Raw genomic sequence first — 144179 nt, 5'->3', positions numbered from 1 at the left:
CCCAGAAAGCCCTGCCCTACATTTCTGGTACCTGTCTGTCACATAGGCGCGATTCTGAAACTGGCACCAATGTGTAATTGATATGCGATCGGTAACTAACCACTTTTAAAGCAGGTACTGGTTACAAAACCCAGCAGTTACTGTCTCCTATTTAGAAAGTGGTACATATTCCCATGTTACCCAGTTAGTACACTGTTATGTCCACTTACAAGGGCCTGATTCTATCAACGACACTGTCGTCTGCATCTTCCTAATCATTTCTATAATCACAGCTTCGTGAAAAGTAGGCCAGGGTTTTAAAGGCCTACATTTCCAGCACCTACCTTTTACAAGAATTACAGCTTCAGAGGCGCTTTTCAAAGCCTTATGCCATGCCCTTTGTCAGCCAAGCCTACAGTGGCATTAGGCATCAAAAAGTACCTCTGAAGATGGGAGGATGCTGTTTCCATTTTTAAAAAATTGGCTTTTAATTGGTTTTAAATTACACAGTCAAGTTCTTCACCATTTATCACCAAATAAAACAATTAAGTTAGGTTGCGGTAGGATGCCTTCTTCCACCTAACTTAGAGCCCCATTACTAGAATCAGGGCCTAGGTGGTTAGTGCAAGAATGCACTCATGACACACTTTAACAAAAAGTCAACAAATAAATAATGCACCCTTAGCACACTCTAAAGCAGAAATTACCGAGGGCACTTTAACATATCACAAGGTTAACATTTTTTGTTGCACTAAGCCCATTTTAGGGTTTAAGTACAGCTTAGCAAATTATGCTGTTTATAGCTTTTACTGAACAGTCTTTACCATAGATTTCCTCAGGTTTTTATACTGAAAAACAAGAACTCCTCTGAATGGCCAAGCACTGTTGAACTCATTCTGAGTTATATTTGCAATTGTATGAGGTTCCTATTCAGTTAACCCTTACTCTGTAGTTCAACTTTCACAGAATCTTCTCACTCTACCAGCCCATCCTATTCAAGGGGAAGCTGGGAGCATGTCCACACACCTTGTGAAAAATAAAACTCCATAAGAACATAAGAAATGCTTTCACCGAATCAGACCTTTGGTCCATCTAGTCCAGTGACCCGCACACACGGAGGCCAATCTTGGTGTTCCCTGATGAAAACCTTATTTTCCCGTATCTCTCAATGTGATTTGCAAGGAGGTGTGCATCCAACTTGCACTTGAATCCCATAATGGAGGTTTCTGTCACTATCTCCTCCGGGAGAGCATTCCAAGCGTCCACCACTCGCTGTGTAAAACAGAACTTTCTGACATTTGTCCTGGGCCTGTCGCCCCTCAATTTCAGCCTATGACCTCTCATCCGAGTCACATTTGACAACGTCAATAATGATGCTTCTTGCTCTATTTTGTCGAAACCTTTTAGTATTTTAAAAGTCTCTATCATATCCCCTCTCAGTCTTCTCTTCTCAAGGGTGAACAAGCTTAGTTTTCCGAGGCGTTCTTTGTAGCTCAAATTTCCCATACCTTTGTGGCTCACCTCTGCACCCTCTCCAGCAGGGTTATATCCTTCTTTAGGTAAGGAGACCAGTGTTGGACACAGTACTCCAGGTTTGGTCTGACCATTGCTCTGTAAAGTGGCATTATGATGTCCGCTGATCTACTCATAATACCCTTCTTTATCATGCCCAACATCCTGTTTGCCTTCTTTGCTGCCGCTGCACATTGTGCTGATGGCTTCAGGGTCCTGTCTATCAGTACTCCCAGGTCCCTTTCTTGTTCGCTCTTGCCCAATGTCACACCTAACATTTTATAATCATGTTCCTTGTTTTTCGTGCCCAGATGCATTACTTTGCATTTGTCTATATTAAACTTCATCTGCCCCTTTTCTGCCCATTTCTCTAGCTGGTTCAGATCTCTCTGGAGTTCTTCAATGTCCTTTTGTGATCCAACTGATCGACATAGTTTCATGTCATCTGCGAACTTGATTATATTGCTCGTCGTTTCCTCCTCAAGGTCATTTATGAATATGTTGAATAAAATTGGTCCAAGAACCAAGCCCTGGGGCATACCGCTTGTCACCTTTTCCCAGTCCGAGAACTTCCCATTTATGCCTACCCTCTGCAATCTGTTCTCCAGCCAATTTCCTACCCATCTTAGTAAATCCCCTTCAATCCCATGGCTTTGTAGTTTCTTCAGAAGCTTAGCGTGTTTAACCTTGTCGAACGCCTTCTGGAAGTCCAAGTATATTATATCCACCGTGTCTCCGCTATCGATTTGTTTGTTCACCTTCTGAAAAAATTGAAGCAAATTCGTCAGACATGACTTCCCCTTCCTGAAGCCGTGTTGACTAGCTCTCATCAGGTCGTGATTTTCCAGGTGTTGTACTATGCTATCCTTGATTAATGCTTCAACCATCTTCCCAGGAACCGACATAAGACTCACTGGTCTATAGTTGCTCGGTTCTCCTCTCGATCCTTTTTTAAAGATTGGAATGACATTTGCTATCTTCCATTCGTCTGGTATTTGTCCGGTTTTAATTGACAAGTTAGCTAGGGTTTGTAAAAGGTCTCCGATTTCTACCTTAAGTTCCTTTAGCACTCTCGGGTGAATTCCATCCGGTCTAGGGGACTTGTCACTTCTTAGTCTGTCGATCTGATAGTATATCATGTCCAAGTCCACATCCACTGTGATGAGGCTATCTTCAATTTCTCCCTTTAATACTTTCCCTGGTTCGGGCATTGATGCAGTGTCCTCCTCAGCAAAGAATGAATTTAGCCTATCCGCAATCCGTTTGTCTTCCTTGATGCACCCTTTTATTCCTTGGTCGAGAGGGCCCACTGCCTCCTTTGCTGTTTTTTTCCCTTTTATGTATCTAAAAAAGAGCTTGAAGTTTTTGGCTTCATGCGCTATCTTTTCCTCATAGGCCTATTTGGCATCTCTTACCACCTTATGACACTTCTTCTGATTGACCTTGTGACTGTTCCAGGTCTCCGTTGTTCGTTCGCATTTCCATTTTTTAAACGAGTTCCTCTTTTCCCTTACCGCATCTTTCACCCCTCTAGTTAGCCAAGCTGGTTCTCTTTTGTACTTATTTTTCCTTCCTTTGGATATCTGCGGAATGTAGAGAATCTGTGCTTCAGTGATGGTATTCTTTAGTAGGGACCATATTTGGTCGACTGTTTTGATTTGGCTGTCATTTTCTTGAGTCGTTTTTTTACCATGGTTCTCATGCTGTCATAGTTCCCTTTTTTGAAGTTAAAAGTTGTGGTTTGGGTCTTGGTTCGTTTTCCCGTCATGATGCCAATTTTAAAATTGATCATGTTGTGATCGTTCGTCCCCAGCGGGACCGTGACTTCCACGTCTGTTGTCCTTCCAGTTATGCCATTTAGGACTAAGTCCAAGGTTGCAGTTCCTCTTGTCGGTTCTCCCACCAATTGTTCCAGGAAGCAGTCTCCTATTATTTCCAGAAACTTTGTTTCCCTACTGCAATTTGAGGTTCCTAGGTTCTAGTTTATCCCTGGAAAGTTGAAGTCTCCCATGATCGTTATGTTACCTGTTCTACATTCATGGTTGATTTCCTCTATCATTGCTGTGTCTGTTTCTTCCGTCTGTGCTGTGGTGTCGATAGTAGAGGCCAATTTTTGTGTCTGTTCAGCTCTGTCTTGGAATCTTTATCCAGACCTAGATATTGTAATCTAAGCTGTATTAGATTAGAAGAAATAGTGAAAACTTGGTGGGAGAACAATGTTACACCCAGGTTCTCATACAGCCATGTTTTCTTACAAATATGGCAAATGTTTTCACTCAAGCTGAAGAAGAAGTCTTAATTTCTGTAGTTGCAGCCTAGTTCTCTAGGAAAAGCAAGGCTTTTGGAGGATTTAAGTCCACAGAGCACACTTTACCTATACATCTACCGACATACTTTAGACACATAAGTTTCTCAGCTCAAGTATTTGTATTTTTCCTGATTTGTCTAAAGAAACACAAAAAAGAAGAGATTTCCTAAGTTATAGGCATGGAGGGGCATAACAAAAAAAACATCTAAGTCCCCTTTTGGCCTAGGCCCTAAACACTGAAATTAGAAGCAGGGAAAATGTCCATTCTCAAAAAAAATGTCCAAAAGGAGGTTTTTAAAAAAAATAATGATCTGCCTCTACGTTCAGCTGTTTAAATGCCCAGACCACCACTACGTCTACACTAACAACATATAATCAACCAAAAAAAGGCTAAGTCCCAAACGTCCAACACAAGAGCTTTTAGGCGAAGGAAGGGGCCAGTCCTTCACCTAAAGGATAGATTCTGTAACTGGTGTCTGTCAAAAAGAACACCGGTTACAGAATCCACACCCCCTCTCAGGAATGATCTTGGCAGGAGAGATAGTCAATCTCTCCTGCTGCTATCCACCCCCTGATCAGATCAGGGAGGAGGGAAGCCAACCCCTCCTGCCCCGGTGACCCAAGACCCCTCCCCCGACACAATAAGGGCAGGAAGGAGCCCAGGTCTTCCTACCCCAGTAATCTAAGACCCTCCCTGTCATGATCAGGGCAGGAAGGAACCCAACACCTTCAGCCATGCCGAAACCCCCCACCACCGCACCTGCGACAAGATCGGGGCAGGAGGGATCCCAACCCCTCCTGCCCTGCTGAAACCCCCAGGCTCTCCTGCCCTCGATGCACCCCCCCCACAATTACCCCCCAAACCCCTGCTTTGCACCCCGAAACCTGGGGCCTTAGGCACATGAGCCCAACCTAGCCCATGTGCCTCAGGCCCACCCAATGGAAAGGCCTTAGGCAACTGGGCCAATTTTGGTTTGCCCAGGCGCCAAAAGCCCCAGATGTGTACAGGGCTTGAGGCACCTGGGCCAATCAGGCCCTAAGGCCTGCCATTATACGATCCTCACTCCCATGTTCCGCGGTTCAGGGGGTGGCCAATCGCCTTTGTGGCAGGGGAGATGAGACATCTCTCCTGCCACGATGATTACAGTAGTGGGTGGGCAGGTTGCCAGGGCTGCTGACCTCATTACGGAAGCCGCGATCGGCTCAGTGGCCCCTTTTTTGGCACTTATACTTGTTTTGACTTGATCTAAGTCAAAACGTATAAGTGCCGACTAGGCAGCCTGTTTTAGGTTTTGGTTATACCTGCTGTATGACTTTGTTTAGGTTGGCCCACCTCCTGCTCACCTTCCGCCCTTTCCCTTCCTCTAATAATGCCTCTTTTTGCTGTATGCGTTTAGGCAGGGGAAAGGCCTAAACTGGTTTTAGATACATCTAAAACCAGCTTTGGTTATGGGTACTTAGACGATCAGGCTTTTTGATCATCAGAGCCCCTTAGGGTTTTGGCCCTGGGCGCTTCTGTTGTCTTAAAATTTTCTACGAAATGCTGTGATTTCTTAGAGGGAAAAAAATTCCTATTTTTCAAGCTGAGACAGCTATCTGAATTTCTTAAAGCTTGAGAGGGGGAGGAAGTCATTATTGGTTCTACTGTAATACCCACAGTGTAACAAACCGGCTCTCTGGGAGTTATCTATGTCTCCGATCTCGTCTAATAAGATTATTCTTTTTTATTTATTTATGATTTTATACAATATTCCCAAGCATAAACATTTTGTACAGTAAGATTGTATTAAGACAAACAAAGAAAAAGAAAGCAAAATACAATACAGTATAGAAGATATTAAATATCATAACATCTTTTCCTTATAAAGACAATCTCTAGTCCACAATCTAGACTTCAATAGAGTCTGATAAAACGAAAAAGATCAAAATATTAATCTTAAACTTAAGAAAATCTAAGTGGATGACATCGCGGGGAGCTTAATCATGTATTTCTGTTGTTACTTCCATTTTTTCAGCTTTCTCAAGACGTTTCAACGCCACAAATTTAGTTAGATGTGTCGGATCAAAGAAAACATATTTATCTGAACCATAATGAACAATACATTTACAAGGAAATCTAAGGAAAAATTTTCCTCCCACTGAAGCTACACCAGATTTTAATAACAGAAACTGCTTTCTTCGTTTTTGAGTCTCTTTGGAAAAATTTGTAATTTCTGACCCAGGAACTCTTTAGTTCTATTTTTAAAGAACATCTTCATAATCCAGTTCTTATCTGGCATCAATATAACTGTTACCAGCAATGTCACAGGTTTAACTCATTCCTTCATTGAACTTTCCAGTAGTGTAGTAATGTCCAATTTTGATTCCTGTTGTCCCTTCTTGATCAATTGCTGATCCAATTTTCTATCAGGCAGGTAAAATACTTGTGTGAATGGTGGAATTAATTCTTCTGAAACTGAGAAAATCTCCAAAAAGTATTTTTTTAACATTTCCCTAGGAGACATAGAAGAAATCCTAGGGAAGTTTAGGAACCGCAAATTATTGGCTCGTTGGCCATTTTCAATCATTTCCTGATATTTGTACTAGTTTCATCCTGATATTTGTACTATCTCTAATCATAGTTTCTTATACTTGTTTAACCCCTACTATCTCACTTTCATTTTTTTTTGAGATGGCTTTAACTGAAGTCAGTTCTGATTGCAATTGAGTCAGTTCTTGTTCCTGCTTATCAATTTTCATTTCCAGTACTTTAATTTGTGGGTTCAATGAATTTCCTAATTTAACTACTAAGTCCCAAAGAGACTCCATTGTAATTTCAGTGGGTTTTGCAACTAAAAAGGAAGAAGTCTCACCTGCCAAGCTTGTGGGTATCAAGTCTTGTTGTGCCTCCCTTTTCCTTGATGTTCCAGCCGCAGTACCCCTCTCCAGACTCAAAAAGTCTTTTGATAGATCCATAACATAGCTCGCTGATGAACCAGCCTCCTGGGCTACCGGGGACTGCCTCTATGGACGCGCCTTGTGCCTGCGGCGAGCTAGTATGCTGCGGTTGGGGGGGAGTGTCTCTTACTTCCGGGCTCAGCGTGACCTCTAGCCCTTGGATCCTAGCGGCGTCACCCCGTACCGCTGAGTCCTGCGGGTGATTCTCCGAAGTTACCGGCTCCCTCTGAAGCCGAGTCAAGAGCTGTTCAATAGTGAGAGGAGGAGGATTTTCAGAGCGCCGCGAGGCTCCGGCGGCACTTCTCCCTCTCTTCTTAGGCATGAGGAAATTCTCAGAACAAGCTGAACAATTATAAACAGGTAAATTCCAAAATCTACCGAATGCTCAGGAGATGCTTCCGAAATTCAGCCACTCGCGGCCATCTTGGATCGAGTTTTGTGTCATCTAATAAGATTATTCTATATGTTTTCTAAATTATTTTTCCTTTTTCTTGGATCTAAATTGTAGACTAAATAATAAGTAATTAATCTTCAATTTTAGATATTGTATTGCGCATAATTTGTTTTTGTGCTTGATTATTATTCCTAAATCTTAATGCAAGTATATTGACTTGTTGTTTATTGTTTAAAATTTATTGAATTAAAAAAAAAGTTGCAATATCCTTTTACGATCTTCCCTTTTCTTCTAGGTTGTGTAAAATATATTGATGTTCTGATTCATTTTGTTGACTTAAATTTGTATCTATCTTTATTTATATATTAATTTATTTATTGCAAGTATTTTTTCAATAGAGCTCTTTGAAAACTTGATCAAAGCAGTTTACAATGAAATGACTGGGACAAAAAGTAGACAAATAGAAGACAACAGGAAGACATCAAACAAAACAGGAGCTTCATCTCATCAGAGGTGATCAAACAAAATCAGAATAGCAGAAATATACCCGGAAGGATTATGGCTTCTGAATGGAAACTGGACAATTAGGAATCATACTCACATGCACACATAGGGCTCCTTTTACTAAGGTGTTTTTAGCTAACCACACTCTAAATGAAAAATACTAATGCAAGCTCCATGGCGGCATTAGCTTTTAGCGTGTATGGCATTGTAGCACATGCTAAGGGTGCACTAAAACCACTAGTGCACCTTAGTAAAAGTAGTCCATAGTAAACTAGGACTCCATTTACAAATCTGCAATAGAGGTTTCTACCGTGGGCTTGAGTATGTACCTTGTTGGCCTGCTATAAAATCCTCTACAGCGGGTTTGTAAAAGCTGATGCTAATTTGCTATCAGGGATAAGGGTCAACTACTTTATTATACATTTTGATAATAGCAAAGCCTTTTTACATCACACTAGTATCATAAAAATATATTTTTTAAGTCATGATTCCATAATGTCTTCCAAATCAGGTTGTAAGAAATGAAAAACAACTCAGAAATTGTAAACTTAATCTTGGTACTTTGTAATTATTATCTACATCTGCTCTAAACTAGATGTATCTCAGAATGCAAAATATATGAACTTTATGATTTTACTAGTCATTAGAATATATGTATGTCTGTCTTTCTGTCTCTCTCCCTGGCCCCCTATCTCTGTCTTTCTGTCCCTCTCCCTGCTCCTGTGTCTTCCCTCCTTTCTTTCTGTCTCCCTCCTTCCTGCTGTCTGTCTGTCATTAATTCCCTGCATTTCCCTGTGCAGCTGCAACAGCATTTCCCTCCCCCTCCATTTCCCTGTGCAGCAGCAGCAGGTATTTCCCTTCCCCTCCAAGTCCCTGTGCAGCAGTATCAGCATTTTCCCCCACCCCCTTCCCTATTCTTAGCACAATGTGGCCTGCTCCTTTTGGCCCCTCTCCCTTCCCTCCCGAGGTATAGCCTGCTCCAAGGGCCCCCTCCTTCCCTTATCGTGTTTCCTGCAGGCAGGCCCAGCTTCTCCCTGCACGTACCCTTTTTTGTTTCTGTTTCCCTCCCTCACGTGGCTGCCTGCCTGGTTCCATTTAGTGGCTCGCAGCTGGAGTCTCTTTCGGCGCTTCCCTGCCCAGCCTGCGGTCTGGCCTGCTCCGGGCGAGTGTCGCAGCGGCTCCTCTCGATCCCTGCCAGCATCGGAAGCCTTCTCTGATGCTGGTGCGGCTCATGAGGGAGTCGACACCGCGATCTGGAGAGCAGGGAGTCCAATGCTGGCGGCTGGGAAGCAGTAAGGCTGGGGACTTGCGCATGTGCACTCCTGCAGCCACGGACCTATATCTCACAGATCAGAAATCACAGAAGCAAGCAGTTGAGTGCACATGCACGGCTAGGGTTTTATTATATAGGATACTCTTAGAAACTCAGTATGATATGCATTTGCATGAAATCAATAAAATCATAATTTTTTATTCTGAAATTAAAATATTCACTTAAATGCTTTTGATATTCCTTACTGCACACTTTTTTATTTTGCAATTTAGAATATATGAGATCAAAAACAAATATATCATTGCCTTCTCTTGACATTTGTAGAAGAAGCCGCATGAAATGTTCTCAGCTGAACCAAGAAGAGGATGATGTGGAGCCTTGAAACTTACAAGTTTTTCCATACTTTTCTTGACACTTTTCATTTCATTTCATATCATATCATCAAAACAAAAAGTGTGGAATAACTTGTAAATTTCACGACTTCTTTGTTGGGCTGAGAACTTTCCAGCGGCCCCTCGTACATTCTCAGGACTTGAGTCATACAGCTCAGTGAAACATACAAAAAGCATAAAAACTAATAAGTAAATACATGATAAACTTACTTCTGAATTACCTTGACAGTGTGAAATCTTGGCAAATACAGGTGCTTCTTTCTCGATGATCTATAGCTGTCCAAACAGGTTATAAAACTATGGAAAGCTCCTGGGATCTGATTAAAAGATCATAAAAGAATTCATAGGAACTCTCTTTGGCACAATGCAAGGTTTATGGTGATCAGGTTGTACTCTACATGCCCTGGGTTAGGGGTGTGGTTCATTATTGTCATAGTATGTGCAAAATTAAACCTTCTGTAGAAATTGCCCAAAGTTAGACACGGCATTCAGTGTTGAACATTATTCTATAAAGAATTTTATTCTAGAGCACCTTTTATAGAATAGCCCTGGGTGCCATTTGCTTCCAGTGCCCATATTTTGGTGTCATTTTCTGATTGGGCCCTTAATGTCGAAGTAGCTATCATGTGTGAACGGTCAAGCCACAAACAATGGAAGAATTATATCTACCTCGATCAGTAAAGCTAGTTGCTTTACATCATCTGCAATTAAGGTAGCACACAGTAATAAAATGTTCTCTGTATTAACCAAATGGGAAAATGCTGGAAACACAAGGGTATTGGATTTGGCAAATCATAAGATTACAGTTGCAAACTCTTACCACAAGTTACTGCAGTAAATGGATCTTTTTATGTAGTTTTGGATTAAAACTTTGTTTAATCAGTTACTAAGCATAATTAATAACTAGAGCAGTTGTTCTCAATTCAGCCCTTGAAACACAGCCAGGCATTTGGATTTTCAGGATAATCAGAATGAATATGCAGTTCATGCAAATCTGTCTCAGACATATTAATTGAGAATATCTTAAAAATCTGATTATCTAGGTGTGTCCTGAGGATGAGCTTGATAACATCTGATCGACAAACTAAGGGGGTCAAAATTTAGCATTGGTGATGAGGGTTTTGCTCACCACTGATGGTATTGTACCAAGATATTCAAATTAGAGACCTGTGGAGGTTTTGACATTGAATATCCAGTCAGTGGCATACGTACCTAGGGTATGTGGCACCCGGGGCCCAACATTTTTTGACACCCCGCGGTAAAAAAAATATTTTTTGTAATGACCATGAAACGGAATAAATGGTCAGAATAGAAACAGGCAGTGAAAATTTTCTTTTATTGAACCTCATATATGTAATCATTATTCCAAACATAATATAATATAAATTATGTCTGAATTGTCATGACATCAGAAGTACATATGGAGTAGTTTTAGGTGATGCTTGGGACAGTTCTGATTGTATTAGTTCGGTTTTATGTGTTTTTTGAATAGAAGGGTTTTTATTTCTTTTTGAAGGTTTTGCAGTCTGTGGTCGATGTCAATTGGTTGTAGAGTTGGGGGTCGAGTGTTGCAGCTCGAATGGCTAGGAGGTTGTCGAACAGTTTTTTTCTTTTGATGTTTTTGGTTGGAGGATGTGTGAATAGTGTGTGAGTTCTCCTATGTCTGGTTGAGGTGGATTGAATTATTTAGCTGAAGAAATTAGTTACCCCCCATTCCACACACATTAATTCTCTTCCATTTTTGTTCCCATTATAAAAAACACTAAGTTCCCAGAAAAAAATACATTAAAATAAGAAGTGAAAACAAAGGCCCCTACAGATGAGAACATAACATAAGAATAGCCTAACTGGGTCAGACCAATGGTCCATCATGCCCAGTAACCCATTCTCATGGTAGCCAATCCAGGTCACTAATACCTGGTCAAAACCCAAAGAGTAGCAACATTCCAGGGCAAGCAGATACTTCCCCCATGTCTTAATAACAGACTATGGACTTTTCCTCCAGGAATTTGTCCAAATCTTTCTTAAAACTAGCTACACTATCTGCTTTTACCATAACTTCTGGCCACTTAATTTTTAAGTTTAGATCTTTCCTTCCAAACAGAGACCTTGCTAGATGTCAAATACAGCACAAGGTAACTTCACACGGACTTAGCTGTGCAGGAAATGTGAATCTCCTCATACACCCACCATAGAGTGCAAAAATGTACAAAGGTCTGTTTTTTTCTTTCGATCACTACATAGCCTAATGCCACACAAGCAGCGCTGTTACAAACATATTCTGAAGGTCAATGCTAAGGTTAACAAAGTTTCCTTCCTTGGACCAGAAGGAGATACTGACAAACCACTGGAAGAGGTCCCAAAACAACTACCCAGGAACAACACCCAAAGACCCACTCAGTGTGTGAACCAGTTGAGTGAAGTGGACTAACTGGGGGGTGGAAATGGGCCTGGAGTTTGCTCAGTAGAATTTCCTAGACCACCTCCTCCAATCAACACATTGACACGCTGCCGCCACCACCACTAGGAACACCTCTGCTTGCCAGGGTCTCCTTCTTTCTTCTTTCTCCGTGCTAACCATCCATCTGCCATCTCTGTCCTCCCCTTCCGTTTCCCTTCCCTCCTCCGGATGTCTGGCATCTTTCCTTTTTTTCGTCTCCCTCCACAGATCCACCTTTTCTTAACTACCCTTTCATCCAGCATCTCCCCCTCTTTCCCCACCACCCCAGGGTCCACCATCTCTCCCTTTCTTTTCCCAACTACCCTCTTAGCCTGTATCTCTATCCCCTCTCCACACCATCCCTTGTGTCTAACTTATCTCCCTTTCTGTTCCTTCCCTCCCTAAAACCCATGGTCCATCATCTCTTCCCCTCTCCTCTATTTTCAGACCCGTTATTTCTTCCCACCCAAAGTTCAGCATATGCATGTTTCTTTGAACCCCTCCCCCTTCCCTCCATGTACTTCTACACCAGGGCCCCCACCCTTGAAGGCCTGCCCCCCCCTTGAAGGCCTGCCTGCCTGTTCCCCTTGAATGCCTGTCCCCCCCTTGAAGGCCTGCTTGCCTGTTCCCCTTGAAGGCCTGTCCACCCCTTGAAGGCCTGCCTGCCTGTCCCCCTTGAAGGCTTGTCCCCCCCTTGAAGGCATGTCCCCCTGAACGCCTGTCTCCCCCCCCAAGTCCTGCCTGCCCGCCCCACTCGGAAGTCCTGCTGCCCCCCGAAGGACCACTCACCCCCCACCACCACGAAGGACTGCTCATCCCCCCGTCCTCCCCGCACCATTTACCTGGGGAAGCAGCCTGCAGCAAGATCGCGATGCAAGCGATCTTTGCTCTGCTTCGACTCTGTTTCCTCCACCGTGGTCCTGCCCCTCCTCTGACATCAGAGGAGGGGCGGGACCGCGGTGGATGAAACAGAGCCGAAGCAGCGCAAAGATCGCTGGCATCGTGATCTTGCTGCAGGCTGCTTCCCCAGGTAAATAGTGCGGGGAGGCCGGGAGGGGGGGAATCCAGACGTGAGACCCGGACGTCGGGGGCTGAACCGGATGCAGGCGGTGAACCGGACTGGGAGCATCCTCTCAGGGCTTGCACCCGGGACAGACCTTCCCCCCCCCCGCCTCCCACTTGGTACGCCACTGTATACAGTTATTTATAAGTCATATCATGTGGATATTCTGTGCTCTATGCTGAAGGACTTTTGCCCTTCTTTACATTGGACAAGCTGTCTATTTAGTGGCCCCATTGATTCAGTCTGGAGGAATGCAAACTGCTTTGTAGAAGAATTATTGTTAATGCAGCCTTTGACCATTTGGAGCCAAAGTATTGAAAAATATCCAAATATGACCTCAAAGACATTCTTAGGGTTATCCCTAGCTCTAACAATTGAGCTTGGATCAATCACCTATTACGATCATATCATTTTTTATAAAGAAAATTGGTGATAAATTATAAGATGCACTTGCAAAGGCAGAGAACACTGAAATATTGAGAATTTAAAGTCATTATACAGTATATTAACATTACCAATTATCACATGATATCTGTAGAATCATATTGTGACCTCTTGCAATATACCACAAGCTGTCGTGAGAGGGCAGGGCAGACATTTTGCACAGGTATGCAAGGGGCAGTAACAAGGGGGCTATGTTTCTGTCCCTAATGACCCAACTGGGATACAAGATGATTGTTGGTACAGGTTGGGGGAGGGAAAGAGATGGCATTTTAAGGTGAGAGGGGACTTGGGGACTCTTTATTAAAAAAAAAAAGTTATGCAGGTATCACTCTGATATTCAGACCCTCAATCCGCAAAAAGTAAATGGCCTAATATAGGACAATTAAGTTATGTTGGTGCCAGAACAGAATATTGTTGACACCTGAATAACCTTCAGCCCCTCCCCAGTGTCGTCCACTTTTTAGTTTGATGGTCTGTGGGGATATTCAAAGGCACTCTCAAGCTAAGTGCTGGCATATATCTCCACTTAGGCAGTAGGAAGCATTCTAAACTCCTGCCAACTTAAATCACTTTGAATATCTGGCTCATTGTTTCTAATACGATAGCCAATTCTCTATTTAAAATGTTTAGGCAGATCAACTTAAGTCTTCTTAAGTCTTCTTAAGGTCAACTTAAGTAAGATCAAATTACTTCAAGAGACTCTAATTAAGGATAATGTTAATTTAAGAAAGAAGATAGAGACATTTGAAAATTTCTCTAGGAATAATAATCTTAGATTGATTAATTTTCCCCGAATCTTAACAGTTACTCAGTAGCGTACCAAGGGGGTAGCGGGGGGAGGGGGGGGCAGTCCACCATAGGTGCAGCCTTAGGGGGGGTGCACAGCCAGCCCGGTCCCTATCGCACTCCCACTCTCCCAGCTGAGCAGCAAATCTCCCTCCAGTAGCGTCGGCTGCTTTGCGGCTTTCTCCTCCCTCTGCTGCATCACTGATGAAGTCATCAGTGACGCTTCACCGGTAGGAGAAAGCCACAAAGCAGCCGACGCTACTGGAGGGAGGTTTGCTGCTCTCGCTGGGAGGGTCGTAAAGGTTCACTTGGGGGGCGGGGAGATAGGAGGGTCAGCGGGGGTTCGGCTGGGAAGGGGGAGAAGCATCTGCCTCAGTGCTCTAAGGCCTGGCGCCATTACCTTCTTCGGGCAGCAGCAGCTTTTACAATTCGCTGCTGTTGCCGGCTTCAGGCCTTCCTCTCTGCCGGGTCCTGCCTACTTCCTGTTTTCATGAAGACAGGACCCGACAGAGAGGAAGGCCTGAAGCCGGCAACAGCAGTGAATTGTGAATGCTGCTGCCCGATGAAGTTCAGGACACACTGTCAGAGGGATTGTAGAGAAAGAAGGGATTTTACTATATCTTGTGGGGTGAAGAATATTTTCAAAAAGTAAGGGTGGATGGTAGGACAGTGTCTGCCCTGATCGATACGGGGGTGGAACAAAGTGTTATGGCACAGAAATTATGGCAGCAAGTCAGGGGTGCCAAGTCCAGTGATAAAGGACTGGATAAAGTGAATGTCTGGTGTGTGCATGGCGATATGAGAGAGTATTCCCATCATCTGGTGAGCTTGAGAGTTGGAGAAGCGATTGAGCTGAAGGTAGCCATTGCCTCAAATATACCTCATTCCTGATCTTAGATCAGGATTGGCTCAGGACTAAGGTTAAAGGTGATCACAGGATCCCTACTGAATTTAGGAGAGGGAAACAACCCAGACTAAGGATAGACTGATGTTGGGAATATGGTTCAGGCATGGGGGGGCCAGAAGAGCAAGGGACTGGCAGGTCCTACAATTAGATGGATACCCTTATTGGAAAAAGCAAGGGCCCCTACACGAGCATAAGGGGAGCTGCAGGGTATGACCTTTATGCTACCCAAGAACAACAGATTCCGCAAATGGAAGAGCTCTGGTTAACACTGATTTGAAGGTTTCTCCTCCTCCAGGGTCATATTTAAGGATTGTGTCCCGCTCGGGTTTAGAATGGAGGGAGGCAGTGGATGTAGCATCAGGAGTTATTGACCCTGATTTTTGAGAAAATGTGGCAGTCCTATTAGTAAATCATGGGACTGTACCATACCTAGTACAGACTGGGGATTGCTTAGCCCAGATGGTAAGTGAATGTATATGGGCAGCGAGATTAGAAAGATACTAAGAGAGGCAGGAAAGCTTTGGGTCTTCAGGAAACACATATTCCAGTAGCCAGGATAGTATGCCTCCGCAGGTTAGGGGTGAAGTGACAGAAAATGACCAAAAACAAGGTTCTGAAACACTTATTCAGGCAACCCTCCCTATTCCAGTAGGCCCACCCAAGTTGGAACTCAGTGAGAGGGCTGAATAGAGGAAAGAGGTAGAGAAGTTACCGGAAGAAATAAGAGCTCTGACAAAAGATAAAGAGGCTCTTACTAAAGATATAAAGCAGAAGGTTCTGGAGCAAAATCAGCAACATATAGAGACCTTAAATAAGGCTCAAGCAGACTTGACCAAGCAACTTTCTGAGGTGGAAGAGCAGGTCACAGGAAATCAGAAACATCAGAAGGAGTTAAAAAAGGTTATGGAAGCCTTAGCAGGGAAATAGAAAGATAAGGAGGGAGAAACAAGTAAATGGGTAAAGCAAAGTCAGACCTTTGAAACCCAGTTAGGACAATATAAATCCCAGTTAAGTAGAGTGGAAGACATGTTGAAGGATCTACAGACCCAACTGTGACAAGCAAAGGAGGGTGGTATGGAAGAAATATCAGAGGCCATAGCGGCCTTAGTCCAGAGAGTATTCAATTTGGAGGGGTTGAAAAGTATGGGGGGGGGGCTTAGGGGACTATGAGACAAGCAAGGTCCAGGATTTACAATGGCCTGACGACTTCTGTGATCCAAGCCCTAGCCCAGGTGCTCCTGATTAAAGAAATAAAAATCAGAAACATCACTGAATTAATTTTATTTGGCACATATTCCAAAGAACACAGTGAGTCCCCAAGGTACAAGTGAGGATCAGCCTTTAAGGATAGGGGAATGTGACAAACCTAGCCCCCCCCCCCCAATTGGTTTTCCTCCTAGAGCAGGCAATAAGATCAGGTGCAGAAGAGCTGACCAGATCAGCTCTAGTGAGCAGCTTAAGACTGACCTTCCTTGCCCATGCTTTTAGAAAAGTGAACATGATCAGGTTGATTATGAGCAAGCAGAAACACAGCATTTGCACCCTATCAGTACATCAGCTAAGGCAGCAAAAGCAAAGGTGGCTGTGCCTGTAAGAATAAGGCAGAACAGACAGGAGGAGCTTGAGCTGAGACAGCTTGCTGTAAAACCAAAGCCCATCCCCCTCTACAGGCTGAAGGGGAGTAGCTTTGGCCTGGTTAAAGGCAGGCTGAAGGAAGAAGTAAGGGAAGTGGAGAGTGACGTGGCAGATGTAATCAAGCAGGCTGAGGAAAGGCAGGAGCCTTGCCCAGATCAGGGATATTCTGGAGTCTCAGACTGGCCCATGGAAGAAGTGGAAGAAAGTTTCCCCACTTTTAACTTCCAGGTTCCAGAGACTGTGGAGGGAATGGAAATCCAGGAAGCCTGCCCTGTCTCAGAAAGCCAAGCAGAGCAAATGAAGATTAGCTAAAGCCATGAGTAGCTGTGAAACAGCTAGTGGGTTTTTTCTCTAGCCAAAGTATGTTCTATGTTTGTTCTGTGATTTTGAGTTTGGCATTATTTTTTCTTTGCTAAGAAGCTTACTTTGCTGGGTGTTTTTGAATGCTTGATAAATCACAATAAGAGCACACCATTGAGTTGTGCTGTTTACCAATGGTTGCTATAGGAATCAGAGAGCCTTATGCAAAAAATATTTACTACTACCATATCTCTCTGGGTGCCTCAGAAAAGATATAAAATGTCAGCTGCTGAGTTATAACACTCCTGTATGCCTTATTCTGTGAATGTTCTTGATCTACAGTACCTGAAATTTACTTCCACAGAGAAGTAGCTCGGTTTCTTCAGAGTAGCTTTGCTTTGAATTCTGAGCAAGAGTGAAGTGCCTCGTGCAAGACAAGTTAATTTTAGTTTCTCTCCAAAATTCCTTTTTGTAATATCTCACTACAGTCAGGGCTGAGATACATGACCTTATGCAAGGAACTGAATGCTGGTTAATATTGTGACAGGGAAGTTCCTGTCTTGGCTAAAAAGACTGCTAGTCCAGTCAAAAATACAGCCCTCAAACCTGCAATCCCTAAAATAAAGTCTGTACCCCCTGCTAAAAGCCCTAGTTTAGGACAAAAAGAAAGAAGGGAGAAAAGGCAGGTGATGTCACAGCCAGGAATTCCGGCAGGGAGGGCACACAAAACACTATCTATCCCAGAGCCGAGGAGAAACAAAGAATCAACCCAGCAGGGGGTGTCCTGCAGTCATCTCAGCTAGAGAAAAGGTTGCAGGTGAATAAATTAATTACAGCTGATTCAAACGTAGGAAGCAGAGCAGGACACACTGAAGGCAGTTTTGAAACTTTTTCTATCCACCATAAACAGGGGTTTTCTCCAGACCCACAAAGACGGACAGGAAGCCTGTCTCCAGAAAGACTTGATTCCATATCTGCTCCCAATTCATCTGTAAGTTGGGACAGAAATACACACATTTCCTGCCCATGAGCCACTTTGGGCCGGATTTTGCAAATGGCACCGTTATCGGTGTCTACCTATAATAGCGGCATCATTTGCATCTCATTCAGGCTATGGTGCCATTTGCAGAATCGTGGCTGCGTTGAAAGTAGGTGCCTGAAATGTAGGCCAGGGTTTTGCAGGCCTACATTTCCAATGCCTACTTTCGACAAGAAATACATCCATAGAGATGCCTACCAGCACCTATGTCCACTGCTGATGTAAACCATGCCTCCTCAATGGATGGGAGTTGGTTGCCATTGTTTGTAGGCACTTGAAGGTGCATACTTTTTTAAATTAGTTTTTAATTGGTTTTAAACAATGCGGTCAGTTACTGCACCATTTATCACCAATTATAACAATTAAGTTAGGCAGCAGAAGGGTATTTACTGCCCAGTGGTATAGTGAGGGAGAGTGACACCCAACCCTCTTCATTGCCCACCCCTGCTCCTTCCTGAACTCCTCCCCCCTGCCATGCACATGCCTCCTTCCTTCCCCTGTACCTTTATCATTTTCCAGACGCAAGCAACCTCACAAAAGTTTAAAGTTTCAATTTATTTGATACTAGTCTTATAGCCCGTTACATTAACGGGTGCTACAATATATGTGTGTGTGTCTGTCTTTATTTTTTTTCTCTCTCCTTAGCCGCTTTCTGTATTTCTGTCTGTCTTTTTTTTTCCTTGGCAGTCCACTACCACCCCTTGCCTGCTCCCCCTGTCCATTCTCCCTTACTTTTACCTCTCCTGTGTCCTCCACCACCCCATCACTGCTCACCTTATCCAGCAGAAGCCCTTCTCTCTTTGTTTTACCTCCCCCTGTCCATCAGCACCTCTTCCCCTGTCCATCAACCCCTTTTCTGCCCCTCCATTTCCATGTGCTGCAGCATTTCGCTCCCACCTCACTTCCCTGCGCAGTATTTTCCTCCCCCCACATACCTTCCTCCTTAACTCCATGCACAAAGCTGGTGGGAAAGGTTTTAAAAGGTATTGTGGCTTCGGCGGCGGTGGTGGTGGTGGTTAAAAACTTATTTAAAAATGCTGTCCGGGTTTGGCCGCCGTGGCCTGCAGCCGCCGGCAGCCGCTGACAGCCACCGCTGCTGACATCCGACCCGGGCCGCCGCGGCTGACATCCACCTCAGGAGGGAGGGAGAGAGAGAACTTCACGCGCATGCACATTCCTATCTGCGGTGCCCTACAGCTCACAGAAAACCACCGCATGCAGATGGGAGTGCGCATGCGCGGCTAGCATTTTATTATATTAGATACCGCAAATACAACCACAGTTAGTCTAAGCTGTTTACAATAATAATATATTATTAAAAGAAAATTTAAACAAAAATTTTAAAAACATAACAATGAAGGAATTGTGTTGGCTATCCCTCTCATGTCACTTCCTAGGTGCGGAGCCCAGAAGTGACGTCAGAGAGAGGCGACACCAATGGAGGCAGCAAGTTTGTAATGCTGCTCGCACAGGGAACATTAAAGAGGTACAAGAGAAGGGGCATGTGCGTGACAGGGAGGTTCAGAAAGGAGCGAGGCGTGGAGAGGAGGACAGTTGCCGGCACCCCTACCAAGACTGTGCCTGGGGCAGATCGCCCCCTGCCCCTTACTACTATACTGTTAATGCCACCTTACTTAGGGTACAATTTAGAGAATTAGGACCTTTATGACCAACACTAGGAATTAACCCATTATACAGTAAGGGGCTCATAATTGAAAGAGAAAAATGTCTAAAAACCGGCCTAAGTCGGCACTTGGACGAACATTGTCAAAATACGTCCAAGTGCCGATAATAAAAACGAGGTTTGGACGTATTTCTAAACAACCTAGGCCTCCATAGTGCCGCTGAATGACCACCACTAAACGGGGGTGGTTCAAGAGGAGTGTCGAGGGCGGGAGGGGGCTGGCTTAGACTTAGTCGTACAGCATGTATAACTGAAAGTTATACAGCCCAGGATCGACGGAACTTGGACGTTGTGACTTAGACCACCTAAAGTAATCAAATAAGCACTGCAAACACATAATCAGACCCCCACACACTACCCCAGTGATCACTGACCTCCCCACCCCCACCCCTATAAAAATATTAATCACAACTTGAAAATTGTGCCTCCAGAACATCATCACCTGGCAGCCTGACATAGGAAAGCCTAATTGTCCTACACAGAGGCAGCTTAAGTCATCTTGGGGATGGGTTAGGGACCCATGGAGAGGAGGACCCATGCCCATTAGCCCCTGTAACCACTGCAATGATACTGAAACATGTGCACTCCCCTATACACCCCCAAAACCCTTTTGTACTGGCATATAATGTAATGTAATGTAATGTAATTTATTTCTTATATACCGCTACATCCGTTAGGTTCTAAGCGGTTTACAGAAAATATACATTAAGATTAGAAATAAGAAAGGTACTTGAAAAATTCCCTTACTGTCCCGGAGGCTCACAATCTAACTAAAGTACCTGGAGGGTAATAGAGAAGTGAAAAGTAGAGTTAGAGGAAAAATAAAAATAAAATAAACATTTTAACAAGACAGCATTGATCTAAATACTTTGGAAGGCTCCTGCAGCCATAAGGGCTATTAGGATGGTAGTTAAGTGGGTCTAGGGGATTCTGGAGGTGGTTTGGGGGACTCACTGTGACCTTTAAGGAAGCTGTAGTGAGATGATGACATGGGTGTTCAGTCCATCCCTTTGCAGACCTCTCCCATGTCCAACAGGGTTTGTTCTAGGCATTTTTGACTTGTACAAAAAGTTGGACGAAAATGTGGTATAAGGATGGACGATTTAGCGGCTTGGTTGATCAGATCGGCAGGATGTATAGTTAGATGATTTTTGAAACAAAAAAAATTTGGACGTATTTTTCGAAAATGTGTCCTAAACTATTTTTTACTTTGGACGACTTGCGACTTGGACGAAAACGGACTTAGTTCCTTTCGATTATGCCCCTCCAAGTATTTTTCTCTGAGTAAAGTCCATATTAGGGCTTACGTTTTTTAGACAAAGGGCAACAATATACTGTCACTGAATTCAGCCTTAGATTGTGATACCACTAGGAACAGAAAAAGTACCTGAATATAAAAGGAGATGTATCAAATATTTGGAATTTAAGAACATAAGAACATAAGCCTTACTGGGTCAGACCAATGGTCCATCAAGACAAGTAGCCCATTCTCATGGTGGCCAATCCAGGTCACTAGTACCTGGCCAGAACCCTAGGAGTAGCAATATTCCATGTTACAGATCCAGAGACTTCCCCCATGCCCAGGAATTTGTCCAAACTTTTCTTAAAACCAACTACGCTATCCACTCTTACCACATCTTCCGGCAATGCATTCCAGATCTTAACTATTCTCTGAATGAAAAAAATATTTCATTTTTTGGTTTTAAAAGTATTTCCCTGTAGTTTCATCAAGTGTCCCCCTAGTCTTTGTAATTTTGACTGAGTGAAAAATCGATCCACTTGGTCTACTCCACTCAGGATTTTGTAGACTTCAATCATATCTCCCCTCAGCCTTCTCTTTTCCCAGCTGAAGAACCCTAAACTGTTTAGTCTTTCCTCATACGGGAGGAATTCCATCCCCTTTATCATCTTGGTTGCTCTTCTTTGAACCTTTTCTAGTGCCACTATATCTTTCTTGAGATAAGGAGACCAGAATTGAATGCAATACTCCAAGTGAGGTCACATTATAATATCTTTAGTCTTGTTAACCATCCCTTTTTAAATAATTCCTAGCATCTTGTTTGCTTTTTTGGCTGCTGCCGCATATTGGGCAGAAGTTTTCATCGTATTGTCCACAATGACATCCAGATCCCTTACTTGGGTGTCAACCCCTAAGGTGGACACTAGCATCTAGTAACTGTGATTTGGGTTATTCTTCCCAATATGCATCACTATGCATTTATCCACATTAAATTTCATCTGCCACTTGAACACCCAGTCTAGTCAAAATTATTCATCTAGAATAATGGTTCTCAACTCAGAACTCGAAGCTTGATCAGGTAGTTGAATTTTCAAAGTGCATTCAAATTTAAGTAATTAATTAATCCTCCTTTTACAAAACCATGGTATGGTTTTGTAGCACCAGCCATGGTGGTAACAGCTCCAACACTCATAGAAAACACAATTTTGTAAAAGGAGGGGGGGGGGGGAGTTAAATAATTACTCTGTATGCCACTAAAGGTTGGTTCTGCTAAGGCAGGGATAGGCAATTCCGGTCCTCGAGAGCCACAGGCAGGTCAGGTTTTCAGGATATCCATAATAAATATGCACAAAATAGATTTGCATCTCAAGGAGGCAGTGCATACAGATCCATCTCATACATATATTCATTTTGGCTATCCTGAAAACCTTACCAGCTTGTGGTTCTCGAGGACTGGAATTACTTACCCTATGCTAAGGTGCGGTAACTAAATTAGTACATGCTAATGATTAGAACATGCTAAATGCTAAGGGATAAAACAGGAATCATAGCATTTATAATACACTAATAGTAAAAGGACCCCTTAATTTTGTAGATGGGGTATAAATTTTTAAATAAATAAATATTACAAGAGTATTTTATTTTCAGGACCAAACAGGATTTTAAAAAGCAGTAATGGATTGGCTCTTCATTATTATTTTCCAAATCTAACTTTTCTAAGAGCTCTTTATACTTCTTAATTTCTTAGACTGCAGATTATGGGATTTAACATTGGAATTAAAACTGTGTAGAGCAAGGAAAACATTTTTTCAAGGCCTGGTGAGTACAAGGGTGGTCTCATATACATAGAGCACAAAGTCACATAAAATAGAATAACCACAATGATGTGAGAGGAACAGGTGGAGAAGGTTTTGCCTCTGCTATCTGTAGATCGGATGCATTTGATGATGCAAATATATGATACTAGAGTTAATATAAAAGGAAAGATTGCCCCACAGATCCCTTCAATAAGTATTACAATTTCAAGGCTGTTCAGATCACTACAGGAGAGCTTTATCAGTGCATTGAAGTCACAGAAGAAATGGTTAATTTCATTGATGTTGCAGAAAGATAACTGAGATATAGAAACATCTTTATGAACTATAGTCAGAGTAGCAGCTATCCATGAAGCAGCAATGAATAAGCTGCATATTTTCTTGTTCATCATGAGTGCATAGTGGAAGGGGTGGCAGATTGCCACATAGCGATCATAAGCCATAGCGGCAAGTAGAAAATATTCTGTACATTCAAAATTCATGAAAAAGAAGAGCTGTATCAGGCATAGAGAATAGGAAATGAAGCTGTTTTCTGTGAATAGATTGTCCAATGATGTTGAGATTGTGATTGTGGTGTTACAGACATCTAATAAGGACAAGTTGCTTTGGAAGACATACGTGGGTTTGTGGAGACATTAATATTAAAAACCAAAGAGAGAGATTAAGCCAGTAAAGTCACTATGGAAATGATGACTTGGTGAGAATATTCAAAAAAGCCCAAAATAATGAATTCTGTGACTGATGTCTTGTTCTCTATTTTCAATGTTGCTGTCACCATCATCTGGTGGAATATTAAGAAGAGAGATATAAACACCACAAGTGAGAAGTATGAATTATGTGAAGACGTGTGCAAGGCAACTATGTTGGTTAGGTTTTGGTTTGTCTGACCAATTATCTAAATGGTCTTGGGTTTGTTTCACACATTTATTTCAATAAAATAAATTTAATGCCAATTAGAAGTTCTCAGGGGCCTTTTTACTAAGCTGCAGTAAGAAATAGCCTTACCCTGCCCTAACATGGGACTTTCCTGTGCACAAGCCCATTTTTACTATGGCAATTAAATAAAGGTTTTTTTTTTCCATGTTTATTTTTGCCAGGATTACACTAATTTTTCCATTAGCACATAGTACTGGCAAAAAAATCAACATGGGAGCACTTACCAACTCCTATTTAGAAGATTGTATGTGTTCCCTTGTTAACCCTATATTAGCCATTAACACTGTAATATCCACACACTGAGATTGATTCTATAAATGGTGTCTAAATGGGTGGGAGCCTAGAAAAATGGTGCCTTCCATATGTCAATCAAGTTTAGGCATTGCTTGTAGAATCATGCCTAGCAGTGCCTAAACTGAGTTAAGCAGCGCTAAGTGCATATAACATAGGCTTAACTAATGTATGCCACGGTTTTTCTGGCCTACTTTACTGGTGCTTGATAGAGATATCTAGGGGTGACTAACAATACCTAATTTTAATGGTGTCTAACCACACCTATTTTTCAAATAGGTATTATTAGGTGCCGATAGGTATCATGGTATTGATGTATAAACAGTACCTACCTGAGCCACATTTTTAAAAAAAATCATTTTTAATAGTTTTAATGGTGCTATGAATTATCACATCAATTAAAGCCAATTAAAAAAAAAAAATAATGTAAGTGCCTAGATCTGGTAGGTGCCTAACTTACCCCCTTCCCTTTTATGAAGCTGTCTAGGCCTTTTTATCACTGACTGTGATGGTATTAGCGCCAGTGCTCAAAGAAATTCCTATGATTCTGAGAACATTTTGCTTTCAAAACTAAAATCTCTTCTGATCTGCTTGAAACTTATACAGACTGTGTTTCTGCTCTAGGAAACAAGACAGAATTACATACAAAGTGGTTAGAAACATAGAACATAGAAACATAGAAAGATGACGGCAGAAAAGGGCTATAGCCCATCAAGTCTGCCCACTCCACTGTCCCACCCCATTAAGTCAGAGTGCTGCTCGACCCACGTAGAGATCCCACGTGGATGTCCCATTTAGTCTTAAAGTCGAGCACGCTAGTGGCCTTGATCACCTGCACCGGTAGTTTGTTCCAATGATCCACCACCCTTTCTGTAAAGAAATACTTCCTGGTGTCACCACCAAATCTCCCTCCTCTGAGTTTGAGTGGGTGCCCCCTTGTGACTGAAGGTCCCTTAGGAAAGAATATGTCGTTTTCCACCTCGACACGACCTGTGACGTTCTGCATACATTTTAGTTTCAAACCTAAAATCTTTTCTGATTGGCCTGAAACATAGCCACACTGTGTTATTGCTCTAGCAAACATGATGGAATTACATAGAAAGGGATTCTGAGCACATTTTAATTTCAAACCTAAAATCTCTTCTGATCAGCCTGAAACACAGCCACACTGTGTTATTGCTCAAGCAAAGATAATGGAATTACATAGAAAAAGATTCTGAGCACATTTTAGTTTCAAATCTCAAATCTCTTCAGATCAGCATGAAACTCAACCACACTGTGTTATTGCTCTAGCATACATGATGGAATTATATAGAAAGGGATTCTGAGCACATTTTAGTTTTAAACCTTCTCCACATACAATGGTCCGACCTTAACAAACTATATATAAAATACAGCCACGCAGGTTGGGATCTCAACCAATGCCCTCCATACCTATTAAAAACGTCCAACCTAAAACTTTGCACTCTTCTCATGCAATGGATACAAGCCATGCTCACAGATGGCCTTTTCCCATAAGACCTCTCCGAAATCATTGTCACCCCAATCTTAAAAGACCCAAAAGGAGCAACAGACTGTGTTCTGCTTTAAGAAACAAGATTGCATTAGAAAGTGGATCTGAGAACACTTTACTTTCAAACCTAAAATCTTTTCTGATAGGCTTGATACTGTTACAGACTGTGTTTCTGCTCTAAGAAACAAGATTGCATTACTTAGAAAGTGGATCTGAGAACACTTTAATTTCAAACCTAAAATCTCTTCAGATCACCCCAAAACTTTTACAAGATTGCATTACTTACAAAGTGGTTCTGAGAATATACTACTTTCAAACCTAAAATCTCTTCTGATAGGCTTCAAACTGTTACAGACTGTGTTTCTGGTCTAAGAAACAAGATTGCATTACTAAGAAAGTGGATCTGAGAACACTTTGATTTCAAACCTAAAATCTCTTCAGATCACCCCTCAAGCTTTTACAAACTGTGTTTCTGCTCTAGGAAATAAGATTGCATTACTTAGAAAGTGGATCTGAGAAAACTTTAATTTCAAACCTAAAATCTCTTCAGATCGCCCCCAAACTTTTACAGACTGTGTTTCTGCTCTAAGAAACAAGCTTGCATTTACATAGAAAGTGGATCTGAGAACACTACTTTCAAACCTAAAATCTCTTCTTCTAGGCTTCAAACTGTTATAGACTGTGTTTCTAGTCTAAGAAATAAGACTGCATTACTTACAAAATGGTTCTGAGAATATTTCACTTTCAAACCTAAAATCTCTTCTGATAGGCTTCAAACTGTTACAGACTGTGTTTCTGGTCTAAGAAACAAGATTGCATTACTAAGAAAGTGGATCTGAGAACACTTTAATTTCAAACCTAAAATCTCTTCAGATCGCCCCCAAACTTTTACAGACTGGAGTACATGAATGACACGATGCTACTTGAAAGGGTCCAGAGAAAGGCGACTAAGATGGTTAAGGGGCAGGAGTTGCCGTAACTGGACCTTTTCTCCCTCGAACAGAGGAGATTGAGAGGGGACATGATCGAAACATTCAAGATACTGAAGGGAATAGACTTAATGGATAGGGACAGGTTGTTCACCCTCTCCAAGATAGGGAGAATGAGAGGGCACTCTCTAAAATTGAAAGGTGATAGATTCCATATGAAAGTTTCTCAGTTCCATATGGAATTCCACAGAGATCGATTCTCTCTCCTCTTCTATTTAATATTTTTCCTGCACCCCTCATGACCCTCTGTCAATCTATTGGTTTTACCGTATTCGCTTATGCAGATGACATACAGCTTCTACATTCCCTGGATCCCAACAGTTCCCTTGAAGTATCCACTATTAAGGCAAAACTTGAACAGATTCATCACTGGCTTGAATTAAATAGATTGGCGCTAAACATTGATAAAACAAACGTTATGCTCTTTCCTTGGAAAGACAGTTTTACTCTTTCTTTCCCAATCACCATTAAAGGCATTTCTTTGAAATTGATTCATAAGATCAGGATTCTCTGAATTATTTTTGATGAAAAACTAACCTACCATGATCATGTTAGTTATGTCGTAAAATCTACTTTTTACAGGCTCCGTCAAATTTGCTCAATGGCAAAATTTTTATGCCCAAAATCCTTAAATATACTGGTTCACTCTTTGGTCATTTCCAAGATTGACTACTGTAATGCCTTATTTAAAGGACTAGCTCAAAAAGAAATCAAACGTTTACAAATTATTCAAAATGCCTCAATCAAGCTTATTGAGAAAGCTAAGAAATTTGATCATGTTACTCCTCTTCTTGAGAAAGCACATTGGTTATCAGTTGCTTATCGAATAATGTATAAATTATGTTTGCTCACTTTCAAATCCATACTATTCAAAACCCCAGCATTTATTCATAAAGTTTTAATTCCTTATACTACTTCGAGAGTACTACGGTCAACAGAACAATATCTATTGGTCGTTCCTTCTTTAAAAGTTATTAGTACACGACGTCATTCTATCTTCACGGTTATGGCTCCCTAAGCTTGGAATGCCCTGCCAATTTACTTAAGAGAGGAAAGAGTTCTAGACAAATTTAAGAGCAAACTTAAGGGCTTTCTTTTTAAAGACGCTTTTAGTGATTAACTGAATTATGTTTTTAATCTCTCCTTAAATTACAATAAATTTTTTCCCCTTTTCCCAATGTGTTATTAACCTTAATTGTTTCTTTTATATTCAATTGTATTTCTTCCTGTAACTTTCCCATTGTTTGATCTTGTATGTAAAAATAGTCTTGTTAGTCATGTTTAGTCATGTTATATTATGTTATGTATTTAATGATATTATAATATGTTTAGTAATAATTTTGTTAGTCATGTATGTTTCCCTTGACTTTGTAATTTTTAGCTGTACATCGCTTAGAATTTGGAATAGGCGATTAATCAAATCTTATAATAAACTTAGAAACTTGGAATATAAGGAAGTTCTTCTTCACCTAGAGAGTGGTAGAGAGCTGGAACGCACTTCTGGTGTCTGTCTTGAGCTAGACAAAGTTAGACAAGTTCCTGCTGAATTGGAACATACTCAGGTAGGGCTGGTCTCAGTTAGGGCGCTGGTCTTTGACCTGAGGGCTGCTGTGTGAGCGGACTGCTGGGCAAGATGGACTACTGGTCTGACCCAGCAGCAGCAGTTCTTGTTCTTATGTCTAGCTTCAGTCCAGTCAGGCTACTTTATCTGGCAATGCACAACATTTTAAAAAATGCTGGCTGCTGAATATTGAGCAGTGTAAATATCTCTTGCATCTAGGCCAGGGGTGTCAAAGTCTCTCCTCGAGGGCCGCAATCCAGTCAGGTTTTCAGGATTTCCCCAATGAATATGCATGAGATCTATTTGCATGTACTGTTCTCATTGTATGCTAATATATCTCATGCATATTCGTTGGGGAAATCCTGAAAACCTGACTGGATTGTGGCCCTCAAGGAGGAACTTTGACACCCCTGATCTAGGCAAAGAGCATTTACCTCAGCTTTAAGGCTGGTATAAGTGCTCCTGCCTAAACTCCTATGCTTGTGCTAGAATTCTATAAAGGAAACTAGTCTCCTACATTTTATAAAGATTAGGTGCCTAAGGAGGAGATTCATCAACAGTTGCCACCATGTTAAAGCGGGCTGATTAACACATGCTAAATGTTAAAGATGCCCATAGGAATATAATAGGCATCTAGCATTTAGGCCCTGATTCTCCAAAAGTGCGTCCCGATTTTAGGCAGCTGTAGACGTCCTACAGCTGTCTAATCAGCCAATCGGGATGCACGTTTTTAAAAAAAAAATGCTCCCCAGGCAGGCCGCCCGGGAGAGGCGTCCTATACTAAACGCCGATTCTGTAACCAGCGTCTTTAGAGAATCGGGTTAAATTAGACGCGGCCGCTATACTTATGGCAGCAAGGGATCTCCCTGCTGCAATATGTATAGCGGCCGCGGTTGTTGCGGCCGCCTGTCCCATCACCGACAGGAGGATGCCCAACTCCTCCTGTCGGAACCCCGGACCCCCCTCCCCCCCCAAACTCGTAATCGCCGACAGGAGGATGCCCAACTCCTCCTGTCGGAACCCCGGAACCCCCTCCCCCCCAAACTCGTAATCGCCGACAGGAGGATGCCCAACACCTCCTGTCGGAACCCCGGAACCCCCTCCCCCCCCCAAACTCATAATCGCCGACAGGAGGATGCCCAACTCCTCCTGTCGGAACCCCGGAACCCCCTCCCCCCCAAACTCGTAATCGCTGACAGCCTGGGCCAATTAGGCCTTAGATTTAGCGGGGATGGGCCGGGAAGGGGTGTGCCGTCTCATTTCCACGAGGCAGACCCGTCGGCTGGACGGCAGCAAGACCCGTCCAGCTGACCAACATTGAAAGGTTAGTTGGGGGAGGGAGATTAGTTGGGGCGGGGGGTCGTTGGGCTTTCCGTCAGGAGGAGTTGGGCATCCTCCTGTCGGCGATTACGAGTTTGGGGGGGAGGGCGTTCCGGGGTTCTGACAGGAGGAGTTGGGCATCCTCCTGTCGGCGATTACGAGTTTGGGGGGGAGGGGGTTCCGGGGTTCCGACAGGAGGAGTTGGGCATCCTCCTGTCGGCGATTACGAGTTTGGGGGGAGGGGGGTCCGGGGTTCCGACAGGAGGAGTTGGGCATCCTCCTGTCGGCGATTATGAGTTTGGGGGGGGGAGGGGGTTCCGGGGTTCCGACAGGAGGAGTTGGGCATCCTCCTGTCGGCGATTATGAGTTTGGGGGGAAGGGGGTTCCGGGGTTCGGGGTTCCGATAGGAGGAGTTAGGCATCCTCCTGTCGGTGATGGGACAGGCAGCTGCGGCCGCTATACTTTATTGCAGCAGGGAGATCCCTTGCCGCGATCAGTATAGCGGCCGCGTCTACTTACAATGTAGACCAGCATTTTGCTGGCCTACATTTTAAGCATCTCTTCCTCTACTAGGGAGATGCGTAGGGCCGCCTAAGTTCGCCTAAGGCCTGTAGGCAAGCTTAGGCATCTTGTGGGTCTCCCTAGGCTCCCGGAGGCGCCTTCAGGCCTGCCTGGGGAGCATTTTTTTTAAAAAAACCATCCCGATTGGCTGATTAGACAGCTGTAGGAAGTCTACAGCTGCCTAAAATCGGGACGCACTTTTGGAGAATCAGGGCCTTAGTGTGCACTAATGCAGGAGCACCCATTGATGAATTTCCCCCCCCCCCCCAAATATAGTGATCCTTTATAGAATTGCATTACCCCTGGCTACAGCTCTTTGCACATCCTGGGTAAATGGTAGCATGCCTTAGTTTCTATCTCACTTCATCTTTTATTGCAATTATTTAAAAAAAAAAAAACTACCCTCTTTAAATTATTAAAAATATACCCACACACAGTTTACAGAAAAGGTTAACTTCAGGTAGCAAGTACAAGTTCTCTCATGAAAAACTTTTAATAGGTCCCATACACAGTTTACCAGAAAGGGTTAACTTCAGCTAGTAAATGCAAGTTCTCTCATGAAAAACTTTTAATAGGCCCCAGATCAATCACCATGCCAGAGGTATAATTATAGGAGTCTGGCAAGGGAGCAAAGCCCTCAGCGGCCTGCTGGAAAAAAAACAATTATCAACTGCACCTTTTGGAGAAGTTGCATTTCTCAAGTGAGAAGTCTACACAGTGACATTTCTCTTCAAGGAGCAAGATTTAAAAAAAAAATCTTGGACTTAATATTCTTCTTGCTGTACATTCACCCATGCCAGAAAAACAAACAAACAGCACTCCTGTTGCGGTTATGGGCCCAGGGAGGACATCACAGTAAAAACAAATTAATATTTTGTATTATGTGGTGCTGGCAGACTCTGAGGGAGGGTGAGTGCATTGGCCAACTGCCTGTAAAGCAAAATAGATCAAATTATCAGACTGACAGCAGGATCCATGTAGATGACTGGGTCTGCATTTCTCCTCAGGTTCATAAACTGAATACAAACATATCATACTTTGTATCTAAAACTGTGTTAGAACAATTTGGGGTATTACAGGATGGAATTTAGTGAAATGTATTTGGGGATGGAGGACCAAAGAGGTCAGATTGATTTTTCCAGTTTGTCCACTGAAGCCGGCTATGAGCTGGCTGTGCTGGAAAATGAAGGCTGACAGGAAAACTCACCAGGGACTGGCTAAATAATAAATGAACTGCTATTACAACACAGAGCTAATTAATCCTCTTTTCTGCTAACTACAGCTTGCAATAAAAGCTTCCAATGCTGTACTGCACAGGAATCCCTGAGGAATCAAAGCCAAAACCTTAATTGCTGCTTAAAGAAGAAAACTGGCACACTTTAAACTGCTTAATTGACCCCTTTCTGCTTCTTTCCCTTAACTGCTTATTGAGCTCATGAGCCAGACTGAGGCAATAGAGCAGTGGGCAGTTTAATGCAGAGATCCAGAGATCAAAAGGAGAGTGATGGCGGTGTGGGAGGGTTGATAGAGTAAACTGATGAATACATTTGCAATTTCTAAGGTACACACACTGTTTTACCACTAATCCACTGTCTACAGAAACACAAGGGCAGAAAAACATGCGTGTGTGTGTGATTTTCAAAGGAAAAGGGTGGTCTCCCTTGGAAAATTAACTCCAGGGTGCATGAACAGACCACTTGGGACACACATTTTTTTGTTTTTAAATTGATGTGGTGAATGCTGCCTACAATGTAGGTGACTGACTCTTGCATATAGATGCATCTAGGCATGCCTATGGATACCTAAGGCTTGTGTAAGCATGGATTACACCGGAAGTGGTCTCAGGCGGCCATAGACATGCCTAGATACTTTTGTAGGTGTGACTAAGACACCTTAAATCAAGGGTACCAAACTCAATCACATTAAGGGGCCAAAATCCAAAACACAGGCTAAGTCGTGGGCCAGACCCCACCCAATCTCCACCTCCACCTCCAACGCATGTTGGATGCACACCTTCTTGCAGAACATATTGAGGGATACGGGAAAACCGGGTCTCCAAAAAGGAGCACCTAAATGGGCCTCCGCGTGTGCGGATCGCCGGACTAGATGGACCTCGGTCTGATCCGGTGAAGGCGTTTCTTATGTTCTTATGTCCATAATAATACTAATTATAACACCATTTTTTCCATTCATTTTTCATATATGCACACACAATATAATCTTATTAACACATAATGGTAATGGTTAACCACAAAATTAAACTTCACAAAACACACTGTATGCTTCTCAACATTCATTCCTACCAGAACACAGATAACCCCTATGTAAATACGGGACCAAAAACTAAAAGTACTAATATATTTTTCTTTTAAAAACACCCTAAGATTCAAGATTCTTCATGCAGTATAACCCCCAGAGAAAAAGAAACAAATGTATTTCTTCCTGAGCAATGCAAAAGATAGAGAGCAGATTAAAATGCTCAAAATTGACACAATTCAAACACTAACTTGAAAATTAAATCATTCCCCCTACCTTTGTTGTCTCCCTCCCTCCATGCTGTGCCTCCCTCCAGCAGGTGTCTAATTTTCTGGCAGGCTCCAACCTGGACATTTTATGTGGCCCACTGTCCGATGCCCCCTGGTGTCATCTTGTGGCAGGCTTCTTCCTTCTCACAGCCGTAGTATGCACGGAGCCACATGCTCCTCGTGCATCCTGCACCTTAACTGGAAACCTTTTCTCTGATGTTGTAATGTCAGAGGGAATGCTTCTGGATGAGATATGGGACACACGGCTCCGTGCACACTATGCCTGTGAGGAGGAGGAGATAACAGTGGGCCATCTGACCGCGGGCTGCATAAAATGACCAGGCGGGCTGGATTTGGCCCATGGGCCTTGAGTTTGACACCTGTGCCTTAAATTATCCAGGGTGGCTGCTATTTACCTGGACTCTGAGGACTTTCTTAAGAGATCAGACTCCACAGGTGACCCTTAAGGGGAGGAATGCTGGCCTAGTGCCTAACCCTCAGTAAGCCTGGTTCTAAGAGAGAGGTTGTAGAGGATCAGCATTAAAGATAGTTTCTGGCAGGCCCACCACTAGCTCATTTCTTTACTTATGTGAACTACTGTCTGCCTCTGGAACAGGGCATTAATTTGGTAGGATTTTTCTGCCCTATTCTTTTTTTTTTAAGAACATAAGAATTGCCGCTGCTGGGTCAAACCTGTGGTCATTCATGCCCAGCAGTCCACTTACTCGGTGGCCCCTAGGTCAAAGACCAGTGTTCTAAATGAGTCTAGCCTCAGCAGGAACTTGTCTAACTTTGTCTTGAATCCCTGGAGGGTGTTTTCTGCTACATCAGACTCCGGAAGAGCATTCCAGTTTTCCACCATTCTCTGGATGAAGAATAACTTCCTTACATTTATACGGAATCTATCTCCTTTTAACTTTAGAGAGTGCCCTCTTGTTTTCTCTGTCTTGGAGAGGGTGAACAACCTGTCTTTATCTACTAAGTCTGTTCCCTTCATTATCTTGAATGTTTCGATCATGTCCTCTCTCAGTCTCCTCTTTTCAAGGGAGAAAAGGCCCAGTATCTCTAATCTCTCACTATTAGACATGTCCTCTAGCCCCTTAACCATTTTAGTCACTCTTCTCTGGACCCTTTCGAGTAGTACCGTGTCCTTCTTCATGTATGGCACAGGTGTCAAAGTCCCTCCTCGAGAGCTGCAATCCAGTCGGGTTTTCAGGATTTTCCCAATGAATATTGTCACAATCCTATCCCTAAAACGCAGCTTTTACCAGGGCAGGTCTTAGTGAAACCTGGCCTTTGGATACAGAGGGCAAACCACGGGGATAGGATTGTGAACAAGCCTAAGGAAAAACCTAGTTTTCCCTTGGATACTGAGGTGATTGATCTCCAGGGAGGAGAGGAGGAGCTTCAGAATAGCTCACAACAGCCTCTGAGGAACCTCTCTCCCTCTGGTGGATATCAGCTGAAGGGAATGATTAGGCTCCCAAAGTCAGCTAGGAAAAGTAAGCAGAAAGCTCCTCCCCCTCAAAGGGCAGGGCAGTTTCCCTTGAGTACTTTGGAGGCTGCTTTGAGAGGGAGAAAGGCAGTCTGTCCTGAACGAGCTCAGGGAAGGATCTCCCCCCCTGAAGGCAACCCAGAGGCTGGGGACTGGGAAATGCAGGAGCCTGACACAGACCCTTTGGACAACCAGCTACCCGGGGTAGAACCTATGGAGTTCAGTGAAAGTTCCAGTCTGCCTGAAGAAGTCCTTATGGAAATCAGCTAAGTGGCAGGGCTGGAGAATGTGAAGCTTAGTTCCCTGCTGGGAGGGGGTTTGTACTGCTTTGGAGGAAAGGATGTTTGTTAAGGAAATCCCCTTTGAAGGACTTGTGCTGGCAGTGTCTGCCCTGCTTGAATTAAGCAGAGGAAAAAAAACAAAAAACGTTTTTTGTTTGTTGCAAGTTTAATTGGTCAGTTGGGGTTTTATGCTGACCGGAGGTGACAGGGTAGGTGTAAGAACCTGAGGGAAGTAAAGTGGGGAAGAATTCACTAAACAACTGGTTGGGTTAGTGGGGCCATTAGTGGCATGTCTGTTATTCAGATTATTTAATTGGTGAATTCACTTGCTTCCCTCCCCCCTTTCCAACTCTTGTGGAGCTGGCTGGGGAAGAAGCCAGAACAGCAGAAGGCTTGTGCACCTGAACGGATTCAGCAGTGCTGTGAAATTGAACTTGGTGTGTCAGTGAAAAGAACTGTTCATGCGCTTTTGTTTTTCCTTTGAGAATTGATTTTTGATTACTTACCTGACTAAAGGTCTGAGTTGGTCCCTTTTACTTTTGGGGACCGTTTTTTCTGGAGTTCCTGATTTAAAGTGTTTGCTTTATGACTGTGTATTGTGGAACAAACTATTGAACAAAGCTTATCACTCTTTCCACCGAATAAAGTGGATTACCCAGGACTAATGAGTAATTGACTTTTTTTTGTCTTTTTGGCTTTACTGATAAGTCAGAGCATAGTTTCCAGCAGGACCTTCCTCCGTTAGGAAGGCACGTCGGAGCAGCGTAACTGTGAGCGCGGGCCGGACCTCCTTGTTTCCCAGGTACCGGCTCGGCTACAATATGTACTGAAAGCAGTGCATGCAAATAGATCTCATGCATGTTCATTGGGAAAATCCTGAAAACCCGACTGGATTGCGGCCCTCGAGGAGGGACTTTAACACCCCTGATGTATGGTGACCAGTGCTGGACACAGTACTCCAAGTGATGGCGTACCATGATAACCTTCTCTGATCTGTTCATGATCCCTTTCTTAATCATTCCTAGCATTTTGTCGCCCTTTTCACTGCCACCACGCATTGCGTGGATGGCTTCATCGACTTGTCAACCAGTACTCCCATGTCTCTTTCCTGGGGGGTCTCTCCAAGTACCGCCCCAGACATTCTGTATTCGTGTATGAGATTTTTGTTACCGACATACATAACCTTACACTTATCCATGTTGAACCTCATTTTCCATGTCGCTGCCCATTTCTTGCGTGTGGTTATGTCACGTTGCAGATTATCGCAATCCCCCTGTGTCTTTACTACTCTGAATAACTTCGTATCGGCTGCAAATTTAATCACCTCACTCGTACCAATTTCCAGATCATTTATAAATATGTTAAAGAGCATGGGTCCAAGCACCCGTGACGCTCTTCCAGTCTGAGTATTGTCCATTTACTCCCACTCTCTGTTTCCTATCTGCCAGCCAGTTTTTAATCCACATGAGTATTTCACCCTCGATTCCATGGCTCGCAATTTTCTGAAGTAGTCATTCATGTGGAACCTTGTCGAACACCTTCTGAAAATCCAGATATACAATGTCGACTGGGTCACCCTTGTTTATCTGCCTGTTTAACCTCTCAAAGAAGTGCAGCAAGTTTGTCAAGCAAGATCTTCCTTTGCTGAAGCCATGCTGGCTGGTCCTCATCAGAACGTGTCCATCAAGGTGATCAATGATGCGGTCCTTTATCAACACCTCTACCATCTTTCCCGGTACTGATGTCAGACTTACTGGTCTATAGTTTCCAGGATCTCCCCTCAAACCTAGGTGTAATTTCTTCTGCACCACAGTATGGCTGGGAAACATCATATCACCAAAGCTGCTGCTCAGGTTACAACTTCTGTCTCTGTGCAGACAGAAGATGCTACCCAGGCAGAGGGAGTAGTTCCATGTACAGGCTGTCTTCAGCTTGAATATCTTATGAAGGAAGTAAAAGAACTGAGAGAGAAGGTGGAAAGATTGAGAAGCATCCGTGAGAATGAGATGTAACATTGATGAAATGGTTCATGAGATGTCACAGATTTCCAGTAGTGGGGAAGAAGAGACTGTGCTGAGGAAAGACAGCTAGACTCAGATTATGGAACACTGAAAAATTGGTACTGTGACTACCCCCACCCTTGAACTGAAGAACCAGTATGGTGTCCTAGAAGTGGAGGAGGTGAGAGCAGCTCAAGGAGAGGAATGACCAGAGCTTGAAATCCCAGAAAGTACTGGATCCGTAACCACTAGGAAATGTAAGGTAGTGGTAGTTGGCGAATCCCTTCTGAAGGGTACAGAAACGTCCATCTGCAGACAAGCCATGATGTTATAAGAGGTATGCTGTCTTCCTGGAGCCATATCCAAGATGTTACAGAGAGCTTGCCAAGATTCATCAATCCTGATGACTACTGTCTGATGCTGCTCATCCACATTGGGACTAACGATACTGCCAGGTACCCCTGCGAACGTGTCAAAAGTGACTTTGTGGCTCTGGGAGAGAAGGTGAAGCAGTCAGTAGTATTCTCGTCCATCCTCCCTGTTGAGGGTAAAGGCCAGGGCAGAGAAATGCGCATCCTGGAAATTAATGCTTGGCTACGTGAATGGTGTCGTCGAGAGCGTTTTGGCTTCCTAGATCATGGGATGATCTTCCAAAGGCTGCTGAGCAGGGATGGTGTGCATCTATAAAAGAAGGGAAGAAGTGACTTTGCCAGCAGGCTGGCTAATCTACTAAAGAGGGCTGTAAACTAGAAGTGATGGGGCAGGGTGAGTATAAGCCCTCAGGTAAGTAAATCACTTAATACCTCTACACGGATAGGAAAAGGGGGCAATGTCTGGAAAGCAGTATATTCTAATGTTCGAAGTATGGGAAACAAGATTCTGGATCTAGAAGCTGTGATGGAAGAAGAGGAATTGGATATAGTGGCAATCACAGAGACATGGTTCAAGTTTCAAGTTTATTTTGAGTTTGATGAATCACTTATTTAGTTTTACTAAGCGAGGTACAAAATTGATAAAAATATAAACATATATTTAGACATACAATTTAAAATTTAGAATAATGGATTAGAATCTTGCATATAGTGTATGCATCACTGGGAGCTCTGCTCTTCACCTGCTTTTTGGCCGTTGACACACAGATGATTCTGGGGAACAAGCAGCTGAGTCCCTGAGTCCGGAGGAATATGTTTTTGCTGCTCTTAACTTGTACACAGACATTATCAACATCTTCTTGTACATCTTGGCCATCGTTGGCAGGGCCAAGGAGTAGCAGAGTGGTTGAAAGCTGCCTCCTGGAAAGTGTACCACTGCAGAATGCCCTATGTCTCACCTCATCTTCCCATCCCATGCCCTAGCATGGACACTCTTGGAGCGGGAGCACAGCATTTGCTGGGTTAGACTATTTGTCTTCTAACATTATATAGCTAATCTTTCCACTCTACAGAGAATCAGTCATTAAATACAATAAAACGAAAAAAAAAAATAAAAAAATAATGGATTAGACAAATAGACTTACAGACCGACTATTACAAAAGGTAAGAGGGAACAGAGCTACAATTCAGTATTTTTAAAGTACAGAGAAACATATATGGAGAAAACAATAGGGAGGGAAGAGTGCAATCAAAGAAGGAAACTAATGTAAAGTTTAAACATAATTTAAAGATTAAAGCATCTTTAAAAAGAAAACTTTTTAAATTACTTTTAAGACGACTCAGGTCGTTTTCCTCTCTTAAATGCTGAGGCATGGCGGTCCAAAGCTGCGGTGCCATCACTGAAAACATATTATGTCGTCGTGTTCCAATAACATTCAAAGAGGGGACTACTATAAGCTTTTGATTAGTAGACCAGAGAGAACGTGAAATGCTATAAGGGATGAGTAATTTATCAATAAATTGAGGTTCATTAGTAGAAAGGGTTTTGAATGCTAAAAGTTAATTGGAAGCCAATGAGATTTAGTCAGAAAAGATGTTACATGATCATATTTTTTACCGTTGTGGATGAGTTTAACAGAGAACCATGATTGGGATGTAGTTATACTGGGCTATAATCTGTTCAGGAAAGACAGTGTAGGAAGAAAAGGAGGAGGAGTAACGTTATATGTTAAAGAACATATTAGAGCCACACAATTGCAGGATCTGCAGGGCAAGAAAGAGGCACTGTGGATCAATTTGGAAAGAGGGAATGGTGAATATGTTTACATTGGTGTGATATACAGGATTCCTTCAAAAACGGAAGAAGTAGATAGAGATTTAATAGTAGACATTCAGAATATATCTAAAAAAGGGAAGTCTTACTAATAGGTGATTTTAACATGCCAGATGTTGATTGGGGTATCTCTATTGCAGGGTCTTCTAGAAGTAGGGAGATTCTGGATTCTCTACAAGGAGAACTGATCTAGCAGTTGGTAATGGAACCCACATGGGATGTGGTCATACTGGACTTAGTGCTTACAAATGGGGGAAAGTGTTTCTGATGTTACAGTGGATGATCATCTGGCATCCAGTGCTCACTACATGGTATGGTTTAATAGTAAGCTGGGTATAGAGAGGGCTCATTCAAAAGCAAAGGTTCTAGACTTTAAAAAAATGAACTTTCTTTGGATGGGGGTTTACGTCAAGGAATTATTGTCTGGATGGGAATGTCTGGAAGGAATGGAAATGTAGTGGGTAAAACTGAAAGGAGCGACAAACCTTTATTTAAAAAATTTATTTATTTCTAATTTTAAAACTTCACAAAAGTAAATTTTGCACCATTAAACAAAGGTAGGAAAATAAAATCAAGGCATTGAAAATCAAACTTACAATATTAATCAATCAATCATAATCCCCTTCTTAGACCACAATAATAGGGAGAGTGGTCAAACAATACAAGAGGTGAAAAAAAGGAAATTGGTTAAAATGAAAATACTTAATGTATCGAAACAACCCCACTAAAGTCATCCCTTGACGATCTTCTTAACATCTATAAATTCCTTCAGGTGGTCTGGAGAAAAAAAGGTATACTTGACTCCTAAGTACCTAACCAGGCACTTGCAGGGGTATGCCAAAAGAAACATAGCACCTTGACGTAAAGAAAGAAATTCTTTCCTCCATTCTTGAGTAGTCTTAGCAACATCAGGGTATATCCATATTTTCTGTTCCCCAAATAGTTTTTGAGAATTTTTAAAGTATAATTTCAAGATCATATTAACATCCTGCTCAAATACAAATGACACCAAGAGCGTAGCTCTTTCTTTCTTTTTTATTCAAGAAAGATCAGTCACATTACCAAAATCTATCTCATTGTTCTTTTTTCCTTTTTCTTCTTCTTCTCTTCCGGGAATCTTTTTATTAGGCAAATAATAGATCTTATTTATTGGAAGAATACAATTTGAGATAATTCTTAGATTTGCAATCAGATACCTTTTTAGTAAATCCAGGGATAACACACCCGGAATTAGTGGAAAGTTTAGGAAATGAAGATTTAAACATCTATTAAAATTCTCAAATTGTTCCAATTTCCTATGTATTGAGGTATTATCCTTAACTGATGCTATTTTAAACGGCTGCAAGTGATGTATTTCATCCTGCATTTGCTTGGCTTGGCCTGTAAAATTCATTTTCATTAATTTAACAGTTTTAGTTAAGGAGTCAAGTTTATCTGTTATTTTGGTTACCTGTTTAGATGATTTAGTCATTTTGTTCTCCAAACGCTGAAGGAGAAGCCAGATGTTATTCAAGGACGCCTCTGTGGGAGAGGATGAAAACTCCTCTCTCTTGCTTGCAACCATCAGCTGTTCTGCCGTGGACATCGTGCCCTCACTGGGAGACCCCCCCCGTCTCCACTTCTGGGATCACGTATCTCCTGCCTCAGCGTCCCGGTAGTCACTGGACACAGAGAATTGAGGGAACCCGGAGGAGAAAACGATGTTTCCATGTCCAAAGGGGCGAAAGATTCTCTCTCATCTCTGCCCAACGTCGGGCTCTCCACTCCGGACTGCACAGTTGCTGGGAGAGCCAAGAAGAAGCGATCCATTGTCTGCTGGATCAGGGTAGACGCATGGGCTGTCGAGGAAATGGCCCTAATCATCCCTTTCCTCTTCGGATGGGGCATCAAGATAAATCAAGGTACAACATTTAAACTGAGAAGAAGGGGAAAGCCGATAGTCGACCTGACGTCGAAGGTTCGGACAAGAGTATCCAAAGAAGATACTGAGCGGGAAAAATGCTGGGAACAGGCAAGAGACGAACAACAGAAGCTGTTGACCAACAAAAAGGGCAAACAGATAAAATTAGAGGAACAGGAGAGATCAGGAAATCAGGTTGCAGATGAAAAAGATACACCAAAAAATGAGGAAGAAAGGAACAGAATAGATACACCAGAAAATCAGGTTGCAGATGAAAAAGATACACCAAAAAATGAGGAAGAAAGGAACAGAATAGATACACCAAAAAATGAGGAAGAAATGAACAGAAATGAGGGACTGGCAGCCCAACTAGGGGATGGTAAGAGGAGCAAAACACATGTAAAACCAGCAGAGAAAAGAAAAGACCAGGACTTAAATTGCTTGTACGCTAATGCAAGGAGCCTAAAAACCAAAATGGGAGAATTAGAAGCCATAGCCAAAAAAGAAAACCTAGACATCATTGGAATCACGGAAACATGGTGGAATGAGGATAACCAATGGGACGTAGTGCTGCCAGGGTACAAACTCTATAGAAGAGACAGGACCCACAAGAAGGGTGGAGGAATAGCACTATACATAAAAGACTCCATTCCCTCGTCCGGGGTGGATATAGAACCAAAGGCGGAAGGACTGGAGTCATTATGGGTAAAATTACCAGGAAAAAGTGGCCTTGACATAAGATTGGGTCTATACTATCGTCCACCTGGACAAACGGAAGCAAACGACAAAGATCTGGCAGCAGAATTGAGGCAAGAAGGCAACAACAGGAATGTGACAGTAATGGGAGATTTTAACTACCCCGGAATAAACTGGAATATTGGAAACTCAAACTGTGCGAGGGAAACAGAATTCTTAGAGGCTGTGAGGGACTGCTTTATGGATCAGCTTGTCAAGGAACCAACAAGAGGATATGCCACTCTTGACCTAATCCTCAACGGAATAGGGGGACCTGCAAAAGAAGTGGAAGTAGTAGGACCACTAGGAAACAGCGATCACAACATGATCCAGTACAAATTAGAAGTAAGTACAGCAAAAGGGAAGAGAACCACAGTGACAACGTTCAACTTCAAGAAAGGGAACTATGATGCTATGAGAGCAATGGTAAGAAAAAAACTTAGAAACAGCTCAAGGAAAACAGAAACTGTAGAGCAAGCCTGGTCTCTATTCAAGGGCACAGTGCAAGAAGCACAACATATGTACATCCCCAGATTTAGAAAAGGGTGCAAAAAAAACCGAACAAAAGACCCTGCATGGATAAACAATGAGGTGAAGAAAGCGATAGGAGACAAGAAAAAATCATTCCGGAAATGGAAAAAGGACCAAACTGGGGAAAACTGGAATAAACACAGGAAACACCAAAGAGAATGTCATCAAGTGGTTAGGAGAGCGAAAAGAGAATACGAAGAGAGACTGGCCAGGGAGGCAAAAAACTTCAAATCATTCTTCAGATATGTTAAGGGGAAGAAACCAGCGAGGGAGGAAGTAGGACCGTTGGATGATGGAGACAAAAAGGGAGTGATAAAGGAGCAAAAAGAGGTAGCCGACAGGTTAAACAAATTCTTCTCATCAGTCTTCACAAGCGAGGACACATCCAGTGTACCGGAACCTGACGTGATCTTCCATGGTGACCAAGAAGAAAAACTGTCAGCAATAGAGGTGAGCCATGAGGAGGTCCTCCAACAGATAGATAGATTGAAAAGCGACAAATCCCCAGGCCCGGACGGAATCCACCCTAGGGTACTAAAAGAATTAAGAAATGAGATAGCGGGAATACTCCAACGAGTTTGCAACCTATCCTTGAAAACTGGAGAGATTCCGGAGGACTGGAAGATAGCAAATGTTACACCTATCTTTAAAAAGGGGTCAAGAGGAGACCCGGGAAACTATAGGCCGGTAAGTTTGACATCGGTTCCGGGCAAGATGGTGGAAGCACTGATAAAGGACAGCATCTGTGAGCACATCGAAAAAAATGGGCTGATGAAAGCGAGCCAACATGGCTTCTGCAAGGGAAGATCGTGCCAAACAAACTTACTGCACTTCTTTGAGGGGGTAAACAGCCAGTTGGACAAAGGGGAACCTGTAGACATCATTTACCTTGACTTCCAAAAGGCCTTTGACAAGGTACCCCATGAGCGGCTACTTAGGAAGCTGTGGATCCACGGGGTGGAAGGGGACGTACACAGATGGATCAAACACTGGTTGGCAGGCAGGAGACAGAGGGTTGGAGTGAAGGGTCACTACTCGGGCTGGAGGAAAGTCACGAGCGGAGTTCCGCAGGGGTCTGTACTTGGACCGCTGCTGTTCAATATATTTATAAATGACCTGGAAACGGGGACGAATTGTGAAGTTATAAAATTTGCGGACGACACTAAACTCTGTAGAAGGGTTAGAACTACGGAAGAGTGTGAGGACCTACAAAGGGACCTAAACAAACTGGAGGAGTGGGCGAATAAATGGCAGATGAAATTCAATGTAGGGAAATGCAAAGTCATGCATATAGGGAGAAAAAACCCGATGTTCAGCTACCAAATGGGGGGATTAGTATTAGAGGAAAGTAACCTTGAAAGAGATTTGGGTGTACTGGTGGATACAACAATGAAGTCAACGGCGCAATGCGCAGCAGCCACGAAGAAGGCAAACAGAATGTTGGGTATTATTAAAAATGGTATTACGACCAGAGCAAAAGAAGTCATCCTGCCGTTGTATCGGGCAATGGTGCGCCCGCACCTGGAGTACTGTGTTCAGTATTGGTCACCGTACCTTAAGAAGGATATGGCAATACTTGAGAGGGTCCAGAGGAGAGCGACACGAATGATTAAGGGCATGGAAAACCTTTCATACACTGAAAGATTGGAGAGGCTGGAGCTCTTCTCCCTGGAAAAGCGGAGACTCAGAGGAGACATGATAGAAACCTACAAGATCATGAAGGGCATAGAGAAAGTAGAGAGAGATAGATTCTTCAAATTTTCAAAACATAAAAGAACAAGAGGGCATTCGGAAAAATTGGAAGGGGATAGATTCAAAACAAATGCTAGGAAGTTTTTCTTTACTCAGCGGGTGGTGGATACCTGGAATGCGCTTCCAGAGGACGTAATAGGGCAGAGTACGGTACTGGGGTTTAAGAAAGGATTGGACAATTTCCTGTTGGAAAAGGGGATAGAGGGGTATAGATAGAGGATTACTGCACAGGTCCTGGACCTGTTGGGCCGCCGCGTGAGCGGACTGCTGGGCACGATGGACCTCGGGTCTGACCCGGCAGAGGCATTGCTTATGTTCTTATGTATGTTCTTATGTAACATAATATGTGTAATGAGGAAATCAGAAGCAGTTAGATCTTTACTGTGTCTCACTCGACTCCTCATACCGCCGCCATCTTGCCACTCCCCCGGCATCCATTTGACAACAAACCTTTTTTAAAGGGGAGTAAGTAAAAGTAAGAGGAAAAGAAGGCCATTTTGGTTCGCAAAAGTAGTAGCTGAGAAGGTAAGGAATAAGAGGCTAGCTTTCATAAACTAGAAAAGATCACAGAAAGAGGAAGACAGGCAAAAATATCTGGAAAAGTTAAGAGAGGCTGGTCTTGTAGTCAACATAAGAACATAAGAAGTGCCATCTCCGGAACAGACCCTAGGTCCATCAAGTCCGGCGATCCGCACATGCGGCGGCCCCACCAGGTGTACCCTTGCATAGTATTAGTCCCCATATCACTCTAAGCTTCTCATAAGAGATGCACATCTAGCTTACCCTTACCTATGTCACCTTAAGCCACTCATAAGGAGGTGTATATCTAACTTACCCTTAAGCCCTAGAACGGTGGATTCCGCAATTACCTCTTCTGGGAGAGCATTCCAGGTTTCCACCACTCGTTGCGTGAAGCAAAACTTCCTGATATTTGTCCTGAACCTGTCCCCCCTTAGCTTTAGTCCATGTCCTCTTGTCCTTGTCACATTGGACATTGTAAATAGTTTTTTATCCTGCTCTATTTGAAAGTCTCAATCATATCCCCTCGCAGTCTCAAGGGAGAACAATCCCAGTCTCTTAAGTCGTTCCTCATATTCCAAGTTCTCAATGCCCTTTATTAGCTTAGTTGCTCATCTCTGCACCCTCTCGAGTACTTTTAAATCCTTCTTTAGGTATGGAGACCAATGTTGGACGCAGTATTCCAAGTGTGGTCTGACCATCGCTCTATAAAGTGGTAGTATTACTTTCTCCGATCTACTCGTGATTCCCTTCTTTATCATGCCTAGCATTCTATTCGCTTTTTTCACTGCCGCCGCACATTGCACCAACGGCTTCAGGGTCCTATCAATTAATATGCCCAGGTCCCTTTCCTGTTTGTTTTTTCCCAGAGTTGCACCTGACATACTGTACTTGTGTTCCTTATTTTTTCTTCCTAAGTGCATGACTTTGCATTTATCCACATTAAACTTCATCTGCCATTTATCTGCCCAATTTTCTAATCGGCTCAAGTCGCTCTGGAGTTCCTTGCTGTCCTTCTGCGATCTGATTGCCCGGCATATCTTTGTGTCATCTGCGAACTTGATGATATCACTGGATGTTCCATCCTCCTGGTCATTTATGAAGATATTAAATAAGATGGGCCCAAGTACCGAGCCCTGGGGCACACCGCTAGTCAAAGTCTCCCAGTCTGAGAATTTCCCATTTATGCCCACTCTCTGCCTTCTTGTTCTCCAGCCATTTGCTTATTCATCTTAGTATGTCTCCTTCTATTCCATGGCCTTGAAGTTTCCTGAGGAGTCTTATATGTGGAACCTTGTCGAACGCTTTCTGGAAATCCAAGTATACAATATCCACCGGTTCTCCGCTATAAATTTGTCTGTTTACTGTCTCAAAAAATTGGAGTAGGTTCGTCAAACATGACTTCCCCTTCCTGAATCTATGCTGGCTAGATCTCATCAGGTCATGTGTGTCTAAGTGCTATCCTTGATCAGCACCTCAACCATCTTCCCAGGGACCGACGAAGCAAAGATGCAAATGGAAGAAAAAATAGCTGACATGGTAAAACGGGGAGACAAGACATTTTTAGATATATTAGTGATAGGAAGAAGTGCAAAAAGTGACATTGTGAGACTCAAAGGTGAAGGGGAGGAACTTGTAGAAGATGATAAAGAAAAGGCCGAATTGCTTAACAGATATTTCTGTTCTGTGTTCACGGCTGAAACGCCAGGAGTAGGACCGCAGAAGACAAATGTGAATAGAGATGGAGACGTAATAGATCCTGATCAATTTTCAGAGGGTTGTGTTCATGAGAAGCTAGTTAAAATAAAGGTACACAAAGCAATGGGGGCCGGATGGTGTACATCCTAGGTTGCTGAAGGAACTTAGGGAAGTTTTGGTAGCTCCTCTAACTGACCTTTTCAACAAATCTCTAGAGTCAGGAGTGGTACCGGAGGACTGGCGAAGGGTGGATGTGGTCCCCCTCCACAAAAGTGGAAGTAAGGAAGAAGTAGGGAATTACAGACCGGTAAATCTGACTTCTGTGGCATGCAAATTAATAGAAACACTTTTAAAACAGAGAATAGTCAAGTTTCTGGAATCCTGTGGTTTACAGGACCAGAGGCAACATGGATTCACTAAAGGTAGGTCTTGTCAGACAAATCTGATCAATTTCTAATAAATAAACTGAGTGTCCTCAGGATAGGTCCCAAAGTGACGGGCTGGGTCAAGAACTGGTTGAGTGGAAGACGACAGAGTGTAGTGATCAATGGAGATTGCTCTGAGGAAAGGGATGTTACCAGTAGTGTGCCTCAAGGTTCTGTTCTTGGGCCTGTTCTTTTTATTTTTATAAATGATATTGCTGAAGGGTTGTCGGGTAAGATTTGCCTCTTTGCGGATGATACAAAAATCTGCACTAGAGTAGACAAGCCGGATGGTGTGAATAACATGAAGAAAGACCTTGCGAAGTTTGAAGAATGGTCTGAAATTTGGCAGCTAAAATTTAATGCTAAGAAATGCAAGGCTGCAAAAACCCGAGGGAACGGTACAGATTAGTGAGTGAGGAGCTTATGTGCACAACAGAAGAGCGGGACTTGGGTGTGAAATTAGGGGGTGGGTTAGTAGAGTGGGCAGACTTGTTGGCCCATTTCTGCCATCATCTTCTATGTTTCTATGTTTCTATGATTGTATGTGATGATCTTAAGTAGCCAAACAGGTTGAAAAGGTGACGCCAAAAGCTGGAAGAATGCTAGGGTGCATAGGGAGAGGTATGGCCAGTAGGAAAAAAGAGGAATTGATGCCCCTGTATAAGTTAGGTGTGGCTTGTAGAACCATTCATAGTATCTGTCCATGTAACTAACATTTAGGCTAAGGCATTTATGTCATGGAAAACAGGACCTAAGTGCTTGGGCCTAAGCTGAGCATGGATCGTATGTACTCTATAACAGTTAGCCAAACTTTTAAGAATGCTCCTTCCCTGGCCACCCCCACTTTTGAGAGTCATACACTTGAATTTATGTGCATTTCTTTATAGAATACACTTAGAAAGTTGTGCACTTAAATTCTAATTAGTATCAATAATTTCTTATATGCCAATTATTGGCACTGATTGGTTGGTTAACCAATTAAATTGTACAGATTTGCACAGACAAGTTACAGTATATGTATAGAATCCAGAGGCATATGCATATTTGCAAATGCCAACTATACTCTGTCTAAACTTTACCTTGGACATGCCTTCTGACAAAGTACATGCTAGTATTTTTTGCATACACTTTTACATGGACAAATGCAAAATGATGCACATTGGGAAGAATAATCCAAATCATAGTTACCAGATGCTAGGATCCACCTTGGGGATCAGCATTCAAGAAAAAGATTTGGGTGTAATTGTGGCCAATATGCTGAAACCTTTCACCCAATGTGCCGCAGCAGCCAAGAAAGCAAACAAGATACTAGGAAATATTAGAACAGGAATTAAACAAGACTAAGAATGCTATAATGCCTTTATATTGCTCAATGATATGACCTCACCTTGAGTATTGCATTCAGTTCTGGTCTCCTTATCTCAAAAAAAGATATAGTAGCACATGAAAAGGTTCAAAGAAGAGCTACCAAGATGATAAAAGGGATAGAACTCCTCTAGTATGAGGAAAGACTAAAGAAGTTAGGGACCTTTAGCTTGAAAAAGAGAGGGCTGAGGGAGATGTGATCAATATCCCGAGTGGTGTAGAATGGATACAACTGGATTGATTTATTACTGCATCAAGATTTAAAAAGTCTAGATCTAGATTCACTAATCTTACTAAAGCGTTCCAATCCATGGTTGATCCAATCCCAGGTGACCGATTCACAAAAGACTGCGCATGCAAATGCTCTAATTGCAAACATGCCCACAAGCAATCCCACGGATCGCTGCAGAGTGATCCTGACGTATGCGCAGACTATCTTCTTTGCCTGTAGATGGTCTGCGCATGCGCTGGCTCCTAATTTCCCTCTCACTCCCCGAGTACAAACTGACCAACTAACTGCCACCTCTGCAGCCCAGAAGTAAAGAGAAGGGAAAGACAGAGAAGGGAAAGACAGATCCCTCTGTTTGGAAGGCTGAGCTCGGCTTCCATCCAGAAGCCTGACATTTGCAAACAGGCTTTCAGAGCACCGGAGGGAGGAAGGGGAGGGAGAGCACATGCAGGGCGGCAGAGAGGTAGTTCCTTTTAAAAAAAAAGCTTTATGGTCGTGAACCCGTGGTTAAAACCAAGGGCTTGCGACAATAAAGCTTTTTTTAAAAAAGGAACTAACTTGCTTTCCTCCATCTTTCCTCACGGCATGTTCTGTTAAAACCACGTGCTCACAAGTATGGCTTCATACAAGAGCAGGGCGACAGAGAGGCAGGGCATCAGAGGACAGGGCAGTCAGAAAGGAGTCAGCGACTGGTCCCCAGCAGTCACTTCTTTGTTGATTGGCCAGCCCAGTTGGTGTTCCATATTTTGGTTAGTGAATCACTGCCTTTCTGCTTTGCATGCCATTTCCCCTCATTTGCATACGCGGATTGGATAAGATCGGAGGATGATCGGCACACAGTTAGTGAATTGGGTCGGCACAGGTTAGTGAATTGGGTTGGAGGAAAATCAGGTCAGTACACGATCGCCCTAGGGGACACTCGATGAAATTACAGAGTAATTATTTTAAAACCAATAGGAGAGAATATTTTTTCACTCAGAGAATAGTTAAGCTCTGGAATGCATTGCCAGAGGATGTGGCAAGAGCGGTTAATGTAGCTGGTTTAAAAAAAAGGTTTGGATAAGTTCCTGGAGGAAAAGCCAATAGTTTGATGTTGAGGGAAAAGCCAGTTCTTGCCCTGAATCGGTGGCATGGAATACTGCTACTATATGGGTTTTTGCCAGGTACTTGTGACTTGGATTGGCCTCCATGAAGACAGGATACTGAACTAGATGGACCATTGGTCTGACCCAGTAAGGCTAGTCTTATGTTCTTAATCAGTAATTTACAAGGTGATACCCAAATGTTCGGGGAATTCAATAGTAAAAAAAAAAATTGCTTACCGAAACTCTACTTCCACTATCTCCTTCAAAGTAGTCCCATGAGTCCATGCATCTATGGAAGACATCTTGGGTGAGTGCCTTGAGGACCTCCTGCGATTCTGCCTGGACCTCTTCAATCATGTTAAAATGGCGCCCTTTCAGTCGTAATTTCATTTGGGGAATAGGAAAAAAATCACAGGGGGCAAGGTCAGGCAAATAGGGAGGGTGCGTAATCACTGTAATATTTTTGGAAGTCAGGAATTGTCGAACAACGAGTGATGTTTGAGAGGGCACGTTGTCCTGATGGAGCAGCCAATTTTTGTTTTTCCACTTGTCTGGGCATCTCATGTTCAATTCATCCAACAAAATTCATTGAACTGTCCTGTATGACTTAGTTTGCCTACAATCTGCAAGGATAGTCTCACAAACCTTTGCTATGGTTTCCGGTGTTGTGCTTGTTGATGGTCATTGTCGTGGACAGATGTTTGTCTGTCCTTGAAGCGTTTGTACCAAAGAAAGGTTTTGCTTTGGTACATGGCATTATCTCCAAAGGCTTCCTGGAGCATACGATGGGTTTCTGCAGCAGTTTTTTACAGTTTGAAACAAAATTTGATGCAGATTCTTTGCTCAGTAAAATCCATCATATCGAAATCTGCCGAGTCACTAAAACACAACCTTACAAAATCACACAGAACAAAACAATGCAACCACTCAGCTGCAAGCCCGTTGGCACCCTGATTCACATAGCATACTGCTAGACACCTCTAGCGGCTGAAGGGAATACTATATCCAGTTCGTGTGCGCTGTTCACATTCCCCGAACTTTTGGGTAGCACTTCGTATACAAACCACTTACAATTGTAAATCAATGATTTTTCTGCAATGGTTTTTTTAAATATAATCTTACACAAAGACTAATCCTAGACGCAAGACGAAAGCTATAATATACCGTAAATATAACAAAATACAGCTTCTGGTTATTAGTAGAGGAATCTTTAACCAAAAGGGGCTCAAAACAATATGAAAGTGGAGAAAATAGACCACAGCATAAAGACAACTGACTCGGCAATGCCATGCATTAATGTCAACTTTATAAAAAGAACGCTATCATAGGTTAAAAAAAATATTCCACTTTAAAGACAAAAACAAAAGCCCAAAGGGTTGAAACCACTATGAAATATTGATAGATGAAAGCGAGCTTATCGTGGTTTGATGAGAATCTGTAGATCAGCGTCAAGTTATGAGGGAATGATGAACAGTTCTCAGGCCTACCAAGAAGAGAATTTTGTTTCTGCAAATACTTAACAAAAATAAGATTGCACTTCTTTCAGCTACAGTAGCAAAATAACACTCAGAATTTAGGAAGTTGGTTGGTTGGGCTGAGAACTTTTCAGCACCCCTTTGTATGTAATAAAATTGAGTCAAGTATAGAACAATCAAGCCATTGTAACATCACTGATGAGGTAGATTCTTATTGGTAGAATGAGGCATTATGACATCACATTATCAACTCTGGTTACCAGAAACTGAATCTCTTTACACTATGAAAGGGGTGCTGAAAAGTTCTCAGCCCAACCAAGAGAATTATGTGGATTTGGTTCATTCAATAATCTGAAACAACGTCAAAATGTAGAATTTTATTTCTTTAAATTGGTACGTAATGAAATAAGATAACACTCTTTTCAGCTACAGTAGCAAAATAACGCTCAGAATTTAGGAAGTTGATTGGTTGAGATGAGAACTTTTCAGCACCCCCTTGTAAGTTTTTGGATTTCTCTGCAATACACAGGAGGCTGTGTTTGGCCCATGTGCCTAAGGCCCCACCCACAGGAGGGGCCTAAGGCAACTGGGCCTATTCTGGTTGGCCCAGGCGCCTGGGCCAATCAGGCCTTAAGGCCCACCATTTTGAGGAAGGTGGGCCTAGGTGGGGGGGTCCATGGGGTTTGGTGGGGGGCCGAGAGAGGATTTGTGGGCGATTGTAGGGGGGGTGCAATGAGGGAAGGAGGGCCTGTGATCCCTCCTTCCCGTATCTTAGAGGGGGTGAGGGTAGGGAGTTTCGCCGGGGCAGGAGGGCTTGGGCTTCCTCCTGCCCTGATGCGATCAGCTTTTTCGGCACTTATACCTGTTTTGACTTGGTCTAAGTCAAAATGTATAAGTGTCGATTAGGCAACCTGTCAAATGTTTTGGTTATACTTGCTGTACGACCCACCTGCTACCACCCACCTCCTGCACTTTCCCCTTCTCTAAAAATGCCTCTTTTCACTATGTGTTTAGAGGCAGGGGAAAGGCCTAAGCTGGTTTTAGATACAGTGGAACCTGGGTTTTTCGAGCATAATTCGTTCCAGCAGCATGCTCGTAAATCAAATTACTCGTATATCAAAGTGAATGAATGGAAACTCGCTTGATTCGTTCCTGCCCCCCGAGGCCACCAGTGCTGCTTCACCTTATCCCCCACCCTTGAGGCCACCAGTGCTGCTCCACACCCCCGAGAACAGGCATCACCCACCCAAACTGGCATTGCCCCCCCCTACTCGCATCACGCCCCACCCGATCCAGCATCCCACACCCACCCAAACACCATCCCCGGCACCAACACCAACGCACAGGACATGCCGGTGCTGGTGACCAAAGATCCTCCCTCTTGGCTGTGTCTTGAGCATCTGTGCATGCTCAAGGCGTTCTGGTCTCACTCTTGCCATAATCCTGAATTCTATAAAAAGCACTAATAATTGCATGTGTGTGCCCAATTTGTAAATGTAATTTAAATGAACGATAAGCAACATATAAAGGCAGAGAAAAATAACACCCCCTTATAAGCCCTTAACACAATAAGGAGTGTGTGTCACCTCTATAGCATATGACTGCAAGGAGGAGCTAACATGTGGTTCCAAGTAACACACATGTTACAGAATATTCTGTTTTGCATGCTCTTTTTTCATCTGAGTACTCACTGTTTTACCAGATCTATGGTTATGTGAAACTAAATGTAAGGTGTGCCAATGGTGGGTTACTCTAATATTCTATAAAGCTATATGGGCACCCAAATGATATTACAATAGGCACTGAGCATGCTGCATCGTGCCCCTAAATGGAGGCATCCCCTCATACAATTACCGCCCAAATCCTTAAATCATGTCCAGAAGAGGGTTAATTTCACCATTCTGCCAAGAAAAACTTTTAATAGGCTCCAGTACAATCTCCGTGCCAGGGATATAATTGCAGGAGTCTGAGCCTTGACTCTAGCAAGGTACTACAATTCCACAGTGGTCTGCAGAAAACAACAATTATTATACCTTGCAGCAACAGTTCATTTCTCAAGTGAGATGTCTATACATATATTGACAGAACCTGCCACTCAAATTTCTTAAAGGGAGGCAGAAAAATGTCAGATTAGTAGTTAATATTGATGCCTTTGTAGATTGTGAAGACTGGGATGCATTATCAGCCCTTCTCTTGGGGGATGAAGGCACAGAGGGGTTAACCTAGCAGTTAGAGCTTTGGGCTTAGAACGAGAGAAGACCATTCAAATCCCACTGCAGCAACTTGTGACCCTGGTCTCAGGTGGAAGCTTGGATTGTGAGCCCTCCTAGGATGGAAAATAGCAATTCACCTTGAGTTACCACTGAAAAAGCTGTGAGAGAAATCCTAATAAATGCATACAAGAATGAAAAGTAAGGGCTTGATTCAATCAAGCACTAGACGCCATGTACAGAATCACGCCTAGTGGCGCTTAACTTGACTTGGATGTCCTAATGGTAGGACCAGGGTTTTCCTGTTTGACATGATATGACATAGTAAATGTCAATGGGAAATCTCTTCAAAAAGATGATTAATAAAGCCCAATGAATGAATCAATCAATAAAGTCTGCATTCAATTCAAACTGCTTATCACAATACTCTGGTTAGCCTAGCTATCACTTATCCCCCCACACCTCAGCACGTGTTCTGTGCTCACATCATGACATCTATCTTTTTTTTTCACCCAGTTTCATGTGCTTGACTAAATTCTATTAGATCACTTCTATTGCATTGGCCCCTCCTTTCGAACTTCATCCCTTCACTGCTCCATACAAAACATTCTCTACTGAAATTAAAGTCTCTACTTAAAATACATTTCTTTAACCTAGCATTTGGGGGTCAAGCAAAATTTTGGCTGGCCATGATAGGGTAGGGTCTAACATTTTAGTCTACATTATTTCTGACTGTATCTTACTCTACATCAGGGGTACCCACACTTTTTGAGCTTGCGAGCTACTTTTAAAATGACCAAGTCAAAATGATCTACCAACAATAAAATGTAAAAAAAAACACAAAGCACACTGTACGTGGAGAAAATGTTAACTATCATTCCTATTCCGGGTTTTTTTCAAAGAGGTTAAGGCAGATGACTCTATGCACTGTCACTTCAGTAACAACCATACAAAAATAGACAAATATACCCCCCTCCCTTTTTACTAAACCACGATAGCAGTTTTTAGCGCAGGGAGCTGCGCTGAATGCCCCGTGCTTCTCTCGACACTCATAGGCTCCCTGCACTAAAAATCACTATTGTAAAAGGAGGGCCATAGTGCAAAATATAGACAGCAGATATAAATTCAGACACACTAAATTGAAAATAAAATCATTTTTCCTACCTTGTTTGGTGATTTCATGAGTCTCTGGTTGCACTTTCTTCTTCTGATTGTGCATCCAATCTTTCTTCCCTTCTTTCAGCCTTTATGCTTCCTCTCCTCCAGACCTCATTCCCTCCCCCAACTTTTTCTTCCTCTCTCTCTGCCCTTTCTTTTTCCCTGCCTCCGTTTCTTTTTTCTTTCTTCATGCCCCCTTTCTTTTTTTCTGTTTCTCTTCTTTCCTTCTGTCTCCCTGCCTGCCCCCTTTCTTTCTTTCTCCCTACCCTCCACCAAGCCACTGCTATCACCATCGGGGAACAGGCCCCGAAGCCGCCACCGCCACCGCATCAAGCTCTCTCTGCTTCCCTGCGGGCCGACCAGCATTCCTCTCCCCGACGTCAATTCTCTGACGTCGGGGAGAAGAAGGCTGATCGGCCCGGTAGATCGACTCACTTTGCCCTGGCGATCTACCGGTAGATCGCGATTGATCTATTGGGCACCCCTGTTCTACATTCTTCTGACCTTTATTTTCTCTGTCCTATCATATTCTAGTTCTTTTTGCCCAATGTGCAGAGGAGGCCCAAAAAGCAATTAGGATGCTAGGAATTATTAGAAATAGAACATAACAAGACAAAGAATATTATAATGCCTCTGAATTGCCCCATGGTGCAACCTCACCTTGATTATTGTGTTCAATTCTATTTGCAGTATCTCAAAAACGTTATAGCAGGATTAGAAAAGGTTCAAAAAAGCGTGAAAAAGATTTGAGAAAAGACCAAAGAGATTAAGGGTCTTCAGCTTGGAAAAGAGATGGCTGTTAGAAGTCTACAATGCAATATGTATACTTTGGAGGAAATGCAGGTGAGAGGAGATATGATAGAATATGTAAATACCTATGTGGCATAAATGTGCATGAGGTGAGTCTCCATTTGAAAGGAAACTCTGGATTGAGAGGGCATAGGATGAAGTTTAGAGGTGATAGACTCAGGAGTAATCTAAGGAAATACGTTTTTACAGAAAGGGTGGCACATGCATGGAACAGTCTCCCAGAAGAGGTGGTGGAGACAGAGACTGTGTCTGAATTCAAGAAAGCATGGGATAGTGAGCAAGGGACATCGACGCCTCTTTGAAAGCTTTGGTTTGAAAATAATAACACATGCAAAATGACACCAGCGCAAGGTTTTCAAAAATTATAACCAAGATTTATTGAATTATTGTTTCTATTTTTCTATTATGAGATCAAAAGAATCAAGCATAATTGCTTAACCGTTGCGCTAATGGGAGATCATTATAGATGCCAAATGCTGGCCTTCTCATAACGGTCTCGTTTTACTATCTCATTTCATTCTATTATATACTTTTGGCTCAATGACATCATCAGGTTGACAACCAATAAAGTAACATGGGTGGTCTTAAAAGTTTAGACAAAGGAAATATTCTTCCACGTTTAAAAGTTAGACAATTTTAGAAAATTACTTTTGATTTCTGAATTAACATTATAACATTATAGCATATTCAAGAGAATCTACAATTATTAACATGGTGCTGAAAAGTTCTCAACCTCTCCCTAAATTGACAGGTTCACACTACACAGAAACCTTAGTCTGGAGGAGGAGGGGGGGCAGGTCCCCCTCTCCTCCTAAGTTGACAGTCTCACACACAAAAGAGCAAGAGTCTCTGACATAATTACTTCCAGATGTTGCTTTAGGATTTCTTTAGGTTGCAAATATATATTATGTTTTTCAAACCCTATGCTTCTGTTCAAATACACAGCCATACACAAATCACTCCAGCACTTGCTTGGGCCCAAGCATTCCATTCAATAAATCATAATTTTCATTCAAAACTATATCTAATTCAGTTTGGGACACGTTATCCTTCTTTACCAGTCTAAAGCAAGCACATGTGGTATTAATTAACACCACGCTGCTGGGAGCGGGAAAAACTCAGAGAGGACAAAGAAGACAGAAAACTAGTCACTGGCACAAAATGGTGTCCAAAAGATAGCGCAGATATAATAAAAACAGAGAACCCAAACTGGATTCCTGTGGTTTCCTTCTGATCTGACCCAACAGCAAAATACCTAAAAAAACACCATTCTTTCCCTTATTTTAATCTTTAGTGTGTTTTTCTTCTGGCTTTAGTTACATATTATTCAGATTTTTTATTCACCCTTTTTTCTTACGCTTCTATTTTGGCGTGGTCCTTAACTGACACAGATGTTTGTATCTAACTAGAATTACCCAGAATCATACGAAAAACAGGCGCTTTTGTAGAAAAACTCCACAAAAAATACTGCACTTATCATGTTCTGACATCCATTCCCATTACCGTCCCATAACCATCACCCCCTGCTGGCCACGAGCCACTACTCCTCAGATAGGCACGTAGAATCTTAGGAAGAGGAGGAGATAGTGGATGCTGCAGATGGACAGATTGGATGGTCCATTTAGCACAATTACTTACCGTAACAGTTGTTATCCAGAGACAGCAGGCAGCTATTCTCACATATGGGTGATGTCATCCATGGAGCCTGGATGCGGACAGCCTCACAAGCAGACTTGCTTGTAGAAACTCAAAAGTTTTGAGTCTGCTGCACCGCGCATGTGCGAGTGCCCTCCCACCCAGCACAGGATGAGTCTCCTCAGTTCAGATAGCTAGCAGAGAAGCCAACCAGAGGAGGTGGGTGGGTTGTAAGAATAGCTGCCTGCTGTCCCAGGATAATAACTGTTATGGTAAGTAACTGTGCTTTATCCCAAGACAAGCAGGCAGCCTATTCTCACATATGGGTGACCTCCAAGCTAACCAAAATGGGATGGTGGGAATGTTGGCAACATAGGAGAATAAATTTTGTAATACTCTCTGGCCAAAATGGTCATCCTGTCTGGAGAAAACATCCAGACAATAATGAGAGGTTAAAGTATGAACCAAGGACCATGTGTTAGCTTTGCAAATTTCCTCAATAGGAGTGGATCTAAGGAAAGCTACTGAAGCCGCCATGGCTCTGACTTTGTGGGCTGTGACTCGACTCTGTAGAAGCAGTCCAGCCTGGGCATAGCAGAAAGAGATACAAGCAGCCATCCAGTTGGAGATGGTACACTTAGAAATTGGATGTCCCAACTTGTTTGGATCAAAGGAGATAAAAAGTTGAGGAGCAGATTTTCAGATCCAAGATGGCGATTTGAGAGCAGGACGCGCTGAGCTGCTTGTCCCAGAATCGCGTTCATTGAGAATAATTTCAAGCGGTATTTACTTACCGCGATGCCGAAGAGATGGGGCTGGAGCACCGCTTCTGCCTCACAGCGTCCTGGAGCCCCGGGTCTCGGAAACATACAGGATCTTCTGCGGCGCATGCAGGAGGTCACAGCGATGTCGGATGGTGGCCTGCTAAGGACACAGGGAGGCGAACCCGTTGTGGATACTCCTGGGCCCGATACTACACTAATCCCCGACGTTAGGGCACTGCCCCCGCAGCCTCAGACAACCAGCTCTCCCAGGGGCGGGGAAACCCCGGATTCAGTGGTTTTCTCCTCTCCAGAGGCAAGGAAGGATCTATTGGAGAGTTTGGAGGTTGAGGCCCACCTTTCTAGGTACATTTTCTAAGGCTTCTGCCCTCAGTTTGAAAGAAGAGGCGACCAGTCAGAGATCCAACTTGCTATAGTCTCTATATGTTACTGATTTTCGAGAGAGAATTTGATTGTTTGGATATTGTAAGATAATTAGTGTATAGTCTTACCATGGGACTGTTGTTAGTGTAGGAGTGGAAACACAGGAGCTGATGATAGTGGAAATGAAAATCATATCTAGAGTGTGTCCTTTTGCGTGAATAGGAGCAGTTATTAAAAACATAAGAACATAAGAAGTTGCCTCCGCTGAGTAAGGCCAGAGGTCCATCATGCCCAGCGGTCCGCTCTCTCAGCGGCCCATCAGGCCTAATTGCCTGAACAGTGTCCCTGACTAATTTTGTAACTGCCTCTAATCCTATCCCTATTACCTACCTCTACTCCTATCTGTACCCCTCAATCCCTTTGTCTTCCAGGTACCTGTCCAGACCCTCTTTGAAGCCCTGTAGCGTGCTCCTGCTTATCACATCCTCCGGTAGTGCGTTCCATGTATCTACCACCCTCTGAGTGAAAAAGAACTTCCTGGCGTTTGTTCTAAACCTTTCCCCTTTCAATTTCTCTGAGTGCCCCCTTGTACTTGTGGTTCCCCATAATTTGAAAAATCTGTCCATGTCTACTCTTTCTATGCCCTTCATGATCTTGAAGGTTTCTATCATGTCTCCTCTAAGTCTCCGCTTTTCCAGGGAGAAAAGCCCCAGCTTCTTCAGTCTGTCAGTATATGAGAGGTCTTCCATACCCTTTATTAGCTTAGTTGCTCTTTTTTGGACTCTCTCAAGTACCGCCATGTCCTTCTTGAGGTACGGCAACCAGTACTGGACACAGTACTCCAGGTGCGGGCGCACCATTGCACGATACAGTGGCAGGATGACTTCCTTCGTCCTGGTCGTGATACCCTTCTTAATGATGCCCAACATTCTGTTTGCCTTCCTTGAGGCTGTGGCGCACTGCGCCGACGCCTTCAATGATGTGTCTACCATCACTCACAGGTCTCTTTCAAGGTTACTCACCCCTAGCGGTGATCCCCCCATTTTGTAAGTGAACATCGGATTCTTTTTCCCTACATGCATGACCTTGCATTTCCCTATGTTGAAGCTCATTTGCCACTTTTTGGCCCACTCTTCCAGCGCTGTCAGATCTTTTTGGAGATTTTTGCAGTCCTCCTTGCTTTCAACCCTGCTGTATAATTTGGTGTCATCCGCAAATTTAATAACCTCACATTTTGTTCCTGCTTCCAGGTCGTTAATAAATATATTGAGCAGGAGCGGTCCCAGCACCGACCCCTGCGGAACTCCGCTCGTGACCCATTGCCAGTCTGAGTAATGGCCCTTTATTCCAACCCTCTGTTTCCTGTCCGCCAGCCAGTTTTTGATCCATCGGTGGACCTCCCCTTGCACCCCGTGGTTCCATGGCTTCCTTAGCAGTCTTTCATGTGGTACCTTGTCGAAGGCTTTTTGGAAGTCAAGGTAAATGATGTCTATAGATTCCCCTTTATCCACCTGGCTGTTCACCCCCTCAAAGAAGTATAATAAGTTAGTGAGGCATGACCTGCCCTTGCAGAAGCCATGCTGGCTCGGCTTTAGCTGCCCAGTGTTTTCGATGTGTTCCCAGATGCAGTCTTTAATCAGCGCTTCCATCATCTTTCCCGGGACCGAGGTCAAACTCACCGGCCTGTAGTTTCCTGGGTCTCCCCTTGAACCTTTCTTGAAGATGGGCGTGACATTTGCTATTTTCCAGTCTTCCAGAATCTCTCCAGTTTTTAAGGATAGATTGCATATTTGTCTAAGTGGCTCAGCTATTTCGTTCCTTAGTTCCTTGAGTACCCTTGGGTGAATGCCTTCCGGACCTGGCGATTTGTCGCTCTTTAGCCTGTCTATCTGCCTGAGGACATTCACTTTGCTTACCTCTAGTTGGACCAGATTTTCATCCTGATCTCCTTTTACGATCTCCTCGGGTTCCAGAATGTTGGTTGTGTCCTCCCTCGTGAAGACTGAAGTGAAGAACTCATTTAGCCTGTCAGCTATCTCCTTTTCCTCTTTTACCACTCCCTTTCTGTCTCCATCATCCAAGGGTCCCACTTCCTCCCTTGCTGGTTGCTTCCCCTTGACGTACCTGAAAAATGATTTGAAGTTTGTTGCTTCCCTCGCCAGTCTCTCTTCATATTCTCTTTTTGTTTTCCTAACCACTCGGTGACATTACTTTTGGTGTTTTTTGTGCTCCTTTTGGTTGTCCTCTGATTTGTCCTTTTTCCATTTTTTGAATGATGCCTTCTTGTCACTTATCGCCCTTTTTACTGCATTTGTTATCCACACTGAGTTTTTTGTTCTATTTTTTTTGCACCCTTTCCTGAACTTGGGGACGCACAGGTTTTGTGCTTCGTGCACCGTGCCCTTGAGTAAGGTCCAGGCTTTTTCTAGTGGCAGCCAATGGAGTTTTTGGTAGTAGGGGGTTATGTGGTCCCATTTTTTTATGCCGAAGGTCAGTCGCACTGCAGAGTTTTGTATGATTTGGAGTCTTTGTAAGGTTTTCTTGAGGGATCCCAGATAGATGATATTACAGTAGTCGAGTAGGCTCAAGATGGAGGACTGTACCAGTAGGCGAAAGGATGCAGCATCAAAATATTTTCTGATGGTTCTGAGTTTCCATAGTGTCGAGAAGCCTTTTTTGATCAGTGAATCTGTGTGAATATCTAGAGTGAGATAGCGGTCAAGCGTCACACCCAGGATTTTTATGGAGTCAACAATGGGGAAGGTTTGGCCATTCAGGGAAATTGAAGTGTCTTTAATTTTGTCATTTGGGCTCGCCAGGAAAAATTTGGTTTTATCAGGGTTGAGTTTCAATGTGATTCAGTGTTGATGATAGTTGGTTCTTCAGTTCTGGAGTCAGGTTTGTTAGAGGGTGGATTATGGTGATGTCGTCAGCATAGATGTAAAATTTGATTTTTAATTTTTGTAGTAGGGCCGCCAAAGAGGCAAGGTAAATGTTGAAAAGGGTGGGGGATAGGGGGGAGCCCTGAGGGACACCGCATGGGTTTGCCCAGCAGGGGGATAGATTGGTAGGACCGTTTAGCAAGGAAATCTTGGAACCATTTCAGTACATTCCCGGAGAGTCCAATTGATTCTAAGTAGTCAGTTAGGATGGCATGATCGACCAAGTTGAAGGCACTACTCAAGTCTAGCTGGAGGATCAGTGCACTGGAGCCTTGGCTGAATAGGTATAGAAGGGAATCCAGCAGTGAAGCAATAACTGTTTCCGTGCTGAACCCAGAACGAAAACCAGATTGGTTGTCATGAAGTATGCTGAATTTGTCGAGGTACGATATTAAATCCTGGTTTACCAGGCCTTCCATCAGCTTTACAAAGAGGGGGATGTTAGCAATGAGCCTGTAGTTAGAGGCCAAGTTAATGGACTCCTTGGGATTTTTAATAATCGGTGTGATTAGTATCTTACCTAACTCCTTGGGGAATATGCCAGACAGCAAAAGTGAGGAGAGCCAATCATGTAGCTTTGCTTTGAAGGCGACTGGAGTGGCTTTCATGACGTTAGGTGGGCATTTGTCTAATCCGCAGTACGAATTGGCATATTTCGAGTAGAGTTTGCAGAATTAGTTCCAGGTGGGGATAGAGAAGTCGCTCCAGAGCATGTCTACCCTGGGTCCGTCGGTTTGTTGGACGACAAGGTAGTTCAAATGGTTGGTTGAGGAGGTTGGTAGGTTGGATCTTAGGTTGTTGATTTTGTAGTTGAAGAATTCAGCCAAAGCATTGGCTGATGGCGGGGAGTCTGTCATGATGTGGGAAAAGGTCTGTATATCGTAGAGGTTATTAACTAGATTAAATAGAGATTTAGTGTTGGTGTTGGGAAAGTTTATTTTTTGTGGGTAAACATTTGTGCGTTTTGTAGTTATAAGTTTTTTGTATTCTTTTAATTTTAGTCTCCAAGATGTTCTAGTTTTGTTATCTCCTGATTTTAGCCATTGTCTTTCCAGTTTTCGTAGTTCTCGTTTCACATTTCCTAGTTCAGCGTCAAACCAGCCATCTAGGTTTTTATTTCTCATTTTTCTTAATTTGATGGGAGCCATTTTGTCTAGAATTTGTGTGCTTGTGTTGGTCTAGGAGTCTACAGAGAGAGGATCTGAGTCTGTCGAGATCTCGTAGTGAGACCAAAATTCGACTGAGTTAACCAGGCCTCTGGAAGTTGTCATTTTCCTGGTTCTTTTTGCCCCTGTGGGCTTGATAGGGGTACATTTGGCTTGCAAGTTGAGTTTGAAATTACATAGGCGGTGGTCAGACCATAGGGAGTCGGTCCAGGTGGTTTGGTGCCAGAGCATTTTGGGATGGGCTAGGTCTTTGGAGGAAAAGGTAACTAGGTCTAGTTGATGTCCTTTTTGGTGGGTTCTTTCTGGGGGTGGTACAAAGAAGTCTAGGGAAGCGATAAAGGATAGCAATTCTTTAGTGTCGCCTTGTTCACTCTGCTCAAGGTGTTCAGATCTCCAGTCAGTAGGTTGTAGGGGTCGGCTGTGGAGTTCGTGAGGAGGTATTCGAAGAAAGTATCTTTAGCTGTGGGCCATTTCTTGGGTGGGATGTAAAATAGTGTGATGATTAAGCCTTCTTCTAGTTGGTCTGACCTGAGCTTACAAGAGATGATTTCAAGATCTACTGAGGAATTCGAAGATAAGATGGAGGATTCAAATTAGTCTTTTATAATGATGGCTAAGCCATCCCCTCTTCCCTTGTTTCTGGGCTGGGAAATGATGTTATACCCAGGTGGAAGGCACTCTCGTATGATGATGTCGCTATCGGAGACCAGCCATGTCTCAGTCAGCAGGACGAAGTCTGGATTGGCCTCTTCGAGCCAATCTTTCACCAATTGTGCCTTGTTCCTTAAAGATCTAATATTTAGGTAGAAACCTTGGAATGTTTGAAAATGAGGGGAGTCAGTAGTTATTGTGTAGGGGATTTTCCTCAGTCTCTGCGGGTTTTTGCAGGGGGGTCTGTTAGATCTACATGAGGGGGGAATGATTGGTATTTGGAAGGAGCCCGTTTCAGAACAGTCATGTAGGAGGCGGTGGGTAGGTCTCTGGGTTTCTAAGTTGGCATGAAGGGTTCTTGAGAGGATTGGGAGTGAGATATAGGGCATTGGCTGACCTGCTATTGTAGCAGTACCAGTAAAGTATGAGAAATAGTAGTAAATGTTATTAGCAGTATAGTTAACAAATGCTCAATGCATGGATTAAAAAAACAAAAGTTTTTCTTTGTTGGAATATGAGAGATATGTCATTACATTTATCTCAATCAGTTTGTTATAAAATCATTAGGAAATCAAAAGAAAACACTGAAAAATAGTAATTTTATTTTTCCACAGTATACTCTATTTTCCTTCTTAACAAAATGACTCTTAAATGGGTTGATATAGCTGCAGGGTCTTCTGCCAATATCTTCAAGCCTGTGATGGCCTCAGATCTTAATGCAATGAGTTAATTGCATCGTATGGGATCCTTTTATCTAAAAGAGGGCAAACTGTTCAAAGTCTTGAAGCGAAAAAGGATCACTTTTTATATTAGAAACATATAAATCAAATATGAGGAACTTATCTATCACAAAACTAAAGCAAAGCAAAGGTTTTACCTTTTACTTTGGAGCCTGTATATTCAACTGTGTGACCAATTCGTCAATACGCCTACTCGCTTCAACTTAAATTGGAATAATTCCTTTGTTTGCATTTTTGTTTTTCATGCAGATCAGTTATGGAGTGATGAATCGACCTTTCAATGACCGAATTGAGTTCCCATTCTTTTATCGCATCGTCCTTAATGGTTATGCTCAAAATCAGGGTTTGATTCAGCTCCTGAATTTCTTTGGATGGAACTGGGTGGGGATTCTCATGTCAGATGATGAGAGTGATCAGAGGGACAATGAAGAACTGAAGAGGGAGATTATCAGGAGTGGCAATTGTGTATCTTTTGTGGAAACAATGACCTTGGTCTACTTCCGTGCAGTGATACCCGTTCAAAAAATGAGAGCAGCTGCTGACAATCTCTCCAAGTCATTGGCCAAGGTGGTTATTATCTACACCTCTATCAATTCTTTGCCATCACTTTTTTGCTTCTATCGAGACTTTAAAAAGATTAAAGGTAAAATGTGGTTCATCTCTGTTGCCATTTCTTCTCTTATAAACTTTAACAGACCATTTATTCTAGCTTGCGAATCATTGAGTGGATCTCTGGTATTCACCATTGCTAAAGGAAAGATTCCAGGATTCAAAGATTTCGTCTACAGTATCAATCCATCCACCTTCCCAGAACCCTCTTTCCTGCAGCCTCTCTGGAAGGAGGCATTCAACTGTGATCCATTGTCCAATTTATCCAAATGCATATTACATTTTTGAAACTCAATATGGATAATTTTCTGTACACCTCGATCTATGTCTTGGCCCATGCTTTGCACAACATGTACATAGTCAAATCCCAACATGGAGGAGATCTGAAAATGGAATTCTAGCCATGGCAGGTAAAATTCTCCAGACCGGTTCTTTTCTAATAAATAATTGGGTAGATATTCAGCAGGGTTGACCTGATCAGGAGAAGATCTTACCTGCTAAGCTAGTCATCCATCCGTATTCAGCGGCTCTTACCCAGATAATGCTTGAGAATATCAACCGTCACTACTGAATCACTTTCCTGTTAGTGCTGGGGTGGTCCAAAGGTAGAACTGATTAGTGGTGATTTCCAGCCTGCTACCCCAGGTAGTTAATTGGGTAAAACTGGGTCATAAAAAAAGACTCTGCCTAAAATTACCTGATTAGCTACTAAGAAGTTATCCTGTGGGAGATGGCAAAACTCAGATATTCAGTGCCAGTTCTTGGATAGGTGTTGGCATTGAATATTGAGGCTGAATTCAGTGTGCAGCAATCAGTGTTTAAAGAAATGATGACTGGTATGAGCTGAAAATCTGGGGGAATGTTTTTTTCCTCACGAATCCCATGAGAACTGACGGCAGCCATTCTGGGAATAGTGCGGGCCCAGACTGGAGTACAAAAAGCTTGCTCCTGCCTTGTGCGCCGCTGGCTTCAAGATCTGAGGTAGCCGTCTAGCGAGGGAGGGGATTAGCGCAGGGTAGGAGTGCGGAAAGCTCGCTCCTGCCAATACACTGCTGGACCACCGGGATTTAAAAAGGTACGGGGTAAAAAATTGTTAGTCGCATGGACGGATCCCTCCTGTCCTGACTTACCACTAGACCACCAGAGGGGGGACAGGGCAGGGAGGTGGGACAGGGTGTAGAGTGTGGCAAGGAGTGTGGGGTTGGGCAGAGCCTGGGAGGGAGTGAGGGGGGCTGGGTGCAGAGATTGGTAGGGAAGGGAGGGAAGGGGGCTGGGCTCAGAGACTGATAGGGAGGAAGGATGAGGGCAGAGCCTAGAAAACTAGAAAAGTGCTTGAACCGTAAAGTCTCTTCTCATTTGTTAATGACAGTGATGATGGTTTTTAATACCACTGTTGACTTTATATGGTTGAAATATTATTCTGCTATATTTTATTAAATATATTAGTACACCATTTGGTTCAGCGTCTTATAGTGCGAAAACTAAGACATATATATATATATATATATATATATAGTGACAGGGAAGCTTCTGTCCCAGCTAAAAGGACTACTAAACCCAGCAAGCACACAACCCTAATCCCTGGAAAACCTGGCATGGAGCCCGGACAACCGGCTCAGCCAGGAAGGGAAGAGAAAAGGCAGGTCATAGTACAGCCCAAGAGCCAGAGGGGGAGGGTACTGAAAACTAATTTTTCCCCCTATTACTCCTTTCCTCAAGCTCAGAAACATGAAACCAACCCAGGAGGGGGTGGGGTTAGCACTCGTGGTGTGCAGGTCAAATAGCCTCAATTAAGAAAGAGGCAGAGTAATCAGGGAAGCTCTCATCCAGAGAGGCCAGCAACCAGCCGTGACTGCAGCTTCCAAGGAGTTCCTATTCCCCAGCCGAGAACATTTCCCAGAGGCCAGCCCAGCAGGAGGAGAAGTATAATCCCTGGGAGGTACAGTACCTTGACTAGCAAGCCATGGGAGGAAGACCCGGGAGTTTACCTTCAGAGAGAAAACTTTGCTAGAGAATTAGCAAGCAGGCAAAGAGGGGGATGGGAGGAACAGCTGGAGATGAATAAAGGGAGAAACAGCCTTGAGTCCCTGAATGAGGAATGGGAGATGAGCAGTGTGCCCGAGAAGAATGTGTTTGAGGAGGGCATGGAAATAGGGGGAATTGAGACATGAAGGATTACCTCCTGCCCAGAAGAAATCCAGTCTGGGTTACTGCAACTCCTAAGTTAAGGCAAAGCTGAGAGCAGGGCAGAGGCAGCTCTGTCCCATCAAGGAAAATAGTGGTTTAAAGTGTGTGCTTTCATGCCCTATAGAAGTTGAACCCAGAGGGGAGATAAAGGGCATAATTGGGAGGGCCTGGAGACCTTATATAAGGGAGGCTTGCCTTGCACAGTTCCACAGGCAGAACTGTGCATATCCCTGGGAGGGAATGGCATATCCCTGGGAGGGAACGGCGTGGAAACCAGATATACCCAAAGGAAAAGAAAACCCAAAGTTATTAACTGAGTGCTACTGGTGAGAGAACTGAGTGACCACTTCAAGTGCCAGTGCGGGATGTGCCCAACTGGGAGAGTGAAAAGAAATGATAGCTGGGAGTCGCCAGCGATTCCCTAGGAGGGGAAGTGAGGCAACTAAGGACATTTTTGTTTTGCTTTGCTATTTGCCTATGATTTTTGCCTTTCTTCTCTGTTGTCAAAGACAATGTGATTTCTGACCCCCATAACACTGTGCAAGCTGATTTGGACTAAGATACCGGTGCTTGCACCAAAAGACATTGGGGCAACCTTTGCCCAATTTAACATTTTTTTTTGTCTGCTTTCTTTCTGAGCACAGTAATAAACCTGGTGGATTTTGACTATAAGATCCGGCATCCGGATTTTTCTTTCTACCAGCCACATAAAAGGCGCTACAAAGAATCTACCTGTGGTCCGAGCCGGGCTTTCCACCTACTCAGAAACCGGCCCAGCCACAATATATATATAGATATACTAGTCTTTAAGCTCGTTACATTAATGGGTGCTAGAATAGATGTGTCTGTCTGTCTGTGTTTCTTTCTCTCTCTCTCCTTGGCCGCTGTCTGTGTCTGTCTGTCTTCCCCCCCCCGAGCAAAGCTGTATGCCCACAGCACATCTCTCCCCCCAAAACAGTCACCTTTCCCTCTCCCTGACTGTCTCTCCATGGCCCCCCTTCTGTATTCCCCCCAGAACAAAGCTGCCTGCCCCCAGCACACACCTACCCCCAAAGCAGCCCCCTTTCCCTCTCCCTAACTGTCTCTCCATGGCCCCTTCTGTCTTCCCCCCAAGAGCAAAGCTGTCTGTCCCCAGCACACTTCTCCCCCCAAAGCAGCCCCCTTTCCCTCTCCCTAACTGTCTCTCCATGGCCCCTTCTGTCTTCCTCCCAGAACAAAGCTGTCTGTCCCCAGCACACCCCTCCCCCCAAAGCAGCCCCCTTTCCCTCTCCCCCTGCACTATTCCCGTTCTTACCCTCCCTCCATCCCGGCGTCTTCTGGCCTGCTCCTCTTCAAAGCAGCCTGCGATCGTGGCCGGCTTTAGCGAACCTCGCAGGCCGCTCTCCAACTTGGTAGCACGTTCCCTCTGACACGATCCCGTGCGTCAGAGGGAACGTGCTACTGAAGATGGACAGCGGCCTGCGTGGTTCACTAAAGCCGGCCACGATCACAAGCTGCTTTGAAGAGGAGGATCAGCAACAGCGGCGGCGGTTGCTGAGTGACGGCGGGAGGGGGGAAGCTCCAGTGTGTTCCCTGCTGAGAACACAGGCAGGGAGAGAGCTTGCCTGCGCTTCCTCCAGCGGTTGGTGAATGAGGGCGGGAGGAGGGGAGTGGCCAGAGTGATCCCTGCCGCTGCATTCTAAAATAGAATCCGGCAACGGATCAGAAAACACTGAACATAAGAACATAAGAAGTTGCCTCCGCTGGGTCAGACACGAGGTCCATCGTGCCCAGCAGTCCGCACCCGCGGCGGCCCATCAGGCCCATGACCTGTAATGTGATCCTTCTCTAATCCCTTTTATCCTTCTATCTATACTCTGTCTAAAACCTATCTTTACCCCTATTTGTATCCTTCAATCCCCCTATCGTTCAGGAATTTATCCAAACCTTCCTTGAACCCCCGTAGTGTACTCTGTCCTATCACAACCTCCGGAAGCGCATTCCAGGTGTCCACCACCCTCTGTGTAAAGAAGAACTTCCTAGCATTGGTTCTAAAATTGTCCCCTTTCAGCTTCTCTGAGTGCCCCCTGGTGCTTGTGGTTCCCAATAATCTGAAGAATCTGTCCCTTTCCACCCTCTCTATGCCCTTCATGATCTTGAAAGTCTCTATCATGTCTCCTCCGAGTCTCCTCTTTTCAAGGGAGAAGAGCCCCAGCCTTCCCAACCTGTCTGTGTATGAAAGGTTTTCCATACCTGTTATCATTTTCATCGCTCTTCTCTGGACCCTTTCAAGTATCGCCATGTCCTTCTTGAGGTACGGTGACCAATACTGGACACAGTACTCCAGATGCGGACGAACCATCGCACGATACAGCGGCATGATGACTTCCTTCTTTCTGGTCAAAATGCCCTTCTTAATAATACCCAACATTCTGTTTGCTTTCTTGGAAGCCGCTGCACATTGTGCCATTGGTTTCATTGTAGTATCTACCAGTACACCCAAGTCTTTTTCAAGATTACTATCCCCTAGCACTGACCCCCCCATTTTGTAGCTGAACATCGGGTTTTTTTTTCCTAAATACATGACCTTGCATTTCTCTATATTAAAGCGCATTTGCCATTTGCTTGCCCACTCCTCCAGTTTGTTTAGGTCCCTTTGTAGGTCTTCACATTCTTCCATGGTTCTAATCCTGCTGCAGAGTTTGGTGTCATCCGCAAATTTTATAACTTCACACTTCGTCCCTGCTTCTAGGTCGTTTATGAATACATTGAACAACAGCGGTCCGAGCACCGACCCCTGGGGAACACCGCTCGTGACCTTCCGCCAGTCCGAGTAGTGTCCCTTCACTCCGACCCGTTGCTTTCTGTCTGCCAACCAGTGTTTAATCCATCTGTGTACGTCCCCTTCCACCCCGTGGCTCCACAGCTTCCTAAGAAGCCGCTCATGGGGCACCGTGTCAAAGGCCTTTTGGAAGTCGAGATAGATGATGTCTATGGGTTCTCCTTTGTCCATCTGGCTGTTTATCCCTTCAAAAAAGTGCAGTAGGTTCGTTTGGCACGATCTTCCCTTGCAGAAGCCGTGCTGGCTCACTTTTAGTTGTCCATTTTTTTCTATGTGTTCGCAATGGTGTCCTTTATTAGTGCCTCCATCATCTTGCCTGGGACTGAAGTCAGGCTTACTGGCCTGTAGTTCCCCGGGTCACCCCTCGATCCCTTTTTAAAGATAGGTGTGATATTTGCTATTTTCCAGTCCTCCGGGATCACTGCCGCAGGGATCACAAAACACTAAGTCCGCATGCGTGCTTAGGGTTTTATTATATAGGATATATATACCATATTTATATATACATTATATATATACAGTATATAGGTAAAACACTCATATACAGTTACACCAGTTTGGGAGTAGATATAAATGTAAACATACACAATATGTGTTCATTTTTCTCTTTCTTCCATTTTCACATCGTTGGAACACATTGATTCACAGGGGTTACCACCTTTGGTCAGTTCCCCTTAATGAAACATTTTTTTCATATAAATCTAACAACTTTAAACACAGTTAGAATTTTAATGAACATAGACCATCAGAAATATTGATATTAACCTTACCGTACTTAGAAGCCTTTTACAAACGAGGTTTTGGTTATTATGGTTATTACAGGGAATACCTCATTTGTTTAAATCCTTTTGAGAGTTTCTTGTATATTTCACAGTGTTAATGTTAAACCACACCATGCGGTGATCACTTGATGCCAGATGATTTCCCACTGTAACATCAGAAACACTGTCCCTATTTATAAGTACTAAGTTCAGTATAGCCCCCGTCCCATGTGGGTTCTATTACCAACTGCTGGAACAGTTCTACTTGTAGAGAATCCGGGATTTCCCTACTTCTAGAAGACCCTGTAATAGGGATACCCCAATCAACATCTGGAAGTTAAAATCACCTGTTAGTAATACTTTCCCCTTTTACAGCTATATTCCGAATGTCCGTTGCTATAGCCCTTTTCTGCCGTCATTTTTTATGTTTCTATGTTTCTAACTATATCTCAATGCGTGAACCACGTCTCTGTGATCGCCACTAAATCCAAGTCAGCCTCTTCCATTAAAACTTCTAGAACAAGACCCCTGTTTCCATACATTAAGCATTAGTATGAGTAGATAGTGTTTTCCATACTTTGTTCCCTTTTCCCATTTGTGTAGAGATATTTAGTGATTCACTTATCTGAGGGTTTATACTCACCTGGGAGCTTTAATCACCCTGCCCCAACAATTCTAGTTTAAAACCCTCTTCAGTAGATTAGTCAGCCTGCCGCCAAAGACACTTTTTTGATAGATGTATACCCTCCCTGCTCAGAAGCCCTTAGAAAATCATCTTCTTGGTCTAGAAAGTCAAAACACGTTTGACGACACCATCCACGTGACCACACATTCATCTCCAGGATGCGAGACAACATGTCTGGTCTGCAGATGGACAATTCTGTACCTCTCAGAAGGCATCTCTTTTGCATGTAAATTATGCACATATCCACTCATGGGTGTGTCCCCCTTTCATATAGGCTCTAAAGGGAATATGTGCACATATAAAATCACAGCTACCACATACGCGGATAAGTACAGATTAGTGGTGCCTTCTACCCGTGTATATGCTAGTATTCTGTAACACACCAGGTATTCTCTGCCTACCTCCACTGATTTATGTACAAACACGAACTTAAATTTACTAAACTGTACTAATGTGGTTAATTGTATCATTAAAAAATTGATTTCATTGCGTAAAATAGGAGAGTGATAAATAATATATGTCAGCACACAATTTAGTAATACAAGACCTGCAATTGTAAGTCATCTGGGAAACAGAGAAATACCTACTTTGCTTGACTGTAACTCATTAAATACTACGCAAAAGGCATGAGCTAAATCCATATCTGTGCTTATGTTTATTGGCATTTGATATACCATCCCATCTTGGAGAAGTTCAGGGGAGCGCATTTTCCCTATCTGCCCCAGCAAGCTCACATTTAAACTACAATGTCTAGGCATGGTTGTTATCTTTTTTTTTCTCATTTCTTATAGTAAAGATTTTTCATTGATGCAGTGAAATATGTTTCTATATATTTGTAAAGTATTTTTAAATTTAAAAAAATATCAATTGTGGACTTTCAACTTTAGGGCTCCTTTTACTAAGCTGCGTGCGCTAAATGCAAACGCCACCATTGAGCTAGCGTTAGTTCTAGCCGCGTAGCGCCCGCTAATATTCTGCACGCGCTAAAAACGCTATCGCAACTTAGCAAAAGGAGCCCTTAGTTTCAGATATAAATTTCTAACCATTTATTTCCATGTGTAGCTTAACCAGTACGTTAAAACAGTTCGCTTCAAAACCCCTGGTGGACATGAGATCTTCTTTGATGACAAAGGAAATGTGCCCGTCTACTATGACATTGTAAACTTGGTCCGAACGAAGGATGGTTCCTTAAGCATCGTCAAAATCGGAAGCTTCAATCAATCAGCTCCAGAGGGCCATCAGATCTTACTAAACTCAAGTGCATCATATGGAATTCATACTTTAACCAGGCTTGTCATTATCTAATGTTCTCTTTGAGTAGACCAGGTGGAGAATTGCAAACATAAGGCAAAGCAGGATTTGTTTGCAAAGCTAGTGTTATAGAGCCCAATATTCAAATCGGTTTAGCTAGTTGCTGACCGGTTAGCTTGCGTAGTTGGAGCTAGGCACTTAACCAACTAAGTGCTTTTGAATATTATGGTTAGAACCAAACATAAAGATGGTTTTCTTCAGTCGTTCCAGAGGTGGAGCTAGCACTTGGCCATTTAAATACTGCTATTAAGCAGCCAGGATGAGCACCTACATGAGACCGCTTAAATGTCTATCCAATCTTTATGTGGCAACCCATGGCCACTTAAGTGATGAATATTGACTTAAGCAACTGTGTGTTAGCCATCTTAAAAATAATCAAATACCAAAGCTCTCATGGGTCCCAGCTTTGGAAACCTGGGAAATAGGCTGTCAGTATCAGCTGACTATTGACCCCATAATGGCCATTTAAGAAATGATCATACCATAAGCAATGCAAGTCTAGATTTGTTCACCTTAATGACAGTTGCAAACCTAGACACTGAAGCATGCTTGATTGCCATGAAATAGATTTGTCTATACCACACTATACAGTAAGAAGAGGTGTGGCAGAAAAGAAAATGTGGAAACTCTTTATTTAGAAACCTATATGAAAACAACTGAAATGAAGGTGATATGGGAAACACATCAGGCTCTGTGGCTCTTATTCTAAAAATGGTGCCTTAACTTAGGAGCAGGTAGGCAAAAACTAAATTTTTAAATTCAATGCCTAAATTTTTAACACTCAGAGGTAAATTCTCTATACTACATCTAACTTAGGCGTGCTACACAAATGCTGGGCGCAGGATAGACGCAGGTTTCTGAAACGTCATCTAGACGTCTCCAAATGGCCGTTCGTAGACGCTAGATAGATGTCCGTATGATGGTTGTTTTATTTTTTTTTTTTGTAATTATACTTTTTTATACTCTTTACTGATTTATTATCAGTCATTCAGCATTGTAAGCTTTCACATAATTAACCCAAAGTATAGGATGATGAAAAGGATAATCAAAACACAGTATACCATTTTGTAAACTATATATTTTCTGTAATATATTAGTTGATCTGGGAATATCAGTGAGGTAGGGAATGGCAGACAGAGAACACTGCTGTGTTGCATCTTTTTCCTCTATGATATCAGAATTGTACAGTTTACCATTAATACAAAGTAAAAAAATATGTTATGTTTGAAAGGAGAACTAGAAGATGAAACGTACCAAGTGGGTGTTGAACTTACAATATCAGTATGGAAGGTGAGAACCTGTAGATGTATGCTACACAGAAAGCTGTACAGTAATGTCATACTCACCTCCTATTAGAAGTGGAAAGGATAGGACTTTGAACACCATATAGACTTCTTATAAACTTCGTTTAAGTTCCACAAAGATTGGCAGGAAAGGCACCCTAAGTCATCCAATAAGCTTTCTCTGGATTTCCCAGAGACATTATTTCAGAGAGGATAGTTTAGAAGTGATATCTTGCTCGAAATAACACTCTCCTGGTCTTAAAACATTGCTACAATCAGCTCATTCTTCAGAACAAATGTAAATCCCATAACTTACACTGGCCCAACTTCGAAACAGAATCAAAACACAGATCAGACCTGAATGTGGCTTCTAGTTCACAGGAAGAGGAAGTAGCCAGCAGCACAATGCTGACCTCATTGTGACATCATCAAGGTGCACCTGGAGGTAGATATGCCACAAGTAAAAGACAAGCCAGGAGGTGAACTCACAACCTACGGATGATCGCTACAGTGCTTTTACTCACTGACCTACACCACCTTTTACACCAGTGTCTCTGGCTCCCCTGTCATAGCATACCTTAGTGATATGCTAAGGTATAATCTACTTATCTATCATCTCACAATCAGTTGAGCCAAAAGACTGGTAGCTCAATGGTGTAAAGCACCGCTGTCACGGATGCAAAACCCATATTCTTAAGTATGGTTCAATAAATGTAATACAGAGTCAATATTGTGCTGTTTATTTTATCAAACCCAAGCTCAACTTTGTAATGTATTGAGTATAGTCTTGCTAATGTGTTTGTGATGAAAATGAGATGCGATAGGTGTATATCCTATATAATAAAACCCTAGCCACGCATGCACACTTACCTGCGTGCTTCTGTGATCTCTGCTCTGTGATCAGTAGGTCTGTGGCCAGCAGGAGTGCAGATGCAGCAGCCAGGCAACTCGTTGACACACAGAACAGCCGGCGACTCCCCCCTCCTGCCCTCACTCACCACCAAAACCACCACCGCCAAAGCCTCCACCTTCTGCCCAGCCGGGAGGAGGGCTCCGAGTCGCTGAAGACTGTCCCAGATCAGCTTACACAGTCCCTAAAAAATGAACCTTTTCATCTGAGGCGCAAGGCTGCGGTGACCTTCCTCCCCCGGCTCACTAAGGTTCTGTCTTAAGAAATTCAAATGCGTTGTTGAAAATGCAAGTGACTGGAGGATGCTGGGAGAGAAATTGAGTGGCCTGACAAAATGACATCGAGGCAGTCCGATTCTGAAGAGGACAATGATTTGCCCCGCGTGTTCAGTGAAGATGAGGTCATTACAAAGGATTTCAATTTCTGATTCCGTGCCCTAAACTCTGATATGAAAGAGGTACCTATGAATTTGAGGCTGCCGTGAAAGAGATTTGGCAAGAATTGAGTGATTGGCAGGACAGTTGAGCAGGTGGAGAATTGTGTGGATTTAGTGGAACACTTATCTCTGACTACTGTTTTCCAACATCAAAAGGACTAGCAGTCAGGGAGAGAGACAGCCATATAATTCTAGAACCCGGCGAGGGCTTCTTTTAGCCTAGACATCTGCTGCTTTTGCCGTTGGGTAAGAGCCGTCACTTGCTTGGTGTAGAAAGGTATGCAAGGCTGACAGGCGTACCCATTTCTGCCTTAACATATCAGGATGAAAATAATTGGCCACTTCATAACACTTTGGGGAGATGCTTCTGTTTTGGGTGTGGGGGAGGAAAGTGGAGGAATGTTAAACCTAAGATTTCCATTTTTGACCCTTTCTTCTTTTGGCCTTTTATGTCAGGGAGGAGATAAAACAAAGGAAGAAGGGCTGCAATGTTTCTCCTACCCCCCTTTCCCTCATCCTCCCATCTGTCTCTCTCTCCTCACCTCCTACCTCAGTGTAGCTCTTGTAGCTACTCCTCATCCTCCTCCAGCCAGGCCACAGCCAACTGGCGCCGTGGCTTGCCCAAGCCAGCAGGCACTACGGTCTGCAGCCACCCACAGCTGCGGCGGCCATCATCCAACTCGAGGAATTCTTTCCGAGGCTGTCTGCACCGACGCCGGCTGCCTCAACCCACCTCAAGTCGCCCTGGACATGGCCCGCTCCTGGCATTGCTGGCACTGCCGCCATCTATGCTGTGCGGTAAGGTGTGCTCCATGAGAATAACAACTAGAATGAACAGAAGCAAAAGTAAAACAATTCTCAGCAACCTGTTCTCTGTCATCCTAGACACCCCCTGCAACACCCCAACAACACACTCCTGCAGCATAAACCCCTCATGTTATAATCAAGGTGCTTCTGGAAGGTAGATATCCCACAATTAAAAGACAAGCCGGGAGTTGAACTCACAAGCTCCCGATGATTGCTACAGTACTTTTACTCACTGAGCTACTGAGACCCTGACCCTGACCCTGACCCTGACAACTGAAAAGTCCACCATATATATATACTCCTTTGAGAGCTAATAGGTAGCAGTGCAAAAGAGGGATGGTGAGAGTCAAACTGGTGACCTTGAGAGGTTGGATGGATTGGCGCATTAACCTGTTGAGACAGAAATGCTTTCTTTGAGTTGAGTGTGATATGATAGCTAATGAGCTGATACATAGGCATCTCAGTCAAATATGATATGAAAGGGTGGTGAGATGGACTTAAGTAGAAGCAGCTGTAGTTCTGTGTTAGGAGCCTGTGCTCCTAACTCACATCCAGAGGTTGTGAGTTCTACACCCAGCACATCTTTTAATTGTGGCATACTACTTTGAAGGTGCAGATTGATGAGGTCACAATGAGGTCAGTTTTGTGCAGCTGAAGACCTCCATTTTGCAATGAGGGAAGCTGAATGTTAAGGTGTGTATCTGTTTATTCTCTTTTTAAGTGCTGATAATGTGTGCAATGATGATATGTGTTTGCTGTTCTTTCTTTGCTTTCAAAAGAGAGCCGATTGCAGTGCTGTTTGTTGAGAAAAAAAGGGGGTTGTAAAAGCCATGTGTAAATTATATTATTGTTTGGGCAGAAATGTGGTTTGTTATCCATGCAATATAATGTGTTCTATTGATATGGTGTCATTATATTTATTAGGACAGAGAAAAGATGAAAATTACCTATTCAAACTCACTATTGGAATTATTGATGAAAAAACACAGCGGACGTCTACCTCGCGTCTAACAAAGAGCCACAATTAAGAAAGTTGAAACTGCATTGAAATCCAAGTTAGACCAGGGTTTCTTACGCCTACATAATACAAGATATCTAGACGCAGTCCGCCGCTCAAGTAGCGCCTATCCAGCGTCTCCATTTGTCACGCCCAGGGCACGCCCACGGAATGCCCACGTCCAGATTTGGAGACGCGACTATACTTTCTATAGATGTCTGTCCATCGTCTATCTTTTGGGGACGTCTATCTGCCATCTAGCTACATCTATCTATCAATTAACACTAATTAAGACCCTTAACTCCGTAATTATTCACTTACTTCGGACGTCTAAAGCACGCCTAAGTTTAGACGCAGTATAGAGAATTTACCCCTCAATGCCTAAATTCAAATTTTTTAAATTCAATACCTAATTAATTCAGCGCCTAAAAAAGCAGCGTCAACCAGAGACGATTCCATTCATTAATAACCTCCAATAGGAAGTGGCAACAGATGGAAAATGTTAATGAAACCTCTGGAGAGCATATAATGTGCATTTTGCATAGCAGCTCTATAGTGGCTTTTGGTACCTTGGGTACATTCTTTTGACTAGAGAGAATTTAGGGATTACATGTTCTCTTCTGCGGCCGATGTCATGATTGTTGCAATTGCCAGGGTCTTGCCAGGTCCGAATAAGTTGAACCGACATTTCAGCCATCGTATTACAACTTTCTTCAACCACATCATGATGACTAAAATGTTGGTTCCATTTATTCGGATATAGCAAGACTCAGACAATTGCAACAATCAGAATTTAAGGAGTTTACAGTTAATATAGCAAAGGGTCTGATAGCAGAAAGGAAAAAGGCTCAGAATAACTAAGTTATTAAATATAGAGATAGAAAGGCCCAGAAGCAGACATCTACTTGATTCTCAACTGTTGCATTTGGAATAGACTATAATTTCTCTTATTTTTCCTTTTTTAAGACCCCATGCTCAGTGTGCACTGAGAGCTGTGATCCTGGATACCGGACAATTGCTTTACCTGAGAAGCCGGTCTGCTGTTTTGACTGTGTCCCTTGCTCTGCAGGAGAATTCTCCAACACAACAGGTGGGCAAATCAGGTCATTATCATTTTCAGACTATGAATACTTATGGCGACTTAGAGGGTTATGCAAATATAAGAATAGACAAGAATACAGGAACAAACAGACCAGGAGCCAATCAAATGACAGGGAGATTTGTCTGCCCCTTCAGGTTGAGTTATTTGGCCATATTATGAACATAATACAAGAACAAGAGTCAAGAACAAGAAAGGATTGAGAAGATGAAGAAGCTAAAATTCTAATATTCAAGAAAATTTCAGCATTGAGAAACAAAGTCCCTCTTTTACAAAGGTGCACTAAGCGTTTTAGTGCGGATTTAGCGCATGCTGAATCAACGTGTGTGCTAACCGCTAATGCGTCCAAAAGATAACATGCACGCGTTAGCGTTTAGCATGTGTTTATCATGAGTTAATATTTAGCGCGTATAGCGCACCTTTGTAAAAGAGGGGAAAGTCTTCAAGAACCAGCAGCCAGCCCAGAAATGAATGGAAATTTACAGTCAAGGCTCTTTCATCATTGAGAACATTTTCTTTTCCACTACTGTAAGCCCCCGAAATTTGCGGAGGTTCCGTTCCAGGAACACCCGTGAATTAAAAAAAACTGCAAATGTGGTTTTGCGCCTGTCAAAAGGCAGGAGAGGGCAACTGGGGAGGCGGCGAGTGCAGAAAATCATTCGCGGTATGCTCTGACCGCCTCTTCCTGTTACTAAAGTCAGGCTACACCAATCAGTAGCTGCTTTGACACGCAGCTCCTGATTGGTGTAGCCTGACTTTAGTACAGGAAGAGGGGGTTGGAGCATACTGTGAATTAGTGAGTCCACGATTTGCGATCTGTGAATTCACGGGGGAACACTGTACCTCCCTCATGAAGGCATTCCAGGCATCAACCACCCTTTTTGTGTAAAAGAATTTCCTGATATTACTCCTAAGTCTACCACCCTGCAATCTTGATTTATGACCTCTAGTTTTACCATTTTCCCTTCTCTGGATCATGATTCTGTACTAATCCTTTTAAATATTTAAACATCTCCATCTCCTCTGTCCCTCCTGTCCTCTAGTCTAGCGTATACATATTTAGGTCTTCCAATTTCTCTTTGTACGTCTTATGGCTCAATCCCACTTCCATTTTTGTCGCCTATTGCTGAACCGCAATCGGCAGCCATTTCATAGGTTGCCGCTGATAACGGCGCTGTTTACAGAATCCAGCCCTTAGTGCATTGCAAATGGTAAATAAAAAGAATATGCTCTAACACCTTTTGTGGTAAGCTATTTTTGCTGCACTAAGTGCACATTGGGACTTAGCACTTTTTAGTAAAAGGATATCTTAACTTAGTTTTGTTTAATAACAACACTGAATATTAGCATTTTCCAAGTGAATGACAAGCATCATCTCTAATTTTGCATATAAATTTTGTTCAGCCAATGAGTTGACCCAACAGAATTTGTGTAGTTAGCAGAAAATGGTAATTCAAAAATAAAAATGTGTCCAGATAATCAAGAAAGTAAGATGTAAAAGACATTTTATTTTCCACAGATGCAGAGAATTGCATGAAGTGCCCTGAAGATCACTGGCCAAATGAGAAGCAAGATGACTGTCTCCCAAGAACCATTATTTTCTTATCCTTTGATGATCTGTTGGGTGCAGTTTTGGCTTCTATTGCTATCTTCTTCTTCCTAATTAGTGCCCTAGTTCTGGGAATCTTTATTAAATTCAGGGACACACCTTTGGTGAAGGCAAACAACCGAGATCTCAGCTACATCCTCCTCTTCTCCCTCATGTTAACTTTTCTCTGTTCCTTGGTGTTCATTGGTCATGCTGGTAGGGTGACCTGTCTTCTCAAACAAGCTGCTTTTGGAATCATTTTTACCATTGCCATTTCCTCTGTACTGGCAAAAGCAGTTACAGTTTTCATTGCCTTCAGTGCTACCAAGCCGAGTAGCAAGTTAAGCAAGTGGGTAGGGACAAGAGTCTCAAGCTATCTAGTCCTTCTCTGCTCCTCTGGTGAAATTGTGATATGCATTCCTCCATTCCCAGAATATGACACAAAGACTGAAACTGGGCAGATGATATTACAGTGCAATGAAGGGTCCACCATTGCATTTTATAATGCAAGCCACGGCGCCAGTTGGCTGTGGCCTGGCTGGAGGAGGACGAGGAGTAGCTACAAGAGCTTCACTGAGGTAGGAGGTGAGGAGAGAGAGACAGATGGGAGGATGAGGGAAAGGGGGGTAGGAGAAACACTGCAGCCCTTCTTCCTTTGTTTTATCTCCTCCCTGACAAAAAAGGGCAAAAGAAGAAAGGGTCAAAAATGGAAATCTTAGGTTTAACATTCCTCCACTTTCCTCCCCCACACCCAAAACAGAAGCATCTCCCCAAAGTGTTATGAAGTGGCCAATTGGGTACATTGTGTGATTGGGTACATTGGTTTTCTGACTTTTCTAAGTTTCATCGTGGCTTTTCTCGTACAGAAGTTGCCTGACAGTTTCAATGAGGCTCAGCAAATCACTTTCAGCATGCTGGTGTTCTGCAGTGTCTGGGTGTCCTTCATCCTGGCCTACCTGAGCACCAAAGGCAAATACATGGTGGCTGTGGAGATATTTGCCATCCTGGCTTCTAGTGCTGGACTATTGGGCTGTATATTCATCCCCAAATGCTACATTATTCTTGTAAGACCTGACCTGAACACTAAGATGCACCTAACAGGGAAACAACATTTAACAAAAAGCAAATAAAAATGTATTCCATCCATATGACATTGGTGTTCTCACCTCTATACACAAATGCATGTTATTTTCAAAGTTTTTGAAAATAAGTGAGTTTAACAATCTTTAGGGCTTATTTACTAAGCTACATTAAGTGCTACTGTGCTCTTATCACAGCTCAAAATGGCCTAACATGGAAAATGCTGAGGCCGATTATGTAACTGCCAAACAGCGCACGCTAACCATGCTCTATGTTCAAACAATTTTTATTTTCAAAAGTGAAGAACAGCCAAAACACACTGAACAGCACATTATCAAATAGAAAAAATTGCTGTCAAAAAGTACGAAAAACACAAATAATAAAAAAAATCAGATCGATATATAGCGGCACTAGAAAAGGTTCAAATAAGAGCGACCAACATGATAAAAGGGATGGAACTCCTCTCGTATAAGGAAAGACGAAAACAGTTAGGGCTCTTCAGCTTGGAAAAGAGATGGCTGAGGGGAGATATGATTGAAGTCTATAAAATCCTGAGTGGAGCAGAATGGTACAAGTGGATCAATTTTTCGCTCCGTCAAAAGCTGCACCAGCGGTTTTAGCGCACACTGCTTTGCCACGCACGCTAGACGCTAACGCTGCCATTGAGCTGGCGTTAGTTTTTACGCGTAGCTTTCCTGCAGCACCCACTAAAAACGCTATCGCAACTTAGTAAAAGGAGCCCTATGGGGGACACTCGATGAAGTTACAGGGAAATACTTTTAAAACCAATAGGAGGAAATATTTTTTCACTCAGAGAATAGTTAAGCTCTGCCGTAGGTTGTATTTTTATATATTTACAATTAATAATTTAATCTTTATTAATAAAGATTAAATTAATAAGGATTAAATTATTAATTGCAGGTTAAAAAGATTAAATTATTAATTGCAAATATTTTAAAATACTGATGTATAAAAGAAAATTGTTGAATGAAGGCATTATAAATTATCCTTTATACCCGCTATTCCCTTGTTTACAGATATTTAGTTGTGGGTTGGATAATCTATAAATTGATCTGTGTGTGTAGTAGGTTGTGATAAGATCAGATAGTCTGTTATTGAGAAAGACATAGGGGAAGCCACTGCTTGCCCTTGATCGGTAGCCCTTAGGCCCATCCGTGTGTATCCCAGGATGTCCTGGAAAGGGGAAGGCCTGTCATTTTGGAGTAGTGGGCCTGTGAACAGGAGGGATGGGGTAAAGGTGGTGCTGAGGTGGTGTCAATAAATGGTAACCCTAGATTTTGGTCATCCTGATTCTCCCGTCAGAGCCCTAGTACTGAGGGAGACTACTGAAATTGCTGACAGCTTGTGGATGGAAAGTCCATGAAGGTTTGCTAGAAGGACAGACAGCAGAGGATTCCAGCTTGGCGAGAAGATAGCATGGTCCCAAGCCCTACCCAGTTCCACCCAGCCCTGTCCTATTACACCCATGTCATGCCCCATTCCACCCCAGCCTCGCCCTCCAGCCCGCCCCCGCAACCTGTTCTCGGCTTCGGGACTGCGTCAAGAGGGCATCTGGGCGTGCGCCTATGCAATGTGGTGACATCACATGCATGCACATGACGTCACTGCTTTGCATCCACGCGTGTGCAAATGCCCTCCCGACGTGGTCCCGAGGTGGAAGCTTTTCAAAACCAGTACAAAATGCCGGGTTTTGAAAAGCCTGTCTGGATCCCTGGACATATCCTCTAAAAAGAGGATATCTCCGGGAAAATTTGGACTTCTGGTAACCCTATCCCGGGCTCACCAAGAAAATAATTGGAACTTTGCTCTTCTAAAGGTGTCAGCAGGAGAGGACAGGACAAAGACTGTGTGGCAACCCATCTCAAAGGGGTAACTGTGAGAGTGAGACCCGCATGGAGTGTTTCCTCTTGGTGGGAAAGATAGAGTGGATCCGGGCGGTGACGGGACTAAATTGCGCGAGACAATGGCGCGCCGACAACTGAGCGCAGACAACTGAGCGCAAGGTTGACGGTGCGCCGAAGAAAAGCACTATTTTAAAGGGCTCCGACGGGGGTGTAGTGTGGGGGGGAACCCCCCCACTTTACTTAACAGACATGCGCTGGCGTTGTGGGGGGTTTGGGGGGATGTAACTCCCCACATATACTTAAAACTGAACTTTTTCCCTAAAAAACAGGCAAAAAGTTTGGTTTCAAGTATAATGAGGGGGGTTACAACCCCCCAAACCCCCCACAGTGCCAGCGCAATGTCTGTTAAGTAAAATAGGGGGGGTTCCCCACCAACACCCCCCGTCGGAACCCTTTAAAATAGTGCTTTTCTTCGGCACGCCGTCAACCTTGCGCTCAGTTGTCTGCGCGCCGTTGTCTCGCGCGATTTTGTCTATGAACCATCCGGGCTGAGGAAAGAGGGTGAGACCTGGAGCCGTTCACCACATGTACAAAAAGATTTGTATGAAGAGTTTAGAGAATATAATGAAAGAATTCTTAAATTGGCCAAATAAAGCTTGAAAACAGTTTCAGCATTCAGGAAGTGTTTCTGATGTCTCTTTTCTGTATTTGGATGTTTTCACATCACTGTCGTACACTTTTGTATTTTATCTGGTTGTGACCTTTTCACGTTCAAAAAAATAAGTTTAAAAAAAAAAAAAAGATTGTGAATTAAATCTGCAATCAAGTTTCAAGTACAGTTCCGTTTACCAATTGCACCCTGGTCTCTGTTGATTCTTTGACAAGAGATAAGGTAGTGGCTATGTGGTGACTGAACATGGGAAAGTGATTCTTCGGCCTACCAGGAGGAGCTAACTGCTGCCTGAGACTGTGTGTGAGTGAGACCAGGGTTACACAGTGAAGAACACTGATCTAAGGCATCCCTGATATAATTACTTGCTGTGAATTTCTGACAGAGCGTTTTCTTCCAGTTTCAAGGAGATACACAATCTTTATCTAGTCACACAGCAGGGCACACACTCCCTCACATACCACACACCCAGAGGGGGAAAAGGCACTCACAGACACTAACACAGTAACACTAGCGGACTGAGATCAAACAGTAACACTAGCAGACTCACAAAAAGAAAGGTAGAAACCAAGAAGCCAGAAAACATCCAGACGACAGAGACAGAAGGTCCATAACCAATTTGCCCAAACAACTTAGAAGGGAGACAAGAGATGGATGCCCAGGGAAGCCAGAAGGTGAGCTTTCCAGTCTTCTGCACCGGCTGCAATATGTATGACTACCTCCCTTCGGGGACTAGGGCATACATTTGCAGTCGCTGCATGGAGCTGGATAGCTTGAAACGGCAAGTCCGGCTACTAGAGGAGACAGTGCTGAATCTAAAAGAACTCCTCACTTTGAAGAGGAAATACATGAACAGGAGAAGCTTCTAGTCCAGTTCAGTCCAAACGAAGAGGTCAAGGAACTAGAAAGATACATCGAGGAAGCACACCAGCAGCATGTGGAGAACAGTACCTGAACAACTCTGGAAGAAGGCCTGGATGAGAGAAGAGAAGACATCCCTGCAAATTCTGGAGAAAAGGAAGCAGAGACAAGGGGCGATCACACACCAGGAGTAAGAGGGAGACTGCAGGAGGACACCCCCCCCACCTGAAGAGCAGAAAGCGACTTCAGGAGTATCGCAGGAAGAAGAAGATCGGCCCTATACCATGGATGTAGACCCCTAAGGAACCACCGAATAAAGAAGATGGGGATCATCGTGGGAGACTCCATCGTACGGCATGTGGACAGCTACACCGCAGGAGGGAGAGAGGATAGAAATCGTCACCTTGCCTGCCAGGAGCAAGAGTGAAGGATGTGGGCCAACAGGATCTCCAGGATCATAGACAGCGCAGGGGGAGAGGACACTGCTGTGCTTATCCACGTGGGAACCAACGATGTGAGCGGACGGAAGTATGACAGGGAAGAAATGAAGGGTCAGCTCCACTCACTCGGAAGAATACTGAAGATCAGGGAGGTGAAGGTGGCCTTCTCCGAGATCCTCCTGGTACCAAGAGCGGATGGAAGGAGGCAAGGGGAACTGCAAGTGATCAATGCCTGGATGAGACGATGGTGCGAAGAGGAAGGCTTTGACTTCGTGCGCAACTGGACAACGTTCTGGAAAAGAAGCAAGTACTACAGGAAGGACGGACTGTACCTCAATGAGGAAGGAGCAAGAGTATTGGCAGGCAACTTCAAGAAGGCCATCGAGAAGGCTTTAAACTAAAGGTCAGGGGAAAGCCGACAGTCGACCACCAGTCGATGGTCCGGGCGACAGGATGTCCCAAAGAAGGAACTATGGACAACTACTCAGACACAGGAGGGGACGACCACAAAGCATTTAAGAGAGACAATACAGGAGCAAGGAAGGATACCGTGAAGGAACCAGGGGAGACTGCTAAACTTAAGGAGTCTAAGAAGGCAACACAAAGGGAACTCAAATGTATGTATACGAATGCTAGAAGTTTGAGAAACAAAATGGGAGAATTAGAAGCAATAGCAAAGAACGAAGAACTGGAAATCATTGGCATAACAGAAACCTGGTGGAATGACGAAAACAAATGGGATACAGTACTTCAGGGATACAAACTGTTCAGAAGAGATAGAGTGGGGCAGAAAGGTGGAGGTGTTGCACTATATGTTCGTGAAGAAATAGAATCTGTGAGAGAGACTATGACAGAAGAGAAAGAGAAGCTGGAATCCCTCTGGATAAAGATTCCCATACACAACGGAGCTGACACAAAGATTGGCCTTTACTATCGACCGCCAGGACAAATGGAAGAAACAGACGTGGAAATGATAGAGGAAATTAAACACGAATGTAAGACAGGTAATGTCATAATTTTGGGGGATTTCAATTTTCCTGGAATAGACTTGAACCTGGGAATTTCAAATTGTGGCAAGGAGGCAATGTTCCTGGAAGTGCTAGGGGACTGCTTTCTGGAACAATTGGTGGGAGAGCCAACAAGAGGAAACGTCACCTTGGACTTGGTCCTAAACGGCAATACGGGGCCAGCAAAGGAAGTAGAAGTCATGGTCCTGCTGGGGACGAGCGATCACAACATGATCAACTTCAGACTCGATGTCGGGAAGGGGAAAAGTACCAAAACCTCAACCACAACTTTAAACTTCAAAAGGGGAAGATATGATAGCATGAGAGCCATGGTGAAACAACGGATCAAGAAAAAATGGGCAAAGTCAAAACGGTAGAACAGGCATGGTCCCTTCTGAAAAATACTATCACGGAAGCACAAAACCTCTACATTCCGAGGATATCCAAAGCAAAGAAAACCAAAGGCAAAAGAGAGCCGGCGTGGCTTACTAAAGAGGTGAAGGAAGCCATAAAAGAAAAGAAGGACTCCTTCAAAGCATGGAATCGCACGAAAACAATCGAAACTTGGAACAAATACAAGGGTGATCAGAAGAAGTGTCACAGGGCAGTGAGGGATGCCAAAAAGGACTATGAGGAGAAAATAGCGCAGGAGGCCAAAAACTTCAAGTACGTGAAAGGGAGAAAACCCGCAAATGAGGCGGTGGGACCGCTGGACGACCAGGGAAGGAAAGGGTACATCAAGGAAGACAAACAAATCGCAGAAAGACTAAATTCATTCTTTGTGTCTGTCTTTACAAAGGAAGACATTGCAACAATTCCAGAAGCAGTGAAAGGTTTCAAAGGAGTAACAGAAGGACAGCACTTACCACAGTAGACGTGGGACTTGGACCAGATATACTGCCAGAACGACAAACTCAAAAGCGACAATCCCCTGGACCGGATGGAATTCAATCCGAGAGTCTTGAAAGAGCTAAAAGTGGAAATCAGAGAACTATTCCAAAAACTTGCCAATCAGACAATCAAAACAGGGCAATACCAGAACGACTGGAAGATAGCGAACGTCACGCCGATATTCAAATAAAGGATCAAGAGGAGTACCGGCAACTATAGACCTGTGAGGTCTCATGTCGGTCCCTGGGAAGATGGTTGAGCGCTGATTAAGGATAGCATAACCCGGCACCTAGACCACACAAGACCTGATGAAAGGCCAGCTAACAGGATTCAGGAAAGGGAAGTCATGCTTGACGAACCTACTTCAATTTTTTGAGACAGTGAACTGATAATGGAGAACCGGTGGATATTACATACTTGGATTTTCAGAAAGCGTTCGACAAAGTTCCACATGTAAGACTCCTCAGAAACTGCAGGGCCATGGAATAGAAGGAGATATACTAAGATGGATAGGCAAATGGCTGAAGAACAGAAGGCAGAGAGTGGGCATAAATGGAAAGTTCTCGGACTGGGAAAAATGTGACTAGCGGTGTGCTCCCAAGGGCTCGGTACTTGGCCCATTCATATTTAATATCTTCATCAATTGACCTAAAGCCTGTGTTCTTCAACTTTTTTACACCTATGGACCGGCGGAAATAAAATAATAATTTCGTGGACTCGGCAAACTAATAAGACTGAAATTTTTTAAATCCCCTTGCCGCCCTGTCCCCGCGAGCTCGGTCCATTAACTATCTGATCCCATCCGCACAAGCCTCAAATAGTTATGAATTTTATATTGAACATATTTTATTAAAGTATAAAAAAGAAACAATATTCTGTACAATTGTCATTTTATAAATATAAATGATACAGGGCAAGGATCAACAAAACCCCCGTCTCCCCTCCCCTTCACATATATCCCCTCTACTATCAAGAAAACTGAATAAGCCAAATTATTACAGACTGCTACACAAATATCATGCTAACAGAATACTGCAGTCACACATGGCAGGAATGGTGTTAGGGGGAGTGCAACTAGGGCAACTGCCTCCTGGTCAGAGAGAGCCCTAAGCCAGCTGGAAGCTAAAGACGTACTGGCTGGGCTTTGCACTCCCCAGTTATGTCTAACATCAGCTCTAGCAGGATACATATTTTAAATCTGATATATTCTAATCACAAGATAGAAATAAAATTATTTTTTTCTACCTTTTGTCGTCTCTGGTTTCTGCTTTCATCATCTTTTCACTCTCTTCCATCCAGTGTCTGCCGTCTGTCTCTTCAATCCAGCATCTGCCTCTTCCATCCACTGTCTGCCCTCACCCCTCCCCCTCCCATATGGTATCTGCGTTCTTTCTATGCCCCTCTCTCCTACACCAGATCTAGCATCTTTGTCCTCTTTCCTTATTTTTCATCTGACCCCCCTTCCCAGCATCAATCTTTCTCTACCTTGTCATTCCTCTGTCTCTCCCCTTTCCCTCATCTGATCTCTCCATTCCATCCTGACTCCTTCCCCTCCTATAATCTCCCTGCCAGCTGTTTCCTTCCAATGTTCCTCCTCCCCTGTCCAGCAGTACCTTCTCTCTTTCTTCCTCCCCTTATCCAACAGTAATTCTCGTCCCTTCCCTTTCCCTTCTCCCCTGTCAGAAGTAGCCCCTTCCCCTCCCTTGTCCAGGAGTACCCCTTCTCCCTTTCTTCCTCCCCTTATCCAACAGTAACTCTCTTCCCTTTCCCTTCCCCTTCTCCCCTGTCAGCAGTAGCCCTTCTCTTCCCTTGTCCAGGAGTACCCCTTCTCCCTTTCCTCCTCCCCTTATCCAACAGTAATTCTCATTCCTTCCCTTTCCCTTCTCCCCTGTCATCAGTAGCCTCTTCCCCTACCTTGTCCAGGAGTACCCCTTCTCCCTTTCTTCCTCCCCTTATCCAACAGTAACTCTCTTCCCTTTCCCTTCCCCTTCTCCCCTGTCAGCAGTAGCCCCTTCTCCTCCCTTGTCCAGGAGTACCCCTTCTCCCTTTCCTCCTCCCCTTATCCAACAGTAATTCTCATCCCTTCCCTTTCCCTTCTCCCCTGTCAGCAGTAGCCTCTTCCCCAACCTTGTCCAGGAGTACCCCTTCTCCCTTCCCTCCTTCCCTCTCCAGAAAATGTTCCCTCTATGTAGGCTAGCAGCAGCTCTGTGTGCTTTTAACTTCGGCACACAGCTGCCCCTAAGCAGTATTTTAGCGCAGTTTCATGAGGCAGCCTCGGGGCCTTTGGTAGGTCGGCCCACTTTGATGATGCGATGTGGGCCGGCCTACCAAAGGCCCCGAGGCTGCCTCATGAAACCACGCTAAAATACTGCCTAGGGGCAGCTGTGTGCCGAAAGTTAAAAGCACACAGAACTGCCGCTGCTTTTCTGGGGGTGCGGAGACAAACGCGGCAGGAGTCTGTGGTGGCAGGCAGGAGTGCCGGCATAGCGACGGCAACAGGAAGTTGCACGTCAGCTGACGCTGGCACCTTTTGCTGCGGCGGGGTCCTGAATCCTTCACGGACCGGCACGATTTTTTTGAGGACCGGCACCGGTCCGCGGACCGGCGGTTGAAGAACTGTGACCTAGAGGATGGAACATCCAGTGAAATCATCAAGTTTGCAGATGACACAAAGCTATGCCGGGCCATCAAATCACAGAAGGACAGTGAAGAACTCCAGAGTGACTTGAGCCGATTGGAGAATTGGGCAGATAAATGGCAGATGAAGTTTAATGTAGAAAAATGCAAAGTGATGCACTTAGGCAGAAAAAATAAGGAACACAAGTATAGTGTGTCAGGTGCAACTCTGGGAAAATCTGAACAGGAAAATGACCTGGGAGTATTAATCGATAGGACACTGAAGCCATCGGTGCAATGTGCGGCGGCAGCAAAGAATGCAAATAGAATGCTAGGCATGATAAAGAAGGGAATCACGAGTAGATCGGAGAAAGTCATAATGCCGCTTTATAGAGCGATGGTCAGACCACACTTGGAATACTGCGTCCAGCATTGGTCTCCATACCTAAAGAAGGATATCATACTGCTAGAGAGAGTGCAGAGACGAACAACAAAGCTGGTGAAAGGTATGGAGAACCTGGATTTCGAGGAAAGACTTAAGAGACTGGGGTTGTTCTCCCTTGAGAAAAGGAGACTACGAGGGGATATGATCGAGACATTCAAAATACTGAAAGGAATCGACAAAATAGAGCAGGAAAAAACGTTATTTACAATGCCCAATGTGGCACGGACAAGAGGACATGGGCTGAAGCTAAGGGGGGACAAGTTCAAGACAAATATCAGGAAGTTCTGCTTCACACAACGAGTGGTGGACACCTGGAATGCTCTCCCAGAAGAGGTAATTGTGAAATCCTCCATTCTAGGATTTAAGGGTAAGTTAGATGTACATCTCCTTATGAGTGGCATGAAGTGACATGGGTAGGGGTAGGCTAGATGCACTTCTCTTTACGAGAAGCTTGGAGCGTTATGGGGACCAAAACTATGCCAGGGTACACTTGGCGGGGCCTCCGCGTGTGTGGACTTGATGGACCTAGGGTCTGTTCCGGAGATGGCACTTCTTATGTTCCTTAATTAAACACAATTCAGTGGAATATAGATTACAGAACAGACCTTATCTCAAAACACATTTAGAATTTGTATTCAACCCCATTAATTTTCTGTAATGACATATAATATTATATAATTAAGCTTGATATCCAATTAATAAGAGATCTGGTGAAATGCGTAATCATAGCTGTGCACAAGTTTGCATCCAATTAGACCATCCTCTAGGACCAAGTGTAGAACTACTTATATCACTGGCTGACTTGCGTGTCCATTTGGATCAAGAGGGAAATGCCTGATTTCACAGGAGCTGTCAATTAACATTGCAAGACAGATTTTGCTTTTTTTCTGCTGGCAGTACAAACACCTTGTGTCCCATTTAGGGCAATGATCTGACAAAACCGTAAGAGAGGTGAATCTGAAGCCAGTATAGAAGTCTTCTGAAAGAGGAAATGATCCCGTATTACGTATTCTGGGTATTGGGTGAGGTCTTGATGTTGGTTTTGGCATCAAACAGTCAATTCCAGGCACCAAGATCTATTTGTTCCTTATTAAGCCATTATGGTAAAAGTTACTTCAAGGGAGGAGACCTGATCTTGGGTGGGTTAATTCAGATGTCACAGATTACTGCATTTGACTTTAAAAGTTTTACAGACTTCAATAGATCATAGAAACATAGAAACATAGAAATAGACGGCAGATAAGGGCCACGGCCCATCTAGTCTGCCCACCCTAATGACCCTCCCCTACCTTTGCTTAGTGAATAGAACCCACATGTCGATCCCATTTGGCCTTAAAATCAGGCACGCTGCTGGCCTCAATCACCTGCAGTGGAAGACTATTCCAACGATCAACCACCCTTTCAGTGATCAAATTTTGCAGAGAAAAATAAGAGCTGATAATCACTGGTGCAGGACCTAATTGTTAAAAATTAGAGATTCCAAATAAGTCATGCCTTCAATTTTATCCTAAAAGTTGAAAAAGCCATCTCAAACCTGAATCATGAAGGACGACTGATGTCTACAGGCAGGCAGATCTCAGTTCGGCTCCTTTAAAAGATGGTTTTGTATTAAATCTGCTTGAGAGAATATGAAGTAGATGTTCAAATATATATGAAACAAGAGGGTCATTCAGGAAGTTATTATTTAAATCCATAGACGGATGAGAAGTACTTGCGCTGTTAGTATTAGGTGATAACCACATTAATACTTTGGGAGTAATAGTCAGCCAGGGTTCACCGACCAGCAGGTGGCGATGAGTGAACAGTGCAGCTTCTAGGCTTGTTATTGAAGCAGCTTCTGATCCAGTGGGAGAACAATGCATTGCTATTTATTTGTATGGATACTGGCTATAGATGTGTACTTTTGCATTTGTTTAAAGTATATGAACACAAATAAAATTCTCCTCAGCTTTGCCTCTAGGAATGTCCACTTTAAACATGTAGAACAGATAAGAACGCTTAAGAAGTAAATTTTATAAAATGTGCTATATAAGGGGCCGCTGAAAAGTTCTCAGCCCGACCAACAAAGCTTGGGCAGTCACCATCGAGGGCTATACACTTAGGGGTCCTTTTACTAAGGTACGTCAGCCGCTTTAGCATGCGTTAAATATTATAAATCTATGGACGCTTTAGCGATTAGCACGTGCTAAAATGGCTAATGCACCTTAGTAAAAGGACCCCTTAGTTCAGCAAATTTCCCACTTTTTTGGTTCTGTATATTTCCGACGGAATGAAAAAATGTGGACAATCACTGGACATAGGGGCTCATTTTCCGATAAGATAGACGTCCAAAACACAGCACTTGGATGTCTTTACTAGTCAAAAAGTCCAAGTGGGCATTCTCAAAACAGGCTTTCTAGACGCCGTTCTGGTTGTTTAGTCTCCAGTGCTTCTAAATCTTAAGGGGCGTATTAGAGGCATGTTTTCAACAGGCTTAGTGGGCTTTGGACTTGAACGCTCTGCATGGGTAATCAAAACTTAAAAAAAAAAATGTCCTGGGTTTTTATTAGATGTTTGGAATTAGACCTGTTTTATAAGCATCTAAATGCTAAAAAGGTCCCCTAACTGACCAGATGACCACTGAAGGAATAAAGGCATGTCCCCCCCTTACTCCTCCAGTGGTCACTGAAGCCTTCACACTAACCAAAGATGTGAGAAACAACTGTACTGTCCGGCCTATATGACAGATTCACATGGTTCACATACACTGGCACAGCAGAGCAGAAGGGCACGCTAAGGATTACTGCAATGAATGTCATATTAAAAGTCCCAGGTACAGATGTCGCTATAGCATGCTTATAGTGTATGTTGAGCCCTCCAGAACCTACTGTACCTACATAAAAATGGTACCTGCAAGCATAAGGGCTATTGTTGTGGTGTACAGGTGTTGGGTGGGTTTTGGAAGGCTCACCATTCAATATAAGCAAGTTATAGTGACATCTGTATCTGGGACTTTTAATATGACATTCACTGCAGTAATCCTTAGAGTGCCCCTCTGCTGTGCTCAGGAATGCTTAGCTGTCTGTGAACAGTTTGCAAAGAATGCTGGCTACTTTGGACATCAGAAAAACGTGCTTTTGTGCGTTTTTCATGTGTTCGTCTTTATATTCGAGAATGGCCAAAAAAGATAGACATACTAAGGGCCCAAACATCTAGATTTCTTTTCTTTTTTTTTTTTTTTAATAAATCTTTATTCATTTTTTAAACTCACAATAAGTATAACACAAAATACAATCATTTTATACTTTAACATTACTTATTATATCATCAAATTCTAGCTCTCATCAAATATCTCCCCTCCCTTATATCCAACAATTAATCATAAGCAGAAGAAATCATAAAATATTCCCACCTCCCACCCCACCCTACACGTGTATGAACAAAAAGGAATTAATTTTTATTCTATGCAATACTTTCAATCTTTACAGTATCTTGTTAATAGCTCCCAAATAACCTGAAATTTCTTAAAATTTCCTTGCTGTGCGGCAATTATCCTTTCCATTTTGAAAATGTGACACAAAGCGTTCCGCCAAAAACTATAATTCAGCCTATCCCAATTTTTCCAATTATTTGTAATTTATTTTCAAACAAAAAAGATACGCTTCTTGCGGTTCTGAAAATGAACATTTTCTCTACTGGATTTCTGGACGTCTTTCCCAAAATGTCCAAACTCAGACTTAGACATCCTATTGAAAATGCCCTTCTAAGTGTATAGCCCTCGATGGAAACTGCTCCAGCTTTGTTGTTTGGGCTGAGAACTTTTCAGTGGCTACTTGTATGAGTGAAACCCACTTTTACATGTAAAAAAACATTGTTAAATTACATCTTCAGTGGATATTATTTGGTATTGGACTAGACGAAGGGGTAAGAAGTAAAGGCTAAGGAAATTGTGCATACAATTGTATAATTCATGCTTCTCTGTTTGAATATATAACTGAATAAAAAAAAATTACATTTTAAGCCTTGTTCTTGTTCACAGAAAAAATCCCTATTACTATAGGCATTTCTTGGCCTTTTATTTTGCCATCAATGAGATAAACCAAAATCCTGAGATATTGCCCATCACCCTTGGCTTCCATATATTTGATACGTGCACTACCGCCTTAATTTCCCAGTGTAGTGCTCTGATTATCTTATCAGGGAAAGAGACCCCTGTTCCTGGATACAGATGTCACCAGCAGGGCCGGTTGGCTGGTTTCATTGGAAGTCTCTCTCCAATGACGTCAAATGTACTGACAAGACTTACAGGTGTCTACAGATACCCACAGGTACAGTAAGAACAAGTGTCAGTTTATAATCTTTGGCGTTTGCTGCCTCCTTGCCTTCTTTTTCCTGTCCTTGTTTTGTAAGCCTGGATTAATGCAGATAATTTCCTGAGCTTAATGAAATATTGAGATTGTGATTTTGGCATATAAAGAGCAGATGGCCTATCTAGTCTACTTATCATTGCCATCTACAATCACATTTTCTCCCTTAGAGTACTTGTCCCAAACATTCTTTTGAATTTGCACAGAGACCTCAGAAATGTTTCTTGGAGAAGGCTAAAGGGAAATATGTGTGGAATAAAACAGAAAATGATAGCAAATAAAGATCAAGGGCCCAATATTCAATGTAATTTAAGTGAGGGGAAGATCTCCTGCTGCTTTAATCGCTTCCAACCACCTAAGAGGTAGATGCACTAAAGTTGCTAAACCAGTTTCGAATGCTTTAGGGATGATTGTATTTGCTGACCCATTACACATAATTGCTCACCACGTGATTTCCCCCTCAATCTGACCATGCAAATTAGCTATTTAATACTAAAAAGCCATGCAAAATAGCCAAGCGATTGATGCACTAACATCGCTTGGTGATGCACAAAATAAGCAATGGGTTTTAGCGATACAAAAAAAGCAATTGGTCAAGGCCAGTCGCTTACCTGTCTTACTGATAATTAAGCCCCTTTATTTTAATGGGCACAGATGCTGAGTGTGTTACATACACAATATATCTGTCTCATTAAAAAAAAAGAAAGTAAAAATCATCCCACCCACCTGCCGAAGATGGCCTTCCTTGAAATCACCCTGACGAACGGCACCAGGGACCAATCCTCCTCCAGCGCCAATGAAAATCAGCAGGAGAGATGCCCACTCCATCCTGCCATGCCAACCCCTCAGGAGGAGCCATCTGAGACAATTACGTAAAATATCTGTCCCATAAAAAAAATGAAAAAGCCCCCCACCACCAATGACAGCCCTCCCCAATGACCCCAAAATGAACAGGGGCCCAAGAAAGAAAATTGGTAGGAGGGATGCCCACTCCCTCCTATCTAAGGAGACCCCCACCCAAACCATTCCATACCCTCCCCCCCAAAAGGCAGGAGGGATTCCCACTTCTTCCTGCCAATGGAGACTCCCCACCTTCCTCCTGAAAAAAAGACAATAGGGATGCCTACTCCCTCCTGCCATCAGATACTCCCTCAACCCCCTCCCCATATCTTTGCTAGACGTTGGGAGCTAGAGGGAAGCATGGTCCTCCAGCTCCAAGCCCTGCCTGTGGAAATTGACAGGCCTTCCCCTCCCTGGTGCATCATGTGATGCATGGAAAGGAGCCTAAGGCCCTGATTGGCTCAGACGCCTAAGGCCCCTCCCATTAAAAAAAGAAGCCCTAACAGCAGTGACAGGAGGCTGTTCACTGAGCGATTGATCTGTCAGGTTTACATGCATTTACACCTCCATGCAGATCATTTGCATGCAAATTTGGTAGTGCATCAATCATTGTTATACAATCGGCCAGAGAATTGGCCAACAGCAATCCAGTCAGTATTATTGATTGACTTTAGTGCATCTGGCCCATTCAGTGTAATTTTCTTGGTTTACCTCTTAACAGCTTCTCACAATTCTATCATTTTTCATTTTTCATCTTTCACATTTTATATTTATTTGGTATATTGCAGATCTCATTGTAAAATTATAGGGTTCCATATCCAAACAATTTAACTGGGCAGGAGAAGCCCTTGCCTGGCTAAATCTTGCTGAGCTGTTCTTCTGCCAATATCTGCAAGCCTGTGATGGTCTCAGGCTTTGATGTTTTACCTTCTACTTTGGAGCCTGTATATTCAACTGTGTGACCAATTCGTCAATACACCTACTTGCTTCAACTTAAATTTGAATAATTCCTTTGTTTGTATTTTTGTTTTTAATGCAGATCAGTTATGGAGTGATGAATCGACCTTTCAATGACCGAATTAAGTTCCCATTCTTTTATCGCACCGTCCTTAATGGTTATGCTCAAAATCAGGGTTTGATTCAGCTCCTGAATTTCTTTGGATGGAACTGGGTGGGGATTCTCACTTCAGAAGATGAGAGTGATCAGAGGGACAGTGAAGAACTGAAGAGGGAGATTATCAGGAGTGGCAACTGTGTAGCTTTTGTGGAAATTATGCCTGTGGTCTTTTTCCTTGCGGTGATACCCTTAAAAAAAATTACAGCAGCTGCTGACAATGTCTCTAAGTCATTGGCCAAGGTGGTTATTATCTACAGCTCTATCAATTTATTGCCATCACTTTTTTGCTTCTATCCAGACTTTAGAAACATTAAAGGTAAAATGTGGTTCATCTCTGTTGCCATTTCTTCCCTTATAAACTTTAACAGACCAGGTATGATTCCAGCTTGCCAACCATTGAGTGGATCTCTGGCATTCACCATTGCTAAAGAACAGATTCCAGGATTCAAAGATTTCCTCTACAGTATCAATCCATCCACATTCCCAGAACCCTCTTTCCTGCAGCCTCTCTGGAAGGAGGCATTCAATTGTGATCCATTGTCCAATTTATCCAATTGCACAGGAAAGGAGATGCTGTCTAATCTTTCACATTTGCAATTTGATGTGGATAATTTTCAGTTCACTTATAGCCTATACACCTTGATCTATGTCTTGGCCCATGCTTTGCACAACATGTACCTAGTCAAATCACAACATGGAGGGAATCTGAAACTGGAATTTCAGCCATGGCAGGTAAAATTTTCCAGACTGATTCTTTTCTAATAAATAATTGAGTAGATACAGACATTTAAATAATTGAAAGATATTAATATAAAAACAAATCTTTTCCAGAGAAAGGAAAATGGTAAAAGTACTGAGCATTAATTGAGGTTGTAAGGTGGAAGGCTTAGGAACAATATTAGGAAATTCTTTTTCAAGGAGAAGGTGGTGGATGCCTGGAGTGTCCTCCCAAGGGAGGTGGTGTAGATGAAAACTGTTATGGAATTCAAAAAAGCGTGGGGTGAACACAGAGGATCTCTAATTAGAAAATGAATGGAATAAAACAAGCTAAGGCCAGTACTGGGTTTCCCATATAGGGTGATTTGGTTTAGGATGAGCCGGGGAGGGCTTTGATAGAAGCTCTAGTGACAGGTTGGTTAGGCTAGGCCAGAGTGGGCTTCAATGGCAACTCCAGCAGTGGGATCCTAAAGACAGTATCGGGCAAAATTCTATGGTCTATTGTCTAGAAATATTAAAGAAAAGACAAATTTATCCATTGGGTAGACTGCTGTAATTTACTATGTTACTATATTCACAGGGTTGAACTGAACAGGCGAAGATCGTGTCTGGTTAAAGCCTGCTAAGCCAGTCATCCATCCATATTCAGCAGCTTTTACCAGGATAACATAGCATAAAAGCCTTCTTCTTTACTGCATAACAGTAAAGATCCATGCGGTTTACAAAATTAAGGAGACATTCAAGATGGATGCATTCAATTACCTAAAATTTGGTGAACAAATAGGTTTTAAGGTTTTTCCTGAAATGTTGATACGGCCCAGCATTAGCAATCAGCGAATTTAATTCTTTATCCCAGGAGGCTGCTTGATACGCTGAAAGACGTTGGCGGTATTTCTTATGACATTCTTTGATAGAAGGGAATGAGAAGAATGTAACTGATCGTCTTGGATGCTTTACGTTAACGATAGAAAAAGAATCTACTAAATAGCTGGGAATAAGACCGAATAGTAATGTTTAGCAGATGCAACCAAATTTAAACATAGGATAATGCCCCTGAATGACAACCGTAACTGCTGCATCAGTATCCGGTTAGTGATGGGGTGGTCCAAAGGCAGAACTGGAGCAGAGTCAGGGTGAAACCTGAAGCTAACTGGATAGTGGTGATTTTCAACCTGTTACCCCAGTTAGTTAACTGGGTAAAATTGGGTCAACAAAAAAAGTTCTTCTTAAATTTATCTGGTTAGCCGCTAACAAGGTATCTTGTGGGAGGTGGCCAGAACTCAGATAATCAGTAAAAGTGTCATATTGTTAGTATCTTAATAGGGGTGGGGGTAGGAATTCATAGCTGTGTATGGACTGAAAGGACAAAAAGACACCCACATATAGCTTATTTTATAAAGACACCTAGGCATCCATTTTCTTTAAAATGTACTAGCAGCACATCTTGAAAAATAAAATGTGGGCAAAACACTCATTTATAGTTACACCAGTATGGGAGTAGGTATAAATATAAATATGTGACTAGATGTATGCTAAAAAGTACCAGCAACTTACTGAGGAAATTGTCACCTGAACAAAATATTTTATAAAACCCCTCTTCACTTAGGCCTCCTTTGATTAAACTGCGATAGCAGTTTTTTAGCACAGGGAGCCACGCTAAATGGCCCGCGCTGCTCCCGATGCTCATAGGAGCTTAATGAGCATTGGGAGCAGTGTGGGACATTCAACTCGGCTCCCTGCACTAAAAACTGCTATCGCAGTTTCATAAAAAAGGGGGTTCATTTTTCTACATTCTATAACATAGAAACATAGAAACTTGATTACGGATGAAGGCCCTTCCAGTCTACCCATCCACAGCATCCATTATCTCCTCTTCTCCCAAGAGATCCGATGTGTCTATTCCATGCTTTCTTGAAAGTACATGCTAAATTGTCATTCAATCCAAATTCTGGAAAATATTTACAGGCTTATACAAGTATATATAATTTTTCCATTGCATTAATTATACATGAGATAATTTCATCAGATTCTTTATATAAGGAGCTGCTGATATGTTCTTAGCCCAAGCAAGAAGAGAATGATGTGGAGTCATAAAAATTATGAGTTATTCCACAATTTTCTTGACATTCTTCGTTTCAATGATATGAAATGAAAAGTATTTGAGATACAAATTGGAAAACAGAATTAGCTAAAATAAAATTAATGCCTATATAAAAATAATTTATATTGTTGGGATAAATTAGTGGATAGACATAAAGGCCATCCAAGAATCTTTCCCATATCTTAACTTTCCCATATTCTACGTCTATCAAATCTAAAATGTTCAAATTACCCAACATGTATTACCTTAATTTCTCAATAATTCTTATGTAATCCGCCTATATATCTTGTAACTTCATGACAATTCTTATGTAATCTGCCTTGAACCGTAAGGTAATGGCGGAATAGAAATCACTAATGTAATGTAATGTAACTTGCTGAAACCAATCTGATGCATATATAAATTTCTCCTCAAACTATGCTACATACAGGGTGGTTATAGACAGAGCTAAAGAAGCTCCCATGGCCACTCCCTAAATTTGTAGATCAAATTTCCCTTGAAATAGGAAATAGTTCTTATTGATGACCAAATCTGACAATTGCATTAGAAATTAGTTGATATATGAAAATCTGTAGTTCTTGCACCCAAAGTTTTACTAATGATCTCTAATGCATGTATTTATTGCCATTAAATATACCACCCTGTCTTGGTGAAGTTCGGGGTAATGTATTTTCCCTATCTGTCCCAATGGGCTCACAGTTTAACTATGGTACCTGGGGCAAGGTTGTTATCTTTTTTCTTTTAAGAACATAAGAATTGCCGCTGCTGGGTCAGAGCAGTGGTCCATCGTGCCCAGCAGTCCTCTCACACAGCGGCCCTTAGATCAAAGACAAGTGCCCTAACTGAGACTAGCCTTACCTGCTTACGTTCTGGTTCAGCAGGAACTTGTCTAACTTTGTCTTGAATCCCTGGAGAGTGTTTTCCTCTATATCAGCCTCCGGAAGTGTGTTCCAGTTTTCTACTCTCTGGGTGAAGAAGAACTTCCTGGGTGAAGAAGAACTTACTTATGTTTGTACGGAATCTATCCCCTTTTAACTTTAGAGAGTGCCCTCTCATTTTCTCTATCTTGGAAAGGGTGAACAACCTGTCTTTATCTACTAAATCTATTCCCTTCATTATCTTGAATGTTTCGATCATATTGTAAAGATATTGCATTAATGCAAAGAAGGATTTTTTCTATATATTTGTAAAATATTGTTAAATTTTTTTAAAAAAAATCTGGATAAAAAATACCAACTGTGGACTTTCAACTTTAGTTTCAGATATAATTTTCTAACCATGTATTTCCAAGTGTAGCTCAACCACTACATTAAAGCGGTTCACTTCAAAACCCCTGGTGGACATGAGATCTTCTTTGATGACAAAGGAAATGTGCCCATGTACTATGACATTGTAAACTTGGTCCAACTGCAGGATGGTTCCTTAAGCAGTGTCAAAATTGGAAGCTTCAATCAATCAGCTCCAGAGGGCCATCAGCTCTAACTGAACTCAAGTGCCATCTTCTGGAATTCATACTTTGACCAGGCTTGTCATTATCTAATGCTCTTTTTGAGTAGACCATGTATTGCATGCTATAAAAGCAACTAGGTAGAGAATGGGAAATGTAAAGTATAGCAGGATTTGTATGATAAGTTGGTGATATAATGTCCAATATTCAAATTTATTTAGCTGGTTGCTGTCCAGTTAAATCGCTTGGTTAGGGATAGGCACTTAACCAACTAAGTGCTGCTGGATATTATGGTTAGCACGAAACACAAAGCTGGCTTTCTTCAGTCATTCCAGGGGTGCACTTGGCCATTTAAACACTGATATTAAGCAGCCAGGGTTAGCACCTAAATGAGACCACTTAAATGTCTATCCCATCTTTATGTGGTAACCCATGGCCACTTAAATGATGAATATTGACTTAAGCAGCTATGTGTTAGTCAGCTTAAAAATAATCAAATAGATAAAAACCAAAGTCCACTTGGGTCCCAGCTTTGAATATCTGGGAAATTGGCTGTCAGCAGTAAGGAAAACTCACCACTGACAAATGAATATTGACCCCATAATGGCCATCTAAGAAATGGTCATACCATAAGCAATGCAATTCTAGATTTGTGCACATTAATGACAGTAGCAAACCTAGACTTTGAAACGTGGTTGATTGTCATGAAATATATTTGCCTATACCAATCTGTAGAGCAGTGGTTCCCAAACCTGTCCTGAATAGGGTTACCAGCCATCTGAGAAAACTCGGACATGTACTCTTTTTAGAGGAATCTCCGGGCACCTGGAAGGATTTCCAAAACCTGGCAATTTGTCCAGATTTTGGAAGTTCCGAGCTCGGAGGCCGCGTCTGGAAGCCTTTGTGCATGTGCGGCCATCACAGTGCACATGCATGTGATGTCATTGGATTGACACATGTACGAAGGCTTCTGAATGCAGCCTTTGAGCTCGGGGAGGTATATGTATGGGGCGAGGCTGGGGGGCTTTGCTTATGTGGTCTTAGTGCTTTGATGGTCAGAGGAGATATTCAGTGGCATAATCTAGGTAAATATCATTAAAAATCCTCTTCCATCTCATTGACTGTGAGTTAAGCAGGTAAGAGTCTTTCCTGCCTAGTTAGCTTGATTTGAATTTCAATTCTTGAAATTTTGGGAATGAAGAGGGAAATGTTGTCAGTGGAGATTTTATCTTACCAGATATGAATATTAACTCTACTAAAAGCTTATAATTACATAGATGCAGAAAGGACTACAGGGTGAAACTGAAAGAAGCCAAGAGAGAGATACGTTTGGCGAAGGCACAGGCAGAAGAACAAATGGCTAAAAATGTAAAAAAGGGAGATAAAATTTTTTTCAGATATATTAGTGAAAGGAGGAAGATAAAAAATGGAATTGCTAGGCTAAAAGATGCTGGGAACAAATATGTGGAGAGTGATGAGGAGAAAGCAAATGTGCTAAACAAATACTTCTGTTCTGTGTTCACAGAAGAAAATCCTGGAGAAGGACCGAGATTGTCTGGCAAAGTTACACGAGAAAATGGAATAGATTCTGCGCCATTCACGGAGGAGGGTGTTTATGAGCAACTTGAAAAACTGAAGGTGGACAAAGCGATGGGACCAGACGGGATCCATCCCAGGATACTAAGGGAGCTCAGAGAGGTTCTGGCGAGTCCTATTAAAGACTTGTTCAACAAATCTCTGGAGACGGGAGTGATTCCTGGGGATTGGAGGAGAGCGGATGTGGTCCCTATTCATAAAAGTGGTCACAGGGATGAAGCAGGAAACTACAGGCCGGTGAGCCTCACTTCAGTTGTTGGAAAAATAATGGAAGTGTTGCTGAAAGAAAGGATAGTGTATTTCCTTGAATCTAATGGGTTACAGGAACCGAGGCAACATGGCTTTACAAAAGGTAAATCGTGCCGAACGAACCTGATTGAATTTTTTGATTGGGTGACCAGAGAGCTGGATCAAGGACATATGCTAGATGTAATTTACTTGGATTTCAGCAAAGCCTTTGATACAGTTCCTCATAGGAGGCTGTTGAACAAACTTGAAGGGCTGAAGTTAGGACCCAAAGTGGTGAACTGGGTCAGAAACTGGCTGTCGGACAGACGCCAGAGGGTGGTGGTTAATGGAAGTCGCTCGAAGGAAGGAAAGGTGACTAGTGGAGTCCCTCAGGGTTCGGTGCTGGGGCCAATCCTGTTCAATATGTATGAAAGTGACATTGCTGAAGGGTTAGAAGGAAAAGTGTGCCTTTTTGCAGATGATACCAAGATTTGTAACAGAGTAGACACCGAAGAGGGAGTGGAGAATATGAAAAAGGATCTGCAAAAGTTAGAGGAATGGTCTAATGCCTGGCAACTAAAATTCAATGCAAAGAAATGCAGAGTAATGCATTTGGGGATTAATAATAGGAAGGAACCGTATATGCTGGGAGGAGAGAAGCTGATATGCACGGACAGGGAGAGGGACCTTGGGGTGATAGTGTCCGAAGATCTAAAGGCGAAAAAACAGTGTGACAAGGCAGTGGCTGCTGCCAGAAGGATTCTGGGCTGTATAAAGAGAGGCGTAGTCAGTAGAAGGTAGAAGGTGTTGATGCCCCTGTACAGGTCATTGGTGAGGCCCCACTTGGAGTATTGTGTTCAGTTTTGGAGACCGTATCTGGCGAAAGACGTAAGAAGACTTGAGGCGGTCCAGAGGAGGGCGACGAAAATGATAGGAGGCTTGCGCCAGAAGACGTATGAGGAGAGACTGGAAGCCCTGAATATGTATACCCTAGAGGAAAGGAGAGACAGGGGAGATATGATTCAGACGTTCAAATACTTAAAGGGTATTAACGTAGAACAAAATCTTTTCCAGAGATAGGAAAATGGTAAAACCAGAGGACATAATTTGAGGTTGAGGGGTGGTAGATTCAGGGGCAATGTTAGGAAATTCTACTTTACGGAGAGGGTAGTGGATGCCTGGAATGCACTCCCGAGAGAGGTGGTGGAGAGTAAAACTGTGACTGAGTTCAAAGAAGCGTGGGATGAACACAGAAGATTTAGAATCAGAAAATAATATTAAATATTGAACTAAGGCCAGTTACTGGGCAGACTTGCACGGTCTGTGTCTGTGTATGGCCGTTTGGTAGAGGATGGGCAGGGGAGGGCTTCAATGGCTGGGAGGGTGTAGATGGGCTGGAGTAAGTCTTAACAGAGATTTCGGCAGGTGGAACCTAAGCATAGTACCGGGTAAAGCTTTGGATTCTTGCCCAGAAATAGCTAAGAAGAAAAAAAAAAAAAAATTTTTTAAATTGAATCAGATTGGATGGACCATTCGGGTCTTTATCTGCCGTCATCTACTATGTTACTATGTTACGTGTTTATGTGCTAAAGCAAGCATTAATAGTAAAAAGACCCCTTTAAGAAAAATGGGATCTGCAGTAAATAATCCATTTTTTCACTTGGTAATGATGATGCCATGAAAAAACAGGGAAGTACTATTTTATGAAGCGTATAAAGTTTTGCATAGCAGCTCTGTAGTGGCTTTTGGTACCTTGGATTCGTTCTTAAGGATCATATGTTCTCTTAGGCTTCTGTGGCTGATGTCACGATTGCGCAAGTTGTCTGGGTCTTGCCATGTCTGAATAAGTGGAAATGACATTTCAGCCATCGTACTGTATCTTTCTCCATACCACATCACAATGACTGAAATGTCTGTTCTATTTATTTGGAGGTAGAAAGACCCAGACAACTGCAACACCAGAATTTAAGGAGTACACCAAAGGGTCTGATAGCAGAAAGGACAAAGGCTTTGAATTATTAAGCTATTAAATATAAGGATAGAAAGGAAAACAATTAGGCCCAGAATCTCATAGAAGAAAATCAATTGTTGCATTTGAAATTCTCTCATTTTCCCTCTTTTCAGACCCCACGCTCTGTTTGCTCTGAGAACTGTGCTCCTGGATACAGGAAAATTGCTTTACCCATGAAACCGGTCTGTTGCTTTGACTGTGTCCCTTGCTCGAAAGGAGAATTCTCCAACACAACAGGTGGGCAAATCGTGTCATTATTTTCACAATATGAATACTTATACTGTATGATGTCAACTTAGTGGGTTATGCAAAGCCTGTATATAAGGAAAGACAAGATAATACAGGAACAAGCAGACCAGGAGCCAATCAAATGACAGGGAGATTTGTTTTCCCCTTCAGGTTGAGTTATTTGGCCTTAATAAAAACATAATACAAGAACAAGAGTCAGGAACAAGATAGGATTGAGAAAATGAAAAAAATATAAAGCTAATATTCAAGAATATGGCTACCATAATTTTTAGCAGTAAACCCCGGACACAGGGCCCCATCTTGTTCCATCCTGCCCCCACAAATCCTCCTCTCGTCTTCTCCGAAGAGCTCTGTCCGTGTCTGAAGAGCCTGGAGCATGTGCAAATGTGTGTGACATCATCTGCACAGAGGCCCTCTAATTGCGCCTGGAGCTTGTTGGGGGCTTTCCAAAACCCAGCAGTTTGTTCAGGAACTCAGACAGTCCTCTAAAAAGAGGACATGTCCGGGTTTTCCTAGACAGCTGGAAACCCTGTTCAAAAACATTTCAGCATTAAGAAACAAAGAGTCTTCAAGAACCAGCAGCCAGCCCACAAATTAATGGGAAAATGCAATCAAGGCTCTTTCATCATTGAGAACACTCTGTAATCTTCATGCACGTTACCTAACATTCCGATAGAGGCTACAAGAACCAGACTCTATAGCACAGTGGGGAAAAGAGTAGTCTGCAACAGGGGTTGTTTCTCAGCAGATCCTGACAACTTATTCTCATTCAATAAAGGCAAATATCCAGAAACTCATATGTTCACAAGCAAAAAAATATCCCGGAATCTCTTCAGCAAGGATACTTTCAATATGATCACAGACAAATTCCTGAATTATAGCCTTGAAATGAAGGCAACTGAACTGTGGCTCCCACCTATCACCATCAGTGGAGAGATTCAACTCTGTTTAAACCGAATCACAATCATCTATTAACTCCGATGCCTCATTTGCTCTCTAATGCACAAGATCAGAGGTTCTCGGAGACATATGCCATTGTATTTCTTTATTTATAAAAATACTTACAACTTGACATGTAGCAGCAACTGTTACCAAGATAAATGCCACTGACTGGGGTCAGTCACTTATTTTCAGTCAGGGGTGTCCAACCTCTTGGCTTCCCTGGGTCGCATTGGCCAAAAATAATGTTTCTGGGGCCGCACAAACGCGCAAGCGTAGCAGCAAGACAGAGGAGGGAGCCAGCAAGACAGTAAACACCCGGGGGCAGCAGAGGAAAATACTGCATCGCCCTTGATCGGGGCCGCACAAAATACTTCACGGGGCTGCATGCGGTCCTCGGGCCGCAGGTTGGACACCCCTGTTTTCAGTGATATGTATTTATTTATTTACTAGTACTTTTTACTTTATTTTAACATTGTTGTACTCTTCTTATATTATATGTATCTCTTTTATATTGAATGCACTTAATTTGTCGAATCTTAAATGATTTGAATTATTTTGTACTTTGCTTAACTGTTGTGAACCGCCTAGAACTCACGGGTATGGCGGTATATAAAAATAAATTATTATTATTCTTAACACTACATTAAAAAATTTTAAACCCAACAATTAAACAGCATAGATTAAAAAGAATGAAAAAAGATGACAAACAGAACTTACTGGTAACCATGCTTTAGCATCAAGTCACACAGAGGCCATTTTAGTAAGGTATATAAATTTTTAAAATAAATAAATAACTGATTTAGCGCATGCTAATGATTAATGCATGCTAAATGCTAAGACATCCATAGGAATATAAGGAGCATTTTAACATTTATTGCACACTGTTAGCATGCGTTATAAATTGGTTAGCTCACCTTAGGAAAGGGACCTCACAATTAGGATTAGAGTCAGTAAATGGCACCCAAATATGGGCACCTAAAAAAATCTGAACCCTATACTGTTCTGTAAAAGAAGGGTTAACAGATATCCGGAAAAACCTGGACATGTTCTCTTTTTAGAGGAATTTCCGGGTGCCTGGACAGATTTTCATAACTTGGCAGTTTGTATGGGTTTTAGAAGGCCCTGAGCTTGAGGCCACGTCTGGAGGGCTTCCATATCTGGCTTCCGTATCATAGGTATCTGGCCAATTGGAGTCTTAGGACACTCCCACTGCATCCCAGGATGTACCAAGAAGGAGGCGTAAGACTCTGAATGGCCCAGATGCATAAGGCCCCTCCTATGGGAGGGGCCTTGGCATCTGAGCCAATCAGGGCTTTAGGCCCCTCCCCTGTGCATCCCAGAATGCACCAGGAATGGGAAAGCCTGCCATTTTGGAGTGGTGGGCCTGACAGCAAGAGGGTTTAAGCAATCTTCCTGGTGGACTTTCTTCCGGAAAGGTATGGGGGTGTGGAGAGATTAGTGTGCTGGGGGGTCTACAGGTTTGGGGAGTGTCAGTGGGGTCTACAGGTATGGGAGGGATCTGGTGGAGGTGTCACTGGTTCGTGGGGAGGATGGGAAGTTCCATGGGGATGGCACAGAAGGGACTGAGCTGGCTGACTTCAGGAGGGGTTCGGGGGCAGGGGGTTGTGGGAATCCCTCCTTCCCAGCTCTATGGGAGGAGTTCAGGAGCAGAAGAGAGTGGGCATCCCTCCTACCAGTCGACTTCATGGGGGATGGGAGGATTCCCTTGCATAATCAGCTCAGCTATTTGAAATGTCTGCCAGCATTTTGCTAGCTTACTTTTCAGGTGTTTGCTGCAGCCCTAGGAGATGCCCTAGGGCTGCTTAAGCTCACCTAAGGGTACTTGCAGGTGAATTCATGCCTTGAGAGAACTTAAGTATCTTGAAGTATCTCCCTCACCTATAACAAACAACTACAGTGTAGGCGGCCTGCCTTGTTTTTTTAAAGTGTGTCCTGATTGGTTGCTAGACAGCGGTAGGATGCCTACAGCTGCCTACAATCATGAAGCTCATTTATAGAATCTGCCCTTAAGAGCACTTTGAAATTTAGCAACTTTTAGTATAAGCACTCCCTAACTTAGTTTTGTTTAATAACAACACTGAATATTAGCAATTTCCAATTGAATGACAAGCATCATTTCTAATTTTGCAGATAAATTTTGTTCAACGAATGAGTTGACATACCAAATTTTGGGTTCATAGATAACGGCGCGAAAGACAAAAGCGCGCGCTGCCGCACCACTCTAAATTACAGTTTTTAGGGGCTCCAACGGGGGGTTTTGTTGGGGAACCCCCCCCCAGTTTACTTAATAGACATCGCGCCGGCGTTATGGGGGGTTTGGGGGGTTGTAACCCTCCACATTTTACTGTAAACTGAACTTTTTCCCTAAAAACAGGGAAAAAGTGAAGTTTTCAGTAAAATGTGGGGGGGTTACAACCCTCCACACCCCCCACAACGCCCCCTCAACGCGGCGCGATGTCTATTAAGTAAAGTGGGGGGTTCCCCCCCCACGCCCCCCCGTCGGAGCACTAAAAACAGTAATTTAGAGCGGTGCAGCAGCGCGCGCTGTGCTCAACTGTCTGGGCGCGCCTTTGTCCCGGTGCACTTTTGACCTGACACCAAAATTTGAATAGTCAGTAGCAAAGGGTAATTCAAAAACATAAATTTGTCCAAATAACTATGAAAGTAAGGTGTAAAAAGACGTGTTATAGGGGGGGAGGAGTTAAGATGGCGTCTTGCCGGTAACCACGCTGAGGAAGGCTACTGTTGGAGTTTACTTTTCTTCTGCTGTTTAAGCGTTTTGAATTACACCAACATGGGTAAGAGAAAGGGGAAAGTAAGGAATTACCCCTCCGAGTCCTCTCCCCTTCCCCTTTCCACCATGGAGAGATTCGTGGTCCGAACAGCGAATATCCCCGGAGCGGGTGCTGGCGAAGGGGCGGCCTTACCCGAGCTCAATGTCACGCTGAGCCCGGAGGAGCGACTTCCACCCTCTGACCCAGGCATTGTGACGCTGCCGGAACAAGCGTTGAGCACGCAGGCTATGATTGGCGCTGCGGATTTCCCAACGGAGGAGGGCGGTATCCGGAGCATGAGAGGAGAAACCAGTTTGCTGGGAGACAATATGGGAGCGAGTTTTGAGCTCCACCTGGTTTCTGAAGGTGCCGTAGGAGGTGTTAAGGAGAGGCACGGAGAGAGTTCCAGGTCTGAGAATCTTGGTCAGCGGCAGGATATTGGTGAGCAGCAAATTACACCTCTGGTTAAACCTCCCCATGTTACTTTAGACTCTATCTGGGACGCTGTAGCTCGCTTAGAGAAGATTTTCATTGGAAATAAGGTTTTGGTGGACAATTCCTTGCAAGACTGTAAAACACGTATTGTCATCCAGGAGGCAAAGAAATTTGAGCTTGAGAAAAAAATAGAGGAAGTTCAACAAAGTCTTAAGGATTTAAAATCTAATACCTTGATTTATGGACAAGGTATGACTGGACTGAGGAATAAAATGGAGAAAATGGAGAATTATACCCGTAGGTTGAATCTGCGTTTTATCAATTTTCCTCAATCCAGGACTGTAGCCCCCATTGAACTGCTTAAGAAATATCTGATGGAAGTTCTGGGGGTTCCAAAGGAAACTGTGCCTCCATTCTCTCGAGTCTATTCTATGCCGGGGAAGAAACGACAATCTTCTTCCCAAGGAGAACTATCGATGGACAGTTTAAATGTAACACAACTATTAGAAACATCTTTGGAAGAAGAGTGTATAAGAGCTACACTCCTAGTTACATTTGTTTTTGAATCTGATAAGGACTGGGTGATGAGAATGTTTTTTCGTAACTCTGATAAATTGTTTTTGGGAGGTAAAATTTGGGTTTTCCCTGATGTCTGTGTAGACACTCAGGAGAAAAGGAAGCAATTTTTGGCTCTACGACCTCAGGTGATAGCCCTGGGTGCTCATTTCTTTTTGCGTTTTCCTTGTAAATGTTTAATATTATATGAGTCAAATAGATATCTTTTCTTTGATCCCAAACAATTGAAGGCTTTTCTTGAGAATAAGCGCAAAATACAGGTACAGGTATCAGGTCAGGGGGAAAGAGTATAATTATTATAATAATTATTAGTAAGTGGAAGATTGTAGTAGTTTAACTGGTGAGACGTTGTCATTGTTGATATTATTGATTTAATTAAGTTATTTTCTTTTTTTTGAGATGTGCCTCTTTTTCCTTATCCTCTCCCCAGCTTTAATTGAGGACTTATAGAGAAAGTTGCTATGAATATATTTGCTTTTTGAATTTCAAATGGGAAATAATATTTAGTGATTTGTTTTGTAATTAGCAATATGCTTTCTATTTCTTAATGCATTTTTATGTTGTATGTTTATTTAAAATCGCATAAATAAATAATTAAAAATAAATAAATAAATAAAAAGACATGTTATTTTCCACAGATGCAGAGAATTGCATGAGGTGCCCTGAAGATCATTGGCCAAATGAGAATCACAATGACTGTCTCCCAAGAACTATTATCTTCTTATCCTCTGACGATCCATTGGGTGCAGTTTTAGCTTCTGTTGCTATTTTCTTCTCCATAATTAGTGCCCTAGTGCTGGGAATCTTTATTACATTCAGGGACACTCCTTTGGTGAAGGCAAACAACCGAGATCTCAGCTTCATCCTCCTCTTCTCCCTCATGTTAGCTTTTCTCTGCTCCTTGATGTTCATTGGTCATGCTGGTAGGGTGACCTGTCTTCTCAGACAAGCTGCTTTTGGGATCATTTTTACCATTGCTGTTTCATCAGTACTGGCAAAAACAGTTACAGTTGTCATTGCCTTCAGTGCTACCAAGCCGAGTGGCAAGTTAAGCATGTGGGTAGGGACAAGAGTCTCAAGCTATCTAGTCCTTCTCTGCTCCTCTGGTGAAATTGTGATATGCATTTTATGGCTGCTCATCTCTCCTCCATTCCCGGAGTATGACATAAAGACTGAAACTGGACAGATGATATTACAGTGCAATGAAGGGTCCACCATTGCATTTTATAGTGTGATTGGGTACATTGGTTTTCTTGCTTTTCTAAGTTTCATCGTGGCTTTTCTCTTACGGAAGTTGCCTAACAGTTTCAATGAGGCTCAGTTTATCACTTTCAGCATGCTGGTATTCTGCAGTGTCTGGGTGTCCTTCATCCCGGCCTACCTGAGCACCAAAGGCAAATACATGGTGGCTGTGGAGATATTTGCCATCCTGGCTTCCAGTGCTGGACTACTGGGCTGTATATTCATCCCCAAATGCTACATTATTCTTGTAAGACCTGACCTGAACACAAGGATGAATTTAATTGGGAAACAACATTTTACCAAAAACAAATAAGAATGGATTTCATCCATATGACATTGGTGTTCTCACCTATATAAACAAATGTATGTTATTGTCAAAGTTTTTAAAAATAAGTGAGTTTATCAATCTGTTGGGTCCTAACATGGGAAATGCTTGGACCTCTTATGTAACTGCTAAATCAGTGCACAGATGTTGATAAGTGTTCATTTGGTAATTTATTTCATGGCCACTTGCAAATGAACCAAAGAGGGAGCCAAATGAGGCTTCTAAATTTGACCGGTATTGATTGCTCTATTTATGTGATAGAACTACCAGCCTTTGAGACTCTTGACAAAGGCATAGATGCCAAAACATTGTCAGTGTTGAGTCTTCGAGTCCTCGCAGTGCTACTATCAATAAAGGGAACTTTGAACTGCACACATGGCAGAATTATTGACATCTACTCATCACGATTCCTTTGTTGTGCCTCACTTGCAAATGACAACATTAGCGCCAGGCTAGTAACAGAAAACATGGAAAATCTGCCATTTTATTGATGTGGTATAAATGGCCTTAGCACATGGGAAAAATTCAAGCAAGGGCATACAAAGGTCTCTTTTAACTTCGGTTTAGTAAAAAGACCCCTCTTTGTGTTTAAGATTTGGTACATAAGTTCTGGTTATGAAGAAAAATTTGGATGAAAGGATAAGATATTGAGTAAAGATGATGAAGCCAATATAAGGTTGTTTTTATATTCACTAAAACCCCATTAAATGAATCCAGTTTTATATATCGTACTTTCCCCTAACTAGCATCCAGAATGGTTAATAATTTAAATAATCAGATCAATATATTGCGGTACTAGAAAAGAAGAATGACCAAGATGATAAAGTAGATGGACCTCCTCTCGTATGAGGAAACGCTTAAACGGTTAGGGCTCTTCAGCTTGGAAAAGAGATGGATGAGGGGAGATATGATTGATGTCTACAAAATCCTGAGAAGAACAAGTACAAGTAAATCGATTTTTCACTTCGTCATAAATTACAAAGACTAGGGGGGACACTCTATGAAGTTACAGGGAAATACTTTTAAAAACCATTGAGGAAATGTGTTTTTTTTTCACTCAGACAGTCCATTATTGAGAAAGATAAGGGCGAAGCCACTGCTTGCCCTGGATCGGTAGCCTTTAGGCCCATTCACATGCGTCCCAGGATGCACCGGAAAGGGGAAGGCCTGCCATTTTGGAGTAGTGGACCTGTGAGCAGGAGGGACTGGGCATCCCTCCTGCTGTCTACTGTATCAACAGGTTCAGGGGAGGTTTGGGGATGTGGTGGGACAACCAGTGGAAGGAAAGAGCGGGCATCCCTCCCGCTGATTTGTTTTTTGGAAGTGGAGTGAAGAAGGGGACAGTTCAATTCGGGGGCGGGGGGTTCTTGGAGTGTGTGTCAGTTTGGTAGAGGGTCCCGGTTGAGGGGTGCTAGTTCGGTGGGTGGTGTTAGTCAGGCAGCTGGAGGGTATGGACATCCCTCCTGCAGTTTTTGGCTGGCATGGGGAGGTTCGCAGCAGAGGCAGGAGGGAGTGGGCATCCTTCCTGCCAATTGTTTGGTACCAGGGTTGATGGGGACAGATGTCGTATGTAATACATGCATAATATCTGTGCCCATTGGAAAAAAACACTTCTTGTCCCAAACAGCAGAACAGCAGGAGGCTGTTGCAGGGCTTCCTCTGCAGCTCAGCTGTTCAGGATTCTCTGCACATGTGTTGGTTTTCGAATGACTGGTGGGGCGGGATTAGGGCAGACATCCGACTCAACTCATGGGCAGACATCCGAATCAACTCAAATGCATGGGAAGCCTTATGAGCATGGATCACTGTTTAGAAATCGGCCAGCAGTGACCCGCCCAGTCTTAACAACTGTGGTTTGTGCATCTATTCCAGAATTATAACAAAATTAGAACTTTTTAATTAGTTTAGAGGCAATGCCAGGGATGGGCAATTCCGGTCCTCAAAGGACAGAATCCAATCGAGTTTTCAGGATTTCCCCAATGAATATGCATTGAAAACAGTGCATGCAAATAGATCTCATGCATATTCATAGGGGAAATCCTGAAAGCCCAACTGAATTCCGGCCCTCGAGGACTGGAGCTGCCCACCCCTGGGCTATGCATATACCCATGCTCTGCCCAACATTATAGCCCAGTTGCTGCTATTTGCCATGCTAGTAGCACGCCAGTTTTATAACAACAGGACAGACAGAGGGGAGTGGTCAATGGAGATCGCTCTGAGGAGAGGGATGTAACCAATGGTGTGCCTCAAGGTTCGATTCTTGGGCCTGTTCTTTTTAATATTTTTATAAGCGATATTGCTGAAGGGCTGTCAGTTAGATTTGCCTCTTTGCGGTGGAAACCAAAATCTGCAATAGAGTAGACGCTCCTTATTGTGTGAATAACTTGAGGAATGACCTAGAGAAGCTTGAAGAATGGTCTAGAATCTAGAATCAGAAAATAATATTAAATATTGAACTAAGGCCAGTACTGGGCAGACGTGCACGGTCTGTGTCTATATATGGCCGTTTGGGGGAGGATGGGCTGGAGAGGGCTTCAATGGCTGAGAGGGTTTAGATGGGCTGTAGTAGGTTTTAACAGAGATTTCGACAGTTGGAACCCAAGCACAGTACCGGGTAGAGCTTTGGATCCTTGCCCAGAAATAGCTAAGAAGAAAAAAAAAAAAATTTTAAATTGAATCAGGTTGGGCAGACTAGATAGACCATTCGGGTCTTTATCTGCCGTCATCTACTATGTTACTATGTCTGAAATTTAGCAAGTAAGATTTAACGCTAAGAAATGCAAGGTCATGCATTGGGCTGCACAAAAAGATAAGAGGTCTTACAGTTTTGAAAATGAACATTTTCTCTGCTGGATTTCTGCGGCAGATGGAGAGAGAGGAGCCTAAACTGCCTGGAGGAGAGAAGGTACTTGGCAATTTTTGTACTATGTTGTCATCTGACGTCCTGCTGACGTCACCAAAGGTGTGTGCCCTAAGGAGCATGCTAGGCCCCTTGTGAGACCCTTTGGAACCCCAACGGAGCAGCGAATAAGGTTTGACAAATTTAACTCAATTGTAGTCTGATGATGGGGAAGCATAAAGTTAAGCCAAAATAATTGCCAACAAGCACTCCTGTTATACCAGGACCTATGGAATAACATTTAATAACCTTTAATAACAGTTATGAAACCTAGCTCTTCCTCGCCCCTTCACGGGAAATGTATCAGGTGCCTCAATAAGTTCCGGGGAGAGTTGTATGGGGAAATGTGCTCGGCTCTGTGTTTATCCTTGAAGGAGGGTGAGGGGGTTCTTATTCCATCTAAGCCCTCCTGATCTCTTCGATCTGTGACACCAAATCTTCTTACTATTCCATCCATAGAGCATATCAACACCTTAAGATCAAGTATTTTTGCAGTGATTGCGCCCTTTCTCTGGAACTCCATATCTAATTGGTTCATAGATGAATGCGCATGGGACAATCTCGCAAGGACAAATGAGCTGAGACAAATACGTGCAAGACATCAGCGCGCTAGATTCAAAGTTAAATATAAAGCACTCCAAGGGGGGGTTGGGGGAACCCCCAAGTTTACTTAGAAGTGTTGGCGCAGCCATTGGAGAGTTGGGGGGGGGTAAACCCCCCATTAAGGTTTAGATTAGATTAGATTAGATTATAAAAGAAAGTGTAATTTTTCCCTGTTTTAGGGAAAAATTACAATTTCCTCTGTAAGTGTGTGTGTGTGTGTGGGGGGGGTTGTCCCCCTCCAGCGGCAGTGCCAACACTTCTTAGTAAAGTGGGGGGTTCCCCCAATCCCCCCTCAGAGCGCTTTAAATTTAACTTTTAATCCGGCACGCTGACGTCCTGCGCACATTTATCTCAGCTCATTTGTCCGCATGCGATTTTCTGGCACGCTTTAGTCCCGTCACCTACCTAATTACCTACATGAAGAAACATCCCTGAGCCATTGGAAGACAAACCTAAAAACATTCTTATTCCTTGGTGCCTATGAATCCTATCTGCCCTTCTTAGGGCTACATTTCACTGACTTCTTTAACAGTTTAACCCCTAAAATTAAATTTTTTTTTTCCTTTTTGGTTCACTTTTCTTTTGAATACTGTAGTTCTTACCATTTTTTCTCCTGTTTCTTAGTCTGTCCATGATGTAAGTCTTTTTAGCACTAATATTCCCCACTGTTGATATGTAAACTTATGTTTTAATCATTGTTTACAATTGTTGTATGTCGTATATACTTTTATTATAATTGTAAACCACTTAGCAATTTGATAGAGTGGTATAAGAAAATTTAAATAAACTTGAAGCTCTATACAATCATGTTTTTGTCTACTGCTATCTGAATAATGGGTATATGGACATAAGAATATAAGAATTGCCACTGCTGAGTCAGACCAGTGGTCCATCATGCCCAGCAGTTCGCTCACGCGGCGGTCCTCTGGTCTAAGACCAGCACCCTAACTGAGATTAGCCCTACCAGCACACGTTCTTGTTCAGCAGAAATTTGTCTAACTTTGTCTTGAATCCTTGGAGGGTGTTTTCCCCTCTGGAAGAGCGTTCCAGCTTTCTACCACTCTCTGGGTGAAGAAGAACTTCCTTACGTTTGTACGGAATCTATCCCCTTTCAACTTGCCCTACCTTGGAGAAGGTGAAAAACCTGTCCTTATCCCCTTCAGTACCTTGAATGTTTCGATCATGTCCCCTCTCAATCTCCTCTGTTCGAGGGAGAAGAGGCCCAGTTTCTCTAATATTTCGCTGTACGGCAGCTCCTCTAGCCCGTACAGCGAAAGATTAGAGAAACTGGGCATGTTGGGTAAAGTGATACAAACATCTGGACCTCAACAAAAGGAGGGATTGAACGATGACTTCCACACAAGAATGCAGTCTCTAATCAATTTATTGACAACTATATTGTTCTGACTTACGTCGACTTAAGACTGCCAGTGTTTTGACACAAAAGAATATCTTCTACAGGAATCTAATGTTGTTAACACTCAAATCTGATTTTTTACTTGCCATCAATACCCTGGAGAAAATCTGTCAGAACCTTGGGCTAATCTACAATGTCAGCACTCATTCCAAAACAAGGCCTTCAGTTTTCTCTATGACTTATGTAGATTTTAAAGCCCCACTCTAATCTAGAACACTACCTGGAAAATTCATGCCAACAATATACTTAAGTGACACACAGAAAAGAAAAATGCTACATGCAAAATAAAAGTTACCACAAACCAAACACAGCCATGGAGCGGAAACCCCAAGAAGCCAGCTCTTGCATGTAGGACAACACAAGAAAAGTAGAAAAATATGTACACTTCCCCCTCCATATTCGCAAATTCCATATTTACGGATTCGGTTATTTGCGATTTTTGACCAAAAAATAAATTTTAATTTTTTGGGCTTTTTTTTAGCCCTGTAAGCCCCCCCCCCCCCCCAAGGATTTGAGGCTTCAGTTCAAACCTACAGGTAGCTGATTAATAATAATAATGATAATTTATTTATAACCCACTATACCTTAACAGTTCAGAGCGGTTTACAACAAAGAGAATCTGCCAGACGCAGATGAAATACAAATGGAATTACATAACTAGTATAGTTGGGTTTCTATAGTCAAAATTGTCATACATAGAGATTTCAATAGGTTTCCTTAAACATTTGGTAAGGGGAAGAATTCAGAGAAGAGGTAGGAAACAGAATAAAAGATATGGATGTAGTACCAGTAGAAAGACTGAAAGGGATGAAGAGAAGAGTCAGATAGCCACACTTGGAATCAATGGGGGGCTGCCACAGGCCCCTAGTCCTTGTAATTGTGACCTCCCAATAAACCTCTGCTAAAGAGCAAGAAGCACTGGATACTTCAGGGAGTCACTGATTGTGCATGTATGTGGGAGAAGTTGGAGGACTTTTTGCTTGAGTGAGAGGAAAAATAGTATAAAAGGGAAGTGAGGAGTAAAAGTGGGGCTTTTGGTTATCCTGATTCTGCCAGAGTCTTAGTACTGAGGGAGACTCCTGAAATTGCTGACAGCTTGTGGAGGGAAAGCCCATGTGGGTTTGCTAGAAGGGCAGACAACAGAATATTCCAGCTTGGTGGGAAGATAGCATGGTTCTGAGCTGAGGAGTGAGGGTGGAACTTGGAGAGGCTCATCAAGAAGAGACCCTGTTTATAGCAGAGCCTGCATGAAGTGTTTCATCTTGGTGGGAAAGATAGAGTGGTCCTAGGCTGAGGAAAGAGGGTGAGACCTGGAGCCGCTCACTGCATGTACAAAAAGTGTTGTATGAAGAGACTGGGGAATATAACAAAAGAATTCTTGAAATCAGGTTTCTTTTTTTTTTTTAATCTTTATTCATTTTTAATACTTTCATTAAGTGAATACAAGGAAAAGAATACATTTTACACTTTATACATCACCTAAAGTCTTTTCAATATATAGTGAGATCAACATATTTCCCCCGTAAAAATTATTATATATAAAGTTATTGATAAAGTAAATTCATATGCTTCCAAATATGCAAATATATATATGCTCAGTGAGTGGTGATTGTAACACTGAAATCAGTTTCAATATTCAGAGAGAGTTTTAGTATTCAGGGAGAGTGAACTGTAAATAGTTTGTGAATTAAATCTGCAATCAAGATTCAAGAAAAGTTCCAGTTAACAATTGCACCTTGGTCTTTGCTGATTACGTGACAAGAGATAAGGTAGTGGCTGTGTTGATTGAACCCGGGAAAGTGATCCTTCGGCCTACTGGATCCAATCTGGCTTCATCCCATGCCCAGCTCAGAGGCAATAACTTTTCCTTTTGTAAACCCTTGTTGTGTGTTCTGGACCTGAGGATCTAGCTGATGTCCAAGACTGTGTGTGAGTGAGACCAGGATTCCACAATGAAGAACACAGCTCAAAGGCATCCATGGTATATTTCTGTTAATTTCTGACAGAGCATTTTCTTCCAGTTTCAAGGAGACAGTGTCCTTCATTAGTTAAACATAATTCAGTGGAATTTAGATTACAGAAGAATCCTTATCCCAAAACACATTTAGAATTTGTGCTCTACCCCATTAATTTTCTCTAATAACATATAATATTATATAATTAACCCAATTAATAAGAGATCTGGTGAAATGTGCAATCATAGGGGTGCCCAAGTTTGCTTCCAATTAGACCATCCTCTAGGACCAAGTGTGGAACTACTTATATCACTGGCTGACTTGTGTGTCCATTTGGATCAAGAGGGAAATACCTGATTTCACAGGAGCTGTCAATTGACATTGCAAGACAGTTTCTGCATTTCTTCTGCTCACAGTACAAGCACCTTGTGTCTCACTTAGGGCAATGATATGACAAAACCGTAAGAGAGATGAATCTGAAGCCAGTCCAGAAGTCTTCTGAAAGAGGAAATGATCCTGCATCACGTATTCTGGGTATTGGGTGAGATCTTGATGTTGGTTTTGGCAGCAAACAGTCAATTCCAGGCACCAAGATGTATATGTTCCTTATTAAGATATAATAAAAGTTACTTCAAGGTAGGGGACCTGATCTTGGGTGGGTTAATTCAGATGTCACATGCTACTACTGCATTTAAATTTAAAAGTTTTACAGACTTCAATAGCTCCATTGTTTGTGTTAGGTAAGTAGTTTTCTGATTTATTTGGGTGTTACTGGTTAGCGTTTTATAAACATTTATAATTTTCTAGGAAGTGTTGAGACTGCTTAAAAGTCAATAGTATCCATTATAAGGTTTCCTCAAAGCAATCTGATGAATAATATTAAATTGAATATGGTCAGTATAGAATATATCTAAAAAGCATAAAGAATGTGTTTCTCTAAAGGAGGAAGGCAGAGGAATAGGACAGATGTAATAGGATTCATGTTATGAAACTCAGGGCTCCTTTTACTAAGGTGTGCTAGCGTTTTTAGCGCCCGCAGGATATTACTCCGTACCACACCATGTGCTAGACCTAATGCCCTAACACAGCTTCATAAAAGGAGCCCTTAGTTTATATCTTAGGCACTTTCTTCCCTTAGGTTTGTTTTGAACATATTAGACCAGGATTGAAGTTTAAGTCTTTTTACAGTGGCTATGATCTTACAAAATAAAAGCAAATATAAATAACAGTAAAAATCTGCTCAATAGCAAATAGAGCAGAAAACAAAAAAACCCTAACAATTGTAATAGTGCTTGAAAGTCACAAAATGAGCAGTACCTGCCACAAGGTGTGGGGGGAGGAACCCCATTCTATAGCCCTGGATGAAGACTTTGTTGGTTGGGCTGAGACTTTGTTGGTTGGGCTAAGAACTTTTCAGTGGCCCCTTGTATGAGTGAAACCCACTTTTACATCCAAAAACAGTATTAAATTACCTCTTCAGTTGATGGCTTTGGGTATTGGAATAGCCAAAGATGTAAGAAGTACAGACTAAGGAAAATGTACATTCAGTTGTATAATTCATACTTTTTCTTTTTGAATATATGTGAATAAAAAAATTACATTTGAAACCGTGTTCTTGTTCACAGAATGACACGCAGTTTGTATACGTATCTCTTGCCCTTTTATTTTGCCATCAACGAGATAAACCAAAATCACGAGATATTGCCCAACATCACCCTTGGCTTCCATATATTTGATACGTGCACTACTGCCTTAATTTCCCAGTGTAGTGCTCTGATTATCTTATCAGGGAAAGAGACCCCTGTTCCTGGCTACAGTTGTCACCAGCAGGGCCGGTTGGCTGGTTTCATTGGAAGTCTCTCTCCAATGACGTCAAATGTAATGTCAAGACTTACAGGTGTCTACAGATACCCACAGGTACAGTAAGAACAGTTTATAATCAGTTTATAATCTCTGGCGTTTGCTGCCTCCTTGTCTTCCTTTTCCTGTCCTTGTTTTGTAAGCCTGGATTAATGCAGATAATTTCCTGAGTTTAATGAAATATTGAGATTGTGATCTTTTTTTCCCAATCTAACAGAATAATGAAAGCAGATAAAGAGGTTACGGCCTATCTAGTCTACCTATCAATGCCATCTGCTATCCTTTTTTCTCCCGTAGAGTTCCAATGTACTTGCTCCACATTTATAAAAAGATTCCCTTTGTTGGAATATGAGAGATAGGGCAGTACTATTATCTCAATCAGTTTGCTATAAAAATCATTAGAAAATCACTAACTTAAAACAAAAGAAACCAGTGAGAAATGATAATTGTATTTTTCCACGGCATATTTATTAAAAAATCTATATACCACATAAAAACTGCGGTTTTACAAAATTACATGCATACATATTTAAGAAATGCTAAACATGTTTCAACATGACAAACACAAGAAGACATTTAGGGCTTCTTTTACAAAGGTGCGCTAGCGTTTTTAGTGCACGCACCAGATTGCTTTATACATGCTGTTAATAAATTATGTGTTTTGTGTTTAATCTGTCCTAGGATTGTCTATTTCCCCATATTTTGTTTTTAAATTGTACATCGCTTAGAATGTTTTATATAGGCGATTTATCAAATAAACGTGAACTTGAACTTGAACTTGATTAGTGCACACTACCCAAAAAACTACCGCCTGTTCAAGAGGAAGCGGTAGCGGCTAGTGTGCGGGGCATTTGTAAAAGGAGCCCTAACGATATCATTATTAAAATCTTTATTTAAATCCATCCTACAAGATGGAAACACAAGATCCCATAAAATCATTTACAGGACAGGAAAGCATTTGCACAGGAAGGCACTGACAAATAATTGCGTTTTCAACATTTTCTTAAAGTTCATTCTCCCATCACAGAAATGCAGAATACCAGGCAGCGCATTCCAGATCTTGGCACTAGTCACAGACAGCATTGTTGCCCCAAACTTAACACGAGAGACTAACATCTTACCCTCCAAACTCAATCTCATACTATTTTCAGATCTCAAACCTTTTCTGGGTTGATAGATTTCAAAAACCCCTTTAGTACCATTGGTGAAATGTGATATAAAATTTGCTGTATGATTGAAAGAATCTTAAACTTTACTCTCTGCTGCATAGGTAACCAATGCAATTGTTTCAACACTGGGGTAACAAGAGCCATTCTTGAAATCAATCTTGCAGCAGAGTTAATTAACATCTGCAGTGCCCTCATCTTCACTTTAGTAACTCCCAAATAAAGAGAATTGCAGTAGTCCACTCTACTTAGTAATACTGCTTGCACCACACTATGGAAATCATATGCTGGTAACAGGTTTTAATCTATATAACAATTACAATTGCATATAACCCATCTGAATTGTTTTCAATATTTGTTTTTCCATGGTCAAACAGCTATCCAACATACTCCCAATTCCGTCATCTCTTTTTTGACTAACAGTTTCTCACCCATCACATCAACACTTTCTAACTCAAAGTTATCCCTTTGGTTTTTCAACACCATCACCTCTGTTTTGTTAACATTTAATTTCAGATCATGTTCATCCATCCCCTGACAGGGGCTGGTTTAGCTGCAGACTGGATTATGAATTGACCCTTTATTTCAGGGTAGGCAGAGGCAGTCCTTTTGTTAATTTCCCACCCCCAGACCTGCCTTATATATACAGTAGATAAATAGCTCCATAATTCTCTAGGTAAAATAAATAGTACATTTGCTATGAGAGTAAATTTGAAATCCTTGTACATGTGATCAATGTTCAAAGTGTAATTATGAACAGCATAGCTACACCTTTACAAACAACGCAACTACAACCTTAATGCAGGATATAATCTTCAAACAACTCAGTGGTAACTAGTTTCACATGAGCCTCTCTGCCCATGATTCACCTAACGCTTCATAGGCTTCAAATATTGTTATTTAAATACTCATGAAACACACATTTAAAAAAAATCATTCACAATAATCCATATTCAAAAAGGTATTTAGTTTGAGAATATGTGTCTGTCATGGGCCATGTTTCCTTCACGCTGTGTCAAAGGCTAGTGTCAGCATTCTGAAAGATGCCCTAAATCTCTCATCTGTATGCTCCCAGTATTAAAAGTCCCCCCCCAAAAAAAAAATTTTTTTTGACCTCATCAACTTAATAAAAAGTGAGAAAAAATTTGGACATATTTCTCGCCATTCTGAATAGCTTTTGGTTTTATACCTCCCCAAAATTATGCAATATAATTTTCTTGGTTTTACCTCTCACCAGCTTATAATTCATCTTTCACATTTTATATTTATTTGGTATACTGCACATCTCATTATAAAATTATACGGTTCCATAGTCAAATAATTTAACTGAGCTGGCCATCTTTAAGCCTGTGATGACCTCAGGCCCAGATACGAGTTAATTGCAAAGTATAGGTCCCTTTTTTATCTAAAAGAGAGTGAACTGCTCAAAATCTCGAAGTGAAAAAGGATCACTTTTTATGTTAGAAATATATAAATCAAATATTAGGCACTTTAGCACAAAACTAAAGCAAAACAAAAGTTTTACCTTCTACTTTGGAGCCTGAATATTCAACTGTATGACCAATTCGTCAATACACCTACTTGCTTCAACTTAAATTTGAATAATTCCTTTGTTTGTATTTTTATTTTTAATGCAGATCAGTTATGGAGTGATGAATCGACCTTTCAATGACCGAATTGAGTTCCCATTCTTTTATCGCACTGTCCTTAATGGTTATGCTCAAAATCAGGGTTTGATTCAGCTCCTGAATTTCTTTGGATGGAACTGGGTGGGGATTCTCACGTCAGATGATGAGAGTGATCAGAGGGACAGTGAAGAACTGAAGAGGGAGATTATCAGGAGTGGCAACTGTGTAGCTTTTGTGGAAACAGTGCCCATGGTCTTCTTCCTTGCAGGGGCGGTATCCGAACAAAAAATGAGAGCAGCTGCTGACAATCTCTCCAAGTCATTGGCCAAGGTGGTTATTATCTACAGCTCTATCAATTTATTGGCATCACTTTTTTGCTCTTATCAACACTTTAGAAACATTAAAGGTAAAATGTGGTTCATCTCTGTTGCCATTTCTTACCTTATAAACTTTAACAGACCAGGTATGAATCCAGCTTGCGAACCATTGAGTGGATCTCTGGCATTCACCATTGCTAAAGAACAGATTCCAGGATTCAAAGATTTCCTCCACAGTATCCATCCATCCATATTCCCAGAACCCTCTTTCCTGCAGCTTCTCTGGAAGGAGGCATTCAACTGTGATCCATTGTCCAATTTATCCAAATGCACAGGGAAGGAGACGCTGTCTAATATTCCACATTTGATACTCGATTTGGATAATTCTCAGTTCACTCATAGTATGTACATCTCTGTCTATGTCTTTGCTCATGCTTTGCACAACATGTACCTAGTCAAATCCCAACATGGAGGGGATCTGAAAATGGAATTCCAGCCATGGCAGGTAAAATTCTCCAGACCGATTCTTTTCTAATAAATAATTGGGTAGATATTCAGCAGGGTTGAACAGAGCAGGAGAAGATCTTGTCTGGTTAAAGCCTGCTAAGCTAGTCATCCATCCGTATTCAGTGGCTCTTACCCAGATAGTGCCCGTGAATATCAACCGTAACTACACCATCACTTTCTGGTTAGTGCTGGATGGTCCAAAGGCAGAACTGGAGCAGAGTCAGGGTGAAACCTGAAGCTAACTGGATAGTGGTGATTTCCAGTCAGCTACCCCAGGTAGTTAACTGGGTAAAATTGGGTCAGAAAAAAAGGCTCTGCCTAAATTTACCTGATTAGCTACTAACAAGTTATCTTGTGGGAGGTGGCCAGAACTCAGATATTCAATGCTAGTTCCTGGATAGGTGCTGGCATTGAATATTGAGGCTGAATTCAGTCTGCAGCAATCAGTATTTAAACACATGATGACTGGTCTGAGCTGAAAATCAGGGGGAATGATTTTTTTCCTGTTTTTAATACTCCTTATGCCAGATTTACTAATGATAAGACAGTAAAAGTGGCATATAGTTAGTAACTTAATGGAGTGTATATTCATAACTTTGACTGGACTGAACAGGCAAAAAGTCACCCACATATAACTTATTTTATAAAGACACCTAGGTATCCATTGTCTTTACAAAGAGTAGCAACACATCCTAAAAGAAAAAAATTATGGGTAAAAAAAACACTCATGTACTCATGCCCAGGCCTATATGGTTAGGCGCAGTTTTTCCCAAAAGGCATACATAGAATTCTGGACATGTCTAGGGACTCATGTCCACATCCTTTGGAGGGCCAACTGCCAAGTATAACTTGTTAAGACCCTTAAATAACTCATTAACCATTTAGTTTGGATGCCTAAGTCTCTCTTAACTTTAGGCGGGACTTTGCTCTTAGGCATCCTTTATAGAATTAGGGCCAAAGTACTTTTAAAATTCTTCACTGGCTTGGATGGAAACATTTTGATAAAAATGTCTTGTCCCCTCATTCTATCATTCATTCTAACATGTCAGCTATTTATTTTTCCATTTGCATCTTTGCTTTCCTGACTACTCAACCAGCCTCTCTTAACTTTTCCAGATATTTTAGCCTGTCTTCCTCTTTCTGCGATCTTTTTTAGTTTATGAAAGCTAACCTCTTTTTTATTACCTTTTCAGCTACTACTTTTGAGAACCAAAGTGGTCTTCGTTTCTTCTTATTTGTACTTAATTTCCTTACAAAATGATTTGCTGCCCTTAGAATAGCAACTTTCTGTTTTGCCCATTGTTTTCCTCCTTCTTCCAGATGTTCCCATCCAGACAAAAATTGTTTGATGTAATCCCCCATCTGAACAAAATTAGTTTTTTTTTTAAAGTCTAGAACTGAGCCCTCTCTACACCTGTCTTAATATTAAATCACAATAACCAAAACCTCATTTGTAAAAGGCTCCCAAGTACGGCGAGGTTAATATCAATATTTTTGGTCTGTGTTCATTAAAATTCTGTGTTTAAAGTTTAAAAAAAGGTTCGTATTTTCCAAAAAGGAGAATTTCAGTAGGGGGGAGGGGTTCACACATGAGAATTTCAGTAAGTATCCAGTCATGTGTGTGACCCCCTGTCATATAGACACTAATGGGAATATGTGACCGTATAAAATTGCAGCTACCACATATGTGGAAAAGTGCCCTATAGTGGTGCCTTCCACCCGTGTATATGCTAGTATTCTGTAACACACTAGGTATTCCGTGCCTATCTCTTGGTCTTTCACAACCTCTACTGCTTTATATACAAACATACACTTAAATTAACTAAACTGTACTAATGTGGTTAATTCTGTCATTAAAAACTAGATTTCATTGCATAAAATAGGAGAGTGATAAATAATATATGTTAGCACACAATTTAGTAATACAAGACCTGCAATTGTAAGTCATCTGGGAAACAGAAAAATACCTACTTTGCTTGACTGTAACTCATTAAATACTACAGAAAAGGCATGAGCTAAATCCATATCTGTGCTTATGTTTATTGGCATTTGATATACCATCCTATCTTGGAGAAGTTCAGGGTAGTGTATTTTCCCTATCTGTCCCAGCAGGCTCACAATTTAATTGTGGTGCCTGGGTGAAGGTTGTCATTTTTTGTTTTTCTTTTCTACTCTTTATAGTAAAGAAAGGTTTGGACAAGTTCCTGGAGGAAAAGCCCATAGTCTGTTATTGAAAAAGACATGGGGGAAGCCACTGCTTGTCCTGGATCGGTAGCATGGAATCTTGCTACTCCTTAGGTTTTGGCCAGGTACTAGTGACCTCGATTGGCCACCGTGAGAATAGGTTACTGGGCTTGATGGACCATTGGTCTGACCCAGTAAGGCTATTCATATGTTCTTATATTGCATTGATGCAGTGAAAGATTTTCTATATATCTGTAAAGTATTTTTAAATTTATAAAAAATTCTGGATTAAAAAATACCAACTTTAGTTGCAGACATAATTTTCTAACCATTTCTTCCCATGTGTAGCTTAACCAGTACATTAAAGTGGTCCGCTTCAAAACCCCTGGTGGACGTGAGATCTTCTTTGATGACAAAGGAAACGTGCCCGTGTACTATGACATTGTAAACTTGGTCAAAAAGAAGCATGGCTATATGAGCAGCGTCAAAATTGGAAGCTTCAATCAATCAGCTCCAGAGGGCCATCAGCTCTTACTGAACTCAAGTGCCATCTTGTGGAATTCATTCTTTAATCAGGCTTGTCATTTTCTAATGATCTTTTTGAGTAGACCATGCATTGTATCCTATAAAATCGGCTGATGTCATGATGGCTGCAGTTGCCTGGGTCTTGCCATGTCCGAATAAGCTGAACCAACATTTCAACCATCATGAGGTGGTATGAAGAAATTTGGAACACGTTTGGAATGTTTGTTCCATTTATTCAGATGTAGCAAGACTCAGATAATTGCATCAATCTGTAAAAAAAAAAAAAGTATTTCCTTAGGGAAACAATTAAGACCAGAGTCTCTTAGAAGCAGGCATCTACTTGATTCTCAACTGTTGTATTTGGAATATGACTATATTTCTCTTATTTTTCCTCTTTTCAGCCACCACACTCTGTGTGCTCTGAGAGCTGTACTCCTGGATACCGGAAAATTGCTTTACCTGAGAAGCCGGTCTGCTGCTTTGACTGTGTCCCTTGCTCTGAAGGAGAATTCTCCAACACAACAGGTGGGCAAATCATGTCATTATCATTTTCAGACTATGAATACTTATGGCAACTTAGTGGATTATGCATATCTTCTATATAAGGCAAGTATAAAGGAGCACGCAGGCCAAGAGCCAATCAAATGACAGGGAGACTTGTCTATCCCTTCAGGTTGAGAAGATGAAGAAGCTAAAAATCTAATATTCAAGAATATTTCAGCATTAAGAAACAAAGAGTCTTCAAGAACTAGCAGCTAACCCAGAAATGAATGGAAATATAGTAAGGCTCTTTCATCATTGAGAACACTCTGTAATCTTCATGCAAGTTACCTAATACATTATTCAGATATAGGCTATAAGAACCAGACTCTTTATAATACAGTGGGGAAAGGTGTAGTCTGCAACCAAGAGGAACAGGGGTTGTTTCTCAACAGATCCTGACAACTTATTCTCATACAATAAAGGCAAGCATCCAGCATCTCATATGTTCACATGCAAAAAAATATCCTGGAATCTCTTCAGCAAGGATACTTTCAATATGAGTACAGATAAATTCCTGAATTGCACAGTCTTGAAATGAAGGACTGGATACATGTACACTTGCACTGTGGCTCCCACCTATTACCTTCAGTGGAGAGATTCAAATCTGTTTAAACTCAATTACAATCATCTGTTGCCTCATTTTCTAAGAGGGTCCACTGAAAGGCTCTCAGCCCAACCAAGAAGAGAATAACGTGGAGCCATAGTACTTACAAGTTAGTCTACACTTTTCTTGACACTTTTCATATCATTCAAATAAAAAATATCAAGAAAAGTGTGGAATAGCTTGTAAGTACCATGGTTCCACATCATTCTCTTCTTGGTTGGGCTGAGAACTTTTCAGTGGCCCCTCATAGACTATCTTTGGCCACTATAAGTGGTTTAGTGTGTGCTAATGATTAGTGAATGCTAAATGCTGTCACCCATAAAAATATAATGGGCATTTTAAGATTTAGTGCACTTTGTTAGCATGTGTGCTAAATTGGTTAACTCACCTTAGTAAAGGGACACCATATTTAGGATTAGAGTCGGTAAATGGCACCTAAAAAAATCTGATTGCTGGTGGTTCTTCTGCCTAATTTCACCCCAACACTCAAACCAGCAAAGTCCAGTTTCCTCATGATTACTTCTGCATAGAGGTTGAAAAGAATAGGAGAGAGGATGCAGCCTTGTCTTGTACCCTTTTTGATCTTGAGCAATTCTGTATCTCCATTCCTGGTTCGCACTGTAGCTTCTTGATTATACTAGAGTGATCTTATTAACCTGATCAGGTGCGCTGGCACTCCTACCTCACTCAGTGCTTTCCAAAGCTTGTCATGCTCAACACAGTCAAAAGCCTTGATATAATCAATAAAGCACAGTCAGATCTTCTTCTGGTACTCCCTTGCCTTTTCTTTGATCCACCTCAAGTTTGCGATGTGATCATGGGCCCCTCTGCCCTTGCTATAGAAATGTTAAATATTAGTAGTAGTATTAGTTAAACCCTGACTGAATCTTTTAAACAAAATGATACAACTCTAAAGTAATCTCCAATAAATACCCAGAGAAAACCTATTGCAGTACAAAGAATCACAGAGAGAATTCTTCTGGTAATGGTATACAAGCCAGATCTGGATAAACTGAGGAAAAAAATATGAAAGATCTACGGCCACTACTCCAGGAGTATGCTTTGCTGAAAAAAATATTTAGATGGCCACCTAATCTAAAACAAAATCTGGTAAAAAAACAACAACAACAACACACTCTCTACACAAACTCATAAGGAAGAGTATGACACACACCCCTGCAATATAACAATCTGCAAACTATGCCAACACACTTCACAGGACCTCATAGTGTTACAGGGACCTTCAGAGCAGCGGCTCTTGGGATACTTGTAACAGGACTTTGATTTGCCTATGGGCCAATTTGGACCACACAAGAATATCAGGAGAGATGTGAGCATAAACTTCCCAGACTCACTACCTTTAGTACAGTTTGGTACAGTTTATTCTTTATTATTCTCAGCAAAGAAAATAAGATCCCTGACTCACAAGCCACAGTGCACAGTTCATCAGCAAAGTAGAAACCAAAACAAAATTGTCAGAAGTTATATTGTCAGAATGTTCCTTCCAATGAAATCCCTTCTCAGAAAAACAACAAACAGAAAATCAGCTCTTCAAATGAGACTTTCAGCATTAGCAGTTTATGCACAGTCCAGCCCTGCTTTTGTCCACAGCCATGAGCAAGAAGGAAAAAACCCCCACACACCATGGTTTAAATACCTTTCCATTAGGTAAGCTTCGTTGCTTTAAACAATCCTTGGTTTCAGAAAGTCTCTAGATTACTTTAACAGCTCATTCATATAACAGTGAAAAAACAGTTCCTTCTCAATTTGTAGTCAGGCTTGTGCAGGCTCTGGGAAAGCCTGTACCAGTGTTGGGCCACTGGCCACCAGTGGGTTGTCTGTTTGCCAGAGAGTGTTCTCTGTGCATTGGAATTATTCATTATAAAGCCTTCTTTCCCACCATCAAAAGAACACAGAGCTGCCTCACTCTCTACCACTATGGGCTCCAGCTTGTCCCACCCCCACTTCATACAGGGGAAAATAAATGTTAGCAAAAAGAAAGCGGAAAAACCCTCTTTCACTGTTTTCTCCAATGTTTTGTATCTTTCAGTCCTTAGCAAGGGTTACCAGCACAAAACTAACTGTCTTTTCAAATTCTCCAGGGAAAACACAGTTTAAAAAGTTCTTTCAAAAACAAGCATTAATTCCTGCTGGCTTTAACAGAGCAGCATACCTCCATGTTCTGCTCCTGGCTTATCAGGCTCACATCTGGCCCCATGTCCATAGGCTCGTGAACACCCAAAGCCCACCCATAACACATCTCCACCACGTCCATCTTGTGCTCTGAATGTACAGAAGTTGGAACACCTCGCTAGACGTACAGAAAGACAGTTTTAATTATCAGCACTTGGACATCTTGACAATTAGGATGTCTATTTTTTTTTAATTATGGTCCCCATATTCTATAAATGGTGTCTTATGATAGGAATTAGGCGGTGCCCTACCAGCAACTAACTTGATTGGTAAAGAGCATTTAAAAGTGTTTTAAACATTGTTTAAGAAAATAATGTAAATGCCTACTAGCACTTAGAAAAACGGCCCCTTCATCGTGTCTACAGAGGTGCCTTAGAACGCCTAAGATCGAAGTAAGCATGGTTAATGCTTGAAACAACCTTAGGCATTCTGAGGCATCTCTGTAGATGCGATTCTCGTCAAAGGTAGGCACTGGAAAGGCAGGACTTTAAAACCCTGACCTACATTTCTGGCACCTACCATGATAAAAGCTGTAATTCTGTATATGACGCTGATGACATGCAATCGGCGGCTATTTCATTGGTGACTGTGATAACGGCGCTGTTTACAGTATCCAGCCCTTAGTGCATGGCAAATGGTAAATAAAAAGAATATGCTTTTGTGATTAGCCATTTTTGCTGCACTAAGTGAACAATGGGACTTAGCACCTTTTAGTAAAAGGACCCCTTAACTTAGTTTTGTTTAATAACAATATTGAATACTAGTGTTTTAGCCCGTTACATTCGTTACAGTAACAGGTGCTAGAATATCCCCACCTATATCCTGACCCTGACTCTAACCCCACCCATGCCCCGCCTCTATCATGCCCAGAACCTGCCTCCCACTGATACCAGTCCCACCACCTCACCTTTCACCATTTCCTTTGTACCCTTTTGGCCCTCATAGATCCTCCATTGCATTTATCACCTGACAGGGTCTTTACTTACCCGAGGCGGCAGCAGCAGTCTTGACGTACCAACCTTTCCTCCCTCATGCCCCAAAGCAACAGTGGTCCTACCATTTCCATCTCTCCCTTTTTCCCTTTCACACCCTCTCTCTGACCCTATTTTACCCCTTTTGCCATCTTTTCCTTTCCTATCCCCCTCTGTCCTTCCCCAAGACCATCTCTCTCTCCTGCCCCCTCCACACTCCCTGAAGTTTATCTCTCCCTATCCCCTACCATCTCTCTTGGTCCCCCTAGTAGCTCCTCTGTCCTTCTCATCCATATGTCTCTGTCTCTCTCTCCTTTCCTCACTTGAGTCCAACAACTCTCCCTTCTCCTACACCTTCCCCCGAATCCATCACCTCCTGCCTCTGTGGAGCTCTCGCAGCTCCTCCTCGTCCTCCTCCAACCAGGCTTCAACCATCTACACTGACTCCGTGCTCGGTCACCGCGACCTGCAGGCACCGACAGCCGCCGTGGCCGACATCCGCCTCAGGGGAGAGAGAGAGAGAGAGAGATTCTCGTGTGCGCCGGGAAGGGGGGAAGGGGGCCACGATGGCGGCGAAGTTACAGTGAGGGAGGGAGGGAGTAGAAGCGTGCATGAGCACTTTTGCCCGCAGGGCCCTACAGCTCACAGAAAATGGAACATGCAGGTGGGAGTGTGCATCGTGATTAAGGTTTTATTAACTTAGATTAGCATTTTCTAATTGAATGACAAGCATCATCTCTAATTTCGCAGATAAATTTTGTTCATCCAATGAGTTGACCCAACCAAATTTGTGTAGTCAGCAGAAAAGGGTAATTCAAAACCAAAAATTTGTCCAGATAACTATTTTATTTTCCACAGATGCAGAGAATTGCATGAAGTGCCCTGAAGATCATTGGCCAAATGAGAATCAGAATGAATGCCTCCAAAGAGCTATTATATTCTTATCCTATGATGATCTATTGGGTGCAGTTTTGGCATCTATTGCTATCATCTTCTCCCTAATCAGTGCCCTAGTGCTGGGAATCTTTATTAAATTTAGAGACACACCTTTGGTGAAGGCAAACAACCGAGATCTCAGTTACATCCTCCTCTTCTCCCTCATGTTAACTTTTCTCTGTTCCTTGGTGTTCATTGGTCATGCTGGTAGGGTGACCTGTCTTCTCAGACAAGCTGCTTTTGCCATCATTTTTACCATTGCTGTTTCATCAGTACTGGCAAAAACAGTTACAGTTGTCATTGCCTTCAGTGCTACCAAGCCGAGTAGCAAGTTAAGCAAGTGGGTAGGGACAAGAATCTCAAGCTATCTAGTCCTTCTCTGCTCTTCTGGTGAAATTGTGATATGCATTTTATGGCTGCTCATCTCTCCTCCATTCCCAGAGTATGACACAAAGACTGAAACTGGGCAGATGATATTACAGTGCAACGAAGGATCCACCATTGCATTTTATAGTGTGATTGGGTACATTGGTTTTCTGACTTTTCTAAGTTTCATCGTGGCTTTTCTCGTACGGAAGTTGCCTGACAGTTTCAATGAGGCTCAGCATATCACTTTCAGCATGCTGGTGTTCTGCAGTGTCTGGGTGTCCTTCATCCCGGCCTACCTGAGCACCAAAGGCAAATACATGGTGGCTGTGGAGATATTTGCCATCCTGGCTTCTAGTGCTGGACTATTGGGCTGTATATTCATCCCCAAATGCTACATTATTCTTGTAAGACCTGACCTGAACACGAGGAAGCACCTAACAGGGAAACAACATTTAACAAAAAGCAAATAAAAATGTATTCCATCCATATGACATTGGTGTTCTCACCTCTATACACAAATGCATGTTATTTTCAAAGTTTTTGAAAATAAGTGAGTTTAACAATCTTTAGGGCTTATTTACTAAGCTACATTAAGTGCTACTGTGCTCTTATCACAGCTCAAAATGACCTAACATGGGAAATGCTCGTAACTCATATAACTGCCACATCAGTGCACTTTTCATTTTTTTTCTTGGAAGGGGCCAGTCAGGGAGGTCAGAAATTGGGCATTCCTGTGCTAATCAGTTAGGATGACTACATTCTCATGTGGAAAATGATTAGCACAGGATTACCACGTGAGTCTTTACCACCTATGAAACGGATGTTGATAAGAGTTCATGTGGTAATTTATTTCATAGTCACTTACAAATGGCAACATTAGCGCATGACTAGTAATAGAAAACATGGAAAATCTGCCATTTTATTTTTGTGGTATAAATGGCCTTAGCACATGGGAAAAATCTAAGCAAGGGCATGCCTAGGCCTTTTTTTTTTTTTTTTACTGCAGTGTAGTAAAAAGATTCCCTGTGTGTTTTTATGATTTGGTACATGACCAATTAGGTTCTCGTTATGAAAGGGTAATATAAGGTTGTTTTTATAGTCACTGATGCCCCATTAATCTAATCTAATCTAGTTTTTGTATACCATATTGTCCCCTTATTAGGATCCAGAACAGTTAACAATAAAAAATCTGATCCATTTAGCCTAGTATTCCATCTTCACGGCGGTCAATCCAAGTCACAATACCTGGCAAAAACCCAAAGAGTAGCACCATTCCAAAACTGAGAGTGTGATGTCATAATGCCTCATTCCACCAATGCCTAAGAGCCAGCTACATCAGTGATGTCACAATGGCTTGATTGCCCTATGCTTGACTCACATAACTGTTCTTTTGGATGCCGACGGCATAGTAGATAGCGATGTTATCTCATTAAGTATCCCCAGCCTTGACAAAGAGTTGCGAAATGCGTTGGCACAGGGGAGTATTACTGCAATGCTGGAGCAGCACTTGTGAACTATGAATCAGCATGACTTTTCTAAGAAGCCAAGTCATTTAAATTATTTAAATCATTTATATATCAGTTAAATATTGAAATAATATATTATGAGCAAAATGAGCAGGGATGAATAAAGAAGTGACAAACCCGACGAGTTTATTTAACTCTAAAGGTCAATCTGTTATCCCCTGATGTAATATTAAAAAGATCTTATGTACTACTATTTTGGTTAGACCACCGTGACTGTGTTTGGACTGACTCACATAACAACATAAGAATATCCTTACTGGGTCAGACCAATGTTTCCTCTAGCCCAGTTTCCCATCTTCATGGAGGCCAAACCAAGGGCTCCTTTTACTAAGGTGCGCTAGCATTTTGAGGGCATGCACACGATTAGCACGCGCTATCCTGAAAAATTACCGCCTGTTTAAAATGAGGCAGTAGCGGCTAGCGCACGCGGCATTTTAGCATGTGCTATTCCGCGCGTTAAGGCCCTAACGAACCTTTGTAAAAGGAGCCCCAAGTCACAATACCTGGCAAAATCCCAACTTGTATAAACAATTGCAAAAAGAAAAAAATGAATAATAAACTCCAAGTCAGAAAAAGATTTTTGTATTCTCCCATTTTTCCATGCACCTTTCACAAGGCAATTGTTGGTACAGTAGGAATCAGACAGAACTTAGAATTAGAACAAAATTGGAACCTTTTAAATGTTAATTAGCTTAATTAAAGGGCATTAAAAGCTAACATGATTAGCACATGAAAAAACGCTTACTACAAAATATGTTTAAATTTGTCATTTGTGTGTTATTTATTTAATGAAAGAAAAATTCTGGAGAGTGTGTGTCATGGGTGGGGAATGGATGTGGATGTGCTTTTCAGGTAGCGTGTTACGATTATTACTTACTACCTGAATAATGTAGGCTTAAAGCAGAATACTAAAGGCCAGATTCAATAAGTGTTGCCTGGATTGGGATGCTTCCACACGGAGCTCAAAGTTGATTAATGATCTTAACTGGAGTGATAATTGACCATTTTATTAAGAATGTATTTAAAAAACCTTAAAAATCAATTCATTAAACCCCACCCCACCTTTTTGCAAAACTGAACAAGCGGTTTTTAGCACTATGGAGTGGCGCTCGCTGACTGGTGGGGGCGCTATAATGCGTTAATGGAATGGATAGTGTGCAGGACATGGTGGAGTATTTTGTAGATTTTTTCTACATAAAAATGCCTGCTTTTCGTGTGGTTCTGGGTAAAACTGGTTAGATGCAAATGTGAAAGTTAAGGCCACGCCCAATAGAAGCGTACGAAAAGTTGGTGAATAAAAATTTGAATATGGATTGTAGCCAAGGCCAGAAAAACATTACAGATTAATATTAAGGAAAAGCATAATCATATTCTCTTTATGTATTTTGCTGGATTACGCCAGATCATGGAGGAAACCAGGTAGAGATATAGCGGTATTAAGAACTCCATCTTGTATTAATGACTCCATTTTTGGTTTTCTGTCTTTCTGTGTATCTCTTCATGGCGTAATAAAAATGCAAGCAAGACTTCTCAATATATTAGGTTACAAGTATAAATATGTGAAATACTTCTATATAATCTTCACATACACTCAGAAAATGTGTAAGCCGACCTCTCTATTTCAATCTTTTTGTAAGCTCTCTCCTATCCATTCAGCCATTGTGACTTAGTCTGCAACTCTTTGTGGTGTAAACCATACTGAAGGTTTCCTACTTAAAAAAAAGGTCTGTAGTGTTCTTTGTCTGGATTGTCATGAAACCTCATGGCCTGAGTGTAAACAGATGTGCTTGGCAGTCCAATGCTGGGTATAGAAGAAAAAGAAATATCCAATATGAATGAAAATATGTCATGTGATTTATGAATGTTTGGGGCCCTGAATGCAAATGCGTAGGAAAATGTGTTTGATTATGTGTGTGAATTTTGGGTGTTTCTTTACATATGAAATGTGCATATAAATTACTATAAAATTTAGGTTTTGAAAATTCCAGAGGCAACATCTGGAAATGGTTAAGTTAAAGCCAGGGACACTGTTGCCATGGAAACCCCCTAGAGACCCAGTATTACAACTAAACCCAGACAAAACAAAATTCTTCCTAGCCACCCCCCAATGAAAATATCAAAGACTTCACAATCCAAGTGAAAGGATTGGTCTTCCCCCTCGAACAAACATTAAAAATACTGGGAGTCACTCTAGACCAGGGGTCTGCAACCTTTAAGACATAAAGAGCCACTTGGACCCGTTTTCGAAAAGAAAAAAAAACTTGGAGCCGCAAAACCATTATAAAACAAATCTAACACTGCATATATTGTTTCTTATCTTAATGCTATATACAGGATCACTAAATTGAAAATAAAATCATTTTTCCTACCTTTGCTATTTGGTGATTTCATGAGTCTCTGGTTGCACTTTCTTCTTCTGACTGTGCATCCAATCTTTCTTCCTTTCTTTCAGCCTCCTGTATGTTTCCTCTCCTCCAGACCTCATTCTCTCCCCCAACTTTTTCTTTCTGTCTCCCTGTTCCCCCTTCTTTCTGTCTCCGTGCCCTCCCCCAAGCCACTCGGTTTGCTGCCACCGCAATCGGGGAACAGCCCCCAAGCCACCGCCGTCCCAAGCTTTCCCTGCAGAAGTGTTGCGCTGACCAGCATTCCGCTCCCTGACGTCAATTCTGACGTAGGAGAGGAAGTTCCGGGCCAACAAGGCATTTCTCCTCATTCCATCCAGCCTGAGCCCCATCTCTCCTTGATCCAGCATTTCCCTTCTGTGTCTGTCAGAATTACCATTCCACCTATTTTCCAGCATCACCCTTCTTTGTGTCCATCTCACCTATATCCCTATCTCACCACTTTTTCAGAATCTTCATTTGTCTCTGTCCTTATCTTTACGCCATGTTCACCATTTGCCCTTTCAATGTCTTTATCTCCCCCCCCCACTTTTTCAGCATTATTTTCAGCATTATTTCACCTTCTCTTCATGTCCCCTCTGTATCTCTATCCTTATTCAGTAGGTCCTGCTTACCCTTTCTCTTCTTTGTGCCACTATCTCCATTTTCAGCTTTCCCCCCTTTTCCTTTGTTACTGCACCCTGTAGCCAGAATTTTTCCACCCTCCCTCCACTCCGGCCCAGCCCAGTATGAAAGATTTCCTTTTGTTTCCCTCCCCTCTCTCTTTCTCTCTCTCTTCTCCTCCCTCACCCACGAGTCCTGCATCTGGCCCTCTCCCTTCTACCTGCACCTGGCAACACCCCCCTGCTCCGCGGCTCTCTTCAGCAACTCGTCAGCAGCAGTGATCAAGACAAGCTGCCGACATCGAGGCCTTCCCTCTACGAGTCCCGCCTTTGTGGAAAAAGGAAGTTGAAACAAGCGGGACTCGCAGAGGGTAGGCCCCGACGTCAGAAGCTGCTGCTGAGTTGCCGAAGAGAGCCGCGGAGCAGGGGATGTGGCCGGAAGCAGGTAGAAGGGAGAGGGAGATAGGAAGGCTGTAGATCTCCGGAGCATGACACCGACCCCGGCCAGGATGATTTCTTTTTCAGGCACCTTACAAGTCCAGCGTCGCGGCGGGAAATAGCCATGCTGAGCAGTGAGCTCAGCACTACACAGATGAAAGCCTTGCTTGCTGATTGGTCCGGCGGCACGGGGCCGCCGGACCAATCAGCAAGCAAGGCTTTCATCTGTGTATGTGCTGAGCTCACTGCTCAGCATGGCTATTTCCCGCCGCGACGCTGGACTTGTAAGATGCATACCTGCGTGACACACTACTGGAGCCGCAGCAAAGGTGGAAAAGAGCCGCATGCGGCTCTGGAGCCGCAGGTTGCCGACCCCCGCTCTAGACAAACATCTATCTCTAGAAAATCACACCGATCTTACTGTCAAGAAATGCTTCTCGGTGCTCTGGAAACTGCACACCATAAAAAATACTTTGACGACTCCTCTTTCCGCCTTCTGGTACAATCCTCCGTTCTCAGCGTACTAGACTATTGCAATGTCATTTAGTTGAGCTCCACGAAGAAAACCATTAGGAGACTAAAATTGATCCAGAACACTGCCATCCGCCTCATATTCGGCCTGAACAAATGGGACCACATCTCGCCTTTCTACCACCAACTGCATTGGCTCCCTTTTGAATCCAGAGTCCTATTCAAATTCGCCTGCTTCTGCTACAAAACAGTTTTTGGCCTATTACCTAGATACCTCAATCACCATTTCACTCTGAATCTCACCAACAAGAAATCCCGCAGAATCCAGCTGTTCATCTTCCCATCCCTAAAATTATGTCATTTCAAAAGATTCCTCGACAAAACCTTTGCTTACCAGGTGGCTAAGCTGAACCCTTGGCTTGCCCAAATGATACTCGAGGCCCCCTCTTACCTTAGTTTTAGAAAACTTCTCAAAACACACCTTTTCCGCAAACAGGTCTTTTAACCCCCTTGCCCCCTGCTTCTCCCCTTTCCCACACTCACCCCATTCCTTCTGCTCCCCCACTTCCCCTCCCTCCCCCCACTTGGTCTCTCTCTTGTTATCTCATACCTTCCAACCCTACCTTCTGTATTACCTTTACCTCTGTTAAATCTCAGTTAAAGCGTTCCCACCTCCCCTCTTCATTGCCTGTAACTTTGTTAAAATTTTGTAAATCCGTGTGTCATCGTGGATCTTAATTAACGGATGTGAACCGCCTAGAACTTATTGGGTATGGCGGTATACAAGAATAAAATTATTATTATTATTATTATTATTAAGGGGGGTTCAAAACCCCAGGCTGTCAGTGTTTCAAGCAAAAGGGTCACAGAACTGTTTTGATTTAAACTGTTAAAGAATACGGGGAGAGGAAGTTTTCTTTGGGTATATTATAATGTTTTATGCATATTCAGAAATTGATGTAAACAAAAATATGATCTGTAAAACTTCCTATGGCTGATTGGCCAATGAGAAGTGATGTCATACTGGTCAGTGTGAAGGTATAAAGGAACGCACCAGTATTGATTCTTTGGAGACCTTTGCTTCAGGAGAGGTGCAATTTACATACCTGGGGGGGTCTCCCATGCCCACATTCCTTTTGAAAGTGGACTTTATGGATAATAGTAATAAACAATATTTGGACTGGTAATATATGGCCATTTGTCATTATTCCTAAACACCTAAGAGCGAGACTGGCGCATTACGGTGCAGTATGCTAATCATTACTGGCCGGCACGCTGAATATTCTGATGCTCACAGAGTTCCTATGAGTTTCAGAGCAGCGCAAAGCATTCAGTGTGTTGGCCGGTGCTAAAAACCGCTTACACGATTTTGTAAAGGGAGGGAAAGAGATCTGCGCAGAACTTGGAGTGGCACCTGTCAGCACTTATGTCAACCCACACCTACCCACAGAGTAGGCTTGATTAAGGATGGAGAATAGGTGTGGTATGTCTTAGGTGGTGGTAGGTGTCTGTGTTAGGTGTCGGTAAATTAGGCCAGGAAAAACCTGGCCTAATATACTGGGACCTAAAACTAGGACATCTATTAATGCCTAATTTGAGTTAGGTGTTGGTAGGCATCTACCTTAGGTGCCATTATATTTGGCTAAGAAAACCCTAACTTATTATACTGGCACCTAATATCTTGATGCCTACTGGTGCCTAAGTCAATTTAGGCACCGGTAGGTGCAATTCTATAAATGGTGTCTATCAATGATTGTGATGGGGTAGGTGCTATTTTTACTAGCAACTATTAAGTTAGGCTTCGTTTATAGACCTGGGCACTAAGGTAGGTGCCTAGATCAAAGATATCTTCCATTGTAGACACCTAACTTAAATTTTGAATTGGTTCAATTGGTGCTGAGATTCTGATGTCATAATGCCTCATTCCATCAGTGCCTAAGAGCCAGATTCATCAGTGATGTCACAATGGCTTCATTATCCTATAATTGGTTCACATATCTTCCCTGTCCCTCCTTTCCTCTAGGGTATTCATATTCAGGGCTTCCAGTCTCTCCTCATTCGTCTTCTGGTGCAAAGGTACTGCCATTTTCGTCACCTTCCTCTGGACTGCTTTAAATCTTCTTATGTCCTTTGCCAGATACGGTCTCCAAAATTGAACACAATACTCCAAGTGGGGCCTCATCATCGACCTGTATAGGGGCATCAATACCATCTTTCTTCTTCTGGTCAAGCCACTCTCTATACAGCCTTTTGGCAATAGCTACCACCTTGTCACACTGTTTCTTTGCCTTTAGATCTTCAGTCCTTGTACACTAGCATTCTTCAAGATAAGGCTTGAGAGTCAGTGGTTGTGCCCATTCATACTCTGATTCTTATGTGAGCCAAATATAGGATAATGAAGCCATTGTAACATCACTGATGAGTTTGCCTCTTAGGCATTGGTGGAATGAGGCTTTATGACATCACAATCTCAGCTCTGGAATGTTGCTAGTCTTTGGGTTTCTGCCATGTACTTGTGATCTGGGTTGGACACAGTTGGAAACAGGGCTTGATAGACCTTCAATCTATCCCAGTATAGCAACGCTTATGGTCTTATGTCTCTCTCATCCTCAGTCCTTATACACCAGCATTTTTCAATGCAAAGCTCGAGGGTCAGTGGTTGTGCCCAGTCTTACTCTGATTCTTCCTTCTCTCCTTAAAGAATGACATGGGGATGGTTTCCCGCTGTTATCCACAGGGACGGGAACGGTGATGAATTCTGTCACCATGTCATTCTCTGATAAGCACCACACTCTTCAGCACCTACTATGATGGTCAGGACAAGATACCTAAGCATTTAGTGGATCTTCATGATATTTTTTTTCAGGGCCACTTTTAACTCTTTACTTCTCAAGCTATAAATCAAAGGGTTTAGGAGTGGGAGACTGACTATATACATCGCAATAGGTAACTTGTTTGGATCTGCAGCATCTAGAGAACCAGGGCTCATATACACTCCTATAATAGTTCCATATGCTAGAATGATGACTGTAAGGTGGGAGGAGCAGGTAGAGATGGCCTTGATTTTACCTTCTCTGGAACAAATTTTCAGGATGGCGGAAATGATAAACATGTAGGACGTCAGGGTTAGAAGAAATGGAAAGCAGACTACAAATATTCCTAGTATATAAGTCAGGTTTTGAATTAGTGACGTATCGGAGCAGGAAAGTTTCATCACCGCTGCAAATTCACAAAAGAAGTGATTTATTACATTGGAATGGCAGAAGGAAAACTGGGAAAGGACAGCATTGTGTGGCAGCGTTTCTAATGCACCTGCTATCCATGAGGAAGCTGCCAGAACAGCGCACGCCTTCTTATTCATGATGCTGAGGTAACGCAAGGGATTGCATATTGCAACGTAACGGTCATATGCCATGGCCGTGAGAACAGAAAATTCTGTTGCTATACACATCATATAGCAGTATGTTTGTAAGATGCATCCCACAAAAGATATATTATAGTTCTTTGCCAGCAGAATAGCCAACATTTTGGGCACAATGGAGGTCAAGGAGCAGATATCTAAGACAGACAAGTTGGCCAGGAAGAAATACATGGGCATGTGGAGGTGCTGATCAGCAGAAATTATGCAGATAACGAGGAGATTCCCCAACATGGCCATCAGGTAGAGCAGTGAGAAGAGAGTGAAGAGAGGGAGCTGCAACTCGGGAAACTCCGGGAATCCGAGAATCAGGAATGCTGTCACACTGGTATGATTTACCATTTTACTGTTTGTAAGCTTCAAGGGAGAAGAAGAGACATAATAATAAAAAAAAAAGAAAACAGAAATAAGCAACAACATGGCCAAATATTTCACAAAATATTCCCCAAACACTGATGGAGTAAACCAGATCAACTAAGACCAAATACAAGTAAAATGTGTCTTTTATATATTTACATGGTCGGCTTTGATAGTATCACTATGCGGTCAATGACCCAGTACAGTGGTGCCTTGGTTTACGAGCATAATTCGTTCCAGAAGCATGCTCGTAATCCAAAGTGCTCGTATATCAAAGCAACTTTCCCCATAGCAAGTAATGGAAACTTGGACAATTCATTCCACATCCCCAAAATAGGCCAATGTTGCAAATAAAAGCTCACCCTCCCCTGCAAACTTTCATTATCTATTGCAGTACCCCCCACCCATACCGGAGAACACAGCATCAGCCGCTGGCCCCCGGACAGCTTTCCCTCCTCCCTCTGTGCACTATTGCTGAAGAAAGCCTTCCTCTATCTCCAACCCACCTCTTTTTCTCTTCTCTAAGCACAAACCAGCCCCCTTGCTGCCAACCCACCTCCCTGGTTCTGATGCCAAGCTTAACCCACAACTTTAGAAAGAATATCAGCCACACTTACCCCCGGCAGCTGCCTGCGCTCATGCAGTGGGCAGATGGTTTCTGCCCTCCACATTTAAGTGCCACCAACATTCAAACCTGGTGTGCGAAATTGAGGGCAATAGGAGAAGTTGTATTAGGCGGGGGAAGCTCCTGTGCTTCTCTCCAACTTCCGGCTAACACGTTTTTGGAGAAGCCAGCCCAACGCACCGAGCCGTGAAGCGGGCCAATGGGAGAGAGGCCGGAAGTGAGTTGGGAGGAATCGCGGCTGGCATGCTGCAGCTGAAGAACGTGGAAAGTAGCCCTGCAGCCCTGCTGCCAACTGAGGTCGATATCATGGAGGTGCCTTTTACTTCCCCAGGTCCCCCAACTCCACCCAATGGCCCTTAAACATCCACGACCTGATCCTGCAGTACTTCCTGTTCTGGGTGCGTACCGCTCTCTGCCGCAAGCTTCCTGCTCCACTCGTCCGGTGCCGGTATCTGCTAGAGGTAAGGGTTAGGAGTGAAGCCGGTTCTCAGGGTGGACTCAGCTCGCCGATCGAGTCAATGCTCGTTTTGCGAGTTAAAGTTTGTTCGAGTGTTTTGCTCGTCTTGCAAAACACTCGCAAACCACATTACTCGCAAACCGAGGTTTGACTCTATTTAGGGTCTCAATACAACATTCTACCCAGAACACCAAAATAACGTTATAGAACCATTGGCCGAAGAGATACAGATAATGCTTCTTACAACCTATTCTTCAACTTAACTGCAATTCATTGCCATGTCATAACGAACACTTAGCACATGTTTAAATATGGCTCCCTCAACCGATCTTCAAAGTGCTCCCACTGACCCCTAAGGTGTGCTAACCGATTAGCATGTGCTAAACGCTAACGCATCCATAGACTAACAGCGTTTAGCGTGCACTAAATCGATTAGCGCACCTTAGTAAAGTAGGCCTGAACTTAAATCTAGAAGGTAGGTATATCATAAAGTCGTTTTGGGATCAGGTAATAGAACCTCCTATAACTTATATGTTACTCCAGGTCCACATCCTGAGATGACAGCTGTAGTCATTTGTACACACAACTCTTTCCCTTCCCTTATTTTCATTAAAATATATATATATATAAGCAGTTATCAGCTGTCACAGCTAGTTCTCAATTGTGGCACTTTAACCTGTAATATTGTGTCCATTAGTCTTTCATACTGGTGTTGACCTTTATACAGTCCTAGATCAATCAGCAGTAAAGCTACTCAAACACAACAAAAAGGCCACCAGTAGACCTAGAGAGATAAAACTAGCTCATACAAGGAGACAAAGACTTAATATCTCAAGTGCCCAAAGCTGGTGACCAGGGCAGATCGTAGTCACTCAGCTTATATCAGGGCTATCATTGATACAACGTCTTATTTTCTCTATAAGCAGTATATCTATAAAGTTGTAAAATTGTATAATTATATACGCATTGATTTATGCTGTAAGGTACTTAGCTCGGGCCATAAATCACGCCCGGCTTTCCTCCATATTATCATTGTATCAATGATAGCCCTGATATAAGCTGAGTGACTACGATCTGCCCTGGTCACCGGCTTTGGGCACTTGAGATATTAAGTCTTCGTCTCCTTGTATGAGCTAGTTGTATCTCTCCAGGTCTACTGGTGGCCTTTTTGTTGTGTTTGAGTTGATCTTTATACTCCTGATGTCTCCCTCTCACGAGCGTATCAATCATGCAGATCTTCCTTGGGGGAACATCGCCCACACGGTGGGTTGCCATAGTGTGATAAATGATTGGACCGCCTTTACCAAATCCACCCCTTTGTATAAACAGACTTAGTTGCTAACAAATGCGATTGACAGTATAATAACATATCTTTATGGTAGGTTATGTTGATAACTCACCATCTAAGCTTTAAAGTAGGACTGTCTGAATTATTTATAATTTGCTTTGATTTACTTACTTGTTTACAGCGTAACCTCTACCGCTTTTACTAACCAGCGGTAGAGGTTTCTACCATGGGCCGACGAGGTAAATGTTCCGACACTCATAGAATTCCTATGAGTTTCGGAGCATTTACCTCACCCACCCGCTGGTTAGTAAAAAAGCCCTAAAGTTTTAAAAATATTCTTCTGAGAATCCTACAGACTAGTATAGCAAAATGGTGAAGTAGACATTACAGGAGCACTTTCAGATATTTCTATAGTGAATTTCCAAAATTGTGGAGAATTAACTGTTAGGATCCAATTTCCAACTAAGAATACTTATCCAGCTGGAACAAAACTTTGTGACTTTTCGGGTAAAGCAGCTTACTGTAGTGTTGGGGGAGAAATCCATTGCAACCAGAAATATGAAAGGAATTCAAAGGATTACCAGCTTTTTTACATTGTGGAAATTAAGAACCATAAAAAAAATATTTTGATCCTGTATCGTTCAGAGTACAGACTATTGGTGCAGCCATTAGTTTTATCTATTTTAGACTATTGTAACATCATCTATTTAGGAGCATCCCAAAAAATTCTAAGGAAATTAAGGATAATTCAGAATACAGCTGTTTGAATGATTTTTGGTTTAAAAGAGAACGACCATATTAGTCCATATTATCGTTTACTTCATTGGCTGCCTTTGGAGGCAAGAGTATTATTCAAATGTTCCTGATATCGGGATTGTCTCCAGCTTAGCTTTTTCCTCATTTTGTGTTGAATAGACCATCAAGAGAAACTAGAAACTTCTACTTATTTGCTTATCCAAAAATTAATGGGTGTAGATATAAGACCTTCTTAGATAGGACCCTAACATTCCAAGCTGGTAGGCAACAATCTTGGTTAGGTAAATGTATTCAGCAAGCTATGTTATCCTATTGTAGTTTTCGGAAATTAATTAAGACCACTTTGTTCGATAAGTTTATTACTTAATGAGTTTTATTATTGAAATTCTATTTTAGAAATATTTGTATTTTTTACTGTATTATTGTATTTCGCTGATTGTCCAGCTCTAGAACTTTTTATCATTAACCCACTAGAACTTTTGGTTATGGCGGTATAAAAGAATAAAGTTATTATTGTTAAATTCAATATTGCTCATTCTCAGTATATGCCATGAAAAAGCTGGAAGCGTGAATCACCAATAGCAGCGGGTTGTGCTTCTGAGTTTGCCCCGACATGGGGTACTCTGTAGGGCAATCAGCCACAGCACCCCTTCCAAGAGATATAAAACAGCTGCGTGCTTCCACAGATAAGCGTTTAATTCTCACTTTTATATTATGAATTGATGTGGGATTTTTCATTATATTCATGGAAATAGGGTGAGACCTCATCTGGAGTACTGTGTGCAATTCTGGAGGCCACATTACAGTAAAGATGTGCGCAGAATTGAATTGGTTCAGCGAACGGCCACCAGGATGATCTCGGGGCTCAAGGGTCTCTCGTATGAAGAGAGACTGAACAAATTGCAGCTCTACACTCTCGAGGAACGTAGGGAGAGGGGAGACATGATCGAAACATTTAAGTACCTCACGGGACGTATCGAAGTGGAAGATGATATTTTCTTTCTCAAGGGACCCTCGGCCACAAGAGGGCACCTGCTCAAACTCAGGGGCGGAAAATTTCATGGCAACACCAGAAAGTATTTCTTCACAGAGAGAGTGGTTGATCATTGGAACAAGCTTCCAGTGCAGGTGATCGAGGCAGACAGCATGCCAGACTTTAAGAATAAATGGGATACCCGTGTGGGATCCCTACGAGGGTCAAGATAAGGAAATTGGGTCATTAGGGCATAGACAGGGAGTAGGTAAGCAGAGTGGGCAGACTTGATGGGCTGTAGCCCTTTTCTGCCGTCATCTTCTATGTTTCTATGTTAATATTTACGTTGAATATTTAAAGTTTCCCTTTCGTACAGAATTTGAGTTATTGGAAAACAAAAGCACTTGTATGGTGAACACAGATGATGTTTGGGGTGATGCCTAAGGTGCATTTTTAGGGTGCACATACACTGTGGTAGAAACCCCCAGTGGATTCTTAAAGATTATTTGGTAAGTTTCCCCAGAACTGAGTGACAAACGTTCTGTGTGCGATTCGGGAAACTGGGAGCAGGTTTTTCTAAGGGTACATTCATTTGACCTCCTCTGGATCTTTTGAGGCTACTTAATTTCGTCTTTTCGAAGGGGTCATGATTATTATAAGCCTTTCTGTTTTGTAAATTGCATTGTTTATGAATTTGTTTTCTTTGAATATGAAATAGATATATACTTTTGAATTGATTGCATGCATTTTCAGTTTGTTGAGACTAACCTGGGTGGTTGAATCTAGATTAGACACAATGAACACATATTTATTGTATATCTTGCAGGTTAATATTTGGCCTCCAGATTAAAGTGAAAAATGTGAGCTAAGTATTACGCCCTAAGCCTCTTTCCCAAACACAAACGTGCACATATGACATCCAAAAATCATGCACTTGATCCCATCTCTCTTGTGCCTAGTGTTACAATAGAAGCCCCATAATCGTATAAAATCAATATTCCTCTTTTTCTTACCTTCCTCAACTGCCCTTTCTTCTCTTCGAATTTTTTCTGAGCAAAGAAGCTGGGATTCAGCAGGAAATAATCTGTTTATCTCTTACTGAGCAGGCGATCCCCAAATTTTCAATAACACCTATCAAGATAATGTTTCAGAAAATCAGAGGAGACCACCATGGCATGATTTAGTTCATAAACAAATACTGTACAAGCTGAATATCCTAAATATGAAAAACACCTAAAGATATTCAGATATCACAAATTGTATCAGAAATTTATGAAGGCAGGTTACTACCACAGAGAAAAAGACCTCAGTGTTTCATGGAAATTAATCCAAGAAACCACTATGACAAAGACTA

At 42.5% G+C, this 144179-nt stretch overlaps 1 protein-coding gene and 1 pseudogene across 1 annotated transcript; both read left to right on the top strand.

The window, feature by feature from the left end:
- Positions 1 to 60301: 60301 nt before the first annotated feature.
- On the top strand, positions 60302 to 108823 carry LOC117349726 (annotated as a pseudogene).
- Positions 108824 to 116179: 7356 nt separating this feature from the next.
- On the top strand, positions 116180 to 129982 carry LOC117349725 (vomeronasal type-2 receptor 26-like). Its single transcript, XM_033923317.1, has 6 exons — positions 116180 to 116243; positions 117499 to 117626; positions 120373 to 121185; positions 123720 to 123815; positions 124298 to 124421; positions 129066 to 129982. The coding sequence occupies exons 1-6, from the start codon at positions 116180 to 116182 to the stop codon at positions 129980 to 129982; spliced, it is 2142 nt and encodes a 713-aa protein (XP_033779208.1).
- The last annotated feature ends 14197 nt before the right edge of the window (positions 129983 to 144179 follow it).

This window comes from Geotrypetes seraphini, chromosome 16, assembly GCF_902459505.1.
Source record: "Geotrypetes seraphini chromosome 16, aGeoSer1.1, whole genome shotgun sequence".
In the NCBI taxonomy this organism is placed as follows: domain Eukaryota; kingdom Metazoa; phylum Chordata; class Amphibia; order Gymnophiona; family Dermophiidae; genus Geotrypetes; species Geotrypetes seraphini.
Note: the sequence above shows the minus strand (reverse complement) of the source record. Positions and strands in the feature narration are given on the sequence as shown.

What these genes read in the sequence shown, in the direction of transcription:
- LOC117349725 (XM_033923317.1), top strand. Translation starts at nt 116,180, where the DNA reads ATGAATCTGAAGCCAGTCCAGAAGTCTTCTGAAAGAGGAAATGATCCT. An exon ending in TGCCCGTGTACTATGACATT is followed by an intron (nt 123,816 to 124,297) that starts GTAAACTTGGTC and finishes TCCTCTTTTCAG; the next exon opens with CCACCACACTCTGTGTGCTC. An exon ending in AGAATTCTCCAACACAACAG is followed by an intron (nt 124,422 to 129,065) that starts GTGGGCAAATCA and finishes TATTTTCCACAG; the next exon opens with ATGCAGAGAATTGCATGAAG.